Below are 141,613 nucleotides of genomic sequence, written 5' to 3' on the forward strand. Positions count from 1 at the left end.
GGAGCACTTTCTAAACACAAACTTGTTTGCTATCTCCAGCACATACCCCATTTTTTTTTTTTTTTTTTTTTTTGCCGGCGCCCAGGGAATACCAGACCACCTTACCTGCCTCCTGAGAAATCTGTATGCAGGTCAAGTAGCAACAGTTAGAACTGGACATGGAAAAACAAATAGACTGGTTCCAAATTGAAAAAGATTACATCAAGGCTGTATGTTGTCACTGTGCTTATTTAACTTATATGCAGAGTACATCTTGTGAAATGCCAGGCTGGATGAAGCACAAGCTGGAATCAAGATTGCTGGGAGAAATATCAATAACCTCAGACACACAGATGACACCATCCTTATAGCAGAAAGCAAAGAACTAAGGAGCCTCTTGGTGAAAGTGAAAGAGGAGAGTGAAAAAGTTGGCTTAAAACTCAACATTCAGAAAACTAAGATCATGGCATCTGGTCCCATCACTTCATGGCAAATAGATGGGGAAACAGTGGAAACAGTGGCTGACTTTATTTTTGGTGGCTCCAAAATCACTGAGATGGTGACTGCAGCCATAAAACTAAAAAATGCTTGCTCCTTGGATGAAAAGCTATGACCAACCTAGACAGCATATTAAAAAGCAGAGATATTACTTTGCCAACAAAGGTCCACCTAGTCAATGCTATGGTTTTTCCAGTAGTCATGTATGGATGTGAGAGTTAGACCATAAAGAAAGCTGAGTGCAGAAGAATTGATGCTTTTGAACTGTGGTGTTGGAGAAGATTCTTGAGAGTCCCTTGGACTGCAAGGAGATCAAACCAATCAATCCTAAAACTCCAATACTTTGGCCACCTGATGTGAAGAACTGACTCATTTGAAAAGACCCTGATGCTGGGAAAGATTGACGGCAGGAGGAGAAGGGGACGACAGAGGATGAGATGGTTGGATGGCATCACCGACTCAATGGACATGAGTTTGAGCAAGTTTCGGGAGTTGGTGATGGACAAGGAAGCCTAACATGCTGCAGTCTATGGGGTCTCAAAGAGTCAGACACGTCTGAGTGACTGACTGAACTGAGGGTCATTTACAGCTGGATCACAGGCCTCTTTTCCAATCTTGTCCTATCTCATTTCTCTGTATCTGTACCAGAGCAATGGCCATTCTTTTATGCAACCACACATTTCCTATGACCATACCTTTGCTTATACTTTCCTCTCTGTCTGGAATAACCTAGTCCCCTCTTTTGGTTAAATTTACACACCCATCCTTCTAGGTCTCCCTCAAATATTCCCTTATCAGTGAACTTTCCAATGTCCCCAGGCTGGCCCAGAGCATCCTTGTGCTCAGGACCCCACATGTTTCTCTCTCACAGCACTGACGACTCTGGGGTCCACTGTCTATGCTAGACGGCAGGCTGGACATGGCCCCAGGGCCCAGAGAGGGTTAGTAGGATGTACAGACAAGAGCCCTGGGCTTGGGCAAGAACTGATGCTAACGGCCTCCTTGGCCTTGATTCCAGGCTGTGAACAGGATGGGACCTGCCGCTCTGACGCAGACATGCTGGACTACCTGCTAAGCTTGGGTCAGATCAGCCAAAGGGATGGCCTGCTGGTCACCTGGTACCACCGTGCCAACAGCAAGGAGCAGATGAAGGCTGCCCTCAGCAGTAAGTCCAGTTGCCAGGATGGGGCAGGCTGGGGCAGAGGCGGAGAAGATGGAGGGAGAGTGGAGGCGAGGCTCACAGCATTACCTGTGAGGTAGCATTAGGATGGGTATGGCCGCGTTCTTGCCATCATCCACTTGAGAAAGTGAGGCCTCACTGGTTATGTGACTGGCTCAGGTTGTAGGGCGATGTCTGGGTCCAAGGTCACATCCTGCTCTCCTTCCCAGGCCTTGCCAGGAGACAACTTGCCTGCTAAGGAGGCCTTTGCTCTCAAATCTGAGGAACCAGAAGATGTGTTTGAATTCTAGCCCTACCAAAACGAGTGTAAAAGTCTGAGCGAATTATCTTAATATAACTCCTGAGCCTCCAATCCACAATGATGATGGCAACCAGTCAGCCACACCCCCTGTGGGGACACACACACTCAGTTACACTGGGGCTCCTGGTACCAAAAGCTGCCTGTTTTGTGGGTGCCATCCCTCAGAAGAAAAATGGGGGCTCAGAAAAGTTAAGTGACTTAACCGAAATTCACAGCAAGGTCACAAAGTGGCTAAGCCAACATTGTGGGTTTCCATGGTGGTTTGGTGGTAAAGAATCCACCTGCCAATGCAAGAGATGCAGGTTTGATCCCTTGGTTGGGAAGATACCCTGGACAAGGAAATGGCAAGCTACTCCAGTATTTTTGCCTTGGAAATCCCATAGACAGAAGAGCCTGGTGGGCTACAGCCCATGGAGTATCAAGAGTCAGATACGACTTAGTGACTAAACAATGACAACAAGCCAGCATCAGAAACCCCATACTCTGAATCACTGCATCATGCCTGGCCCAGTTCAGCAGGGGAGACCAGTTTTTCAGCACTGTGGGAAAGCTCGTTAAATCATGTTCACGAACGTGCTTGTTAATTCTAAAGCAGTGACTATTTGAGGTGGAAAGAAGGGTCCCCAGTTTGAGCATGCTTCAGAAGAGAGTTTCAGATTCAGTGGCTCTGGGGTGGGGCCTGAGAATTTGCATGGCGCAGATGTTGCTGACCCCGAGATCACACCTTGAGAACCACTGCTCTACTTTTAGAAAAGTGAGATCCTGAATGGGAGAGGGTCTTGTCCATGGTCACACAGTAGGTCTGAAGCAGAATAAGACCCAGGCTCAAGGCCTCTGACTCTTACCTCCTTCAGAGTCACCAAGGCCTGGGAGTAAGTGACTGGGGAAGGATTGCTGAATGAATGAATGAGTCCTTAGAAAGACCTCCTGGAGGAGGCAGGCTTAGTGATCAGCAAAGGGGAGGGCATCGCAGGCTGGGTGGAGCCAGTTTACTGCTGCTTCAGGATTGGGAGGCCAATGGTCAGATTTCAGTGATAAGGCGGAGAGAGAATTCCCTGGCAAGAGGGAGAACTCTTATCTGGGAGATAAGGCCTGAGGGAAGGCAAAGAGGCTCTGCCAGCCTCAGGCTCATCTCAGGTAAGTCCTGGCGCAGCAGATAAGGATCAGGCCCCACCAAGTTGTGACCTTGGCCAAGAAGAAAGCTAAGGGCCCCAACCAAGCAGTGCCCAACAGCATGGAGCATGCTGAGGCACCTGTCAGTATAGCCACAGGGGTGGGAAGGACCCAAGGCCCAGTTTCCCCGCTGCAGGTCCTGCTAGGTCCCCAGGGTAGGTCTATGGGAGGAGGGTGGCTCCACAGCTGGGGTAGGGATCCTGAGGGGAAGCAATGGTAGGCCAGAGTTAGACTGGTGAAGTCACACCGGACATCTACGTGGATGGGAGGGGCCAGAGCAAAGGCTTGGGAGGCAGACAGAAGTGGGCTCAAATTCTACATTTCACCATTTACCAAAGGAGTGGTTTGGGACAAGTGACTTCACCCATCTGCAGCTCAGTTTTTCCTCTGCCAAATGTGGACTGGTAGGATGAAAGCAGGGCACTTTTGGTCATGAAAGAGGTCATTATTAGTAATTATGCTGAAGCAAATGGGGACATGTGATCACCCTAGCTGAGTGAGTTAATTGTCAAGTAAAAAAGATGCACAACTTGAGATCTGCAAGTGTTCGAGTCCTATTTTGGTCACCACAACTGTTAAATAAAAAGATGCACAATTTAAGAGTTATGAGTTACGTTTTATCTGGAGCAAAATCAGGACTGCAGCCTGGGAGGCATCACCTCATATAGCTCTGAGAGACTGCTCCAAAGAAGTAGTGGGGGAAGGTCAACATAAAAGATTTTGGTGAAGGGGGAGTTGAATGCAACCAAATGCTTACTTTACAAGAGGTTTTCTCCTAGTCACGAGGATCTGATGTCATCATGAAGGGATTTAGTGCTTTTGTAGATATGAGGAGATGAAAGGAAAAATACCCACCTATCTAAAGACCTGTCAAACCAGGCTCCCGGAGCACAGAGTAGCTCACTCCACCCTGAACTCCCTCAGCGGGTGTTGAAGGGTCACCAGCTGCAGCAGCACCGGATTCAATCTCCACAGAAGCAGAGGGCAAGTGCCCTTGCTGTTCAGTCAGCGTCCAAGCTCTTGACAAGTGCCGATTTAGAGTTGACAGTGCCCCCTTGTGGTCATAAACCAACCATACTTGGTGGTGGTTTCCTCTCCAAGCCTTGAGACCCCACGGACTGTAGCCTGCTAGGCTCCTCTCCTCTGTCCATGGGATTCTCTAGGCAAGAATACTGGAGCGGGTTGCCATTTCCTTCTCCAGGTGATCTTCCCGACCCAGGGATTGAACCCAGATCTCCTGCATTGCAGGCAGATTCTTTACTGACTGAGGAAACTTGGGAAGGCATTTCATGACCATTTTGGCCTGTACTGCTGCTGCTGCTACTGCTGCTAAGTCGCTTCAGTCGTGTCCCACTCTGTGTGACCCCAGAGATGGCAGCCCACCAGGCTCCCCCATCCCTGGGATTCTCCAGGCAAGAACACTGGAGTGTGTTGCTAGGAAGGCCCATTCCCGATTCTGAAGGTTTTTGTTGATAGGCCACTCAATGAGCTATTATTGGACTAGGTCCTAATAGTCAAAGATCTCTGGACATCTATCTTCTAGTTTTGCTCCAAAAAAGTAAGATTCCCTCTCGTTGCATCTTCCTATATCTAGGGTTACACTATTATGATCATTGATCGCATATCAAGCTACACATTTGATCAACTGTTTCAAGTTTAGTCAACATTATTTTCGTTGGAGGCTCAGTCATACACTTGGTAATACAAGAAACAATAATCTTGTAAAACAGGCAAAATGCAAATAATACAACTAACAACATTAGCAGAATTATAAATAAATATTTCAGCCATGAGCCTCTTGCACCAAACCAGTTTTTTTTTTTCCAAACCAGTTTTTTAAAAGATTATCAAGACTAGGGAATGAATCACTTAAGGCAGAAATCTGATTCTTCTTGTGGTTCATCAAAGGTGTTACATTAAAGGATTCATCAGGTATGAAAACACAGCATTCAGTTTGAATTATGGCACAGGTACCTCCCTGAAATGCTGCAATGATGTCAACAGCCGAGGGTTTTGTAGTACCACCTTTCTCATCATTGAGACCTCAGAGTTCAATAGGCTAATAATCTGGTTACTATCATTTGAAGTTTGTTGAGTGAAAGTTGTTAAGGCTTCAATATGATCAATTACACCCTCCAATCCCATTGAAGTCATGAAAAATAGCTGCTAAATGATCATACCAGTAGAATACAGATGTCTTGACTTATTGAGCTTGCATCAATGTTAGATTGGCTTGAGCTACCTCTAATTTGTTATGTATATATCCTTGAGTTCATGGTAATCCCAGGCTACACCTTCCTATCCATTCCAGATGCCAAAGCCATTAATTAAAACCCCAAATCCACCAAGTCCCATATCAGTCACTCTCTCTAAGGGTAATAGTAGGCATAATTCATAAAGCACCCAGCCTAGTTTCATAATATTACTAGGTTGATTATCCTTAGAGGAGCTTTTAAACTTAAGTGACCATAGCTTGGTGTTAACCATATAGATCCATCCCATAATTGTGCGAGTTTTCCTTTTAGTAGACAAGAGGTTACAATTTTTGATTGAGACTTAGCTTGCCATTCTAATTGGAGTTTGAGTGACCCTAAGAGAAAACTTAAATCTATGGCCAGGGTCAGAGCAGGTATTATTAACTGGCCAGGTGAGAGGATCCCATACAGTAATATCATGAATAGATAGAACAGGACTAAATTATTTTCTAAAATAAATTTGCTAGGGGGTATCCAGTCAGAGCCCTGAAGGGGAAAAATCCACCAAGGTAATCCAGAAGTATTAGACACAGGTAACTGGCCACAAATCCAACAGTTGGATTGAGTTTTAAACTAGCATAGAATCATGTCCATGATAGAAAACATTTGATTTATAGGCAAAGGTCCAAGAAGTCAAGAAAACATTATAACTGATCATATGAATCAGGTCCAGCATCTTGAGCAAGCTGTCTGCTTCTAGTGTCATTTTCTTTTCATCCTAGGGTACTGCAGCTTCCTCTGATAAAAAAGTCCTTCCATCCACGCAGGAGACAGTTCCTTAAACTATGTCTTTTTCTGGTCTTGGTCACAGTCATGAGGTATCTGATCTTCATTCAAAGATAGATTACTGAGATAAGCTTCAGAAACTAATTTAGAGTGTCCTTTAAAAATTCAGTTAAATTTTACATTAATACAGCATAATAGCAAAGAACTACCAGGAAATGAGTCTTAGTAGATACAGACCTCCATTAACAAACTGGAATCTAACAATCATTGAAACATCTTTTTCTCCCTAAATTTACCCTTGTTTTTACCAAATATAACCGAATTAAGACTAGTTTGTTTGTGAAATAGGTGTTCAGTTCAGTTCAGTTCAGTTGCTGAGTCGTGTCCGACTCTTTGCAACCCCATCAACTGCAGCACGCCAGGCCTCCCTGTCCATCACCAACTCCTGGAGTCCACCCAAACCCATGTCCATTGAGTCGATGATGCCATCCAATCATCTCATCCTCTGTCGTCCCCTTCTCCTCCTGCCCTCAATCTTTCCCAGCATCCGGGTCTTTTCCAATGAGTCAGTTCTTCGCATGAGGTGGCCAAAGTACTGGAGTTTCAGCTTCAACATCAGTCCCTCTGATGAACACCCAGGACTGATCTCCTTCAGAATGGACTGGTTGGATCTCCTTGCAGTCCAAGGGACTCTCAAGAGTCTTCTCCAACACCACAGTTCAAAAGCATCAATTCTTTGGTGCTCAACTTTCTTTATAGTCCAATTCTCACATCCATACATGCCACTGGAAAAACCATAGCCTTGATTAGATGGACCTTTGTTGGCAAAGTAATGTCTCTGCTTTTCAATATGCTATCTAGGTTGGTCATAACTTTCCTTCCAAGGAGCAAGCGTCTTTTAATTGCATTGCTACAATCACTATCTGCAGTGATTTTGGAATCCAGAAAAATCAAGTGAGCCACTGTTTCCACTGTTTACCCATCTATCTGCCATGAAGTGATGGGACTGGATGCCATGATCTTAGTTTTCTGAATGTTGAGCTTTAAGCCAACTTTTTCACTCTCCTTTTACTTTCATCAAGAGGCTCTTTAGTTCCTCTTCACTTTCTGCCATAAGGGTGGTGTCATCTGCATATCTGAGGTTATTGATATTTCTCCTGGCAATCTTGATTCCAGCTTGTGCTTGTTCCAGCCCAGTGTTTCTCATGATATACTCTGCATAGAAGTTAAATAAGCAAGGTAACAATATACAGCCTTGACGAACTCCTTTTCCTATTTGGAACCAGTCTGTTGTTCCATGTCCAGTTCTGTTGTTTCCTGACCTGGCATATAGGTTTCTTAAAAGGCAGGTCAGGTGGTCTGGCATGCCCATCTCTTTCAGAAGTATCCACAGTTTATTGTGATCTACATAGTCAAAAGCTTTGGCATAGTCAATAAAGCAGAAATAGATGTTTTTCTGGAACTCTCTTGCTTTTTTGATGATCCAGCGGATGTTGGCAATTTGATCTCTGGTTCCTCTGCCTTTTCTAAAACCATCTTGAACATCTGGAAGTTCACAGTTCACGTATTGCTGAAGCCTGGAGTGGTGTCAATAAATTTGGCCTGATGATTTATGTAAGCATAATTGATCATAGGCTTTTTTTTCTTTGCCAAAGCTTTTATAGCATCTCAGACTGAACTTTTAAAATAAAACCTTTCAGAGCTAAGAAAGTCACACCAAAGGCTGATCACAGATTTCACCTTTCACCTAACAGATCTAGGTGGATTCCGCCCTTCTCAAGGTCTCCAAAATTCCTTGAGATTTCTGTAGCTGTTATCGATATAACTTTTCTAGCTTATCTGATAAAGTTACTAGAAGCAGAGTTTCCAGTTTCTGGAGGGGTCAGATAGAGAGAAAAGATAAATGTTTCAATTTGTTTCTAAAGTATAATTTTAGCAAATTATTGTCATAATTAATTTGAGGGGAAGGTTTTTCTTGCACCTGGAAAACACAGATTCAAACCAGTAATTTTTCATACAGAAACCACAAAAGTTATTAGCATGTTCGCCAGTTCATTCAGTCCTTTCGTTAACCTTTGTGAAGTCACCAGGTTTTCCATTAGAATCCTTTCATTATTTACCCAGTTCAGAAACTTACATTTATCCAAAAGTCCTTTTTATAAATCTTCTTCAGGAGGAAGCATTTTTGCGAAACTTGGTTAAGTGCTGTGACAACACTTTAAGATAGTAGCTAGAATTATGACTGATAGCATTTACCAAGATATATCAGAACTTTAGGAACTCCATATAGTTTCTAATATATCTAAATTAGTAACATTTACCATACAATATAACCCGAGATTTATTACTCACTTAGCAATACTTCCCATGTGATTCTGTATTCAATATGAATCTAGGATAACATTTGGGATGTTTCAGGGGCCCTCTTAGCTAGAAGCCGAAAGTGCTTCATTTGAATTATTTAGGAAGTTTTGTCGGAGAAGGCAATGGCACCCCACTCCAGTACTCTTGCCTGGAAAATCCCATGGATAGAAGAGCCTGGTGGGCTACACAGTCCATGGGGTCTCTAAGAGTCAGACACGACTGAGCGACTTCACTTTCATTTTTCACTCTCATGCATTGGAGAAGGAAATGGCAACCCACTCCAGTGTTCTTGCCTGGAGAATCCCAGGGACGGGGGAGCCTGGTGGGCTGCCGTCTATGGGGTTGCACAGAGTCGGACACGACTGAAGGGACTTAGCAGCAAGAAGTTTTGTCAACAAATATCAAAAAGGCTTAGAACATTCAGTCAGGTAGGATTATAGGTCACTGTGAAACAGTAACTATTCTACAATGAAGGATTTCAGAACAGATCATTTAAGAGATAAAGAAACTTAAATCTATTACCAAGGCAGTTCAACATCTGAAGATAGAGAAAAGCCAAATTTAAGCTTTTGTACCAGCTTACTTTTAACTTCATTTAAACATAAACTTAATTAAATTTATTTTAAACTTAGTCCTAACCACCCACAAAATTCTTTTCTCGGGGTCTGCTTTCCACAAATCTTCTTATCACTTTCTGTACCCAATACTTTGTTCTCCCATCCTGAAACAACCACCTGTAAGTCAGGCCTACTTGCTTTTCCCTTCATAAAATGCAATTCCATTCCTCACATCTTCTTTGCTGAAAATATACATCCTACTTTCCTTAAGCAACCAAAAACTGACCTTTATATTAGCATTCTGTAGATTGGTGAGCATAAATACCAGTGATTATTTCCAAAAACCTTTTCTTTCTTAGAGAGAACCTTTTAGGAAGGTACCAAACATTATTCATTAATAGTCCCAAATCTCTAGGGGAAAATTAGTGTTCAGTGATAAATGCTTCAAAATCTTATTTTATTTGGAAATGACCTAGCTATTCAATAGACTCCCATTACTTAGTTTAGTATAGCCCTTAGAATTTCTTTTTTTTTTTTTCCCCTGAGAAGTGCTTGCTTTTTATTTATTTTTATATGATATTATACATGTTTTAATGCCATTCTCCCAAATCATCCCACCCTCTCCCTCTCCCACAGAGTCCAAAAGACTGTTCTATACATCTGTGTCTCTTTTGCTGTCTCACATACAGGGTTGTCGTTACCATCTTTCTAAATTCCATATATATGCATTAGTATACTCTATTGGTGTTTTTCTTTCTGGCTTACTTCACTCTGTATAATAGGCTCTAGTTTCATCCACCTCATTAGAACTGATTCAAATGTATTCTTTTTAATGGCTGAGTAATACTCCATTGTGTATATGTACCATAGCTTTCTTATCCATTCATCTGCTGATAGACGTCTAGGTTGCTTCCATGTCCTGGCTATTATAAACAGTGCTGGGATGAACATTGGGGTACATGTGTCTCTTTCAATTCTGGTTTCCTCGGTGTGTATGCCCAGCAGTGGGATTGCTGGGTCATATGGCAGTTCTATTTCCAGTTTTTTAAGGAATCTCCACACGGTTCTCTGTAGTTAGCCCTTAGAATTTCAAGTTACCCCAATCTACAGAGTATTTTAGACAGATATTCCTAAAGCATAATTATTCTTAATAGAGTTTATCTAAAAGTTCACCTCATTTATATTTTTTAGAAGTTTTTTTACTTGAGGAATTTCCTTGCTGACAAAATTGTAACAGATATACTATTTAACTTACATTAAACCTAGACACAATGAAAATACTCTGCTTAATGTTAATGTTAGTGACTCTTAGACATGTATATATTAGTTAGATTAATAAACAAACATTAATGCCAGGTATTTAATACTCGATATGCCAGCAAATTTGGAAAACTCAGCAGTGGCCACAGGACTGGAAAAGGTCAGTTTTCATTCCAATCCCAAAGAAAGACAATGTCAAACAATGTTCAAACTACCAAATACGTGAACCGTGAACTTCCAGATGTTCAAGTTGGATTTAGAAAAGGCAGAGGAACCAGAGATCAAATTGCCAACATCCATTGGATCATTGAAAAAAGCAAGAGACTTCCAGAAAAATATTTACTTCTGCTTTATTGACTACACCAAAGCCTTTGACTGTGTGAATCACAATAAACTGTGGAAAATTCTTAAAGAGATGAGAATACCAGACCACCTGACCTGCCTCCTGAGAAATCTGTATGCAAGTCAAGAAGCAACAGTTAGAACTGTACATGGAACAACAGACTGGTTCCAAATTGGGAAACGAGTACGTCAAGGCTGTATGTTGTTACCCTGCTTATTCAACTTATTTGCAGAGTACATCTTGTGAAATGCCAGGCTGGATGAAGCACAGGCTGGAATCAAGATTTCTGGGAGGAATATCAATAACCTCAGATATGCAGATAACATCACCCTTATGGAAGAAAGTAAAGAAGAACTAAAGAGCCTCTTGATGAAAGTAAAAGAGGAGAGTGAAAAAGTTGGCTTAAAGTTCAACATTCAGAAAACTAAGATCATGGCATCTGGTCCCATCACTTCATGGAAAATAGATGGCAAAACAATGGAAACAGTGGCCGACTTTATTTTTGGGCTCCAAAATCACTGCAGACAGTGACTGCAGCCATGAAATTAAAAGACGCTTGCTCCTTGGAAGAAAAGCTATGACTAACCTAGACAGCATATTAAAAAGCAGAGACATTACTTTGTCAGCAAAGGTCCATCTAGTCAAAACTATGTTTTTTCCAATAGTCATGTATAGATATGACAGTTAGACTATAAAGAAAGCTGAGTGCCAAAGAATTGATGCTTTTGAACTGTGGTGTTGGAGAAGACTCTTGAGAGTCCCTTGGACTACAAGGAGATCCAACTAGTCAATCCTAAAGGAAATCAGTCCTGAATATTCACTGGAAGGACTGATGCTGAAGCTGAAACTCCAGTACTTTGGCCACCTGATGTGAAGAACTGATTCATTGAAAAAGACCCTGATGCTGGGAAAGATCGAAGGCGAGAGGAGAAGGGGATGACAGAGGATGAGATGGTTGGATAGCATCACCAACTCAATGGACATGAGTTTGAGTAAGCTCTGGGAGTTAGTGATGGACAGGGAAGCCTGGCGTGCTGCAGTCCCTGGGGTCAAAAAGACTGAGCGACTGAACTGAACTGTACTGATTTAATACTGAATATTTCCCAGTTCATGTGAACTTGAAATTCTTTTAGGTTGATTTATCTCTTATTTAGAATTGCTTGATTTGTAAGCGCTTACTTTTTTTTAAGTTATGACAAAGCTAGACAGTGTATTGAAAAGCAGAGACACTACTCTGCTCTTAAAGGTTCTTACAGTTAAGGCTGTGGTCTTCCAGTGATCACATACACTTGTGAGAGCTGGACCATGAAGAAGGCAGAGTGACAAAGAATTGATGCCTTCAGACTGTGGTGCTGGAAAAGACTCCTGAGAGTCCCTTGGAGAGTCTCCTTGGACAGCAAGGAGATCAAACCAGTCAATCTTAAGGGAAATCAACCCTGAATACTCATTGGACCATGGGGTCGCAAAGACTCAGACATGACTGAAGGGCTGAACAACAAAAATGGTTTTTCCAGTGGTCATGTATGGATGTGAGAGTGGGATCATGAAGAGGGTCGAGTGCCAAAGAATTGATGCTTTTGAACTATGGTGTTGGAGAAGACTCTTGAGAGTCCCTTGGACTGCAAGGAGATCAAGCCAGTCAATCCTAAAGGAAACCAATCCTGAATATTCATTGGAAGGACTGATGCTGAAGCTCCAAAACTTTGGCTACCTGATGTGAAGAGCCAATTCATTAGAAAAGACCCTGATGCTAGGAAAGATTGGAGGCAGGAAGAGAAGGGGACGACAGAGGACAAGATGGTTGGATGGCATCACTGACTCAATGGACATGTTTGAGCAAGCTTCGGGAGATGAAGGACAGGGAAGCCTGGCATGCTGCAGTCCATGGGATTGCAAAGAGTCAGACACTAATGAACAACTGAACAATAATGGATAAGTTATCTAGAAAACTCTGGTCTCAAGGCATAGGAGGAGTTATTTCTCAGGGCAAGAATTCTTAAAGAGATTTTTTTTTAAAGCTTTCTCTGGAGTCTAAAGAATTGTGACCACACTGTCAAAAATCGTCTTTATTTTTCTGTGATCATAGTTTTATAGCCAGAATTTAGACCTGATAGTGCTCAAATTATATGCAGAGTACACCATGAGAAACGCTGGGCTGGAACAAGCACAAGCTGGAATCAAGATTGCTGGGAGAAATAGCAATCACCTCACATATGCAGATGATACCACCCTTATGGCAGAAGTGAAGAGGAACTAAAAAGCCTCTTGATGAAAGTGAAAGAGGAGAGTGAAAAAGTTGGCTTAAAGCTCAACATTCAGAAAACGAAGATCATGGCATCCAGTCCCACCACTTCATGGGAAATAGATGGGGAAACAGTGGAAACAGTGTCAGACTTTATTTTTCTGGGCTCCAAAATCACTGCAGATGGTGATTGCAGGCATGAAATTAAAAGACGCTTACTCCTTGGAAGGAAAGTTATGACCAACCTAGATAGCATATTGAAAAGCAGAGACATTACTTTGCTAACAAAGGTCCATCTAATCAAGGCTATGGTTTTTCCAGTGGTCATGTATGGATGTGAGAGTTGGACTGTGAAAAAAGCTGAGCACCGAAGAATTGATGCTTTTGAACTGTGGTGTTGGAGAAGACTCTTGAGAGTCCCTTGGACTGCAAGGAGATCCAACCAGTCCATTCTGAAGGAGATCAGTCCTGGGTGTTCATTGGAAGGACTGATGTTGAAGCTGAAACTCCAGTACTTTGGCCACCTCATGCAAAGAGTTGACTCATTGGAAAAGGCCCTGATGCTGGGAGGGATTGGAGGCAGGAGGAGAAGGGGACGACAGAGGATGAGATGGCTGGATGGCATCACTGACTCGATGGACATGAGTTTGGGTAAACTCCGGGAGTTGGTGATGGACAGGGAGGCCTGGCGTGCTGTGATTCATGGGGTGGCAAAGAGTTGGACACGACTGAGCGACTGAACTGAACTGAACTGAGTGCTCAAATTGGCCCTGATAACAAGGGCAGATTGGTCCCAACAAGGTTTGTTCTTCTGGGGAAGTGGGGGTCTTAGTTTGCTTAGCCCCAGGCTGTTGATTATAGGAGAAAAGTCCTGGACATAAGGGAACTTCAGTCCATTTCCCTATCCTGTGTCAGTAAAGATCTGATATTTTTAGGTCACTTTTCTTGTCATTGGATCATAGCTATAGGTTGACCAGTCATTTGAAATTTTTTTCCAAGGCATTCCCAGGTGGAGTGTAGAACCTTAGAGGAAGCACTTCCCATACAAGCTCAAGCAGTTGGTACCAGATGCCTGCATGCTCAAACCAAACCAGAACCTCACCAGCCAGGAGTCACACTCCAAATAAAATAACAAGGCAAAAGGATGCCCAGAAATCAAAAGCCAAGTGGTAAGAGTGCTCCCAAAAGATGGCAAAGTGGTTGCCCAAAAATCAAAAGTCAAATGGCATAAATGCCAAATGTGACTTCCCAGTCCCACTAGACCTGTGACCTGGCAGAGTCAGTGCTAGCAGCCTTTTTTGGTTCTGATATAGTTTCAAGCAATTTCTTCTTGGTTTCCTGCAAAGAAGTTACTCTATAGTTTCCTTTCTTATATACTTCTAGATACCAAGCAAAGTAGTATGGCCGGCCTTTTCTAATCATGGGCACAAAAATGCCAATTTCGGAATATCAAAAGAGCCCCAGTTTGGCCATTTTAGGTTGAGAACTCTTTTAGTATAATTTCCCCAATTAACGAGGTCCTTGCAAATACCAGCTCCATACGCATTGGACATGAATCTGGCTGGAATGTTAGTCAGAGGTTGGCCTTCTGACACCCCTCTGTTTCTGCGTTTGAGATTCTGTTTTCCACTTTAAGCTGAATTTTTCAGGGATAAAAATCACTGGTGAAATTGTGTGGCAGGCCTATGAGCTGAACTCCTCCAGGAGTCACCTCAGACTCGTTTTAGCTCCTCTCATGTGCCTTAGATTCTGCCTCCAGCACTCTAAGATGGCTGCTCAGGTCGCTGAATGGCCAGTTCTTAGGTGCGACCCCCAGACGAGCAAGTATTTTAATTAATAGGTGAGTTTCCCTATGGGACCACTGTACTGTTCGAAGACTAGACCTTCACCACTCCCATAAATCTCTCAGTTACCTGAGAAAACCATAGCTGGCCAGTAGAAGCCTTGTCCCTTTTCTTCAGAGCAAAGCTCTCATACATTCTCACTTTTACCCCGACAAAGCCTATAAAGGCAGTCTAACTGAGGGAAAGTGTCAGATCAGCCTCTTACCTAACCACTCAACCAAGACTGCTCAGTTCCCTACAACGGAACAACCTCGGCATCTTTCAGCTGAGCCCTGGGTATTCCTCAAGTTTTTTTCAATCCATGCCCTCTGCCCCAGGGCCTTTTCACTGGATGGGTATTCTCTGGCATCTTTCAGCAAGTCTCCCACCCAGTATCTTTCTACTGTGTGGAAATTTCTTAGTATTTTTCAACAGAGCCCAAGTCAGTGTCTAGATCATGAGTGGGTATACCCTGGATATTTCACCCGGGCCCTCTCCAGTATCTTTCCAGCTGTAAGTGGGCAGGTAACCTGCTCCACAACCAAATAAAACTCAGAATCTCAACCAATAGGGAGATTCGAAAACCAGGAGAGGCTTACCCAAATTCATCTGCACTCCCCGAGGAAGCAGATGGGCTCGAAGGGCCACTCCTGGTACCAAGGCTCCGGTTTCTCGTGGAGTTCAAGTGAGGAGGAACATGCACTCTGGGTCCTTAGTTGGTGGTCATCAGATCAGATCAGATCAGATCAGTCGCTCAGTCGTGTCCGACTCTGCAACCCCATGAATCGCAGCATGCCAGGCCTCCCTGTCCATCACCAACTCCCAGAGTTCACTCAGACTCACGTCCATCGAGTCAGTGATGCCATCCAGCCATCTCATCCTCTGTCGTCCCCTTCTCCTCCTGCCCCTAATCCCTCCCAGCATCAGAGTCTTTTCTAATGAGTCAACTCTTCGCATGAGGTGGTCAAAGTACTAGAGTTTCAGCTTTAGCATCATTCCTTCCAAAGAAATCCCAGGGCTGATCTCCTTCAGAATGGACTGGTTGGATCTCCTTGTAGTCCAAGGGACTCTCAAGAGTCTTCTCCAACACCACAGTTCAAAAGCATCAATTCTTCAGCACTCAGCCTTCTTCACAGTCCAACTCTCACATCCATACATGACCACTGGAAAAACCATAGCCTTGACTAGACGAACCTTTGTTGGCAAAGTAATATCTCTGCTTTTGAATATGCTATCTAAGTTGGTCATAACTTTCCTTCCAAGGAGTAAGCGTCTTTTAATTTCATGGCTGCAGTCACCATCTGTAGTGATTTTGGAGCCCCAAAAAATAAAGTCTGACACTGTTACCACTGTTTCCCCAACTATTTCCCATGAAGTGATGGGACCAGATGCCATGATCTTCGTTTTCTGAATGTTGAGCTTTAAGCCAACTTTTCACTCTCCACTTTCACTTTCATCAAGAGGCTTTTTAGTTCCCCTTCACTTTCTGCCATAAGGGTGGTGTCATCTGCATATCTGAGGTTATTGATATTTCTCCCGGCAATCTTGATTCCAGCTTGTGTTTCTTCCAGTCCGGTGTTTCTCATGATGTACTCTGCATATAATTTAAATAAACAGGGTGACAACATACAGCCTTGACGTACTCCTTTTCCTATTTGGAACCAGTCTGTTGTTCCATGTCCAGTTCTAACTGTCTACTAAAAAAGATGCTGTACTTGAGAGTTGCGAGTTGTTTTATTTGGGGCAAAATGACGACCGCAGCCGAGAAAGCAGCACCTCAAATAGCTCTGAGAGACTGCTCCAAAGAGGTAGTGGGGGAAGTTCAATATATAAGATTTTGTTGAAGGCGGAGTTCAATGCTATCAAGTGCTTACTTTACAAGAGGTTTTCTCCTAGTCACAAGGATCTGATGTCATCGTGAAGGGATTTAGTGCTTTTCTAGATATGTGAAAGTGTTAGTCACTCAGTCGTGTCTGACTCTTTGCAGCCCCACGGACTGTAGCCCACCAGGCTCCTCTGTCCACGGGATTCTCCAGGCAAGAATACTGGAGTGGGTGGCCATTCCCTTCTCTAGGGGATTTACGCAACCCAGGGATCAAACCCTGGTCTCCTGCATTGCAGGCAGATGCTTTACGATCTGAGCCACCAGGGAAGCATGTCAAATTCCCCTATATGTAAGGATTGGGAACATAAAACCTGTTCCTAAAAATATTTCCCTGATAGCTCAGTTGGTAAAGAATCGCCTGCAATGCGGGAGACCTGGGTTCAATCCCTGGGTTGGGAAGATCCCCTGGAGAAGGGAAAGACTACCCTCTCCAGTATTCTGGCCTGGAGAATTCCATGGACTGTTTAGTCCATGGGGTCGCAAAGAGTCGGACATGACTGGGCGACTTTCACTTCAAAGACTTGTCCCACCAGGTTCCCTGCAGCACAGAGTGCCTCACTCCACGTGAACTCCTTCAGGGGGTGTTGAAGGTCAACAGCGGAGCCGCACACTAGCAGTCTTGGGCTCAGGGTCTGCACGCTCCTCCATGGCACCCCTCTGCTGGATGTGATGTGTAGAGCGCCTGGTGTGGGGGGGAGGGGAGGGAGGGTCTCGGAGCTTCCTGTGGGCTCCCTGTGGAGAGCAGCATTCTTCACCTGACTGTACCTCTGAGGACCAAGGCTCCTACTGTGGAAGCAGGCACCTGCTCCTGTCCTCATCTCCTCTTCCCTCATACCCCACCCCCCGACCCCGCAAACAAGTTGGCTCCCAGATTCAGGATCTGGAAGGCCCTGAACAGGTGTGAATGGCCGTGCAGGAGGAAGCTGGGTCCAGGTGCTGATCACAAGGACGCAGGTTAGGTCCATCTGTCTTTAGTCCCCCTCACTGAGCATTCGCTGGGCCCCTGCTCTGCACCCAGCTTGAGAGGAGGTGTAGAAACGAGTGAGACGCGGTCCTGAGTTCAGGGGCTACCAGCATCTCAAGGGAGGCAGCTGGTGCAGGTCAAGCAAGGCAGCAGCTTCAGAGACTCACCAGGACTGAGACCTGGGTTCCAGCCCTGGCTCCCTCCCAGTGTACCGCCACCTTCCCCAGACCGGACCTGGCCCATTTTAGATGGGGAAGGAGACCTCTCAGCACCCATTCTCTTTAGCTACCCTCTTAGCTGCCCAGCTACCCACCTGGGGCCTGACTTCTCGGGGCCTTGCTGGGCGCAAACCCCTCTGGATCCCTCTTTCAGCATTCCTCAGTAACCAAGTTAAGACAAAAAAACATAGAAATAAAAGTTACCTTCATATAGCCCTTCACAGTTTACAACCTGTTTTTGTTTTTAATTTTTATTTTTTAATACAACATAATTTATGTCCACGTGCTGTAGTTAAAGCCCAGAGAGATTCATCCCCATCTTGTCAGTGAGGACACCAAAGATTCCGGAGCACTGGGCCAGAGATATAATATGCGGATGAAATGGGACAGTGCAAAGTGCCTGAAACAGTGCTGGGGACAGCCTGGCACTCAGCTTCCTCTCCCTTCTGGAAATCCAGACACCTAGGCTTAGAGAAATTTGCAAAAATTCTCTGCAACTTTGTGCAAGCTCTTTTACTTTTCTGGACCTGGGCTGGTTGAACTTAACTTTTTTCTCTTTTGGCTGCACTGTGAGGCCTGTGGGATCCTAGTTCCTCAACCAGGAACCAAACCTATGCCATCTGCACTGGGAAGACAGAGTCTTAGCCACTGGACCACCAGGGAAGTCCCTGATCTCAGCTTTCTCTATCATTCATTTAGCCAGTCTTGTACCATCCAACAAACACTTCTGAAGCTCCTTTTTTAGGCCTGGTACCATCTTGGCACTGGAAATCCAAGTGATGGGCACCATAGACCTGGAGCCTGCTCCTAGCCCTCAGGCTCAGGAAGGATGGTGCTATATGAGTAGTTACATGGGGGCTGAGTGCTCAAAGGATCAGCTGTCAGCCTGACTTTGACTGTGTGGTTCAGGGATGGCCTCCTTGATATTTTAAGCCAACACCCACAAATGAGCTGGAGGTGGCCTAGTAAAACTGTGGAGGGAAGAGTGTTGCCATGGCAACAGCCAGGTGTAGGAGCCCAGAGATGGGAGACAAGATATCTGAGCTTCGAGGCTCCAAGTGTGGTCTGTGGATCAGCAGTCTGGGCATCACTGGGGAGCTTGGTAGGTGTCTTGGGCCCCACCCCAGATCTACTGAGCAGAACTTGTATTTGAACAGTTCCTGGGTGGTCTGTGTGCACACTGATGTTGGAGAAACAGGAGTGGATGGAAGCTAGATATTGAGGGAGAGAGGGACTCGAGGTGAGATGGCAAAGTTTGCCAGGCCTGGTCCTATAGGACCTCACAGACTCTGCAAGCATTTGGATTGAATTCTCAGGGCTAAGGGAATTTTGATTTTTTAACGGAAGTGACAGGATCAGGTATATGGAACCGTCACTCTAGCAGCTATATGCTAAATGGACTTGGAGGGGAGCAGGGCTGCAAGTATAAAACAGAAGAGACCCCTCTGATGCCAACTGTCTTCGATGGAGCAGGAGCTCATAGCGACCCCACCCACCCTCTACACCACTCATTGATCAGAGAGCCTGGCCTGCTCTTCCCAGTCTGCTTCTCATTCAAAGTCCTTGACTCCCTTCTGGCCTGAACGCTCCCAGCAGGCATCACACAGCCACTGGAGGCGTTAACTGCGTACATTTAAAAGACAAAAATAACAATTCTCAGCACTATATGGGTGCCTGGAGATGGACCAACTTATGTACTTCTGGCAGGAATATGAGTTAGATGAATTTTTCTAACAGTACTTTGATAATGTGGGCTCTAAAAATGACCCCGCAGACTTCCCTGGTGATACAGTGATTAAGAATCTACCTGCCAATGCAGGGGGCATGGGTTCCATCCCCGGTTAGGGACTAAGCTGATGCACCACACCGAGCCTGCGTGCTGGAACAACTGAAGCCCATGCATCTGGAGCCCGTACTCCACAAGAGAGGCACTGCAGGGAGACGCCCGTGCACAGCAGTGAAGAGTAGCCCCTGCTTTCCACAACTAGAGAAAGCCCGCGCCCAGCAATGAAGATCCAGCGCAACCAAAAATAATTCATTAATTTTTTTAAAAAAGACCCAGCATGGCCCTGACTCAGATTCCTCAAGTCATGGTAAAAAATAACCAGAAAGTCAGAATAAAATATACATCATTATCTGTTAGTAACAAAAATTCAGAGACTGCTGAGTCTTCCTAAAAATTTAGAGTCTCAGGAAAGACAGAGGAGTGGCTGACTGAGACAGGGTGACTGCTCTCAATCAGGGCTTTTGCAGGTTTTTTTCTTTTTTCATGAAAAGATTGTGAAAATGTGTCAAAATTGAAAGAAAAAGATTAAAATTATAAATGCTGAGTGGTCTCAACTGTGGAAAAACTATACATAGATAAAAATAGAAGAAAATACATCAAAAAGTGAACTATGATGGAAATGTGGGTGAATATTTCTCTTTCTGCTTTTCTGTATTTTTCAAATATTCTATAAGTGTGTAATACTTTGATGATGAGAAAATTGCTTTAAAAAGTTTCTCTGTCCAATGCAACAGGTAATGTCATGGCCCTGGAGGCAGACATCACAATAGAAGGGCTCGGCACAGTCAACGAGACAGGAGTCCCCATCATGGCGCACCCTCCAGCCATCTACAGCGACAACACCCTAGAGCAGTGGCTGGAGGCTGTGCTGGCCTCTTCCCAGAAGGGTAAGGACTTCTCTCAGCCCCTCCCCAGCTGCCCACCCCTCTGGTCCTCAGCCCACATGTGCAGGGGTCCCTCTGCTAGGAGACTAGTCCAATGACTGTCAGGAGTTGCTCTTGCTTTAGCTTTCCAGACCACTCTAGAGGCCTGGGCTCAGGGAAGATGGGTGAAATGAGGGATGAAAAAGTGTAGGATAAGCTGCAAAGGGCCAAACATGAGCATTCAGGCTCTGAATCCATGGAACTGGATACAACATGCTCAAAGCCAATTCCACCTTCCCCTCTCCTGTCTCTTTGCCAGTTACTGTCAGAATCCAGGCATCACCCTAATGCCTCTCCCTCATTCCCTGCATCTACTCAGCTGCTGCATCTGCCAATTCTAACCCTGAAGGCTTCCCCCGATCCAGTCCCACTCACATCATCTTTCTCTTGGACCTCCTTCCTCACTGGCTTCCTGCCTCCAAACTCTATGAAGCCCCTACCTGGGTGAGCTTTCCAAAATGCCAACTGTCATGTCACTCCCTGCTTTAATCCTCCATGGCTCCCTATGTTGTCAACATATTATGATCCCCTTGGCCTGGCTTTCTAAATTCTTCTCTAATTCTTCAGCCTGACTTTGTGCTATTCAGGCTTGGGTGGCTTGGGATCCTCTGAGCCTGCCTGTCCAAGAGTCACAGTCCCTTTTCATCAGATTCTTGACAATACCTACACCTGCCCCAAATCCCAAGCCCTTAGCCATCATCTGCTTCCTCCCCTTGGGGATGAGGGATGGAAGATCACTCCTACATGGGGAAGTCCTTTCTCTCGTTGAAGCCTTCTTCACACCCACCCAGAATTCCGGCCCTGTCTTCCCTCCCACCCCTGACACACACACCACACCTCCTCTCTCTGTCCCAGGAAGTCATGTCTTCTGTTTCCTTCTTCCTTGAGCACAAGGGACCAGTTTCCCAAGCCCTTGGCCCTCTCCCCACAGGCATCAAACTAGACTTCAAGAGCATCAAGGCTGTGGGCCCCTCCCTGGACCTCCTTCGGCGGCTGACAGAGGAGGGGAAAGTTCGAAGGCCTGTGTGGATCAATGCTGACATCCAGAGGGGTCCCAATGTGGGCCTCTCAATAGAGGTCAATGCCACACAGTGAGTGTTTGCCTCTCTGCTCCAGCTGTGTCCAGTCTGTTTCCTTCAACATCGGGTACAGCAGGTGCTCAGGGGACTTTTGCTGAGTTTGCCTCCAGCCACACCATGACGTCTGACCTCTGAGCCTTCACACATGCTGTTCCCTCTGCCTTGAATGCCTTTCCACCATTTCCTGCTAAACCAGCCATTACCTGCCCCAGAAACTTCCCTGACGTCCCAGGCTGCTGAGGACCCTCCCTCATATTTTCTCCTAACAGTCCTGATTTCACTGGGCTCTCACTGGCAGATTATGGATTTGTGCCCTACTGGCACCCCACTCCAGTACTCTTGCCTGGAAAATCCCATGGATGGAGGAGCCTGGTAGGCTGCAGTCCATGGGGTTGCTACGAGTCGGACACGACTGAGCAACTTCACTTTCACTTTGCACTTTCATGCGTTGGAGAAGGAAAGGGCAATCCACTCCAGTGTTCTTGCCTGGAGAATCCCAGGGATGGGGTAGCCTGGTGGGCTGCCGTCTATGGGGTCACACAGAGTCGGACACGACTGAACTGACTTAGCAGCAGCTTAGCAGAGTTTATTTGGAGAAGGCAATGGCACCCCACTCCAGTACTCTTGCCTGGAAAATCCCATGGATGGAGGAGCCTGATGGGCTGCAGTCCATGGGGTCGCTAAGAGTTAGACACGACTGAGCGACTTCACTTTCACTTTCCACTTTCATGCATTGGAGAAGGAAATGGCAACCCACTCCAGTGTTCTTGCCTGGAGAATCCCAGGGATGGGGGAGCCAGCTGGGCTGCCGTCTATGGGGTCGCACAGAGTCGGACACCACTGAAGCGACTTAGCAGCAGTAGCAGCAGAGTGTTTATTCCTGGACAGCAAACAGTGCCAGGGCAACCCTTGACCTCCTAGAAAGCACTAACTAAAGTCTATAAAGCACTAACTCCTTCCCCAGCCTCCCCTCCCACCCCACAAACAACCCCCAGGTCCCAGCACTGCCAACAACAGTAGCACTAGCAGCATGGTGCGCTCAAGTTTACAGAGGGCCGCATAAAAGGAGAGAATATATCTGAGTTCATCTTCCCATAGAAATGCCAGGTTGGGAGCATTTTTTCTTACCATTTTGCAGATAAGAAAGCTGACAATAATTGAGGCTCAGTCTGTTGAATGTTTATTATCTGTCATACACACTGTTTTAAGTAGTTTAGTTGTAGAGTACCATTTAACTCTTAGAATGAGAATGACATAGGTACTATTATTTTCATTTTAGTAATACAACATATCCTACTGAGGTTAAATTATCTGCCTAAGTCTAATAATTGGCAGAGCAAACATACAAAGCCAGGTCTTTCTGACTCTAACCTCCAGATCTTTACTGTCCATCTCCATTCATCCATCCACCCATCCATCCATCAAACCACCTTTCCAACCAGTCAGCTAACAATCCTTCTACCCAATATTTATCAAGTCTCAAACTGAGGAGCATTTAGTAAGCAGCAGTTTGAAACTGTAGTCAGTGGCCCAAGATAAAAAAAATGATTGATCTTCTTGTAGTGAGGTTACTCAATAATCTGGGGAAGGGGAGAGAGTAACATTATTTGCCTATTAACATTTATAAGAGTTCAAAATCTGAATGAAATTTTTGAATAATATCTGAAAGTTCAGAGACTCTCACAGCTGATAGAGCCCAGATCCCACACCTAGGGCTTTGAATTGCATCTCCACATGCACATGAGGGTGTTTGAGAAGCCCTGTCCTGCCTGAACGGATGCCATTTTTAAGAATCCAAGAGGTTGGGTGAACTTACCAAGGTCATAAGGTCAGAACTCAAATCCAGGCCTCCCCAGCTCCAAAGTCCATGCTCTACCATGGGACTTTGAGCAACTCGTAAGCCACCCTGTTCTTCAGGACTGTGCTCTAATATCTAGATGCAATAGACCCTGCCTCTTCCTAGCACTCTGATGAGAACCCAGGAGATGAGGAAAGGGCTCTAAAAGACCAGCATCTCTGATTCTCTGCAGGTTCCTGGCCTTGGTCCAGGAGAAGTATCCTGAGGCAACCCTGTCTCCAGGCTGGACCACCTTCTACCTGCCCCTTTTCCCAAATGTGACGTATACACGGGCCATGGTGGAGCAGATGCAGGAGCTGGTGGGAGCACTGCCCCAGAGGGTGACCTTCCCCGTGCTGGCTGTCATGGCGAGGGCCGCCTGGCCCCACTTCAGCTGGCTGCTGGCCCAGTCTGACAGGTGAGAATGCCCAGGCCCCTGCCACGGCCCCCACTCCCTCCAAACCCACTCCCAGTCCTGATGCCCCAGCAAGATCCCAGATACTGATGGTTAGAAGGGTCTTCATGACCATCTGGCCCAACCTCTGCTGGTGCTCACATCCTCCACAACATCTCTGCTTTCTGCTTGTGCACCTCTGGGACAGGCAGGTCACTATACCTGAAGCAGCCTGTCCATTGGAAAGTGTTGCTTTTTTATTGTTATAATTATTATCTGTTTATTTATTTTGGACCACACTGCACAGCATGCGCGATCTTAGTTCCCCAACCAGGGATAAACAGGCATCCCCTGCAATGGAAGCAGTTTTACCCACTGGACCACCAGGGAAGTTCCAATAAGAGTTTATATTGAGACTCACTTTGCCTCCCACAGCCTCCTCCCCTGGGAACCACCTGTTCCCCGAGGGTGCACAAACTTCACCTAGAGACTCTGCCCCTAACAGCTCTGTGGGGTTGAGGAAGCCCAGCCTCCCCCCGGCTCTGTACCGCCCCCAGCCGCCAAGCACCTTCCTCAGACTTTCCCCACTGGAGGCCACTGCCTTTCCTCTTCATACCTGACCTCTGATCCACCCCCACCACTCCCAGCTCCATGCCCACCTCTTCTGTCTTTCCTTCCTAAGAGAGGACCCACAAATAGACACTCCAAGCGAAGAGGCAACCCAGTCCATCTCTCCTCCTTCTCAGCCTCTGCTCTCAGTTACCCAAGGCCTCTGTGGCTTCTTCTGCCCCCAGGAAGCGGGTAGTGCCCAACACCCCCAGCTCAAGTTAACTTCTGAGCATGGGAGAGGGGCTGAGGGCTGCTGGGCGCAGACAGGCCCTAAGCTGACTCTCTGGACCCCAGGTACACCCTCACGATGTGGCAGTCGGCCTCGGACCCCGTGTCAGTGGATGACCTCCTCTACATCCGGGACAACACTGCCACCCACCAAGTCTACTACGACATCTTTGAGCCTTTCCTGTCACAGTTCAAGCAGCTCGCCAGTAGGGAGGGGTCTGCGGAGGGTGGGAAAAGGTGTATATGTATGCATGCTCAGTTGTGTCTGACTCTTTGTGATCCCATGGACTGTAGGCTCCTCTGGCCATGGGATTTTCCAGGCAAGAATACTGGAGTGGGTTGCCATTTTCTCCTCCAGGGGAAAGAAAAGGTGGTGGAGTGGAATCTGCCGACAAAAGCACTGAGCTAGGTGGGGCAGAGCATTGGAAAGGGACAATGCTACATGAGATAAGAGGAAGGAATCATTTGAAGCATCCATTGTATGCCAGACTCTGGGATGGAACACTAAGCTCCATAGATCCCTAAAGCAGGGATTCCATTTTACAGATAGAGAAACTGAGGTTCAGAGCAGTTATATAATTTATACAAAGTTGTTCAGCTTAAACGTGGCACAGCTCCTACTGGAAACAGCAAATTCCAAACCCCAGATGCTTCTGCTTGCAGTACAGTTCCTCTGAGGGTTGCTCTAGCATTTCAGAGAACGGCTCCTCCACTGTACCTGCTAATCAATGATGCTTGTCCCTTTGTCCAAAGCCCCTGTTCCCTTGACTCCAAACCAAGGAGAGCCTGCAATCAGGCCATCTCAAGGGGACCCATCAGACCCAACATTCCTGCTCTGGGAGCCATCTAGGTGAGGGGGAGGAATACCAGCTTTGGGGCCTGACTGACCTGGCTCCATCAGGCTCCAACCCAGCAACCCTGCCCACTGGCTGTAGGACCTTGGGCAAGTCACCCATCATCTACACAACAGGGAACTCCAGCTCCCTGGAACTTTGCTGTGAGGCTTAGAGAGGACTCATGGTGTACAGAAGGCCTCCGTGACTGGTGGCCTCTCCACCTTGGCAATCTGACCCACAGTGAATACCTCACGGAAGCCAAGCTACTACACCGGGGGTAGCCTGATCCCTGCTCTCCAGCACCCTGGGGACGAGGGTCTGAGCGTGGAGTGGCTGGTTCCTGACATCCAGGGCAATGGAAGCGCAGCAACAGTGCAGCTCCCAGGTAAGGTCTGCCTGCAGCCCCTGTGCTCCTAACTCAACTGCAAGGGTTACCTCGGGGAAGCTACCTCAGGTCTCTGTTACCATAGCAACGCAGCTGCAAGGTGGGGGAGCAGCGTTGTCAAAAGTATGAGGCTCCTGGTATTTGAACTTGTGAGGCTTCAGTCACATGGTGCTGCAAGAGAGGCGGGCACAGGCCTCAGAGCTGAGCTAGCGGCTCATTGGGCCATTCTGATGAGCCCCAGGCACATTCACAAAGCAGCCCTTCCACCTGGAGCCCAGATCCAATCAACACACCCCATTACCTCCTGCTGTCCCTTTAACTTCAGCAAGGGCCTCTGACACCCCATGATAACCCTAACCCCAGACACTGTTGCCTCCACTACCTCTTCCAGACCGAGAAGGCATGATCCTGCTGGACGTGGGCCTCCAGAAGCCTGCAGCTGGGGACCCCGTGCCCATCGTCCGCACCCCAGATGGCCGTGCCCTGACTCTGGAGTCCTGCCTACAGCAGCTGGCCACGCACCCCGGACGCTGGGGGATCCACGTGCACATAGCAGAGCCCACCGCCCTGCGGCCATCCCTGGCCACGCTTGCCACCCTCTCTGCCCTTGGCCACCTGTCTAGGCCTGTGTGGGTCGGGGCCACAGTCTCCCACGGGAGTTTCATGGTCCCCGGCTACGTGACTGGCAGGGAGTTGCTTACAGCTGTGGCCGAGGTGTTCCCCCATGTGACAGTGGCACCAGGCTGGCCCGAGGAAGTGCTGGGCAGTGGCTACAGGGAACAGCTGCTCACAGACATGCTGGAGCTCTGCCAGGGCCTCTGGCAACCCGTGTCCTTCCAGCTGCAGGCTGGGCCTCTGGCCCAGAGCCCCACTGGAGTCGTGGCCCGGCTGCTGAAAGCTTCTCCCCGGGCCACGGTCACGGTGGAACACAGCCCTGGCCGGGGCCTCTATGCGTCTGTGCGGGCAGCGCTGCTGGCAGCCAGGGCCGTGAAGAAGACCCGAGTTTACTACAGGCTACCCCAGAGCTACCGCCAAGACTTGCTGGCGGATGTTGGCACACACTGAGCACCCAGGTGGCCTGGTGGACCCCCGCTTCCCACGGGGAGGCAGGAAGGAATAAATGCCTCTGCTTCCTCAGTGCACTGCACGCATGTCCTTGGGGCAGGATGGAGTGGGAGTGGACGTGAGGTGGCCAGGGAGGATGCTTAGAGGGTCTGGAGGCTGGGGGCCAGGTCGTTCCGGTTGTCCAAGAGGAAGTGTTCACAAGCCTTGAAGGTGGTGTACAACTCAGAGGAGAGGCCGGTGACATTGGTGGTCACGTACTTGAGAACGCCCGGGGTGGGCCTGGTTGTAGTAGGACACCTGCAGGACGGGGAGCCACACCCAGGGAGGATGGGGCGGCCTGGTGAGGTGCACTGAGTGGACGTGAGGCCAGGGGGGCAGCAGCCTTGTTGCCTGCCAGGGAGGCAGCAAATGCCAGTCAGCACCTGGGCCATACAGGACTGCGTTACTGGCAGGCGTGACCAGCTGGACTCCCCTGACTCCTCTCTGGGTGCTGACAACCCTGGCTTCCCTCTGTCACCACACACTATACTCTCATCACGTGTCTCCCTTCTCAGCTGGGAGGCTGTCCCCAGACTGAGGCACAGAGTGGAGGTGGCTTACCCATCATCACATAGTTAGGTGGGCCAGGCCCCCACCTCCAATTCCAGGCTCAGTCCCTTCCCTGAGGGCTCAGAATATCCTTGACTCAGATACTCACCTAACACACAACCACAGTGCCTCCCTTCCCATCTCCCACTCCTAGCTAAAAGCAGGGGCCCAGAGCAGTGGGGGATGGCTCAGCGGGGGGAGACCCCTCGGGGCCCCCTCCCCGACCCCCACTCCCCTATACCCCCGCGCTCCGGCACCCACCGGCAGTGCTTATCCCACTCGGGCCTCCGGCGGAGGTCAGAGAGCAGCAGGAAGGCCTGGGCTGTGTCCACGTGCACCAGCATCTCCATGTGGAAGGAGAGGAACTTGTCCTCCTCTAGAGTGTACAGGCGGACCTGCACAGGACAGAGGGCAGCCTTGTTCCCTCGTCTCCTCCTCAGACTATGCTGGGGACCCGGGCTGGAAGTCAGGGCCGCACTGATTGCTGTGTGTCTGTGAACAAGTGACTCAACCTCTCTGAGCCTCGGTGGCAGCCCCGTGAAAAATGGGAGATCCAGCACAAGTGGATAGGAAGGTGTCTGAAGAAGCAGGGACTTCATGGATAAGCCCACTATTCAGATGGAATGGTACTTGACGTGAAACGGAACACACTCATCCCTTCACACAAGTGAATGCACTGTGCCTAAGGAAATACGTCAAAGGTTACATGCTGCACGACTCCCTTTACTGGACATTCTCAAACAGACCGAACAAAGGGCACAGAAAACTGGTCTGTGGTTTCCAGGGATTGGGAGAGAAGAGGCTTGATCACAGAGGAGACAGAAAAATCGGAGGTGTTATGGAAATGCTCCGTATCTTGATTACTGTCGTGATGATGTAACTTCATGTGTTTTCCACACTAGCAGGATTACACACTAAAAAGGGGAAGTTTACTGTATGTAAATTATGCCTCAATTTTTTAAAATATCGAACATTTTCTTTTTAAAAATAAAAAGATAAAGAAGCAGTAACTAATGCGAAACCAGAATGGATCCTCAGAGCCAGGCGTCCATCCAGCCACTGATGTCACTGTGGGGAGGTGACCCACCCCAGGACACAGGCAGAAGTGGCAGAGCTCAAGCCCCTCCTCAGCCACCCTCACCCCCAGCCCCCAGCCGAGCCGCGCCAGGCCTAGAGGGGGCGGGCGTGCTGCTATAACTGGGGTGGTTTCACGGCTCTCGCAGGGCCTTTTAGGGAAGCCCCCTCTGACCTGAGTGGTTCGAGAGGGTTGGCTGCTCAAAGGAGAAAGGAAAGCTGGGAGGGTGGGTCCGCTACCTGGTTGCTCTCCGAGGACAGCACCCAGTTGTCCTTGGCCACGAGCATCTTCAGGGAGGAGACGTTGTTGTAGCTCAGCTACACCTGCCCAGACACAGAGCAGCCTCACCCTCCCCTTCCTCGGGGGCTCGTGCCAGGGCCACTCTGATGTGTGGAGAGGAAGCTGCACATGAAGGAAGGAGCCCCGGGCTTTGGGAAGGGAGGCCCGGCTGGGCCAGACTCCTCCTCCCCTTGGGACCTCAGCTCGCTCCTGCCAAGCAGGGGGACACGGGAAAGCCCCTGGCTCACCAGCCTGGCCTTGAGGCAGAGTATCCTGTCCCCTTTGGGCCTCCTCCAAGAAGGGAGGGTTGCGGGTCCCCGACAGGTCTGAAGGCTGTCCGCACAGAGCAGAAGGCCTTACCTGGTTGCTAGGATCCCAGGGGACAGAGAGGGGCATCTCTGCCTGCTTACAGGACACGATGTACTTCCTGGGAGAGAGGGAAGATGACAGATCTGGTCCCTCTGGGGCCCACCTCTTCTCAGCAGGCTTACTGGGTGCCAGGCCCTGTGGTCAGCCCAGCAGGGTGGGAGGCACCCCTACCTGGCCAGGGAGACTGGCTGGGCACACAGAAGACAGCAGCTGAGGACACGCACACTCAGAGGTGGGGACTCGCAGGGAAAGGTGTAGACCCGTAACCCTTGCCTGAGTGAACCCTTGTGCCTCAGTGTCCTCATCTGTAAAATGGGATCAGTAGTCACAGCTGCCCCCTCATGGGGTCATCAGAAGAACAGTACTGGGCGTATGGTAAACCCTTCCTAAGCACCTTTTTCTTATTAATATCAAATGGTGAACCGTCGTGTGTTTCCAGCACTTTCAAGCTTGTAAAGTGCTTTGACAGTGGTCATTCACACCTGGATTTGCATCTCAAGCCATTGCTCATCTCTTCTCAGAGCCTTTGCTTCTTCATCTGCAAAAGGGGCATCAGAATCAATGGGAGAGACTCAAGATGTAAAAGAGGCCACACCTGCCCGGGTTCAAATTCTCATTCTGAGAATCATTCCTGTCTGTGTGCCCGTGGACACCAAATCCCTCTGTCCTCAGCATCCTCACCTGTTCAAGGGGCCAGTAAGACCACTGTGTCAAGAGGCCAAGACCAGAGACCGCCTGGATGTAAACACCCAGCCCAGGGGCAGCTCCAAAGACAGGTGAGTTCCCAGGGGCAGGGAGCAGACAGGGAGTTGAGAGAACTGAAGCCGTGTCCTTCCCACCACCTGGCCTCCACTTGCCTGTCCAGGCGGATCTTCTTCCTGGCACAGCCAGTTTGCCCAGCCCCCATTATTGCCCTCCTTCCCCAAAGGGCCCAAGGAGACCCTCCCTGCAGTCCTAAAGCAGACTTCAGGTCACACAGGGGCAGCCTGGACAGCGCAGTGCCTGGTCACTGAGGCCCAGCCCAGCTTCCCCTCACACCCGTGAGTGACTTTGGGAACACCACCCGCCCTCACTAAACCTGCTTCCTCCTCCAAAGGGGACTTGCTATGGGCAGGCACGCTTCTGAAGAGTTTCCCGTGCCAGACTTCCACCAAGCCTCGTGACAACCCTCTGTGGATGGCACTAGCACTACCCCCTTTTTACTTTATTTTGGCAGTGCCATGCAGCTCGTGGGATTTCAGTTCCCAACCAGGGACTGAACCTGGGCCGTGGCAATACTTTGGCCACCTGATCGGTGGAGCCGACTCATCTGAGATCTGATGCTGGGAACAATTGAAGGCAAGAGGAGAAGGGGACGATAGAGGATGAGATGGTGAGTTAGCACCTCCGACTCAATGGACGTGAATTGAGAAAACTCAGGGATATAGTGAAGGATGAAGGAGCCTGATACGATGCAGTTTATGGGGTCCCAAAGAGTCAGACGGGCTTCCCTCGTGGCTCAGATGGTAAAACGTCTGCCTGCAATGTGGCAGACCTGGGTTCAATCCCTGGGTTTGGAAGATCCCCTGGAGGAGGATATGGCAACCCATTCCAGTACTCTTGCCTGGAAAATCCCATGGATGGAGGAGTCTGGTAGCTTACAGTCCATGGGGTCGCAAAGAATCAGACAGGACTGAGCGACTTCACTTTCTTTTCTTTCTTTCTAAAGAGTCAGACATGACGTATCAACTCAGCAACAACAACATTAGATATCATTGTTTCATGCAATCAGTTTTTGTTTTGATTTAACTGTCTCACAAATGAATATTTTATCTGATCAAGTAACTGAGCAGGACACTATGGGGCCTTCCCAGGACAGAACCACCTCCTCCTTTGCCTCCACTTGGCTCTTGTTTATAGGAAAACTTTAGCCTCCTAGGCCTTCCTCAAGTTCCAAAGAATAAATTTAATCAGAGAAGTGAGAAAAGGCAGAAGCAAAGGAAAACAGTCAAACAAGACAAAATAAGTTTAGCCATTAAACAAAGTCATGGACCTTTTGTTCCTCCTCAAGGGCTATAATAATATCCTGAGCCATGTCCTTTTAGCTGTTTTGCAGAGAATGAAAGCTCCACCAGGTGGAAGAAGTTAACTGTGTGCTGTCCACAAGTGTGTAGACCCCAGTCCACTTGGAACCCAACTACCTCACCATCAACCTATCAGAAGAGTCTACCAGCTGATCACACACCCCACAACCTCCCTCATTCCCTCCCTCCCTAACCCTGTGTTTAAAATCCTTTCCCTAAAGCCATTGGGGAGTTTGGGTCTTTTAAGCACTAACTGCCTAAAGTCCTTGCTTGGTGCCGGGTAATAGATGCTGCACTTTCCTTCACCGCAACCCAGTGTCAGGAGATTGGCTTTACTGCACACAAGGGGGCGAGTGGACCCAAGTTTGATTCAATAGTGATCATTTTTTAAATTCAATCACAGACCTTCCATCTGGGATCAATTTCCTTCTGCCTGAAGAATAGCCTTCATAAATTCCTCAATAAGAATTTATTAGTGATGGGGCTTCCTGTGGTTGAGAGTCTGCCTGCCAATACAGGGGACTTGGGTTCGATCCTTGGTCCAGGAATATCCTGCATGCTGTGGAGCAACTAAACCTCTGCACACCAGCTACTGAGCCTGCACTCTAGAGCCTGGGAAGCACACCTGCTGAGCCCCGGAGCTGCAACTCCTGAAGCCCGTGGAGCCCCTGCTCAGTGACGAGAGAAGAGCCGCCTGTGTGCTGCAACAGAATAGCCCCCACTCGCTGCAACTAGAGAAATCCTAGTGCAGCAACGAAGACCCAGCGCAGCCAAAAATAAAATGAACAAATAACATTTTTAGAAAATAATTTATTAGTGATACTCAGATCTTGTTTACAAAAAAACTATTTTATCCTCATTCTTGAAAATATTGTCACTGCATGTGGGATTCCAGGGTGTCTGTTATTCTGTTTTAGCACATCAGAGTGAATCTCCCACTGCCTCTGGCTCCCATTGACATATCTGGCTCATTATTCCACTGGAATCATTTCCCAGTCTCATCTCCTACACAGTTTCTGCTTTAGCAACACAGCGGTTCCCCCAAACTCACAGTAACGTTTCTTACCTTTTTGCCTTTTCTCAGGCTGTTGCTTCCATCCAGGGTGCTTTCTTCCTCCCTTTCATCCCCATTCCATCTGCATGACTCCTACTTATCTGTCAAAAACCAGTGGTACCTTCTCTAGGAAGTCCTCCTTGGGCCCCTCCCCACAGCTCAGGACTTTCTCTCTGCTCTTGCAGCATAGATCAGAACTGTATTATAGTGTGCTACAAATCTCTGGAAACTTGTTTCCCTCTCTGCACTGAGAATGCTTTAAGAACAGAGACCACATCTTATGTATCTTTGCACACCAGGTACCTGAGGCCTGGCCCATACGTGGTACCAAATATACTTGGCAAGTATTTCAATACTTCAGTAAGTATTTCCTGAAGAAATGTTTTACTCTCACTTTGTCCTCCCAAACCTCACTCTTGCCCTGTTCTTTAACACTTAATCTGTTCTCTGCCACCTCCTCTCCACTGGGGTTCTGCCTCTGATGACATGGCTGAGTTGAAAGTCTTGTCCTCGATCTTCATTCTCTGCCTTCCCTAGAGCATCTGCTTTATGATGCTCAAACTTAGGAATCCTCCTTCCTTGATCTCTGGAGCACTTCACTCTGCTGGTTCTCTCCCTGCCCCATATTCTTTTTCTCTTGTGTTGTTTTCTGTGTCCCCATTCCCTACCCCCTCTTAAAAAAAAAAAAAAAAAAAACACACCTCCTTACATCTGTGTCCCCTGGGATTCTGGGCTTGGGTCTCCCCTCTCTCACTTGGGATCTTGTCTATACTCCTCGCTTCAATTATGGTATCCATGCACATGGCTCCTGAATAAGTCAGGGTCCAAGGTGGAAAGCAAGAAACAACACTAAGTATTTCTCCCCAACGCAGGGATTGACCCGGGTCTCCTGCATTGCAAACAGATTTTTTACCATCTAAGCCAGCAGGGAAGCCTCATTTGAAACAGAGGAAGCAGGGACTTCCCTGGCAGTCCAGTGGTTAAGATGCTTCCATTGCAGGGGACACAGGTTCAATTCCTGGTCAGAAGCGAATCTTGCATGCCTTGCAGCCAAAAAAAAGTGTAAAAAAAGAAAACAGTTTCATGATGCTAGCGAGGAGCCAAATGGGCGGAAGGCAGGGATACCAGAGTGGGAGTAGGAGCCATTCATTGCTAGACACATTCCCTGAAGCAGAGGAAAAGAGATGACAAAATACACTGCCTCTCCCAACCTCTTACTCCATCCGGCCAGTGCTTCCCATTGCTTGACGCAGCTGGAAGGCAGACAGGGGGCAGGGTTGAACTCAGTGCAGGGCCAGGGAAGAGCCAGGAGTGGATCTGCGGACACCCTGGGCTGAGACTAACATAGCCCCATCCCTGGGCTTCCCGCCCCAACTGGTTCATCATCTACATACCTGACGTGACTCACCACGTCTTACTTGAATCTTCTTCCCACAAAACCCGTTCCTCCTCCCAGCTTTCTTATTTCTATCAGTGGTCCCTGATTCTCCAAGAGACAGGCTGAAACCTTCCAGCAAAGCCTCTGACTCCTCCCTCCCTCTCCTCCTTCCTCCACGTGGTGTCAGTTTCCAGGTCCAAAAGATTCTTTGATGAAAATACACACAGATCCTCCCCTTTCCTCACACCCAATTCAGATCTCCTCTTCTCTTACTGTTTTTTTTTTCCTTTTACTTTGCAGCATGTGGGCTTTCTCTAGTTGTGGCACGCAGGTGTACTTGCCCCACGGCATGTGGGAGTTTAGTACCCATACCAGGGATCAAACCTCTGTCCCCTGCACTGGGAGGTGGATTCGCAACCACTGGACCACCAGGGAAGTCCCTTATCTGGCTTCTAACAAGAGCTTCTTCGCTGGGTTCCCTACTTCCGTTAACCTTTTCCTGATTCATGCTACACCACAGCCTGCCATCACCAGTGAATCAAAGATGGCTTTTTCCGCCCTGCAGCCTTATTGCCCGACCACAGGCTCACTCAAACCTCATGACTTAACAGCCTTCCCCCAGTTCCCCTAGGATGTCCTGTGCTCCCTCCTTCTGAGCTTTGGGTCATCCTGCCGGTTATCTGGAATGCCACTTGCTCTTTCCTCTCCCCCAGTGGAAACCCCACCCAACCATGCAGCTCCACACTGATGTAAATCTTAGGGAATGAAATCTTTTTTTTTTTTTTTTAAATATGGAACGCTTCACGAATTTGCATGTCATCCTTGCGCAGGGGCCATGCTAATCTTCTCTGTATCGTTCCAATTTTAGTATATGTGCTGCCGAAGCGAGCATGGGAATGAAATCTTAACAGCAGATTCCAGAAGCCTTAAAAATGTGCAATTCTACTTCTGAGAATCAGGCCTAGAACATCATCAGGAATATGGCCAGAGAGGCTTATTGGAGCATTTGCTTATTAGTAAAAGACTGTAAACAATCAGGTATCCAACATGGAAGGTAATGGTTCCATAAACTAGGGAAACAGCCATTGATTGAGATTTTATGCATCTATTAAAAGGGAAAATTGCAATCATATGGGGAAATGCTCATATTATGTATGTGAGGGAAAAGCAGATTACAAACTCATGTTTTATAAATTATATACATACATGAACAACAACACATCATCTTTATCAAGCATTTGGTAGGTACCAGGTACTGTCACAAATGATTTACATGTGTTTTGTCATTTAACCCTCATGACAACCCTACAAGGTAATAAGTGAGGAAACTGAGGGACCGAAAGGTGAAGTGACTGCCCCAGGTCACACAGCTAGTGAGTGTCAGAGCTAGAAGGGAGGACAGGCGCCCAGAGCCTATGCATTTAGACATGCTGTCCCCCACAAGCAGAGGAAACCCAACCGTTTTTTTAAACAGGCAAATATAAATATTCCACAGGCCAGATTATACTACGTTAAAACCTAACAAATACAATAAATGTTGGGATGTGGTACAGAGCAATATCACAAGACAATTCTTTTTGAAGGTTGTTTTTTATGTATGCATAGAAAAAATGTATAACAATATACATCACAACTTTAATAATAACTTTCTCAGAAGGAAAATATTTTTTTTTCTTTTCTTTTTTACTAGCTTTGATTTTTTTTCAAAATCTGGAGTATGTATATATTACTATTTTCCTGGTTTTGGGTTTTAAAAACAATGTATGATCCAATTAGGAGAAGGCAGTGCCACCCCACTCCAGTACTCTTGCCTGGAAAATCCCATGGACGGAGGAGACTGGTGGGCTGCAGTCCATGGGGTCGCTGAGGGTCGGACATGACTGAGCGACTTCACTTTCACTTTTCACTTTCATGCATTGGAGAAGGAAATGGCAACCCACTCCAGTGTTCTTGCCTGGAGAATCCCAGGGATGGCGGAGCCTGGTGGGCTGCCGTCTATGGGGTCACACAGAGTCAGACACGACTGAAGTGACTTAGCAGCAGCATGATCCAATTAGAGCAGCAGCTGTGGCACATTGGTGTCTCTGTCCTCGACATCTAACACAGTAAATGGCACAGAATAGGTACTCGGTAAAAGTGAAATGGATGTCCTTTAGTTATAGATCCTGCCTCCTGCACAGTCACTCTAGAAAGGGATTGCAGGATAATGTGAATCCACAAAGCTCAAGGATATGAAACAACAGCAGGCAATTTTCACAGAAATGAGGCTACTAAGTATAGGAAATCATTTCAATGCTGCATTCTTAGGACTCAGTAACCACTTTTCTCTTTGAAACTAAGTATTTTTTCAGTGGTTTATTATAAATGTACAATGACAGTTGTGAACATCAGTTGATTTTGGCGGGGTGGGGGCAGAAGCTTGAGAACTGAGTATGTTGGTTGCCTTGCTACTTAAAATAAAATGGGCTTCCCTGGTAGCTCAGCTGGTAAAGAATCCACCTGCAAAGCAGGAGACCCCTCTTCCATTCCTGAGTGAGGAAGATCTGCTGAAGAAGGGATAGGCTACCCACTCCAATATTCTTGGGCTTCCTTGGTGGCTCACCTGCAATATGAGAGACCTGGGTTCGAGCCCTGGGTTGGGAAGATCCCCTGGAGAAGGGAATCTGTACCAGTATTCTGGCCTGGAGAATTCCATGGACTATATAGAGTCAGACAGGACTAGCGACTTTCACTTCATACTTTATGCTTCCTTAAATAAAGTGGCCACAGTGCTTGCCCTTGAACAGGTCTCAGTAATCAACAATCTTACGGGAAGTAAGGGAGTGTAAGAACAAAGGGAAAGCCCTCAAGAAACAATAGTTCAGATAAAACAGAGTCCTAGTTCTTCCTCAAGGGGTATGTGTAAACAATCTCACAGGGAGTTCTGCCAGAACTAAGGCTTCCACCCAGGCGGAGGATGGGATGTTGACCTTTCCTGAGCTTCATGATTTCAGTCAACTAAAACTTGGACTCCATCATCTTTTGCCTCAATTCTATGGGGAATTCTCCTCTGCTCAAGCCCCTTCATAAACACACATGTACAACTGCTCCTATTTTGCTGTTCCTGGAGACGTTGCTTTGGGAAAGTAATAAATCCTCCTCTGAATCTTTGGCTTGGTTGTGTCTTTTGACTTGGCACGGAAAACACAGTTTTCAAGTAAGGGTGTGGGTAACTGAAGTAACCCAGGAAAGAGAAGCTGGGTCTAGGTGGACCTGTGGTGGTTCTGAGTGGAATGGCCTGGGAGGTCATGTGGCTCTGTGACAGGGAATGGGGGGATAAGAGGTGTGGAGGGGGCCCTCCTCCAGCCATTCCTCAATAACAGCTTCCAGAATCATTCTCCAAAATGCGAAGCTGAGCATGTCCCTCTCCTGCTTCTCCCACAGACGAAGGCTCCCTATGCCCTCCTGGTTGGAGTCAAGCTCTTTATCAGGGTGACCCAGCCCTGCTAGCCTCCCCAGCCTTCTCCCCTGAGCATCCCTGTCTCCCACCTGGCAGGGTCCAGCCCCACTGCACAGCTGCCCTCCTGGGCAAGCCCTTCTCCCACATGCTCTGCTCCCTCCACACACACTGCCCCCTCATCTAGAACAGCCTTTCCTAGCCCTGGTCCTACATGGCTCTCTAAGTCCTCCATGTCTCCCCTGAAAGTCACATGGCCTGCCCAGGAGGCTGGGGTTCCCAGTTCCCCTGTGCTCATCAGGGATCCATCAGGTCCCACCTCGGAGGCCATGCTATTAGCCCATCTTACAGGCTGTAACCCCACACTCCCGCAGCATCAGCTCTAGAACAGTGGCTCCACCTAAGAGATGCTGGAGCCCCTGACAGCCCCCATGTTCTCCTCTCCTACCATATGTCACAGGGGGCTGATGGGTCCCCAGAGCTACCATGGTACTGGGCACAGAGTGGGGCTCAGTACCAACATCAGTTTTCTGTCTCATGAGGAGTGTCATGGGCAATGGGGTCCTGTGGCCTGGAGACCAACCCAGAAGTCTTCCTCCTGCCAAAAGCCAGAGCTGAATAAAGACCCTCTTCCTCAAAGGCAGCCTGCAGAGGCCACAGAGCTGAGAGAGGCTGCTATGCTGAGTGCCTCAGAATCCACCAGCATCCTTTCCAGGGATGGACAACACACAGCCTGCTGGGTGGAAAGACCCAGGCTTATACCTCAGCTCTGCTGCTGACCGACTCCCACTCCCTTATCTGAGATGCAGGAGTTATACTTCCCCACAAGAATGTCACAAAGACTAAATAAGCACACAGTTCTAAAGCGGACGCCAAGCAGGGCCCTGTGGGGTACCTGGGCACTGAGGTCTCTTTGTCTGTCATTTCTTATAGGCCAAACTCCAGGCTCCATGACCTCTTGGTTCCAACTGGTAGAACAGTTGCTGATCAAGAGAGGAACAGCAACATAACTACCTGAGGCAAGATTAAAGGGACCATAGAGGCTCATCAAGATAAGAGACTAGATCACCTGAGACCCTGCAAACGCCCTAATCTTGCCAGCAACCCCTCCCTTTAGAAACTGCAGAAGAAGGAATGAAGACCGTTACTGCCCTGATCCTTATCACATACTCCTGCCTGACTAGGTAACCTCTCCCTGGTCACCAGAGAGTGGGGCACACTTCTTGAGCAGCTTGCCTGCTGTGTTTCTCCTTTGCCTGGCAAAGTAATAAAGCCACTTTTTCCTTCTCCCCCATAACTGTCTCCGTATTTCTGTTTGAAATTGGTGCACAGACAGCCAAGATTTTGGCAACAAAACAAAGGCTGTTTGTATGTGGAAAGCCTAGTCGATGGTAAGAGCTAAGTTCTAGACTGTCTCCAACATCACCCTTACTCTTACTGGCAAGTCTGGCAGCGCCTTGCTGTCTTCATGGGCCTCCATCTCCAGGCACAGATGACCACCCCTTTCTCCTCTAAGTGACCCTTCTATTGGCTTCCTGGTCCCTCCCCACCTCTTGTCATTCTGTCCCACAACACTTAACCAATTTCTCTTCCCCCACCAGCCCTAAAGTCTGTGGTCCCCAAAAGTCTGCCTCCACCCCCTTCTCTCTTGCCTTAAGCAGGAAAAGATGCTCACAGCTTCATGTTTGGTCCAGAGTCCTAGACTTCTACATCCAATTCCTTCCTGGGCAGCTGCTCTTCAGGGACTCCCGGAGCCCCCATGACCTGAGGATACCTGAACCAAACTCCCTCCCGACCTTCTCCTTAGGTCCCAGATTCCCTGGATCTGCCCACCTGGGCATCCTTCTAATCACTCTTACACACACACAGACACACACACACTCACTCAAGTAATCAAGGCCCCTGCTGGATTTCTCTGTACACTTCTGTCCCAATTCCCCATGCACATGGCAGTTGGCTCTTGGACTAATTTAAACTCCAGGGTCTCTGAAACAGGGACAGTCTCTGTTTTCCCACACCGGGAACCACAGAACACCCTCTGGGCCAGGCAGTGACCAGTCCCTCCCCTGTGGACTCAGAAGTGGCCTGCAGCAGCCCAGGTCAGCATGCCAGTTCTATCAATTCTATCCATCTATCTTCACTTCTATCTGAAAGTGAAGTCACTCAGTCGTATCCAACTCTTTGCAACCCAACAGACTGTCCTACCAGGCTCCTCTGTCCATGGGATTTTCCAGGCAAGAGTACTGGAGTGGGGTGCCGTTTCCTTCTCCAGGGGATCTTCCCGACCCAGGGATTGAACCCATGTCTCCTGCATTGTATGCAGACGCTTTACCATCTGAGCCACCAGGGAAGTCCAAAGTAGGGCTCGTCTGGGATTTGAAGCCAGGACCTCTCTCACCCTAAGCGAGAATCATACCCCTAGACCAACAAGCCACTAATCTATCTGGGATAGAAGGAAAATTCACGTTCCTCTGGCAGATCTAATCTGTTCTTGTCACTCACCCTTGCCTGACCTTCCAGACTCCCTGGGGCAGGGCAGAAAGAAGGAAGGCCTCCTTCTATGCAGGGGAAGAAAACCTCCAGGTCTTTAGGAAAGCAAGGTCAAGCTGGGTCCAGATCCCTGGCCCCCCAACTCTCAGGCTGGAGCAGACAGGCAGCAGGTTGCTGGTGGGGGAAGGCAGCGGTGGGCTCCATCTAACATTTGCTGCTGTCTCTTACTGTGCTCAAAGGTCATTTTGGAGGTGGCAGGATTTTCTGCTTGACCTGTTAAGATCCTGGAAGAGACGGAGGAGGAGGAGGAGGTTGGGAGGTAGGCGGGGCCTCCAAAGCTGCCTTTTGGGACATTCCAGGCCTGCAGGAGCTGTTCTGCCAGGAGGAGATTTAAGCGCTGTCAAGGCTCCTTCCTCCCTCTGGATCCCAGCTCTCAGAGCCTCAGGAGACTCTGCCCTTTGAGGGGTATTCCCCTCAGAGGGTCATCATGGCAAACAAGGGGTGTTGGAAGTGGGCCATTGTCGGTGGTGTCATTGCGGTTCTGGTGTTCGCCACTGCGATGATCATGGGCTTCTTGCTGCAGAAACACACCATCCTGCCAGGTAGGAGCCCCCAGCCGTGCTATCTGGTTTTCTTCCCCATCCCTCACTCTTTGCCCCCATAAGGTTCCGTCCCCATCGACAGCCCTGTTGGCCTCTGCTCTCCTCCCCATTGTTGCTGCTGTTCAGTTGCTAAGTTGTCTCTGACTCTTTGCGACCCCATGGACTGCAGCACACCAGGCTTCCCTGTCCTTTACTCTCTCCCAGAGCTTGGTCAAAGTCATGTTCTTTGAGTCCATGGTTCTATCCAACCATCTCATTCTCTGTTGTCCCCTTCTCCTCCTGCCTTCCATCTTTCCCCTCATCAGAGTCTTTTTCAGTGAGTCCCTCTTCTCATCAGGTGGCCAAAGTACAGGCATTTCAGCTTCAGCATCAGTCCTTCCAATGAGTGTTCAGAGTTGGTTTCCTTTCGAATTGACTACCAAAACATCCTCCATCCACAGCTCTACTTGCCTCTCCCATCACCAAGCCCACCAAGATTTGATCTCCAAAAAACAGTCTCATTAACTTTGTTTCCCTTCCTCTTTTACCAGGCTTCAGCTATCCTTCCATGCTCCCAGATGAACTCTCCATGGAGGTCACTCAGGCATCACAAGCTCAGTGGACTGGGCTGAACTTACCCTCACACCCCAGCACCCTCTCCTGATGAAGGGCCTTCCATCCACATGGGGACCTGGGAGCAGCCTCCTCTCCTGACTGAAGAGTCCTGTGCCTCGAGGCTTCTTCCTTCCCATCCTCTATCTCCATTCCCTGCTCACCCTAACCTCTCAGCTCCCCCTCTCCTGCTGGACCCCTGCCTCAGCCTGCCCCTTCCCACACAGTCTCTGCCACCAGCCTGCTCTCGCCAATCCATGCTCGCCCTGCCACTAAGGAGCACTTTCTAAACACAGCCTTGTTTGCTATCTCCAGCACACACCCCATTTTTTTTTTGCTGGCACCCAGGGTCCTTTACAACCAGATCACAGCCCTCTTTTCCAATCTTGTCCTATCTCACTTCTCTGTATCTGTACCAGAGCAATGGCCATTCTTTTAAGCAACCACATTTCCTATGGCCAACCCTTTTTCTTATACTTTCCTCTCTGTCTGGAATAACCTAATCCCCTCTCTTGGTTAAATTTACACACCCATCCTTCTATGTCTCCCTCAAATATTCCCTTATCAGTGAACTTTCCAATGTCCCCAGGCTGGCCCAGAGCATCCTTGTGCTCAGGACCCCACATGTTTCTCTCTCACAGCACTGACGACTCTGGGGTCCACTGTCTATGCTAGATGGCAGGCTGGACATGGCCCCAGGGCCCAGAGAGGGTTAGTAGGATGTACAGACAAGAGCCCTGGGCTTGGGCAAGAACTGATGCTAACGGCCTCCTTGGCCTTGATTCCAGGCTGTGAACAGGATGGGACCTGCCGCTCTGACGCAGACATGCTGGACTACCTGCTAAGCTTGGGTCAGATCAGCCAAAGGGATGGCCTGCTGGTCACCTGGTACCACCGTGCCAACAGCAAGGAGCAGATGAAGGCTGCCCTCAGCAGTAAGTCCAGTTGCCAGGATGGGGCAGGCTGGGGCAGAGGCGGAGAAGATGGAGGGAGAGTGGAGGCGAGGCTCACAGCATTACCTGTGAGGTAGCATTAGGATGGGTATGGCCGCGTTCTTGCCATCATCCACTTGAGAAAGTGAGGCCTCACTGGTTATGTGACTGGCTCAGGTTGTAGGGCGATGTCTGGGTCCAAGGTCATATCTTGCTGTCATCTTTTCAAGGTGAAAGGAAGGGGCCCCAAATTTGTGCGCTCTTCAGAAGTGAGTTTCAGATTCACTGGCTCTGGTGTGGGACCTGAGAATTTGCATTGCTAGTAAGTTTTCAGGTGGTGCTAATGTTGTGAGCCCAGGATTACACTTTGAGAACCACTGCTCTACCCAAAACCCTCAATTTTAGGGAAGTTAGATCCTGAGTGGGAGAGGGTCTTGTCCACAGTCACGCAGTAGGTCTGAAGCAGAACAAGACCCAGGCTCAAGGCCTCTGGCTCTTACCTCCTGCAGAGTCACCACAGGGGGCCTGGGAGTAAGAGACAGGGAAAGGTTTGCTGAATGAATGAATGAGTCCTTAGAGAGACTTCTTGGAGGAGGCAGGCTTGGTGGTCAGCAGCAGGGAGGGCTTCTGCAGGCTGGGTGGAGCCAGTCTGCTGCTGCTTCAGGATTCGGAGGCTAATGGTCAGACTTGGGTGAGAAGGAGGAGCTAGAGAACTCCCTGGCAAGAGTGAGGACTCTTATCTGGGAGGTAAGGCCTGAGGGAAGGCAAAGAGGCTCTGCCAGCCCCAGGCTCATCTCAGGTAGGTCCTGGGGCAGCAGATAGGGATCAGGCCCCACCAAGTTGTGACCTTGGCCAAGAAGAAAGCTAAGGGCCCCAAATAGGTGGTGCCCAATAACGTGGAGCATGCAGAGTAACCAGTCAGTATAGCCACAGGGGTGGGAAGGACCTGAGGCCTTCCATAGGTCTATGGGAGGAGGGTGGCTCCACAGCTGGGGTAGGGATCCTGAGGGGAAGCAATGGTAGGCCAGAGTTAGACTGGTGAAGTCACACCGGACATCTATGTGGATGGAAGGGGCCAGAGCAAAGGCTTGGGAGGCAGACAGAAGTGGGCTCAAATTCTACATTTCACCATTTACCAAAGGAGTGGTTTTGGACAAGTGACTTCACCCATCTGCAGCTCAAACCACTTCCTCTGCCAAATATGGACTGGTAGGATGAAAGCAGGGCACTTTTGGTCATGAAAGAGGTCATTATTAGTAATTATGCTGAAACAATAGGAATACCCCAGACTAATGGAGTGATTTACTCCATGTAGATGATAATTAAAACACAGTGAATGCAATACAACGGATATTTTATTATTTACCTCTAGTAAATGAGGGAAATGGGGCACAGAAAAGTCAAGTAACCTGTCCAAGGTCACACAGCTTGCAAGTGTTATAGCGGGGACTGGAAGCTGACAGTCTTGGGTTCAGGGTCTGCCGTGGTGCTCCTCTGGGATGTGATATGTAGAGCTCATGGGTGGGGAGGGAGGGAGGGCCTGGGAACTTCCTGTGAGCTCCCTGTGGAGAGCAGCACTCCTCACTTGTCTGCATCCCTTAGGACCAGGGCTCCTACTGTAGCTCAAGGAACATGCATCTTCCCTCATCTCCTCTTCCCTCATACCCCACCGCCCCACACCCACCCCAAGTTGGCTCCCAGATTCAGGATCTGGAAGGCCCCGAACAGGTGTGAATGGCCGTGCAGGAGGAAGCTGGGTCCAGGTGCTGATCACAAGGACGCAGGTTAGGTCCATCCATCTTTAGTCCCCCTCACTGAGCATTTGCTGGGCCCCTGCTCTGCACCCAGCTTGAGAGGAGGTGTAGAAACGAGTGAGATGTGGTCCTGAGTTCAGGGGCTACCAGCATCTCAAGGGAGGCAGCTGGTGCAGGTCAAGCAAGGCAGCAGCTTCAGAGACTCACCAGGACTGAGACCTGGGTTCCAGCCCTGGCTCCCTCCCAGTGTACCGCCACCTTCCCCAGACCGGACCTGGCCCATTTTAGATGGGGAAGGAGACCTCTCAGCACCCATTCTCTTTAGCTACCCTCTTAGCTGCCCAGCTACCCACCTGGGGCCTGACTTCTCTGGGCCTTGCTGGGCGCCAAACCCCTCTGGTTCCCTCTTTCAGCATTCCTCAGTAACCAAGTTAAGACAAGAAAACCATAGAAATAAAAGTTACCTTCATATAGCCCTTCACAGTTTACAACCTGTTTTTGTTTTTAATTTTTATTTTTTAATACAACATAATTTATGTCCACGTGCTGTAGTTAAAGCCCAGAGAGATTCATCCCCATCTTGTCAGTGAGGACACCAAAGATTCCGGAGCACTGGGCCAGAGATATAATATGCGGATGAAATGGGACAGTGCAAAGTGCCTGAAACAGTGCTGGGGACAGCCTGGCACTCAGCTTCCTCTCCCTTCTGGAAATCCAGACACCTAGGCTTAGAGAAATTTGCAAAAATTCTCTGCAACTTTGTGTAAGCTCTTTTACTTTTCTGGACCTGGGATGGTTGAACTTAACTTTTTTCTCTTTTGGCTACACTGTGAGGCCTGTGGGATCCTAGTTCCTCAACCAGGAACCAAACCTATGCCATCTACACTGGGAAGACAGAGTCTTAGCCACTGGACCACCAGGGAAGTCCCTGATCTCAGCTTTCTCTATCATTCATTTAGCCAGTCTTGTACCATCCAACAAACACTTCTGAAGCTCCTTTTTTAGGCCTGGTACCATCTTGGCACTGGAAATCCAAGTGATGGGCACCATAGACCTGGAGCCTGCTCCTAGCCCTCAGGCTCAGGAAGGATGGTGCTATATGAGTAGTTACATGGGGGCTGAGTGCTCAAAGGATCAGCTGTCAGCCTGACTTTGACTGTGTGGTTCAGGGATGGCCTCCTTGATATTTTAAGCCAACACCCACAGACGAGCTGGAGGTGGCCTAGTAAAACTGTGGGGGGAAGAGTGTTGCCATGGCAACAGCCAGGTGTAGGAGCCCAGAGATGGGAGACAAGATATCTGAGCTTCGAGGCTCCAAGTGTGGTCTGTGGACCAGCAGTCTGGGCATCACTGGGGAGCTTGGTAGGTGTCTTGGGCCCACCCCAGATCTGCTGAGCAGAACTTGCATTTGAACAGTTCCTGGGTAGTTTTTGATGTTGGAGAAACAGGAGTGGATGGAAGCTAGATATTGAAGGAGAGAGGGACTCGAGGTGAGAGGGCAAAGTTTGCCAGGCCTGGTCCTACAGGACCTCACAGACTATGGGCAGGCATTCAGATTGGATTCTCAGGACTAAAGCCAGGGCTGTTGAATTTTTAATAGAAGTAACACAATCAGGTATAGTTGAGTGGACTTTGAGGGTAGCAGCCTGCAAGTATAAAACAGAAGAGGCCCCTCTGATGCCAACTATCTGTGATGGACCAGGCACTCACAGCAACTCCACCCAGGCTTCACTCCACTCCTCGGTCAGCAGGTCAACTGACCTGCTCTTGCCAGCCTGCTTCGCACTCAAAGTCCTTGACTCCCTCCTGGACTGAACTCTCCCAATGGGTATCACACAGCCACCTCAGGAGTTAACTATATGCATTCAAAAGACAAAAACAATAACAACGCTCAGTGCCCTTAAGGGTGCCCAGAGATGGACCAGCTTATGTACTTCTGGCAGGCATATGAGTCACACGAATTTTTCTAGACAGTAATTTGATAATATGGGCTTTAAAAATGATACTGCAGCCTTCCTGGTGATATACAGAAGGCTGAAGGTAGAAGAATTTATGCTTCCAAACTGTGGTGCTGGAGAAGAATTTTGAGAGACCCTTGCACTGCAGGGAAATCAAACCAGAAAATCCTAAAGGAAATCAACCCTGAATATTCACTGGAAGGACTGAAGCTGAAGCTCCAATACTTTGGCTTCCAATAAGCAGATGAGAGAGCCTGCTTATTGGAAAAGACCCTGGTGCTAGGAAAGATTGAGAGCCAGAGGAGAAAGAGGCGACAGAGGATGAGACGGTTAGATGGTATCACTGACTCAATGGACATGAGTTTAAGCAAACTCTGGAAGACACTGAAGGAGAGGAAATCTTGGCATGCTGCAGTCCATGGAGTCACAAAGATCCACACACGACTTAGTGACTGAACAACGACAGTGGATAAGAATCCACTGGATCCAGGGTTTAGGAAGGAAGATCCCACATGCTTTGGAGCAACTAAGCCCATGTGCTACAACTACTGAGCCTGAGAGTTTTTGGACTCACGAGCCGGGACTACCGAGGCTGCAGCTGGAACAACTGGAGCCAGTGCGCCTGGAGCCCGTGCTCCACAAGAGAAGCCACGGCAATGAGAACCCTGGGCACAGCAGTGAAGAGCAGCCCCTGCTTGCCAGAACTAGAGAAAGTCTGCTACCAGCAACCAGAAATAATTAACTAGAAAACAACCAAAGAAACGACCCCGCATGGCCCTGACTAAAGTTCCTCAAGTCAGGGTAGAAAATAATCAGAAAAATCAGAAAAAAAATATGCATCCTTATTTGTTAGTAGCAAAAGTTTAGAGACTACTGAAATGTCTCAGGAAAGGTGGGGGAGTAGCTAACTGAAACAGGGTGACCACCCTCAATCAGGGCTTTTGCAGCTTTTTTTTTTTTTTAAGTGACACATAGAAAAGATTAAAATTATAAATACTGAGTGGTCTCAACTGTGTAAAAATTATAAAAATGGATGGAAATGTGGGTTAATATTTCCCTTTCTGCTTTTCTATATTTTCCAAATGTTCTATAATAAATGAGTAACACTTTGATGAAGAAAATAGATTTAAAAAAGGAACTGATCGAGTTTGTCCTCATTCACAGGCAACGTCATGGTCCTGGAGGCAGACATCACAACAGAAGGGCTCGGCACAGTCAACGAGACAGGAGTCCCCATCATGGCGCACCCCCCAGCCATCTACAGCGACAACACCCTAGAGCAGTGGCTGGAGGCTGTGCTGGCCTCTTCCCAGAAGGGTAAGGACTTCTCTCAGCTCCTCCCCAGCTGCCAAGCCCTCCAGTACTCAGACCACATGTGCAAGGGTTGCTCCACTAGGAGACAAGTCCAATCCCTATTAAGAGTTGCTCTTTGCCTCAGTTTTCCAGACCAATCTAGAGGCCTGGGCTCAGGGAAGATGGGTGAAACGAGGGAGTAAACACGCAGGGTAAGCTGCAAAGGGCCAAACATGAGCATTCAGGCCCCCTGAATCCATGAACTGGATACAACATGCTCAAAGCCAATTCCACCTTCCCCTCCCATGTCTCTTTGCCAGTTACCAAAAGAATCCAGGCATCACCCTAATGCCTCTCCCTCATCCCCTGCAGCTACTCAGCTGCTGCATCTGCCAATTCTAACCCTGAACCCTACCCGCGATCCAGTCCCACTCACATCATCTTTCTCCCAGACCTCCTTCCTCACTGGCTTCCTACCTCCAAAGTCTACCAAGCCCCTACCCGGTTGAGCTTTCCAAAATGCCAACTGTCAAGTCACTCCCTGCTTTAACCCTCCATGGCTCCCCATTGTCCTCAGGACAAATTATGATCTCCTTGGCCTGGCTTTCAACATCCTTCTCTAACTGGTAAACAATCTGCCTGAAATGCAGGAGACCTGGGTTGAATCCTTTGGTGGGGAAGATCCCCTGGAGAAGGTAATGGCAACCCACTCCAGTATTCTTGCCTGGGAAATCCCATGGACAGAGGAATCTGGGCTACAGTCCATGGGGTCGCAAAGAGTCAGACACGACTGAGCAACTGACTCTAATTCCTCAGCCTCATCTCCTGCTCTTTAGGCTTGTGTGGCTTTGGACCCTCTAAGTCTGCCTGTCCAAGAATCACAGTCCCTTTTCATCAGATGCTTGGCATCTGCACCAGCCCCAAGTCCCAAGCCCTTAGCCATCATTTGCTTCTTCCCCTTGGGGATGAGGGATGGAACATCACTCCTACACGGGCAAGTCCTTTCTCTCGTTGAAGCCTTCTTCACACCCACCCAGAATTCCGGCCCTGTCTTCCCTCCCACCCCTGACACACACACCACACCTCCTCTCTCTGTCCCAGGAAGTCATGTCTTCTGTTTCCTTCTTCCTTGAGCACAAGGGACCAATTTCCCAAGCCCTTGGCCCTCTCCCTACAGGCATCAAGCTAGACTTCAAGAGCATCAAGGCTGTGGGCCCCTCCCTGGACCTCCTTCGGCGGCTGACAGAGGAGGGGAAAGTTCGAAGGCCTGTGTGGATCAATGCTGACATCCAGAGGGGTCCCAATGTGGGCCTCTCAATAGAGGTCAATGCCACACAGTGAGTGTTTGCCTCTCTGCTCCAGCTGTGTCCAGTCTGTTTCCTTCAACATCGGGTACAGCAGGTGCTCAGGGGACCTTTGCTGAGTTTGCCTCCAGCCACACCATGTCGTCTGACCTCTGAGCCTTCACACATGCTGTTCCCTCTGCCTTGAATGCCTTTCCACCATTTCCTGCTAAACCAGCCATTACCTGCCCCAGAAACTTCCCTGACGTCCCAGGCTGCTGAGGACCCTCCCTCACACTTTCTCCTAACAGTCCTGATTTCACAAGGCTATCACTGGTGGATTACGGGTTTGTCCCCTTACTATAATGTTTATTCCTGGATGGCAAACAGTGACCAGGGCAAGCCTTGGCCTGCTAGAAAAGTCTGAAGCACTAACTCCTTCCCCAGCCTCCCCTCCCACCCCCCAGCTGCCCCCCAGATCCCCGTACTGCCAACAACAGCACTTACATAGTACCAGCTGCATGGTGCACTCAAGTTTACAGAGGGCCGCATGAAAGGAGAGAATATATCTAAGTTCATCTTCCCATAGAAATGCCAGGTTAGGAGCATTTTTTTCTCACCGTTTTGCAGATAAGAAAGCAGACAATAATTGAGGCTCAATCTGTTGAATTTTTATTATCTGTCACACGCATTGTTTTAAGTAGTCTAGTTGTAGAGTACCATTTAACTCTTACAATGAGAATGAGGTAGGTACTATTATTTTTAGTTTGTAATACAGGAATTATCTCACTGACGTTAAATGACCTGCCTACATCTATTGGCAGAGCAACCATACAAAGCCAGGCCTTCTGACTCTAACTTCCAGCTCTCTACTGTCCATCTCCATTCATCCATCCACCCATCCATCATTAAACCATCTTTTCAACCAGTCAGCTAACAATACATCCACCCAGTATTTATCTAGTTTTTAACGTGGTGCATTTGAAAAGCAGCAGTTTGAAAATGTAGCTAGTGGCCCAAGATTTGATCTTCTTGGAGTGAACGTTGGAGTCAATCTGCGAGGTGGAGAGGGTAATATTATGTGCCTATTCAAATTTGTAAGAGTTCAAAATTTGAATGACATTTTTAAATATCTGAAAATTCAGAGACTCTCACAGCTGGCAGCACAGATCCCACACCTGGGGATTGGATGCACCTCCTCATCCACATGGGGATGTTTGAGAAGCCCTGTCCTGCCTGAAAGGATACCACTTTTTAAGAATCAACGAGGTTGGGTGAGCTGCCCAAGGTCATAGTCAGGACTCAAACCCAGGCCTCACTGGCTCCAGTGTCCATGCCCTAACATGGGACTTTGAGCAAGCCAACATGTGCTTCAGGACTGTGCTCTAATATCTAGATGTGATAGATCCTGCCTCTTCCAAGCACTCTGATGGGAACCCAGATGAGGAAGGGGATCTAAAGACCAGCATCTCTGATTCTCTGCAGGTTCCTGGCCTTGGTCCAAGAGAAGTATCCTGAGGCAACCCTGTCTCCAGGCTGGACTACCCTGTACCTGCCCTTGTTCCCAGATGGGACATATACCCGGGCCATGGTGGAGAAGATGCAGGAGCTGGTGGGAGCAGTGCCCCAGAAGGTGACCTTCCCCGTACGGGCTGTCATGGTCAGGGCTGCCTGGCCCCACTTCAGCTGGCTGCTTGGCCAATCTGACAGGTAAGAATGCCCAGGCCCTTGCCCTGGCCCCTTCTCCCTCCAAACTCACTCCCGGGCCTTGAATCCCCAGCAAGATCTCAGATGCTGATGGTTAGAAGGGTCTTCATGATCATCTGGCCCAACCTCTGCTGGTGCTCACATTCTCTACAGTGTCCCTGCTTTCTGCTTGTATACCTCTGGTAATGGGTAGCTATCACTTGAGGCAGCCTGTCCAGTGGAAAGTGTTTATTTTTTTCTGCTTATTTGTTTTGGGCCCCACTACACACCATGTGGGATCTTCAGGTCCCCACCAGGGATTAAACCAGCAACCCCTGCAGTGGAAGCACAGTCTTTCCCACTAGACCACTAGGGAAGTTCCAGAAAGTGTTTACACTGAGAGGCAATTTGCCTCCCACAGCTTCCTCTCTTGGGAGCCAGCTATTCTCTGAGGGTGTACAGACTACACCTGTAGCCTCTGCCCCAATAGCTCTGTGGGACTGGTGGAGCCCACCCTCCCCCGCAACTCTGCACTGGTCCCAGCTGCCCAGCACCACCTCCTCAGCCTCTCCCCACTGGAGGCCACTCCCTTCCCCCTTCATACCTGACTTCTAATCCAAGCCGCACCCCCTCCCCCATGCCCATCTCTTCTGTCCCTATCTCTTTCCTAAGTTGTTCAGTCTCTGAGTCTTGTCTGACTCTTTGTGACCCTATGAAATGCACCACGCTAGGCTTCCCTGTCCTTCACCACCTCCCAAAGCTTTCTCAAACTCATGTCCATTCAGTCACTGATGCCATCCAACCACCTCATCGTCTGTTGTCGCCTTTTCCTCTGCCTTCAATCTTTCCCACTATCAGGGTCTTCTCCAATCAGTCGGCTCTTCGCATCAGGTGGCCAAAGCATTGGAGCTTCAGCTTTTCAGCATCAGTCCTTCCCATGAATATTCAGGACTGATTTCCTTTAGGATTGACTGATTGGATCTCCTTGGTCTCCACGGGACTCTCAAGAGTCTTCTCCAACACCACAGTTCATAAAGCATCCATTCTTCAGCACTCAGCCTTCTTGATGGTCCAACTCTCACATCTGTACATGACTAGTGATAAAACCATAGCTTTGACTATCTGGACTTTTGTCAACAAAGTAATGTCTCTGCCTTTTAATATGCTCTCTAGGTTTGTGAAAGCATTTCTTCCAAGGAGCAAGTGTTTTTTAATTTCATGGCTGCATTGCCCTTCTTTGGGACTTGAATGAAAACTGACCTTTTCCAGTCCTGTGGCTACTGTTGAGTTTTCCAATTTTGCTGGTATACTGAGTGCACCACTTTAACAGCATTTTTTAGGATTTAAAATTGCTCAACTGGGATTCCATCACATCACCTCCATTAGCTTTGTTCATAGTGATGCTTCCTAAGGCCCACTTGACTTCACACTCCAGAATGTCTGGATCTAGGTGAGTGATCATACCATCGTGGTTATCCAGGTCATCGAGATTTTTTTTTTTTTGTATAGTTTTTCTGTGATTCTTTTTTTCCTCTCTGTATTCTTGCCACCTCTTTTTAATATCTTCTGCTCCTGTTAGGTCCATACCATTTCTGTCCTCAATTGTGCCCAATCGTATGAAATGGTTCCTTGGTGTCTCTAATTTTCTTGATCTCTAGTCTTTCCCATTCTATTGTTTTCCTCTATTTCATTGCATTATTCACTTAGAAAGGTTTTATTTCTCCTTGTTATTTTCTGGAGCTCTGCATTCAAATGGGTATATCTTTCTTAATCTCCTTCGCCTTCGCTTCTTTTCTCAGCTATTTGTAAGGTCTCCTCAAACAACCACTTTGCCTTTTTTGCATTTTTGCATTTGGGGGATGGTTTTGATCACTGCCTACTGTACAATATTACGAACCTCCATCCATATTTCTTCAGGCACTCTATCAGATCTAATCCCTTGAATCTATTTGTCATTTTCACTGTATAATCATAAGGGATTTAAGTCTTACCTGAATGGCCTAGTGGTTTTCCCTACTTTCTTCAATTTAAGTCTGAATTTGGCAATGAATTCATGATCTGAGCAATAGTCAGTGTGTTTTTGCTGACTGTATAGAGCTTCTCCATCTTTGACTGCAAAGAATATAATCAATCTGATTTCGGTATTGACCATCTGGTGATGTATGTGTGTAGAGTATCTCTTGTGTTGTTGGAAGAGGATGTTTGCTATGACCAGTGCATACTCTTGGCAAAACTCTGTTAGCCTTTGCCTGTCTCAGTTTGTAATTGCCTGTTATTCCAGGTATTTCTTGACTTCCTACTTTCGCATCCAGTCCCCTATGATGAAAAGGACATCTTTTTTTCATTCAATTTAGCTTCTTCGGCACTAGTGGTTGGGGCATAGGCTTGGATTACTGTGATATTGAATGGACTTCCCTGGAAACAAACATTCTGCCATTTTTAAGACTGCACCCAAGTACTGCATTTCGGACTCCTCGTTGACTATTAGGGCTACGCCATTTCTTCTAAGGGATTCTTGCCCACAGTGTAGATATAATGGTCATCTGAATTAAATTCGCCCATTCCCATCCATTTTAGTTCACTGATTCCTAAAATGTGTCTTTGTGGGTCCTCTTTCCTAACAGAGGGCCCACAAATAGACACTCCGAGTGGGGAGGCAGGCCAGTCCATCTCCCCTCCTTCTTAGCCGCTGCCCTCAGTCAGGGTTCCCAAGGCCTCCCCACCAGCTCAGGTTGAGTTCTGAGCATGGGAGAGGGGCTGAGGGCTGCTGAGCCCAGGCAGGCTCTGAGCTGGCTCTCTGGACCCCAGGTACAGCCTGACAATGTGGCAGTCTGCCTCGGACCCCGTGACAGTGGACGACCTCCTCTACATCCGAGACAACGCCGCCACCCACCAAGTCTACTATGACCTCTTTGAGCCTCTCCTGTCTCAGTTCAAGCAGCGTGCCAGTAGGGAGGGGTCTCGGGAGGGTGGGAAAGGCTGGTGGGGTGGATTCTGCACAGGGCAGAACCTAGTAGATATGGGAGCAGAGCTCGGTGGGGAAGGCCAATGAAAGGGGAAAATCCTACGTGAGATAGGAGAAAGGAATCATTTGAAGCATCCATTGTATGCCAGACCCTGGGATGGAATGCTAAGCTCCATAGATCCATGAAGCAGAGATTCCATTTTACAGATAGAGAAACTGAGGTTCAAAACAGTTACATAATTAATACAAAGTTGTTCAGCTTAAATGTGGCACAGCTCCTACTGGAAACAGCAAATTCCAAACCCCTTGTAGGGTTCCCCTTGCAAGATGCTTCCTCTTGCAGTACAGTTCCTCTGAGGGTTGCTCTAGCATTTCAGAGAACGGCTCCTCCACTGTACCTGCTAATCGATGATGCTTTTTCCTTTGTCCAAAGCCCCTGTTCCCTTAACTCCAAACCGAGGAGAGCCTGCAATCAGGCCATCTCAAGGGGACCCATCAGACCCAACATTCCTGCTCTGGGAGCCATCTAGGTGAGGGGGAGGAATACCAGCTTGGGGCCTGACTGACTTGGCTCCATCAGGCTCCAATCCCAGCAACCCTGCCCACTGGCTGTAGGACCTTGGGCAAGTCACCCATCATCTACACAGCAGGGAACTCCAGCTCCCTGGAACTTTGCTGTGAGGCTTAGAGAGGACTCAGGGTGTACAGAAGGCCTCCGTGACTGGTGGCCTCTCCACCTTGGCCATCTGACCCACAGTGAATACCTCACGGAAGCCAAGCTACTACACTGGGGGTAGCCTGATCCCTGCTCTCCAGCACCCTGGGGACGAGGGTCTGAGCGTGGAGTGGCTGGTTCCTGACATCCAGGGCAATGGAAGCACAGCAACAGTGCAGCTCCCAGGTAAGGTCTGCCTGCAGCCCCTGTGCTCCTAGCTCAACTGCAAGGGTTACCTCGGGGAAGCTACCTCAGGTCTCTGTTACCATAGCAACGCAGCTGCAAGGTGGGGGAGCAGCGTTGTCAAAAGTATGGGGCTCCTGGCATTTGAACTTGTGAGGCTTCAGTCACATGGTGCTGCAAGAGAGGCGGGCACAGGCCTCAGAGCTGAGCTAGCGGCTCATTGGGCCATTCTGATGAGCCCCAGGCACATTCACAAAGCAGCCCTTCCACCTGGAGCCCAGATCCAATCAACACACCCCATTACCTCCTGCTGTCCCTTTAACTTCAGCAAGGGCCTCTGACACCCCATGATAACCCTTACCCCAGACACTGTTGCCTCCACTACCTCTTCCAGACCGAGAAGGCATGATCCTGCTGGACGTGGGCCTCCAGAAGCCTGCAGCTGGGGACCCCGTGCCCCTCGTCCGCACCCCAGATGGCCGTGCCCTGACGCTGGAGTCCTGCCTGCAGCAGCTGGCCATGCACCCCGGACGCTGGGGGATCCACGTGCACATAGCAGAGCCCACCGCCCTGCGGCCATCCCTGGCCACGCTGGCCACCCTCTCTGCCCTTGGCCACCTGTCTAGGCCTGTGTGGGTCGGGGCCACCGTCTCCCACGGGAGTTTCATGGTCCCCGGCTACATGACTGGCAGGGAGTTGCTTACAGCTGTGGCCGAGGTGTTCCCCCATGTGACAGTGGCACCAGGCTGGCCCGAGGAAGTGCTGGGCAGTGGCTACAGGGAACAGCTGCTCACAGACATGCTGGAGCTCTGCCAGGGCCTCTGGCAACCTGTGTCCTTCCAGCTGCAGGCTGGGCCTCTGGCCCAGAGCCCTGCTGGAGTCGTGGCCCGGCTGCTGGAAGCTTCTCCCCGGGCCACGGTCACGGTGGAACACAGCCCTGGCCGGGGCCTCTATGCGTCTGTGCGGGCAGCGCTGCTGGCAGCCAGGGCCGTGAAGAAGACCCGAGTTTACTACAGGCTACCCCAGAGCTACCGCCAAGACTTGCTGGCGGATGTTGGCACACACTGAGCACCCAGGTGGCCTGGTGGACCCCCGCTTCCCACGGGGAGGCAGGAAGAAATAAATGCCTCTGCTTCCTCAGTGCACTGCACGCATGTCCTTGGGGCAGGATGGAGTGGGAGTGGACGTGAGGTGGCCAGGGAGGATGCTTAGAGGGTCTGGAGGCTGGGGGCCAGGTCGTTCCGGTTGTCCAAGAGGAAGTGTTCACAAGCCTTGAAGGTGGTGTAGAACTCAGAGGAGAGGCCGGTGACATTGGTGGTCACGTACTTGAGGACGCCCGGGGTGGCCTGGTTGTAGTAGGACACCTGCAGGACGGGGAGCCACACCCAGGGAGGATGGGGAGGGGGCAGTAGAGGGTACTGAGTGGACATGAAACAGGCAGTTGGCATCTTTGTGTGTTCGTCCCTCAGTCGTGTCAAATCTTTGGGACCACATGAACTTGTAGCCCTCCAGGCTCCTCTGTCCATGGCCTTCTCCAGGCAAGAATACTGGACTGGGTTGCCGTCTCCTTCCCTGGAGGATTGTCCTGACCCAGGGATAGAACTGGGGTTTCCGCATTGCAGACAGATTATTTACTGTCTTTAGCCACCATGGAAGCCCAGTCACCTGCTAGGAAGGCAGCAAATACCAGCAGCACCTGGGGCCTTTGAGGACTGCATGATTGGCAGGCGTGACCTCCTGTAGCTTTACTCTCCTGACCCCTCCTCTGGGGCTGACAACCCTGGCTTCCCTCTGTCACCACACACTATACTGTCATCGTGTCTCCCCTCTCTAGCCCGGAAGCTCTAGAAGGCTAGGTCTCCAGAGCCAAGCATAAAACTCCTTTAAATGAAGGTGCTACCATTAGATTATGGCTTCCCAGGTGGCAATAGTGGTAAAGAATCTACCTGCCAATGCAGCAGATACAAGAGACCAGGGTTTGATATCAGGGCTGTGAAGATCCCCTAGAGAAGGAAATGGCAACCCACTCCAATATTCTTGCCTGGAAAAGAAAGAATGGACAGAGGAGCCTGGCAGGCTAGAGTCCATGGTGTGGCAGAATAGGACACGACTAAGCCCTTGTCAGCAAATCTGCAGCAAGCAGTTAGAATAACCCCAGGGAACACTAAGTTAGCAAATGTCCAAGTCTCTACATGGGGTGTCTCAGGGCCCTAATAGCCACTGCGATCTGAGGAAGGGGCACTGAGTTTCCCAGCTAGCCCATTTTCAGCCAGCCAGGTAACACTGCCCTGATGAGTTTCATGGGCCCTGATGGCCTTCCTAGACATGAAAGGGGTACATAAGTAAGATGGAGTTTTAGCTCAAATAGTAAAGAATCTGCTCGCAATGCGGGAAACCAGGGTTCGATCCTTGGGTTGGGAAGATCCTCTGGAGAAGGGAACAGCAATCCACTCCAGTATTCTTGCCTGGAGAATCCCATAGACAGAGGAGCCTGGCGGGCTACAGTCCACGGGATTGCAAAAAGTCGGATACGACTGAGCAACTAACACACAGGCCTGGTTCAACTGTGTCCTCGGACTTGTATCTGCACAGATTAGGTTTTAATGAAGGCTCCTTTCTAGGCCCTGATACTCAGGCTCCCTACAGCTGGAAGAGAGCTTACTGGCCAGTGGGAGTGCTGAGGTCTGGACAGAGCTGAGCTCTGGACACAAGTGTGGCTTTGGGGTGAATCTGGGTGGGAAGGGAAAGGAGACACTAGGCCTCACCTTGGTTAACTGGTCCCCCTCGCGCCAGAAGCAGAAGCCTGAGCAGACAGTCTCCCCACGCCGGTACTCTGGGGTCTCGCGGTGTGTGGGCAGCGTAACTGACCTCAGCGCAATGACATAAGGTTCCCTGTATGGAAGAAGTGTGCAGAGGGGGCATGGGAAAGGGTGAGGGCAGCTTCCAGAAGCCCCCTCCAGCACTGATCAGGGCCCTGCTGCAGGGATGCCCTCACCAGAGTCTAAGGCACACAGCCTGGCTCCAGGTCAAGCTGCAAAGGAGGTTCTAGACAGGAAGTTTCTGTGGGTGAGCAGTTCTGAACTCACCAGATACCAGGGTGACTGTACTGTGGACCTTCTGGAAACATTCCCCGCCTCCCTCCCCCAGCCCGGGGAAGCAGCGCTGTACTTTGGATTTCCTTGCTTCATCTTTTTGCCTGTCTCTAGCACAGGTGATGCCATTTCTCCAGCATCCTCACCTTGGTGCAGCCGGGAGCCTTACCACCCTTCAGGCAACATGGGGCTTTCAGAGGCTGGAGGCCAAGGAATGGGCCATGTGAGAGTTGGCCTGTCCGTGACCTGGGGCAAGGCACCCTCACCACACCAAGGACAGAGACCACCCTGCTTTAGAGCATGAGTGACCGGAAAGGGCAATATGTCCTCTTGTTCTCCATTCTACCCACAGTAAGACCACGGCCACCAATTTTACGCTGAGGTCCTGAGGCCATTGGAAAGAGGGCTGACTGTACACGGATGTCCCCTCCGTGGGGAGGAAGATGAACCCGCCCACCTCCCAGCCCGGCAGGCAGGCACGCACGCACCCGGTGTCACAAGGCTTCCGTCGAGAGGCCAGGATGATGAAGTCCTGGGGCTTGGGGTCACCACCGAGGGCAGGGCTGATGACATGGTAGATGGCATCATCCTCATCCACCTGCTGCACTAGCTCCACGCTCCTGTGCAGAGTCCATGGGGGTCACAGAGGCTCCGTGCATGACAGCAGGGTTGACCCAGCCGCTCCCCCGCCCCCATGCTTCAGCCACCCTGAGCACATGCTTGGGGGATGTATCACCCCCAGACTGCTCAACAGGGACCACAGGAGGGCAGAAAAGCCTGGCCAAAGGGGACATACACACCTGGGCTTGCAGACACGTACACAAGCAAATAAACCCCACTTGTGGGCATACGTGCAGAAACACATGGACACCCACTGATGCACACACAGTACTACAGATGTCTGTGTCGGTGCAAATGCAATACACAGATGTGTGATGATTTAGTAACCATACTGAGTATTTAGTGAGTGCCCACTGTGCCAGGCACTGTTCTAAGAGCTTTCAGGTATTATCTCCTTTAACGCCACATCAGCCCATGAAGTTGGTACTCTGAGTATCCCCATTTAATAGATGAAGGGGCTGGGACTCAGAGAAATAACTCACCCACGGCCACAGAGCTAATAAGGAAGCAGGTCTGGGATGTGCACAGGTTGGGTGCCAGAGCTGTGCCCCTCAGACGCGGGTACACTACACACATGTGCCCAGGTAGACACACCCAGGCTTATACCAACACACACTCACAAGAACATCCTCACAGAGACACGACATGTCCAAACCTGCCACTTTCCCTTCACATACCCATATGAAGAATTGGCAAGCTTGGCAAATTAAGCAAACTGGACATTGTCTGAGCTACCCTGAGTCTGGGAGGAGTTCCCACCCACGCCCTCCTCTTCCCAACCACCTCCCCAAGTAGTCCCCAAGCCCCCTCTCAGAAGGCAGAACTCAGTTTGAAAACCACTGATCTATCCCTATGTGCAAATACATACCCATACCTCAAGGACCCATTTTAAGAGGAGGGAAACTGAGGCCCGGAAAGGACATGACTGGCCCATGGTCACATAGTTGGGCCAGGCCCCCACCTCCAATTCCAGGCTCAGTCCCTTCCCTGAGGGCTTGGAATACCCATGACTCAGATACTCACCTAACATATAACCATAGCAGCTGCCCTCCCATAACCCACCCCTAGATAAAAGCCAGCAAGGGGCCCAGAGCAGTGGGGGATGGCTCAGAGGGGGGAGACCCCTCGGGGCCCCCTCCCCGACCCCCACTCCCCTATACCCCCGCCCTCTGGCACCCACCGGCAGTGCTTGTCCCACTCGGGCCTCCGGCGGAGGTCAGAGAGCAGCAGGAAGGCCTGGGCTGTGTCCACGTGCACCAGCATCTCCATGTGGAAGGAGAGGAACTTGTCCTCCTCTAGAGTGTACAGGCGGACCTGCACGGGACAGAGGGCAGCCTCGTTCCCTCGTCTCCTCCTCAGACTATGCTGGGGACCCGGGCTGGAAGTCAGGGCCGCACTGATTGCTGTGTGTCTGTGAACAAGTGACTCAACCTCTCTGAGCCTCGGTGGCAGCCCCGTGAAAAATGTGAGATCCAGCACAAGTGGATAGGAAGGTGTCTGAAGAAGCAGGGACTTCATGGATAAGCCCACTAGTCAGATGGAATGGTACTTGACGTGAAACGGAACACACTCATCCCTTCACACAAGTGAATGCACTGTGCCTAAGGAAATACGTCAAAGGTTACATGCTGCACGACTCCCTTTACTGGACATTCTCAAACAGACCGAACGAAGGGCACGGAAAACTGGTCTGTGGTTTCCAGGGATTGGGAGGGAAGAGGCTTGATCACAGAGGAGACAGAAATATTGGGGGTTTATGGAAATGCTCCGTATCTTGATTACTGTCGCGATGATGTAACTTCATGTGTTTTCCACACTAGCAGGATTACACACTAAAAAGGGGAAGTTTTACTGTATGTAAATTATGCCTCAATTTTTAAAAATATCAAACATTTTCTTTTTAAAAATAAAAAGATAAAGAAGCAGTAACTAACGCGAAACCAGAATGGATCCTCAGAGCCAGGCGTCCATCCAGCCACTGATGTCACTGTGGGGAGGTGACCCACCCCAGGACACAGGCAGAAGTGGCAGAGCTCAAGCCCCCCTCAGCCCACCCTCGCCCCCAGCCCCCAGCCAAGCCACGCCAGGCCTTGAGGGGGCGGGCGTGCTGCTATAACTGGGGTGGTTTCACAGCTCTCCCAGGGCCTTTTAGGGAAGCCCCCCTCTGACCTGAGTGGTTCGAGAGGGTTTCTCAGCTCACGGTCAACACCTCTGGCTGCTCAAAGGAGAAAGGAAAGCTGGGAGGGCGGGTCCGCTACCTGGTTGCTCTCCGAGGACAGCACCCAGTTGTCCTTGGCCACAAGCATCTTCAGGGAGGAGACGTTGTTGTAGCTCAGGTACACCTGCCCAGACACAGAGCAGCCTCACCCTCCCCTTCCTCGGGGGCTCATGCCAGGGCCACTTTGATGTGTGGAGAGGAAGCTGCACATGAAGGAAGGAGCCCCGGGCTTTGGGAAGGGAGGCCCGGGCTGGGCCAGACTCCTCCCCGCCTTGGGACCTCAGCTCGCTCCTGCCAAGCAGGGGGACACGGGAAAGGCCCTGGCTCACCAGCCTGGCCTTGAGGCAGAGTATCCTGTCCCCTTTGGGCCTCCTCCAAGAAGGGAGGGTTGCGGGTCCCCGACAGGTCTGAAAGCTGTCCGCACAGAGCAGAAGGCCTTACCTGGTTGCTAGGATCCCAGGGGACAGAGAGGGGCATCTCCGCCTGCTTACAGGACACAATGTACTTCCTGGGAGAGAGGGAAGATGACAACCTTGGTCCCTCTGGGGCCCACCTCTTCTCAGCAGGCTTACTGGGTGCCAGGCCCTGTGCTCAGCCCAGCAGGGTGGGAGGCACCCTTATCTGGCCAGGGAGACTGGCTGGGCACACAGAAGACAGCAGCTGAGGACACGCACACTCAGAGGTGGGGCTTGCAGGGAAAGGTGTAGACCCGTAACCCTTGCCTGAGTGACTTCACCCTTGTGCCTCAGTGTCCTCATCTGTAAAATGGGATAAGTAGTCACACCTGCTCCCTCATGGGGTCATCAGGAGGAGAACAGCATTTGGCATATTGTGTGTTAGTGGCTCAGTTGTGTCTGACTCTTTGCAACCCTATGGACTGTAGCCCGCCAGGCTTCTCTGTCCATGGGATTCTCCAGGCAAGAGTACTGAAGTGGGTTGCCAAACCCCTCCCTAAATGCACATTTTTCTTATTAACATTAGATGGTAAACCCTGGTGCATTTACAGTACTTTCAGGCATGTAAAGTGCTTTGGTAGCAATCATTCACACCTGGATTTGCATCACAAGCAATTGTTCACCTCCTCTCAGAGTCTTTCTTCATCTCCAAAATGGGCATCATCGGAATCAATGGGAGGGACACAAGATGTAAAACTGGCCACACCTGCCCAGGTTCAAATTCTCATTCTGCCAATCATTCCTGTCTGTGTGCCCATGGACACCTAATCCCTCTGTCCTCAGCATCCTCACCTGTATAAGGGGCCGGTAAGACCACTGTGTCATGAGGCCAAGACCAGAGACTGTCTGGATGTAAACGCCCAGCCTGGGGGCAGCACCAAAGACAGGTGAGTTCCCAGGGGCAGGGAGCAGACAGGGAGTTGAGACAGAACTGAAGCCGTGTCCCCTCCCACCTCCTGGCCTCCACTTGCCTGTCCAGGCGGATCTTCTTCCTGGCACTGGCCTCTCGGTACCGTCGCTCGCCATCCTGGGGAGAGGAGCCCAGATTGTGGTGGGCAGGACAACCAGCTCCCCCAGCCCCTATTACCGCCTGCCCTCCTTCCCCAGAGGGCCCAAGAAGACCCTCCCTGCAGTCCTAAAGCGGACTTCAGTCTCACAGGGGCAGCCTGGACAGCGCAGTGCCCGGTCACTGAGGCCCAGCCCCAGCTTCCCCTCACACCCGTGACTGACTTTGGGAACACCACCCGCCCTCACTAAACCTGCTTCGTCCTCCATGAAAGGGGACGTGCTATCAGCAGGCACGCTTCTGAAGTGTTTTCCACACAAAACTTCACCTAAGTCTTATACCAACCCTCTGTGTTTGGCACTACATCTACACCCATTTTATTTTATTTTGGCCACACCACGCAGCTTGCAGCTACTCAGTTCCCCCACCAGGGATTGAACCTGGGTCCTGGCAATACTTTGGCCACCTGATGTGATGAGTCAACTCACTGGAAAAGACCCTGATGCTGGGAAAGACTGAAGGCAAAAGAAGAAGAGGGTGCCAGAGGACAGATGGTTAGATGGCACTTCCGACTCAATGGACATGACCTTGAGCAAACTCCAGGAGATGGTGGAGGACAGGGAAGCCTGGCATGCGATCATCCATGGGGTCACAAAGAGTCAGACACAACTTAGTGACTGAACAACAGCAACAGCATGGCAATGAAATCCTGGGATTCTAAACACTAGGCCATCAGGGAACTCCCAGTACTATCCCCATTTTACAGAGGAGGAAACTGAGGCACAGAAAGGCTAAGTGGCTCACCCAAGGTCACGGGGCTAAGGAGTGTGGCCAGGAACAGAACACAGATGTCCTAGCCCGGAGCCCACCTCTGAACTAGTACCTCTAACTAACGTCTCCTCACTCATGGACGTTTATTGGCAAAGACCTGAAAGGCCATCATAGTCTGTCTCCTGTCCCACTGTCTTCAGGCTGCCCGCTCCTTTGCCCACCACCCATCTTGACTGCCCAACACTGGGCTCTAGAGCAGAGGTTTCACATTACATGCTCAGCCTTGTGCGGCGGGCAGTGCAGAGGACCTTCTGGGAGAGAAGAGGCAACCTCACCAAGGTCACTCCCTGGCCCCTGGAAGCAAGCCCGAGCCTGGCCCTCAGGAGGCACAAGGGAACATTTTTCAGAGCCAGCCTGGACCCCTGGTCTCTGACTCTCATCCCTACCCTTTTTGCTCCCCTGTCACCATGGTCAGAGCAGTTGCCACTCAGTCAGGCACAGGATCAGTGTCTCACCAGCAGTCCTACAAGGCAGGAACTGCAGATATGCCCTCTTTAAAGGTGGGACTGAAGCTCAAAGAGGGCACCCATTAGAACGTGGCCAAGGTGGGGTCCGACCCACATCTGACCCCAAAGCCAGTGCTTTTACAGCTCTGCAGGCTCAGGAGTGCCGGTTAACGCCCAGCAATGAGGGAGGCCCACACACACGGTTCAAGTTCTTCCAAAAAGCACAAGGAGCAGCCCTGGGGGTCACAGCAGGGCACTCAGGGCCAAGCTGTGCCCCAGCAGAAGGAAAGAGCTGGGCTTGTGCTCCCCAGTCCTGTCACCCCTGGGCAGAGGGGGAAGGGGGCTGGTAGGAGGGCACTCACCCCAGGCTGGGGCCGAATCCAGGGCAGCATCTGAGGCTGGTCATCCGCACCCAGGACCACGAAGGTCATGAAGGCACTGTTGATGTGCCGCCGATGGGTCTCGGCCTCCTGGCGGTAGGCCTCCACGCACACGCCCACTTCCATGCTGAGGGGGAAGGAGGGATGCTGTCAGCTGGACAGACCTTCCCAAGGCCACCCCTCCCCAACACATGTGTGCATGTGAACACACACACACACACACACACACACTCCTGCTCTGATCCCACACCCTGGATCAGGGACCGCTGGGCAGGAAACTCAGAAGCGTTCCCTTTCAACCATGTCTACACAGCACCCGCTGCACCCCTGACCCATGCTCGTCTCTGGGGGTCACAGAAATGAATAAACCTGTGCAGTCCAGGTTCTCATGCATTAACAGCTAGGGGATGGGGAAACAAATGTCTCTATAAAATATGTTTATGTAAAAATAAAGGGTTATGGAAAGACATAAAGGAGGTGGAGGGGCAGGGCCTAATTAGAGAAAATGCTCATTATAAACATATTCACCAGTGCTCTCACTGCCGTGCTCCCGACAGCTCAGTTGCTGCTGTCTCTGTATCTCCGACTGTCTCGATGAATTATAAAATAGCAGCTGCCTCCATTCCCCTCACTTAGGAATGCAGACTTTATGCAGATGGGGAAATCAATACCTTGAACAGGGCACTAACTCGCCCAAGGTCACACGACAGTCAGGAAGAGAATCTGCACTAGAAACCAGGCCTCACAGATCCTAGTTCAGGACTTTTTGCTCTGCACAACAGCAGAATGTGTGCTTATCAGACGGAATAGTAAAATGATAATAATAATAATAATAATAGCAGCAGCAATGGCTGACCTTCAGTGAACGTTCTCTCTGTCATTATACTATTAAACAGTAACTCCGCATTTAATCCTCACAGTTATGAGGTAGCTGTGGTGAGCCCCGGTTCTCAAAAGAACTGAGGCTCAGAGGGTTAAGTAACTCGCCCAGAGCCACACAGATGCTAAGAGGTAAGCCACATTTGAGCCCAGGCAGCCTGGCTCTTGATCCCTCCCTGTTAATGACTACATATTACTGAAAATCACATCTTTGAAATCATCAAAAGAGATGCATACTCTAAGTAAGCTTTCGTGGGGGTATCAGAATCCATTACAAAGATAGGGCTCTGGGAACTATTTGAAGTTTTAGGAAAAGGGTCGGGAAGGGTTCGATAAACAACAGAACACTGGCAAGAGGTGCCCCGTGACCCAAGCATCCACAGTGTGGCAGGGTCAGAGGCAGGAGCCAGCGAGAGAGCCCAAGACATAGAGCACGTGGTGTGACGCAGGATGGGGAGCCCAGGGGAGGAACATCAGAGTGGATCCTAGCGATGGTGCAGGGACCCAGCAGCCAGACTTCAGACCCCGGAGACCTCGTCTACAGGGGAAACGGTTCCTGGCACTTTGAGGTAATGTCCCTTCTCAGGTCAGGAAGAGCCCTCAGTCCCAGGGGGCCCCGTCTCACCCATCCCAGCCCCTCACCTGTGCTTGAAGGCGTTGTTCACAATGGCCTTGAGCACCAGACGGTCCCCAACCTGGGATGGACCCCGGAAGTGGAACATCTCAATGGTCTTCAGGGTAGGGTGGGCACGACAGAGCCGGCTGGAGGAGGCCAGGGGTCAGGGGACAGGACAAAGCACCCTCCAGTGCTTCTCCCTGCCCCCATCCCCAGACCCTGCCCAGAGCCACACGCACCACCCTCTGGCCCACCCACTCCCACCCAACCCAGTGACAGCTGCACCCAGAGGAAGAGAACTAAAGTCCCATCTCACAGCTTAGAATACTGAGGTCTACATGCGTAGCTGGAAAAAAAGCTGAATTTGAGGTGACAAAGAGCAGGGCTTGCAATAAACCTTTTCCTCTCAATGTTTATATCGTACCACCTGCTGTTCCTACTACCTGGAAGCCCTCCCCTTACCCAAAGCTACTTGTCATTCAAGGCCCAGCTGACCTACTCCTCCTCTAGGAAGCCCTCCCTGACTATCCACACTCTGACTCTCCTCTGAGATCTTATTGCACTCATAGCCTGGGCTGCCCAAAATGGCATTGCTTATGTACTATATCCACAAGGTAAACACAGAGGAAGGGCCATTGGAGCTAGGCTCCAAAGGGTGAAGAATTCGCCTGGCTGAGGAGGATAAGGGTTCGGGAAGGCACTCCTATCAGAGGGAACAGCAAGTACAAAGTCGTGGAGGTATGACAGTGTCAATTAATGAATGTCGGCTGTCATAACTACAAAAATATGCTCCAATACTTGGGGCAGAACAAGTCCATGACAGGTACAGAGGTTACAGGAGAGGGAAGGGATTCTTTCCACCTTTAGGGAGAAGGGGACAGTTAGAGAGGCTTCTTAGAGGACAGACAGGAGTTTAGCAAAGAATAGTGGGGCTACAAGGTGGAAGGTCAGCCAGGAGGGGAGACAAGGGCTGGGAGCATGGTGGGGTGGGTGGGAAGGAGAAGGGCAAATGGCTTGCTTTGCAAAGAGTATAAAATCCAGGAAGTGAGTGGGCAGAGCCAGGGCAAGGGGAGGCCCTGGTGCTAGCTGAGGGCTTGACATTTCCCCTGGCGAGCTCACAGAAAATCATTCCTCTCTGGTCCCCTGGGTCTGAAGGCCCCAGCTTACCCTATAAGAACAGTCGAGCTTCTGAAGCCTTGAATGCCAGCACCAAGTCAGGGTTTCTGCCCCAGAGAGAACCGGCCAAGGGAAAGAGGGGAAGAAAGAAGAGGAGGCACCTGGCTGCAATGGTGGCCACATTCTCCATCCAGGCCATGATCTGGCCCCCAAAAGTATTGCCCTGGTGATTGGCGTGGGGGGGCAGGACCAGCTCCACACTCTCCACCCGGGTCTTCTCGGCCGGCACCATGTGGCTACAATCTCTGCTCTCCAGATCTGACCAAGGAGGGATAAAGCGAGGGAGGTGAAAAGATTCCTGAGGGCAGACCCTGCCACGGGTAGCCCAGGACCCCCCTCCCCCCACCCCCCCACCACTCCACACAGCTTCTCTTATTCATTCAGCATCAAGGAGGTGCCATGTATCTCCCATCTCCCAGGGGGAGAGAGCTTGTTGGGTGAGGCCTGTGAAAGAGGAGGTCTTTCGCTTGGTGTGCAGGCTACTCAGCGATGCCACAGGCAGGGAGGAGAGCAGTTGAAGCCCTGAGCCAAGGTCTGGAAACCAGACAGGCAGGACAGTCATAGGGAGCAACGAGACCCTGGCTTAGCTGGAGCTGAGGACAAGTAAAGGGACAGCACAAGATAAGGCTCAGACAAGGGCCCAGACGCCAGTCCAAGGCATCTAGACTGACCCTTGGGTAGAAGGGCTGTCACGACAGGAGGGATCCACAGGGGCTGCCGTGGGATGGATGGTGCCAGGGGCCTTGATGACCATAGGAAGAGCTGGGCCTGCCATGGCCTTCAGGCCCCACATAAATAGGGCACGTGGAATCTAGAGCACAGCTCACTGCCTTCACTGGGGTTCGCTACTTCTGCCTGCTCTCTCTCCACTCTGGGTGGCTGAACTATCCTTGATGGGTCTTAAAATTGCCTCCTTTAGGTTTCCAGGAAGACTCTGCATTCTCATTGTCTGGAGATCAGAGAACAAAACCAAGGTTACCCTCTAGACCTTTGCCCCCAGCCTGAGTCCTCTGTCAGAAAAACCTTGCTTCATCTCTCCACCTGTCAAAATCCTCCCAGTCCAAAGTAGATCTTGTGTGCTGGCACAGGACAATCTGCAGGATATGCTTTTAAGGGGAAAGGAGCAAGATATGGGACAGAAGGTACCGTTCCCCTATGGGGAAAGAAGAGAGGGTTGAAATGAGAGGTAGTATGCATTAATATGCCTTCCCTGGTGGCTCAGCCAGTACAGACTCTGCCTGCAGTGCAGGAGACCCAGGTTTGATCCCTAGGTTGGGAAGATCCCCTGGAGAAGGGAATGGCTACCCACTCCAGTATTCTTGCCTGGAGAATTTCATGGACAGAGGAGCCCAGTGGGCTACAGTCTATGGGGTCGCAAAGAGTTGGACACAGCTGAGGGACTAACACTTTCACTTTGTTTTTTATGCATAAATTGCAGGAGATACTTCTGGAAAGATGGCCCCCAAATGAGTAACAGTAGCTGCCTTTTTGGAGGAGCCTGGGTTCTGGGGTAGAAGAGAGTCTTGCTTTTTATCCTATCTCTATCTTTTTATCCCTAGAGCTATCTCAATCTAGCTACCTATCTAGCTACCTGTCTACTGAGTTGGCCAAAAGAGGGAACATCCTACAGAAAAACCCAAATGAACTTCTTAGCCAACCCAACATATGCTTTTTTTTTTTTTTTTAAGTCCTAAAAAGATCTTCATGACCAAGATAATCATGATGGTGTGATCACTCACCTAGAGCCAGACAACCTGGAATGTGAAGTCAAGTAGGCCTTAGAAAGCATCACTACAAACAAAGCTAGTGGAGGTGATGGAATTCCAGTTGAACTATTTCAAATCCTAGAAGATGACGATGCTGTGAAAGTGCTGCACTCAATATGCCAGCACATTTGGAAAACTCAGCAGTAGTCACAGGACTGGAAAAGGTCAGTTTTCATTTCAATCCCAAAGAAAGGCAATGCCAAAGAATGCTCAAACGACTGCACAATTGCACTCATCTCACACGCTAGTAAAGTAATGCTCAAAATTCTCCAAGCCAGGCTTCAGCAATACGTGAACCGTGAACTTCCTGATGTTCAAACTGGTTTTAGAAAAGGCAGAGGAACCAGAGACGAAATTGCCAACATCCACTGGATCATGGAAAAAGCAAGAGAGTTCAAGAAAAACATCTATTTCTGCTTTCTCGACTATGCCAAAGCCTTTGACTGTGTGGATTACAAGAAACTGTGGAAAATTCTGAAAGAGATGGGAATATCAGACCACCTGACCTGCCTCTTGAGAAACCTATATGCAGGTCAGGAAGCAACAGTTAGAACTGGACATGGAACAAGAGACTGGTTCCAAATAGGAAAAGGAGTACGTCAAGGCTGTATGTTGTCACCCTGCTTATTTAACTTATATGCAGAGTACATCATGAGAAACGCTGGGCTGGAGGAAGCATAAGCTGGAATAAAGATTGCCGGGAGGACTATCAATAACCTCAGATATGCAGATGACACCACCCTTATGGCAGAAAGTGAAAAGGAACTAAAAAGCCTCTTGATGAAGGTGAAAGAGGAGAGTGAAAAAGTTGGCTTAAAGCTCAACATTCAGAAAACGAAGATCATGGCATCTGGTCCCATCACTTCATAGCAAATAGATGGGGAAACAGTGGAAACAGTGTCAGACTTTATTTTTTGGGGCTCCAAAATCACTGCAGATGGTGATTGCAGCCATGAAATTAAAAGATGCTTATTCCTTGGAAGGAAAGTTATGACCAACCTAGATAGCATATTCAAAAGCAGAGACATTACTTTGCCAACAAAGGTCCGTCTAGTCAAGGCTATGGTTTTTCCTGTGGTCATGTATGGATGTGAGAGTTGGACTGTGAAGAAGGCTGAGTGCCGAAGAATTGATGCTTTTGAACTGTAGTGTTGGAGAAGACTCTTGAGAGTCCCTTGGACTGCAAGGAGATCCAACCAGTCCATTCTGAAGGAGATCAGTCCTGGGTGTTCTTTGGAAGGACTGATGCTAAAGCTGAAACTCTAATACTTTGGCCATCTCATGGGAAGAGTTGACTCATTGGAAAAGACTCTGATGCTGGGAGAGATTAGGGGCAGGAGGAGAAGGGAACAACAGAGGATGAGATGGCTGGATGGCATCACCAACTCGATGGACATGAGTTTGGGTGAACTCCAGGAGCTGGTGATGGACAGGGAGGCCTGGCGTGCTGCAATTCATGGGGTCGCAAAGAGTTGCACATGACTGAGCGACTGAACTGAGGGTCCTCAAGGCCAAGCTCAATACTACCTTCCCAAATACCTTGACTCCTAGAGACCCAAATGCATTTAGTGGATGACAAACTGTTTTCTATGTGTCCCAGCTTCATCTTCATGGCTCCTGGGAGCTGGGCGAGAGGTCCAAATGCTCCCTTTTCCCCACTAAGGGACCTTGAGGCAAGAGTGTTATCCAGGCCTGAGGCCATCACTGGGTGGATATTCCAGGGAGACTTCCTTCCTTTCTCTGCCCAGTAGGAGCCCCAGACAGAGGGGAGCATGTAGGACACGAGCTGCCCTCCCTACCCATGACGCTCACCATCCTGAATGACGCAGTTGGCGAGGAGGTCCTTAATGGTGTCTGCGTAGACCAGTCGCATGCGCCGGCGCTCGGCCGCCACACTGTGCTCCGTCTTTTCCTCTTCGGTCCGAGGCACAGTTGGCTTCAGCTTCACCTGTGGCGGGGGTGGAGTGGGGGTTTTAGGACAAATTCCCTGAAATAGCATGAGGGCCTGGCCCCCTAGGATTGCAAGGAGATCAAACCAGTCAATCCTAGAGGAAATCAACACTGAACATTCATTGGAAGTACTGATGCTGAAGCTGAAGCTCCGATACTTTGGCCACCTGATGCAAAGAGCCGACTTTTTGGAAAAGATCCTGATGCTGGGAAAGGTTGAGGGCAGGAGGAGAAGGGGACGACAGAGGATGAGACGGTTGGATGGCATCACCGACTCGATGGACATGAATCTGAGCAAATTCCGGGAGACAGTGAAGGATGGAGAGCCTGGCGTGCTATGGTCCATGGGGTCACAAAGAGCTGGACACGACTTAGTGACTGAACAACAACTGTCCCCCTAGTAATCATCTCGCACCTGGGGCTCCTGGATGGTTACAAGTCTTGTCCCCTCTTTGTCCCCATCTTCCATCTCCATGTTGACTGATACATCATGTTCATCCTCCAGTGTCCCCTGAGCCCATTCTTGGGCAAAGGAACCGTGGATGAAGAATGTCAAGGCAGGACATGGAAGGCAATGGAAAGACCTGGAGAATACTGCAGGGAGGTGCACGGGGAGAGAAGGGGAAAAGCAGAGCAGGAAGGCACTTGGGTTCACCCACAGTGGGGGCTGGGCCTTCTGGAAGCCATGGATTCCCTGCTGCACCCTCATCTCTACCACTCTACCAACCCCCAGAATCACTGCCCTAGAAAGGCACCCAGGTGGCCTGGCAGCATAGAGCGCCTGTGCATGCTACCTTCACCCACCTTGGAGAGCTCCCTGTGGGCCACGAAGGTGGCTAAGGCCTTGCACACACACCACTGCTTCTCAGAGCACAGGTCCTCGGAGACCACCTGGATGCCCACCTGGAAAGGAAGAGCAAGGTGGACAAGTGAGGAGGGAGGAACTAGAATCCTACAGCTTGAGATGGGAAGCATCACCAGGCCTGGCTTCTGGTACTCCTGTATCACCTACCAAGTGCAGGGGGCTAGAGACGTGGGATGGGTTCTGATTCTGGCCCTGGCTCCCTGGGGAACCTTGGGCATGTAAATTCCTTTCTCTGGACCTCAGTTTCCTCATCTGTAAAATGGGAATGATTGTACCTATCCTCACAGGGTTATTGAGAGGATCAAAATGACACTGTTATGAAAGGGCTTGAAGTAAGTTAATTTAAGTGTTGGCTAAATTGGAAGGACAGACAGCTTGGGGGTCCATAGGGGGACCTTGGGCCCTTATGGGGTGTCCAGAGCTACAGTCAAGATTCTGCTATCCTGTGGTACATATACACAACGGAGTATTACTCAGCCATTAAAAAGAATTCATTTGAATCAGTTCTAATGAGGTGGATGAAACTGGAGCCTATTATACAGAGTGAAGTAAGCCAGAAGGAAAAACACCAATACAGTATACTAACGCATATATATGGAATTTAGAAAGATGATAACAATAACCCTGTGTATGAGACAGCAAAAGAGACACTGATGTATGGAACAGTCTTATGGACTCTGTGGGAGAGGGAGAGGGTGGGAAGATTTGGGAGAATGGCATTGAAACATGTAAAATATCATGTATGAAACGAGATGCCAGTCCAGGTTCAATGCACGATACTGGATGCTTGGGGCTAGTGCACTGGGACGACCCAGAGGGATGGTATGGGGAGGGAGGAGGGAGGAGGGTTCAGGATGGGGAGCACATGTATACTTGTGATGGATTCATTTTGATATTTGGCAAAACTAATACAATTATGTAAAGTTTAAAAATAAAATAAAATTAAAAAAAAAAAAAGATTCTGCTATCCAAGCCTCAGTGTGCCTCAGTAACCACTGGCCCAGCTGGGTAAAGTTGCCTGGGCCTGACGTCCATAAGTGGGAAGTAGAGGCCCTCCACCCTGCATCACCAAAGAGTTCTCTCATTAAACCTTCCACAATCCTGCAGCATAGGAATCATGTTCCCATTTTACAGATGTGAAGACAGAGGCTGTGGGAGGTAAGCTAATGGACCAAAGTCTACCGCTCTCACTGCTTCAGCCCACTGACGTCAGGGCTAAGCACAGTGGCTGACGTCAGGGCTAAGCACAGTGGCTGTCCTCCCTGCAGTCACCTGGCTGCTGAACAGAGTATCTGACACTAGGTATGAAGACCCAGGAAGCTGGAAGTCAAGGCCCACAGTGGAATCCACATCGCTCGGAGACCTGAGGCACGTCCCTTCCCCTCCCTGGCCTCAGTTTCCCCTTCTGTGTTACAGCCATTAGACAATTAGATCCCTAGATCCTCCCAAACTTGCCAGCTATTTCAGAACTCTGTATCCTCAGCCAAGGTGCTGTGAGTATGAGCACGTGTGCACTCAGGCTGGGGGCTGAGAACAAAGAGAAAGTGGAAACCACCCACCCAGTGGCTCACCTCCATGCTAGAGTTGAAGGCTCGGTTCACCTTGGCCTTGATATTCACAACTTGTCCAACACTGCAGAGGGAAAAGCAAGAGATGAGCCATCCAGAGGGACAAAAAGAGAGAAAAGGGGCCTCAGATACTTGTGGGGCCTCTGCTGAGGGGAACTAGCCAAAAACTGTTACAGCATACAGAGCATATTCACATCTATGATGCTACCAAAGCAAGTTGGCAAGACGGTGTTAGCACCCCATTTTACAGGTGGGGAAGCTGAGGCAAGAGAAGTGGCATGATGTCATTCATCTCCCGCTTCCCCCTGCTCCCCCTAGTCCAATGAACACTCAAGATTCTCTTTGCTCTCAACAGTCCCTCCTAAGGAAAGCTCCCCCACATCCCACCTTCTTGTAGCCCGCCAAAATTTACCCTCCTAATACAGATCTCCATAAATAATATAATAATAATGAAAAAGTTTAAAATATTGCAAGAATTACTAAAGTGTGACAGAGACACCATATGAGCCAATGTTGTTGGAAAAGTGAGGTCAATAGATTTGCTCAATGCAGGGTTGCTACAAAACTTCAAGTTGTAAAAAATGCAAGATCTGCAAAGTGCAGTAAAATAAGGTATACCTGTATTTATCTACATACAGATAAAGCAAATTTAGCAAAGTGTTAATTATTGACTCTCAGTGGTAATGATCACACCGCTATTCAACTTTTCTATAATTTTGAAAGTTTTCATGATAAAATATTAGAAAATGAACTTCCCTGACCCACCAATAAAAAGAAAATCTATTTTTGGCAGTACTAAAATAGACCCTTGCCCTTCCTCCTCCTCCCCTCTCCTCTTCCTCTCTAGCCTCCCCTAAAGCCAAGCAGTCACCCATTTGGACTCCCAAGCTTCTCTTCCTTCCTGTCTTCCATCTCACAGCTCAGGTCAAAATTGGCTCTATCCCCTGAGTCACTGCCCAGCCTCCTTGGGGGCCCCTTCAAGCCCCTAGTTTCCCAAAACCCCTCCAGAGGCAGCACCTATAGACAAATCTGACCTTTTCAGCCAGTTGTAATAGAGCCCTTCCCCAGGACCAATACTCTTGGCAGACAGAGAAACATGTTAAATGACACCACAGTGATACTAATAGTAAAACCCAGATGATGGAGAACCCTAGAGAGCAAATGACCAAGGTTCTTCAACAAACAAACTTCAAGGAAAAACAGAGAGAGACAGGGAGTGGGAGGAGGAAGGAGAGGGTGCAGGGAGAGGGTGATGGGGGAGATGTAGGGCCTACAGGTTAAAAAAAAGACTTGAGGGAATTCCCTGGCAGTCCAGTAGTTAGGACTCAGTGCTTTCACTGCTGGGGACCAGGTTCCATCCCTGGTCAGGGAACTAGGATGCCATGAGCCATGAAGCATGGCCAAAGGAAAAACAAAAGACAAGAGACGAAGTAACCAAATGCAACCTTATTTGCATCATGACTTGAACAAAATAAAGCAAAAAACTATAAAGCAAAACAAAATAAATTCAAGAGACACTGTGGGCAACTGAACGCTGACTGGATATTTGATGGTGGTGAGAAACTGTTCGTTTTGTTTAGCGGTAGTAGTGGTATTTAAGTTATGTTTTTTAAAAGTTCTTATTCCTTAGAGATGCATTGTGAGGCATTTTTAAATGGCTAAAGCAAAAACAAGCAAACAAAAAAAACCTTTCCCAGCTTTCCTCAGGTATGGCCAGGACTTTCCAGGTCACCAACCATGCTCCAGGCCCCTCTCCAGCTTACCCTCACACCCACACCCTCCTCTGCCCAGACTCACCTCCACTCTCCTGGGTCCTATGGCAGGCCCATCCATCACTACATGCCCCACCCCAGCCTTCTCTATCATTGCTCCTCAGGTGTCAGATCCCGTTTTGGCAGCAGAGACTCAGAGTTGACCCAGACACAGCTCCACTGGCCTACAAATTCTCACAGCATGCAGTACTGGAGCCAGCTCAAATACCTCCTCCAGGAAGCCACCCGTGACTACCCTCTGTGGCCCTATGAGCTGTGCTCAGTCACTCAGTCGTGTCCAACTCTTTGTGACCCCATGAACTGTAGCCCACCAAGCTCCTTATCCATGGAATTCTCCAGGTAAAAATACTGGAGTGGGTAGCCTATCCCTTCTTCAGGGGAACTTCCCGACCCAGGAATCGAACCAGGGCCTCCTGCACTGCAGGCAGATTCTTCACCGGCTGAGCTACCAGGGAAGCCCCTGTGCCACTATGCACGCATGCTTTCAGTCATGTCCAGCTCTTTGCAACCCTATGGACTATAACCCGCCAGGCCCCTCTGTCCTTGGGGATTCTCCAGGCAAGAATACTAGAGTGGGTTGTCACTTCCTTTTCCAGTGCCTCTATCAGTTCAGTCACTCAGTCGTGTCCAACTTTTCGCAACCCCATGGACCACAGCATGTTAGGCCTTCCTGTCCATCACCAACTCCTGGAGTTCACCCAAACTCATGTCCATTGAGTTGGTGATGCCATCCAACCATCTCATCCTCTGTTGTTCCCTGCTCCTCCCGCCTTCAATCTTTCCCAGCATCAGGGTCTTTTCAAATGAGTCAGTTCTTCACATCAGGTGTCCAAAGTATTGGAATTTCAGCTTCAGCGTCAGTCCTTCCAGTGAATATTCAGGACTGATCTCCTTTAGGATGGACTGGTTGGATCTCTTTGCTGTCCAAGGGACTCTCAAGAGTCTTCTCCAGCACCACACAGTGCCTCTATACCCACCCTCAAAAACAGAGGCAATGTAGCCCATTGGTTGGGATTCCCAGGTGCCCCAGTGGAAGAAGAATCCACCTGCAATGCAGAAGGCACAGGAGACACAGGTTTGATCCCTGAGTCGGGAAGATCCCTGGAGAAGGGCATGGCAACCACTCCAGTATTCTTGCCTGGAAAATTCCATGGACAGAGGAGCCAGGTGGGCAATAGTCCTTAGGGTCACAAAGAGTTGGACACAACCGAAACGACCGACCATGCCTGCACGCAGAGCCTGCTGGTTAAGAGCAAGCTCTCCGGGGCCAGACTGCCTTGCTTGTAGTACAGCCTGAGGTCTCCACCAGCTGTAAGCCCTTAAGTAAGTTACTTTTCTTCTCTGCGCCTCAGTTTCCTCACCTGTAAAAGGAGGATACTAATAACCAGGGTCTCACAGTGTTGTTCTGAGGACTTAGTAAGTTAATTATCAATAGTAAAAAGACACTACAGTTATTATAAAATTTTGAATATAGTTCCTTGTGTTATACAGTAGCGCCTTCTCCCCCCATTTTTTTAAAACTGGAGTATAACTGCTTTACAACCCTGTACGCCTGAAACTAACAGAATATTGTAAATCAACCACACTCCATGTAAAAAATTGTTTACATGTTTTTAAAAAGGCTTACAAATAACTCATCAGTATGGGTTCATTAGGGCTTCCCTGGTAGTTCAGCTGGTAAAGAATCTGCTTGCAATGCAGGAGACCTGGGTTTGATCCCTGGGTTGGGAAGAGCCCTCGGAGGTTGGCATGGCAACCCACTCCAGTATTCTTGCCTGGAGAATCCCCATGGACAGAGGAGCCTGGCGGACTGTAGCCCATGGGGTCACACAGAGTTGGACACGACAGAGCAACTATGCACAGCACATGGGTTCATTAACTGTGACAAAGGTACCGTACGAATGTAAGATGTTATAGAAACTCTGTGCCATCTACAGTGTTTTTGTAAATCAAAAACTATTCTAAAATAAGATATTCAAAGATGAGTACTACAAAGCACCCATATGTCAAAGATCATTATTTGCCTGGAATTTACCCCTTTGAATTGAAATTATGTTTCTATATCTGCCTCCCTGCAGACTGGGAGCTCCTGGGGCACAGAGACTATGTTCCAGCTGACTTTGTGGACTCCAAACCCTGCATGGGCCCTGGTCCAAAAAAAGGCACAGGTAGCGATGAATGACTGAATAAGTAAGGACAGGGACTGCCCAAACTTCTTCCTAACCATGACCCATGGGGCACCAGGAAGTCCTGGATAAGTCCTTGGCACTCGATGTCCCAGGCACTGATAGTTCAGAAGCAGGCCTGGAGGCCAGAGCACTGCATGCAGCCCCTGCAGCCTGCCCTGGGCTGAGGGCTTGGCATGCTCCTTGGGTCCTAGCAAAACCGTGTGAAGACCAAGCTCAGTATAGTGTAATGAAAACCTTTCTAACCAGTACAGACATCTAACAAACAAAACTAGTAGGTAATGAGCTCCCCTTTCCTGGAGGTATGTGAGCAGAGGCTGAATGGTCCAAACTTCTGGCTCAGGCTCTGCCAAGGCACCTTGTCTAGGGACCTCCCTACAGTCTGATAACCAATGACCCACAGAGAAGAGCCAAGCCCCAAAAGGCATTCCCTGATTAAGTCTAACCAGCAACCCTGAATATTCATTGGAAAGATTGATGCTGAAGCTGAAACTCCAATAATTAGGCCACCAGATTTGAAGAGCTGACTCATTGGAAAAGACCCTGATGCTGGGAAAGCTTGAGGGCAGGAAGAAAAGGGGGTGACAGAGGATGAGATGTTTGGATGGCATCACCAACTCAATGGATGTGAGTTTGAGCAAACTCCGGGAGATAGTGAAGGACAGAGAAGCCTGGCGTGCTGCAGTCCATGGGGTTGCAAAGAGTTGGACACGACTTAGTGACTGAACAACTTCCATTTTGAAGATAAGAAAATTGAGGACCAGAGAAAGAGACTGACTTCCCCAAAGTCACACAGCACCCCATGCTGCAGCTTGAGCAACATCCAACTCCAAAGCTGGCTGAGGGAGTCCACCCCACAGCACCTGGCCACAGGGGCAGCTCCTAGCTCACTGCTGTCCCAGAGACCTTGCAGATGGGTCATGGCTCCGGAAAGGCTGCCCCCTGTCCATCTGCAAAGGCCCCCAGCTGAGGCAGGTGCCAGGCAGCACAAGGCTGATAAGGCAGGAGATGGGGGAAAGGCTCTGGGATCGTGATGGGGAGACCAGAAAGAGAGGCAGGAGGCCACTTACCTAATGGTGTGCTCAAAATAGATGTCATCCATGGAGGCTGTGACACAGGGGCACCCTGCATGCCTCTCCGCTGGCATCAGGAGAAGAAAGCCATCTGTTAGCAGCCTCCCCATGGCCCAGGCCTCTGATCAATATCAGACCCTCCTAGCTAAGGCCTGCCTCCTCGCTCACACCCCCACCGTTCTTTACTTTCCTCACCGTGATTATGACACCCTGACCCTGTCTTATTTATCTGGGTTTTGTCTGTCTAGTGCCTCTCCCTTCTGCTAGACCGCAAGTCACTCGAGGGCAAGGAATTTCGCCCATATTTTTCACTGCTGTGCCCAGTCCTGGAGCAGTGCCTGGCATGCAGTATTCAATAAGCAGCCGCTGAATGAATGATCACGCCATGTTTATTCCACTTTCTGACTTCCTCGAGTGCCCAGGCAACCTCACCCACCTTTGTCTCCTTGCCTGAGTCACTCTCATCCTGAGGACTCTGCTCCCAGGCCTGAGTCCTTCTAGAATTCCTTCTCTACTTCCAGGGATGGGTCAGGGTCGTCTCAGGTCTGTTCTCCTAGAGCCCCAGTTCCGCCTCCCTTTCCCAGCCCCTATCAGACAGTGCAGGGGGACAGTTAGGTCTCCTGTCTGCTCCCCTGCTACCATCTGCCTGTGAACTCCCTGCGGGCTGGAGAATACTGGGGCATCAAAGGCAACAAAATGAGCTCCATCCAACCTCCATTCAACTCTGCCCAATGCCATGGGTTTTGCTACTGCCAGCCTCAGAGCAACCACGTCTAATGCTACGCTGCATCAGAGCAGGGACCCTAGAGTCCAGGACCAGCACTCAGAGCCCTGGGGGTTTGCAGGCAAGAGGGTGGGCCCGAGCTGAGCATGTGAAACTTGAAGAGGGCATCACAGGCAGGTGGAGCTGCCTGAGTGAAGCCAGGGATGAGAGAAGAGGGCGGCGCTCAGGAACGGCCTCTCCCCTGGTGTGTGTGGCCAAGGCTGGGAGGGCAGCCATGCCGGGTTCGGCCTCACCGGACAGGCAGGCGGTGGCGTCGATCCACTTGAGCAGCTGCCCGACGCTCAGCTCGCCACGCTGGTTGGTGTGGCAGGGCAGCACCAGCTGGCTCATCTGCACCTCCGTGGGGTTCCGGTAGCCCTCGCCATCTGCCATGTTGTCGCTGTCAGTGCGTGAGGCCGACTTCCGGGACGTGCGGTTGGAGAACACGGAGGCCAGGCCCTGGGGAGCAGGTGGGATGGTCAGCTCACAGCAGAGTCTCCAGGTCTGCCAGCCCCTGAGATCCCCAAGACCACGTGCCAAGAAAACCCAACTCCAAGAGTGGCCAGCACCCTCCAGCCCAGGGTCTCAGACCCCAGGGGCTCTCTGGATGCCCCTACTATGCCCAGCTTCCTTTTGGCCACAAATTCCAGGTTAACATATCCTTGGACCTGAGGGAGGGGGTGGGGAGAAAGGGATGGAGCAGAGTATTAATTCATCTGTAGACCAGCTTTTTCAAGTTTTGCCTCAGATTCACCTTCGTTCTGGTAAGATTTCCCGTCTCTATTCAGGGAGGCCTAGTAAGCCCTACGGGCTTCTCTGGTAGCTCAGCTGGTAAAAAATCCGCCTGCAATACAGGAGACCCCAGTTCGATTCTTGGGTTGGGAAGATCCCCTGGAGAAGGGATAGGCTACTCACTTCAGTATTCTTGGGCTTCCCTGGTGGCCCAGATGGTAAAGAATCCACCTGCAATATGGGAGACCTGGGTTCAATCCCTGGGTTGAAAAGATCCCCTGGAGGGAGGGCATGGCAACCCACTACAGTATTCTTGCCTGGAGAATCCCCAAGGACAGAGGAGCCTGGCGGCTACAGTCCATGGGGTCACAAAGGGTCTGACACAACTGAGCAACTAAGCACAACACAGCACAGTGAGCCCTACAATAGTCAAGCCCAGGGATCTGTTCCTATCTCATCCCATAAGACCCTTTCCTCGGGCTCTTCATGTTTCAGATGACATCGGAAGCAGCACCTCGGCTGATGCTCCTCCGTTGTCAGCACTTGGCTCTACTGACAGGGAAGGCTCCAGCCAGTCACTGACCAGCTGTCTGATCCAGACCAGGGCTGGAACAGCTGCCAGCTGGAGAACCAGCAGAGAAAATCCTAGAACTCATGAATAAGAGGAGTCTCTGCCCAGGGTCCAGCTTAGGAGTTTCATTTGCCAGGCAACAGAGGTAGGCGTGCCTGGCAGTCCCCTGGAGGGGGTGGGATGAGGAAGGGGAGCTGACCTGCCATCCTGTCTCTCTGGCCAGCTTTCCCTCATCACACTGTGAACAGAGCTGGGGACACCTGCCTGTGTGAGAAAAATGACAAGTAGGGATAGGCACATGGGTTCCAGTTTTCATGTATGTGTGGGTGCTAAGTCGCTTCAGTCATATCTGACTCCTTACGATCCTGTGGACGGTAGACCCCCAGGCTCCTCTGTCCATGGGATTCTCCAGGCAAGAATACTGGAGTGGATTGCCATGCCCTCCTCCAGGGGATATTCCCAACCCAGGAATCAAACCTGCAACTCTTACATCTCCTGCTTTGGCAAGAGGGTTCTTTACCACTAGCGCCAAATGGTAAGCCCTCCAATTTTCATGGCCATTGCCACTTGTGGTGATAAGTCCCAGCTAACACTTATAAAGTGCTTATAAAGTATCAGATACTCTTCTAAGCACTTTACAAGTCCTAATTCAAATTTTATCCATACAACAAACCTCTGAAAGAGGTACATTATTATATTCATTTTAAAGATTAGAAAACTGAAGCTCAAGTAAGTGCCAAGCCCAGCTGTGACTCCAGAGGTCTAGCCACTTCGACTGAGGTCCTAATCACCACACTACACTGCCTGCAGGGCTTCCAGGGGCCCAAGATGAGGAATCCAGGGCCCTGGATGTGGATTCAGCAGCAAAAAGTGCTATGACCTATGTTGACCCTGCTACTGCTACAGGATGGGGGCAGTGATGGCTCAGGGAAAGGATGGGCCTCATTCTGGGGGGTTATACTCTTTGGATAGCTCCCCTCACAAGGATTCCATAGCTAATTCAATAAATTCAAAACACACCAAGTTGACTTGCTTAAGGTCACTGACCCCTAAGAGGTAGCCCTGGGATTTGAACCAAGCTAGTCTGACCCAGAACAACTTGTGGGTTCCTTGGAGAGGCAGCTCCTTGCCAAGCGCCCCTAAATACCAAGTGCAATGCTGGGGACCAAAATGAGAGAGAAGAGGGCAGCTGCCCCAGGAGCTCGCAGCCTGGGTGGGGACCTGCGGGCACCAGGCTGCCAGGCTGTTGCAAACAGCTTCCAGACCACTGCGATCCAAGCAGCAGGAGCCGTCACCATGGTAACCATTGCCAAGGCATTTCCAGCCTGGTATGTGCTGGGGGCTGCCTGGATGTGGATGTGGGTGGCTGACTCTAGGTGTGGGAGACAGTAGAGGGAGGAGGCAGGCAGACTGTGTTTACCCACACTCTTCCCAAGCCCCTCCCACAGCTAGTTCTGGGACAAGCATTCCAGAAAGAAGTCCTGGAGAAAAGCAAGGTGGAAGCAAGATGCAGAGAGTAAGGGGGAAGAAGAAAAGCAGAGTATGTGGAGTTTCTGGGCAGCTCCAGATGTGCACACAGGGAAGACGCCTCCCACCCCAACACAGCGTCCCTGCTGTTCAAGCCTGTTCTCACCCACTGCCTCACTGAATCGTCACAAGGCAGGCAGAGGGTAAAGACCATTTACCCCATTTTACAGACGAGGAAAGTGAGGATGGCAAAAAAGTCGTAGACCAGCAGTCAGGACACCTGAGTTCTAATCCTCTCTGCTTCCCACCTAGCCAATCCCCACTCGTCAGTTGAGTTCAGTCGCTCAGTCATGTACAATTCTTTACGACCCCATGGACTGCAGCACGCCAGGCTTCCCTGTCCATCACCAACTCCCGGAGCTTACTCAAACTCATGTCCCCTGAGTTGGTGATGCTATCCAACCATCTCATCCTCTGTCATCCCCACTCCTACCAGCCTCCTATTTCCTGTTTTGTGAAACAGAAGTCCCATCCATTGTCGTCTACATGCCTGGAGGCAGGATCTTTGCCTTGTCATTCTGTTCATTCATTCACTCACTCATTCATTCTCCAAGCAATTCCTCTGTATTAAAGTGAAAGTTGCTCAGTAGCGTCTGACTCTTTGCAACCCCATGGACTACATGTTAAGTTGGTGGATTTGGGTTTTGGAAAGAGCCCTTCAGTGTTGTGTAGAGGCCTGGAAGGAGGTGGAGAGACTGCAGGCCTCCACCTCTGAATTCTTCAGACCAGAATACTGGAGTGGGTAGCCTTTCCCTTCTCCAGGGGATCTTCCCAACCCAGGAATCAAACCGGAAAGTCTCCTGCATTGCAGGCGGATTCTTTACCAGCTGAACTGCCAGAGAAGCCCCTCTCTCTGTACTGGACCCTCTCAAACACTGAGCTTATAAGAAAAACTGGGCCAGTCCTTTGAGAAGCTCCTACTCTAGTTCTCATGCTTAGAAGTACCTGGAACCCAGTAGGACCACATCAAAGATGTATAAAGGGATGTCTAGAGGCAGACTTGAGTTCATATCCTAGCCCTGGCCCAGAGCGCTATGTGATCCTAAGCAAGTCCCCTCTCCTCTGAGCCCCTTCTCCTCCAGCCCAGGGGAGACTGCCAGTCTCCAAGGTATCTCAGCCCTGGTTCCAGGATTCTGGCGTCTAATCTTGCAGGGCTCTGGCATGGCCAGCTGAGCTTTCTAACAAGGAAGCTAAGGAGCTCTGTCACTTGTCAGGCAGGAAATACTGTGCTCTGAGAAGGACGGAGCTCCCACCCTGGGGCTGGCAGAGGAACAAGCCCCACTGTGCTGTGGCCCCACCTCCCTCAGAGGCAGGAGCGCTGAGCCCCTGAAGCATGAGCCAAGGGGAAAGGCAGCACAGCCTCCAGACTCCAACTGTTTCCTGGGGCTCCAAGGCAGTCTGCCACAACAGGGCAGGCCGGGCCAGGCAGCCTCCCAACCCCCTGGTGGGCAGGCAGCCAGCCAGGGAGGATGGGGCGTGTGGGGGCCCAGCAGGGTTTGGCCAATGAGGCCCCAGGGCCCAGCCACTCCTCTCAGGGCCAGTCACGGGGAAAGCAGAAGCCCTGGACAGAATCAGGGCCTGGGGCAGCCAGGAAGGCTGAGCCAGGACAGCTGACAGGGAGGACAGAGCCTGCATGAAGGTGGGGAGGGCATCTAAGGGGCAAAGACGTGCACTCTCAGACAGCAGCCATGCCAGGCACTGGCGCCCAGCCGCAACAGTCCTGGCCAGATTGAGTAAGCCCAGACGAGGCCTCAGCCCGCTACACTGTGGGCTCTGTGTCCCTTCTCCTCAGCCAGAGTCATGTGACAGAACAGCTGGGTCTGAGCAAGAAAGGCCACCTTGTCCAACCTTTTCATGGCTGGGGACACTGGGGGAAAGGCTAAAGTAAAGGGGAAAGCCTCTTAGGCCACAGGGCTCCTTCTGGGCAACTGGACAACCGGCCCACACAACAGATTTAACCTGGACTTCTTCTGTCCCCCAAGTAGCCAAGCTCCAGGGATCCAACCTCCTTAAACTCTTGGTCTGCCCCCCACCCCTCAGCCCCCACACTCTGATGCGCTCAGGCCCCTGCACTGCTCACTCACTGGGTTGCCTCCACAGCCAGTTCACAGGCCTCCAGTCTCTCCACCTCCTTCCAGGCCTCTACACAACACTGAAGGGCTCTTTCCAAAACCCAAATCCACCAACTTAACAACCACAACCTATTGCATCCTGCCTTCCGGGGAAGCTAGACCCAGTCTGCACAACTGGGACCTTGTTCTGACCCGTAGGGCCACACAGACTTTTCTGAAGGGCAAGCCTGAGAAGGCACCTCTCCTGCTCAAGATTTCTCAGTGGCTCGCCATGGCTCTTAGGGTCAAGGCCCCACTCTGTAGCCCCTGCCACTGCCCCCACAGCTGCTTTCCCAGCTCCAGAGCACACCTGGTTTCTCAGAGCACACTCTCACTACCGCTGCCTAGGACCCCTCCATCTGTTCTACCTGCCAAGTGAGTCCTTCCTCCTACCCCCTCTTCAGTGCCCCTTCCCCATGCCTGCCTCCTCCCCAGGGAGAGTCAGGGCCTCCCCGGACCCCGCAGCCTCACTATCTCCATCACAACACTGACAGAGGCAGCCACTGCTTTCACAGCCACCTGCCCTAGCAGACAGGCATTCCCGCAGGGCAGGGATGGATGTAGGCCTGGCACAGAGCAGGTGCCAAATTAATGCCTACAGGGGAGGAAAAGAGTGGTGGCAAGGGCAGGCTTGGAGCTGAGACTTGAGGAAGAGGACAGTCTGAGGTACAGAAGGACTAGAGAAGAGCAGAAAACAAAAGCAGGAGCAGCAGGGCTCGGGCGACGGAGTGGCTGGGGCAAAGGGCAACAGGTGGGAAAGTACTAGGCACCTGTGCGGGTGGAGACAGAGGCGGGGATGGGGTGTGGGGCAAAGAGTCCCCAGAAACCAAAGAAGACCCCTGGAGAAGGGTGTGCCCTACAGGGATCAGCAGGAAAATGTGGAGACCAGCCAGCAGGGAGAACATCTCAGGGACTTCCCTGCCAATCCAGTGGTTAAGACTCTGCATTCCCAATGCAGGGGACATAGGTTCAATCCCTGGTCAAGGAACTAAGGTTTCCCATGTCACTAACCCCCACATGTCACTACTAGGAGCCCGTGCTCCACAAGAGCAGCTCACACGCACCACAACTAGAGAAAAAGCCCATGTGCCGCAAAGAAGACCCAGCCCAGCAAAAATATAAATAAACCAAAGAACCACCTCAAAGAGCAGGCCTGGAACAGAGGAGGCCCACCAGCCCTGGAGGGGAGAAGCTGGCCTGGGTAACCTCTCAGCTCACTCACCATGCCACAGGGCTGTGCACAACCCCTGGAGATCAGCCTGGCCTGGACTCAAGTCAACTAACTCATGTGACTTCAGGCAGGCTGCTCAGCCTACCTCTGTGGGCCTCCGCTTCCATAACTGCAAGAAATGGGATCATAATACCTACATCCAGGGTCATCATGGGGATGAAATTAAAGATCAAATGTTCACAGCTCCTAGTACGCACCTGCCACGTGGCTAACATTTACTGAGCACTGAGGTTAGCATTATAAAGCTGAGTTTGGGCTTCCTACCAAAATATAGCTGGGAGACTACTAAACAGAGTTCAAACCAGACTGTTTACACGGTACTTTCTCACGCATGAGTTCACCAGAACCTCATGGCAACCCCGTGAGGAGGCAAGACTGGTAGCCAGTTTGAGAGGTTCTGTGAGAATTCAAAGAACCAGTGATAGAGAAGCAGGGATTCAGCTGCAGGGCAGGAGACCCTACATGGCCCTGCTCCTCCCACTCTCCCTCCCAGGCTTCTCTCCAAGGGCCGGGGACTGGAAGGCGGGCCGGGGGGTTGGGGGTTGGGGAGAAGCACCTTGGCCCACTACCAGCCAGGCCCCCAGAGAGCCAGGCCCTCCCAGAGTGTGAGGGAGCTGCCCAAGTTGTTTCCCTGTCCCCACAAACGTGGCTCCAGGCTCTCAGAGCCACCAGTCGCCTCCCAGCAGTCTTCCCACCAGCAACACAGAAGCATCTGTCAACCTCCTAAACACCCTTCAATCCCATTCCCTGTCTTCTTCCCCCAGAGGGCTCTGAGGCAGCCTGCACACGCACACACCCTGAGTATGCACAGAGACCCAAAATGCAAACAGAGCTAAGAGCCAAATACGGGAGGAGCGATTACATCAGGAATGCACGTGCTGTGCTAAGTCACTTCAGTCGTGTTTGACTCTTTGCAACCCCATGGACTGCAGAGTGCCAGGCTCCTCTGTCCATGGGATTCTCCAGGCAAGCATACTGGAGTGGGTAGCCATTTCCTTCTCCAGGGGATCTTCCTGACCCAGGGATTGAACCCAGGTCTTCCGCCTGGGTTGCAGGCAGATTCTTTACGCTCTGACCCACTAAGGAAGCCACGCGAGGAAACCAGTTGCACAAAGATGCTGCCATAAAGAATTTCATTTGGCCTTGAGATTCCCAGTAGACAAGGGTAAAAAGGGTAGTAGTGGGTACCAAACTCTGAGATGAAAAGTGGGTGCACTTGTGTGTGAAGCCAGCATGAGGGCTGGGAGGACATCGGTGTTCCATAGGCTGCTGATGGCCATATGTCATCAGATGACACCTTCATTCTAGAAGATAAATAATGGTCTCCAGTGCCCTGTAGGCACATCCTCATTTTACTTCTAGCTACAGGGTGTATTGGCACTTGACATTTTCCAAGATTTGGGGGTGAGGAAGGTAGAGAATTAAACCATTATTTCTTACTAAGAACCTCCTAGATGCCATTCATTTGGTTAGCACTTATTGAACATCTACTATGTACCAAGTTGTACGCTAGGAGCTTTCACATGTCTTCTCTCAGTAATTCTCATATATATCCTACAACACACTGTTATTCTACCCATTTTACTATGAACAAACCAAGGCTGTGAGAGCCAGTGTATTGCTTCTGAGCACCTGAGACGTGACAGACAGAATTTAAGACAATCCCAGAAGATGGGACTTCCCTGGGGATCCAGTGGTTAAGACTCCATGCTTTCACTGCAGGGGGCGCAGGTTTCATCCCTGGTGAGGGAATTAAGATCCTGCATGCTTGCTGTACAGCAAAAAAAAACAAAATAAAATAAAAAATTTTATTTTACAATTCCAGGGCAGTTCCCTGGTGGCCTAGTGTTAGGATTCTAGGCTTTCACTGCTGTTACTTGGGTTCAATCCCTGGTGGGGGAAACAGATCCTGTAAACTGTGTGGTATGGCAAAAAAAAAAAAAATGCAATCCCAGACCTACCAGCCAAAGCCCACACTCCTATCTCCACAGGCCTTGGAGATGAAGAGACTCTTCCATCTGAAACTCAAGAGAGGGGAGGCAAACCAACCCATGTCACACAGCCAGTCAGTGACCAAGGAGAGAAAAGAGGCCAGTACCCTGCGTCCCTGCCCAGAGCCCACAGCCTATGGCAGGCTGGTCAGCTTTTGTGCTCTCCCAGTGAGGACAGAGGGGGATGGGAGGGCCTTCAACATGTTCATCCTGCCCCTGACCCTAAATCTGACAAGAAAGGAAGTGGGGTAGCGGATATAATTGAAAGTGTGAGCTAAGCCCACCTCTTTTGGAGGTAGAGTTTCACGAGGCATTTCCAGTTTAGTGCCTTCCTATAAAACTCAATATAAGTGGAACTTATATCCATCAACTTATCATCCTCAGGAGACGTTGGATAGGTTATTTTGCCTCTCTGTGCCTCAGTTTCCTCATCTGTCAAATGGAGCATTTAACTAGAGAGTCTCCAAGAACTCTTTTCAAACCATGAAATTGTTTGGCTTATGGGAGGACCTCCTTGACAAGACTCAATACTTTGGCCACCTGATGCAAACAGCCGACTCATTGGAAAAGACCCTGATGCTGCGAAAGATAGAAGGCAAGAGAAGGGGACCACAGAGGATGAGATGGTTGGATGGCATCACCGACTCAATGGACATGAGTTTGAGCAAGCTCTGGGAGTTGGTGAAGGACAGGGAAGCCTGGTGTGCTGCGGTCCATGGGGTCACAAAGAGGTGGACATGACTGAGTGACTGAACAACAAAGGACTTCCTTGACAAGACCCACAAGGCCCTCCAGCCACACCCCCAGTCTTGCTCACACCATATACCCCCAGACAACTGACCGTCTCTCAGTTCCTCATACCCCTCAGGCCGCTGCTTACTCCCTGTCTGGAGCATTCATCCTCTCCTCTCCACCTCCATAATGACTACCGGTCCCTCGGCTCCATTATCTCTCCCTCTATCCTCAGGCTCCTGGCCCCAGGAACCTCCACTCTGCAATGTGCTCCGTTATGACAACATTCATTTAACTGTGGGAGTATTTGGTGGACACTGGACACAAAGATCCATCGGCAGGAGCCCTCTTTACTTCTGGTGTCCACGGGGCCCAGCACAGAGCCTGGCTCACTGTGGACCAAATGAATGAGTTGGTTCAGAGGGTCTCCAATTCTCAGTGTCACCCCATGTGGCAGAGAGAATGTAGGCCATGAAATCAAGAGAAGTTCCCCACTAGAAGTGCTGACCTCTCACCCCATCCTAGAACAGTCGGAACATCATCTGTCTGCCTCCACCCCCAAGGGTAAAAATAGCTTGTCTGAAATCTGACACCTGAGTCATCTGGAGAATTCCTCCTGCCCCATTAAGGAGTCAGCCAAGGGCCAGAGAGGGCAGGGAGGGCATTTCCTGAATGCTTACCCATTCCTATCTCATCCGATCCATAAGAAACATTTGAGGTGTTATCACAGGCAAGGTACACAGGTGATCCAGAGGAGTCCCAAATCCAAGGTCGCCCAGCGCTGAACCACAGAGCAGGGATTAAGTGAGGCCCCCTGCCTCTATCTACAGGGCAACCCTTGCCTCTGCACCAAGAGTGAAAAGGGTTTGGAGATAGAGAACGACTGCCTGCTGGTATGGATGGGGAAATGGAGGCTCAGGGGCTGTCTGCCCAAGGCAAAAGGGCCTGAACTCTGGCAATCCTTAGGTAAATTAATGAGAAGTAGAGGACAATCCCCACCCCATCGTCATCCAAGACTAGTAAGGGTTAAAGGAGATGCCAGGGGCTTCCCTGGTGGTCCAGTGGTCAAGAATCCACTTTCCAATGCAGAGAACACGAATTCGATCCTAGTTTGGGGAACTAAGATCCCACGTGCCACAGGGCAACGAAACCCCCATGTCATAAATACTGAGCCTACTACACACCACAACTAAGCCCCGATAGAGCCAAATATATAAATGTTTTTAGAAATAATAAAGGAGATCCTGAAACTAAAGCACCCAGTTAGCTGTGAGGTGTGGTGCACGTGTGAGGGAGGCTGGAGAAGATGGAGCAGTTGGGCAGGACCAGACTTGTCCTTCCTCCAGCAGGCTTATCACTGCTGGGAAACAAAATGTGGAGATGGAAGGTGGCGTTTGGAACGTGCCTTGTAAACCTCAGTGGCTCAGCTCTCCTTTCATTTCAGCACTTCTTGAGTCTGAGTAGGGCCTGCCCACAGGGACAGGACAGCCCACACAGAGCAAGACAGGGGTTACTTGGGAAATGCTGCTACACGGAGGGGTAGCAGGGGCCTGGCAACCAGGCAGAACCTGCAGGGACTGGCTGTGTGGGGCCAGGATTCAAATTAGCCTCAGCCAACATCCTCAGTTCTGCTTCTCTACACTGTTTGGGCACTGTTCCTGCAGCATTTTGCAGAACAACAGATGGCACGTGAGCAAGTTTTTAAATCTCTCTGGCCCCAACTTTCTTGCTTATAAAATGGAAAGGGATGCAGGGGAGACTGACAACAATCACGCTCCCTTGTTTAATTACTTGATATGTGCAGGTGGGGCGCCAGGCATTTTCTGCGCCTTCTCTCTCAATCCCCACACAGCCCTGATAGTTAAATGTTGTTATTATTCCTATCTTACAGATGGGAAAACAGGGGCTCAAAAAGGGTAAGTGCCATGCACACACACACACACACACACAATCATTATAGCCAGTAAAGGGCAGTCAGGACTTGGACCCATGTCTGTTTAACTCAAGGGCTAAGGCTAGCTGGGCACTTCGCTGTAATTGCCTCTCTTTAGCCTGACACAGCAGAATGTTTACTGCTGTGTCCCCAGCATTCAGGCCCTTTCTCACCCACACATGCCAGGCGGGGCCCCTAGGGAAGCTTCCTCCCCATGGACCCTCACACCTTCTGCAGGAAACAGTGATGGTATCATACCTCCTCCCAGCATAGTCCAGCATCCAGGCACTTGTCCTGCTGCTGCTGCGACCCCATAGACAGCAGCCCATCAGGCTCCACCGTCCCTGGGATTCTCCAGGCAAGAATACTGGAGTGGGTTGCCATTTCCTTCTCCAATGCACGAAAATGAAAAGTGAAAGTGAAGTCGCTCAGTTGTGTCCGACCCTCAGCGACCCCATGGACTGCAGCCTACCAGGCTCCTCCATCCATGGGATTTTCCAGGCAAGAGTACTGGAGTGGGGTGCCATTGCCTTTTCTGGGCACTTGTCCTACTAGACACTCAAAGTCAGCAGCCTGTGAGGGAGAGAGGTGGCTACCTCCAGAGTGGAAACTGCAAGCTCTCTGTCAGCCAAAAACTGCTTTGTAAATCCTCAGCTCTCTGGAGTAGGAAAAAACCTCATGGATGGCTACATATGCCCTCTCAGACACAGATATCTCAGTTACCACCACCACCCTGCCCAGTGACTGTCCAACATGAGCTTGCTTGCTCTCTGAGACAGGAGGCTCACTCCCTGCTGATGTAGACACTTGCCCTGTGTCTACATCCCCTTCTGCTGACAGCAGGTCTGCCTGTCAGAGTTCTTCTATCTACCCCTCCCCAACTGACAGCTGCCTCCCTGCAGCTTTCTTCCTTGGAGCTGTTTGCCACCTCCTACCCTCTACCTCCAGCAGACCCCAGAAAGGTGCAGGAAGGGTCTGCACACAGGCAGTCTGACCCCAAGTGTGACTGGTCCCCACTTTGCAGCCTCTCAGTCAACCCTCTCCAATAGTACCCAGCTTGGAGCCCACATTCACAGGCAATACCCCTCCATGGGAGCCCCTGGCAGTGGGGTGGGCCCTTCAGGATTGGTGAAGAGGAGGGCAAGCCTCTCTCCTTCATCAGAGCCCTTCATGCTCCCCCTGCTAGACAGCCAAGACTCCTGCCTGACACCGCCTCCAAGTCACCATGGCAACGGGTAGCCAGGCGATGGGCCAGGTCCAGACATCCTGCAAACAAGCCCGTTTACCTTGGAGCTGGAAACACCAGTTACAGGGACCAGAAGTCCTCTCCAGAAGGACAAAGTTGGGAGGGAGAGAGAAGGAGAAGAGGGATGGAGGGGAGGAGAGATGGGTTACAAAGAGAAAGAGGGAAAGAAGGGAAAGAAAGAGAGGAAATAGAAAAAACAAGAGGTCAAAGAATGGATGCTGGTAGGGAACAAAGCAAGTAGAAGACACACACACACACCAGAGAGAGAAGTGAAGAAGGCAGGAAAGGGGCCCCCTCCCAACTTCCCCCACTGCTCACATTCCTCAAGCCTGAGCTGCTCTCAGCCCTTTGGGATTCTGGCCACAGCTGGGACTTCCTGCCCCAGGAAGCTAACAGCCCCGTGGCCCCTTGGAGGCCCCAGTTGCTGCCCTGGGGCCTGCAGTCCCCTCCGCTGAGGGACAGCATCTGCCCTCCCCAGCAGGCGGGGCCCCTGTCCCAACCCCAAGCAGCACTTACAGGCTCAGTCTCCTGCTCAGGTCCCCATAGTTCCCCTGAGGCCCAGCCTGTCTCTGATCACCAGATCTCCTGCCCCTCCCCTCATACTCCGACTTCTTGCCCCGAGAGTGTTCAAGAAATCAGTCCCAAGCAGAGCAGAGTGGCCATAATAGGTGTGACTTCATCCACACAACACACTTCCTTATACTGTGAGAGGAATGGGTCACAGAAGGAGGTCTACCAAGAGGACACCAACCCTCCAGGGGCTGCTTCTAAGGCCCCAAGTCTGGAGGTGGAAGGATGGGAGTGAGAACTGGGCCTGGCCTACTCCCTGGTGGGTCTGCTGAGCTGAAGCAGACGGCCCAGTGGTTCTCTGCTGGGCACTTACCATGTTCCAGGGCCTTCCTCAGCCTCAAGCTCTTTGGCTGTAAGACGGCCTTATCATTCTTGGCCTAGTCTCATCCCCACCCCTATGTGCCCTGAACTGTCTCAGAGAAATCTGAGCCCACAAGAAAGGCTTGTTAAAGAGGGATGATCAGGGCAGAGAGAGAAAAAGGAAAAACAGGAAGGCACAGGGGGCTGGCAAGAGGAAAACAGACTGTGCTGGAATCCTGGCCCAGCCTCTGTCTCCCTGGATAATTAGTTAAGCCACTCTAAACCTCACTTTGCACATCTGTAAAGTGGGAATAATAATATCATAGTGAGGATTGAAGAGTGCTTAAAAAGTACCAGCTTTCCATATTATTAAAAAGTCAAGGCATTTGCATCATTTTTTTAGATTCCATACAAAACAGAAATAGACCCATAGTCATAGAAAACAAATTTATAGTTACCAAAGGGGAAAGGGCTGGGGAGGAGGGTAAATTAGAAATTTGGGGTGAACAAATATACACTAATATTAATATAGAGTCCCTTAGACAGCAAGGAGATCAAACCAGTCAATCCTAAAGGAAATTAACCCTGAATAGTCATCGGAAGGACTGATGCTGAAGCTGAAGCTCCAGTCCTTTGGCCATCTGGTATGAAGAGCCGACTCACTGGAAAAGACCCTAAGGCTGGGAAAGATTGAATGCAAAAGGAGACGGAAATGACAGAGTATGTAATAGTTGGATGGCATCACTGATTCAACGGACATGAGTTTGAGCAAACTCTGGGATATAGTGAAAGACAGGGAAGCCTGGCGTGCTGCAGTCCATGGGGTTATAAAGAGTCAGACACAAGTTAGCGACTGAACAGCAACAATTAATGTATGTAAAATGGATAAATGACAGGGACTTACTGTATAGCACAGGGAACTATATTCAATATCTTGCACTAACCTATAATGGAAAAGAATCTAAAAGTATAGAGGCATTGTCGAAGGACACAGGAAATCATCCTAACCGAAGAGCCTGCACTGGTCCCTAGGGTAAGAGATGCCCACTCAAAGTGGCCAGGCAGCCTTGGCAGAGCCCACAGAAAGCTTCGGGGCAAGGACCCAGGCTTCGGGTGGAGTGGAGAGCTGCAGGAAGCTCCCAGCAACGGTGGGGATCAGATGGGCCATTCAGCCCCATCCCGGGACAGTCACTTCCAAATAAAACATGCCATCTGTCTACCATCAGGGCTTCATTTCAGCCGTGGATCAAGATGTTGAACAGGATGGTGTCTGTGGCACTCCATGGGGGCCTCCCCCAGATGACCACTCACAGTTTAACCAGACTCAACAAATTCTCATCTCCCAGGCCCCTGAAAGGCTCAAGATGCCTCACTAAGGAAATGGTTTCTTGGAATAGAAGGCAGTGATCACTAGAAACCAGCTTGGGTTTATGGGGAACAAGGCATTCCAGGCACAAGGGAAGAGTTTACCAAGGCAGGAATAGACATATTTTTGCGTTCGCACAGACCCAGAATATTGTGAGTGTTCAGTAGACGTGAGTTAAATTGAACCTGGGAGCCATCTCCCATATTTGTGTGCTCTGTTCAACATTTGGTTAAAGGACTGAATGAAGACACACTTGGTCACACATGGCCACCTGAAAGGTTGTAACTTTTAGATAGAAAACCAAACAGATGAAAATGAGTAAGAGTCATGCTATCAACCTGCACTTAAGTTTTTCTGTTGCTGTCACTTTGCTCTAGGATATACGTGTGCTTGGGCTTTCTAAATGGCTCAGTGTAAAGAATCCGCCTGCCAATGCAGGAGACGCAAGAGATGCAGATTCGGTCCCTGAGTTGGGAAGATCCCCTGGAGCAGGAAATGGCAACCCACTCCACTATTTTTGCCTAGAAAATTCCATGTCCATAGGGGGTTGCACAGAGTCAGACACAACTGAACACAGATCATATATATGTGTGCTGGGGTGGCGCCAGCTTTATGGTTGTTTCTGAAAAAATGGCCTCATGGTTTCCTCCATCCACAGGCTCAACAGTGACAAGTCCTGCTGCATCCAAACGGGGCCCGAGGGCTGCTGGAGGCCTCTTTGGAGGTGAGAGGCGGGAACGTGTTCAAGACAGGAGTGACTGGGTGGCAGGGAAGAGACAGCCTCTCACTGGGGTATGGCAGGCAGTGTGAGGCCCAGCCCAGGGAGGAGAGAACAGAGGGGACAGCGGGTGGCACAGGGTGGACAGTCAGGCAACAGGAGGGACAGCGAGAGGGCTGGGCTGCATATGGCCTGGGTGCCAGGCCTCTGGCTACAGATGTGAGGGCTGGCTGAGTCAGGACAGGGGGGTCCTGGTAAGGAATAAAACCCAGACTAAATAGGAGTGGACGAGGTTAGACAGAGGCTAATTCTGGCTGGGGATCAACAGCAATCTTTTTTAAAACTCCATTCCTTCCTTCAAGAAGATACTGGGAGTACAGCACTGAACACCAACCCAGGCTCTCCACTCACGAACAGACAATAAACAAAGGAACAAGATCATTTTAGAGTGAAAAGTGATATAAGAAGGAAAACAGCGAGGAGCACGATTTACAATAGCCAAGTCATGGAAGCGACTAAGCATTCATCAACAGAGGAATGGATAAAGAAGACATGGAACATGCATACATGGAATATTAGCCATAAAAAAGAATGAAATAATGCCATTTTCAGCAACATGGACAGACCTAGAGATTATACTAAGCGAAGTCAGGCAGAGAGAGACAAATATCACATATCATTTATATGTGGAATCTAAAAAAGTGATATAAAGGAACTTATGTACAAAACAAATAGACTCACAGACATAGAAAACAAACCTAAAGTTACCAAAGGGGATGGGGGTGGGGTGGGGATAAACTAGGAGTTCAGGATGAACAAAAACACACTACTATATATGAACTAGATAAACAAGGCCCTACTGTATAGCACAGAGAACTATACTCCATGTCTTGCAATAACTTATAATTAGAAAAGAATTTGAAAAAGAATATATATGTGTAACTGAATCACTTTGCTATACACATGAAACTAACACAACATTATATATAAACTATATTTCAATTCTTTTTGTTTTTTAAATATTTCAATTTTTAAAACGAAGAAGAGGGCTTCCCTGCCAAGGGACATGGGTTTGATCCCTTGTCTGGGGGGATTCCACACGCCGCATGCACAGCAACTAAGCCCGCACTCCACAGCTGCTGAGTCCTCACTCTAGAACCCGCAAGCTACAACTGCCGAGGCCAGTGCCTAGATCCCATGCTCTGCAACAAGAGAAGCTGCTACAGTGAAAAGCCCATACACTGCAAGGAAGAGTAGCCCCTGCTCACTGCAACCAGAGAAAGCCCACGCAAAGCAAGGAAGACCCAGTGTAGCCAAATAAACAAATAAAAAGAAGAAAAACAGCGGATGTGAAAGAGAGACAAGGTGGTGGACCGGAAGGGGCTAATTTAGATTGGGTGATCAAGGGTCGTGGCCAAGATCTGAATGAGACAAGCAAGAGTGACTGAGCAAGGCCCTGGGGGCACAGGGTCCCAGGCAGGGGAGCAGAGTGTGTAAAGAGCCCAAAGAGGAACAGGGACAAGCTTGGCTGCCAGAGGAGCAGTATGGTGGGCAGTGAGGCTGGAGCAGTGTCAGGGAGAAGGGAACAAACTAGTCCCACACTGCCCAAAGCCTAAAGTTCCTGTGGAATTTGGATTCTACTCCACATGTGATGGGAAGAACTGGAGGCTGTGAATGGGGAGAGAGTTGATCTGACCTGCATTTTAATATCACTTTGCTGTCGTATGGGGCTTCCCACGTGGCTCAGTGGTAAAAAACCCACCTGCCAATGCAGGAGACACTGGTTCGATCCCTGGGTTAGGAAAATCTCCTGGAGGAGGAAACGGCAACCCACTCCAGTATTCTTGCCTAGAAAAAATCCCATGGACAGAAGAGCTTGGCAGGCTACAGTCCATGGGGTCAAAGAGTTGGACATGGCTGAGCACCCACGCATGCTGTTGTGTGGGGGCAGATTGCAGGGTGAGAGAAGAAGCAGGGAGACTCCTCTGTGGGCAACTGCAGTCCAAAGAGAGATGATGGACCCAGGTGTATTTGGGAGGTGGAATCATCATGACTTGCTGATAGCATCCATGTGTGAGAAGGACAGAACAGGAGGATGCAGGGAGGACACGACTGAGTGGCTGAACAACAACAAGGACAAAGCTGGTAAGAGACGGGTCTCCATGTGCAGAGAGCCACCTGTGTATGGCCCAGGGGCTGTCCCCAAATTGCTCTCCCAGAAGCTCAAAGACCACTGTTCAGAATCTATGGCTGATACTTACTGTGTACCTTCTGCGTGCCAGGCCTAGTCCTTGGGGGTCTTTAATTCTCCAGTGCACCCTGAATCAGGAGTCCTCCTTTTACCGAAAAAGGAAACTCAGGGAACATGGAAAGATCCACACAAGGACACATGACCAGTAAAAGGCAGAGCAGAGACTGGACGTGGGTTCTTCTGACTCCAGAGCCTGGCAGGGGTGCTGCCCCAGGGGATGCCAGCCCTGGAGGGGGATCAGATCACTCAGCCCGCACGACTTTTCAGACAAAGCCTGGCACTTGGGAGACCCTCCATAGGTTGCCTCCTGGCTCTCCTGCCTTCCAGGTGATATGGAGAAAGCTGGAAAGGGAGTGGTCCCTGGCCAGTCCATCTCCCCTGGGCTGTGGGAATCACCATTTCCCCCACCATGGCCTCTTCAGAGGGCCTACCGGGCTCAGAAGTCCCTCCCAGTCTCGCTGAGAACCAGTGTAAGCAGGAGTGAGACATACCTCCTCTTAGTCTGTCAGCCTGGAAGCTCCACTTTTATCTTCCAAAGCAAGGGCAGGTGGGTGGGGACCAGTTACTCTTAGCTTCAGGGTGGGGGTGGAGGAAGCGTTTGCCCTTTCCCTCGACCCAAAGTTGTTCAGTCTTTGGGTCCCTTCCTCTCCCCAGGCCCATATGTCCCACACACTCCACCACTCTCAAAGCCTGTAGGCAGGCCATCCAGTCTCTATGCATCATGGAGCTACCCTCCTTGACACAAAGCAGGCTCAAATGACGGGGACCATTATTACCTCCAAGTCCATGTGTTACCGATGAGAAAACTAAGGCTGGGAAAAGGTAGCCAGTAGCTGCTTGAACCAGCCAGAGCCTTCCGACTCCAGACCACCATCCCTCCCACAGCTCTGAGGGGCAGTATCACCAGAGAAGGAGAGGAGCTGGGTCTCTCCACAGCCCCTCCAAGGGATCAAATGGAAACTGAGACCCACCTGGTTTGGCTCAGCCCTGAAGTATGCTGTAAATCTGAGGCTGCTTTAGGAAGACTTGAAAGCCACTCCCTTCCTGACCTCTGACCTGGATTCCGGGCCTGGGAGCAGGGCCACACCCCAGGGCGGATCAGAGCCGGTTTCAGAGATGGAGAGGCCAGGGTTCACATCCTGAAGGATGGGCCTCCAGGGGCCACCTCAAGGGTGCTGCCATAAGACATTATTATTATTAACCACAGTCACCATGCTGTACTTCAGGTTTCCAGAACCTATTCATCTTACAACTGAAAGTTGGTACCCTCTGACCAACATTTTCCCTTTTCCCCCCACCACCAGTCTGCTGACTCTCTGCACTTTTGAACAACCGGACCAGGTAAAACACAGTCCCTTTTAAACTGTAAAGTGGGCGCACATATGAGGAAAAAAACTCCTTGAGAACAGGAACCAGGTCCCATGTCTCTGTAGAGAACTAGGGCCTCCCCATAATTTTTTTTCCCCCAATTCTATTAAGACACGGTTGACAAATAAAAGTTGTACACATTCAGGTTGCAAAACGCGGTGTTTGGATATATGTATATAAAGCATCTGTCTACAATACGGGAGACCCGGGTTCGATCCCTGGGTTGGGAAGATCCCCTGGAGAAGGAAATGGCAATCCACTCCAGGACTATTGCCTGGAAAATCCCATGGACAGAGGAGCCCGGTAGGCTACAGTCCATGGGGTCCCAAGGAGTTGGACACGACTGAGCAAATTCACTATATCACTATTGTGGAATGACCACCACAATCAAGCAAATCAAGACATCCATCACATCAGTTACCCTTTCTGGGGTGAGGAGGGAGGACATTTATGCTCCACATTCTTAGCAAATTTCCAGTACATAAGACATTATTATTATTAACTACAGTCACCATGCTGTACTTCAGGTCTCCAGAACTTATTCATCTTACAACTGAAAGTTTGTACCCTCTGACCAACGTTTTCCCTCCCCACCCCCACCACCAGTCTACCATCCTTTTTTTTTTTTTCGTTTGGCTGCATGGTGAAGCATACAGGATCTTAGTTCCCTGACCAGGGACCAAACCCACAGCCCCTGCAGTGGAAGCTCAGAGTCTTAACCACTGGACCACCAAGGAACTCATCTACTATACTTTTTTGAGCACCTACTATGTTCTAGGCACTTATATACATTATATGATGGCTTTGTATCCACAAGCCATTTAATGCCGGAGATGGTGAAGGATAAGGAGGCCTGGAGTGCTGTAGTCCATGGGGTCGCAAACAGCTGGACAAGACTGAGCGACGGAACAACAACTGGACCCTGAGAGGGACGACACTCCCTCTTGCACAGACGAGGGGACTGAAGCCAGGCCACCTGAGGCCACTCAGCTCTAGGTGGTGGAGATGGGACTTTGCTTTTCTCACTAACAGAGCTCTTTCTACTCATTCACTAGGCTTCCTCTCCAAAAGAGAGGCTTAACACTTAATGTCTACTCACATTAATTACTATTAATTAGTCTGATTTGCTGAGAGCAGATTATTACTACCAAAGAAGGCCCAGGCACGATACATATTATATAGGCAAGGGGGCCAGGGAGGGAGGGACTCCTCAAGGGGTCAGTGCCAAATGCTCTCCCTATTCCTTTGGAAAGACTTTTTCCCACATTTTATAAACCTCCGCCTAGACCGTGCTTTCTAACCTGGAAAAGTTTTCAAAGCTGAGCTACCCCATCATCCTCTCCAGGGAGACCACCCTGTCCTATAGGCTGTGAGTGGCCACCTCTGCACTTCCCTCTGTCACAGCCCAGCCACACCGTGCTGTCATCATAGGTTTGAACCTCAGTCTAACAGTTAGGGGGCACCTGAGGACAGGTCCAGTCTGACTCATCCCTGTGTCCCCCAAATGCTGGACTCTGGTCCTTTCCATCACTGCTCGATGCCACCTCCTACCCACAAGGAGGCTGCTTCTGGGAACAGCAGGAACATGCAGGCCCACAGCCAGGGAGCTGGCAGAGGACCCAGCCAGCAGCACCATCTGTCCCTGGAGCCACAGGACACAAGAGGCACCAGACAGAGGTGTCAGTCCCTCGGCTCAGCCAGGTCAGCCCAGGACAAGGAGAAGAGCCACAGCACCGGGGCCCCTGCCCAGCTGCAGCTTAGCATCAGACAAGACTTCGAATTCTCTAACTCACTCAAAGTGACTCAGGGCCAGAGCTTTGGTTTTCTCAGCTGTAAAGCTAGATGAAAACCAGCAGCCATGCAGAGCTATTGGGAAGTTTAACTAAGCCTGACACTCAGTAGGTGTTCAACAAAAGGTAGCATTTACCATATCACCCAACCCACTGACCCTGTCATTGACCCACTAAGGAAACTGAAGTCCAGAGGAGACAGAAAGAAAAGAACCAATATTTACTATAGTCAATTATGTGTCAAGTTCTACACTCCTCCAATGCCTTTAATCTTGCCAGCAATCTAACAAGATCTGCAGGAACAGACCTGCTTCACAGGAAAAGGCCTCCAAAGATGAAGTGAGTGAGCATCGCAAAGGCAGTTAACACTTTGCACTGTCCAGCTTGGCCCCAGGCTCCTGGACCAGGCACAGGTGAAGGGCAGAGGTGCAGCCTCTCCAGGCCATAGTGTGTATGAAGTTGAAGCAGGAGGTCAGCTCTGAATCTGCATTGTCAGTGTGTGAAGGTAGGCAGAGGAGGTTGGCATGGGTGAGTCTGGGTGGGAGAATGAGGCTACTTACTGAGTGGCCAAGACAAAGGCTGGGAAAGGGGTCCCACTTAGCAGGTAGGGGTTCTGAGTCTCTTGCCAGCGATACAAGCCCTGCACTTCCCCTTACTTCTCTGTGCCTTGCCTGCATCAGGGTGCTGATCCCACGGTCCACTTCCCAATTGTGAGCTGTCAGGGTGGATGGGAAGCAGTGGGGACCTTCATAGCACAGGCCATTCAGAGGAGAGGAACTCCTTTGATGTGTCTCCCTGGGCTGCTGAGCTCAGTGTGCAGGGACTACACACCTTGGCACCAAGGCTCTAGAGAGCCCCAAGGAGTGCACAGCCTGGTGGGCAGGGCAACAGGACTCACAGCACTCTAAACCCCAAACCCTGCTCACGGGGCCCAGGCCCCCAGCCTGCAGCTCATCGTAGTCTTGCCTCAGACCCTTCCAGCCACTCTGCCCTCACTCACTCCCAGCCACGCCAGCCTCCCTTTAGCAGCTTGCCAAGCTCCCCCCATCTTGGAGCCTGCAAATGAATGCTATTCCCTCTGCCTGGAATGCTCTCCCCCCAACTCCCCCCATGGCTGCCTCCTTTTCAGCCGCTGGGTCTCTGCTCAGCTGTCACCTGGTCAGAGAACTCTCTCTGACCTCTCTCATTATTCTCTAACAGTTCTCTGTTCCCCAGACAACCTGAGTTTAATCTCAGCAGTGCCACTTACTAGCTGTGTGACCTTGGGCAAGTTACTTAACCTCTCTGTCTCAGTTTCATCTTTAATATGGGCACAGCACCACTATCTACTCCACAGACTTGTTATAAGGAATATACGAGGTAATGCAAGCTTGTCACCTAGCTCGCATTTATGACATTTATTATTACTGTTCACAGCTCTTATCACAGATTTCCATTGTATATTTCTTTGGCTACCTTTTCACTGTGTCTCCCTCATTAGCTGTCAGCTCACAACAGCCTGGGTTCATCACAGAATACTCAGCCCTGACACAGGCTAATCACTGTAGAGGAAACACCTCAGGCCAACACACCATCCCAAGGAAACACCACTAACTCTGGGAGCAGAAGGATGGAGGTTTGAAGGGGAATGATGGCTGAGCCGGGTTTTGAAGGATGGAGATGAATCCTCCAAACAGACTAAGAACACCAGGTCTATCCACCCATGGCGGAGACTGGGGTTCAGATGTGGCTCCCAGATAGGCTGAAGTTAAGTGTCCGAGTTTCCTCTCCTCTGGGAAGACTTCTGGGAACACTTCAGCCCCCTCTGAGCCATCATGGCCGCCCATTTGTTCACAAGTTTTTGCGTTCCTGCTACATGAGAGACACATTATCTTATGTCTAGGGTTTTCTCTTCCCCCACCACTCAGTGGGGTAGTTGAGGAAGCCAGGCCCCTGCTTTTCACTGTCAGGACCAATCTCAAAGTGGTGCACAAACCCTTCGCAAACATCCAGACCCCCAGGATGTCAAGGCTGATGGAGACCTCAGAGAACAACCAGAAAAGGGGAGCACCTGGCCTAAGGTTAAGCGTGAACAATGGGTTGAAGATGAGATATTAATCCAGAGGTGGCCAAATACTGTGTCCTAAACCTCCCCACACTTTGAACTAGACCCCAGTTGAGGCTGGGGGTGGGGCTGGGGAGCGGTTCCAACAGCTGTCCTCAGGTTCAAGGTGAAGCAGGGGGTTACCACAGGGGGTCGGAAGCAGCAGGCAGGTCTGTGGGCTCGTGAACATGTGCACAGATGCCCACAGCTGTATCTGGTCTTCTACCACCCTGCCAGCAGCACCACCGGGTGTAAGGCTTGCCAGGGAAAACTGGGACAAACAACCCCATCCTCATTCCCAGGGTAACTGAAGTCCTGGGCCCCTTGGGGAATTGCCCGAACAGGAGTAGAACCCAGGTTTAATAGAGGTTCACAGCCTCCCACAAGGTGCCTGCAGGTCCCTGCCAACCCAGGAAGACAGGACTCAGTACCCAGTACAGACTGACCACTTGCATGGGGAAGAAGGGTCTCCACTGAGAGAAACAGGAAAAACGACCCTTTCAGCACCTCCATACGGGCATCAGCGCTCCTCCAGCCTCGTCCCCCTAGGTTGGCATCAGACTTGCAACCTCATTCACTCACTCACTCACACGTGCCAGTGCTCACTGGGTACCCAGGAACAGGTGAGAGCCAGAGCCGACTCCAAAATGCTCACTGTTTGCAGTGCCATGTGATCCTGACAAGGGCCCTGGAACCCTGTGAAGCAGGGCTTGTGGGTTATCTGAGGACTGCGTTTAACACAGTTCTCTTTGTCCCCAGGGAAGAGTTTGGTGGAGTTTTTTGGTTTGCTTGCTTTTTATTGAAAACCGCTTTGGTAACAAACTCGGGGTCACAAAGAGTCGGACATGACTGAGCGACTGAACTGAACTGAACAAACTCAGAGAATGGTCTCCTCCTGTATTCCAGGAGAACTTGGAGAACTCAGGAGGAAACAAGGGAAGTGCAAGGAGAGCTGCCATTCAGGCAGCAATCCAAAGGTGGTGATCAAGGGCACAGTGTTCTCAGCCAGTACGGAGTCACCTATGCCAGCCTGTGAGCCCAACTTCCATGCCCACCCCCACTTCCCACCCCACTTCCACCCCACTTCCACCCCACCTATGCCAGCCTGTGAGCCCAACTTCCATGCCCACCCCACTTCCACCAGACTCAGGGTGCAGGCGGGGGCAAATGTGGGGAAGCAGAATGCCAGCTGGGCTCCAAGCTGGGACACGTGGGTGGGAATCCCATTCTGAGCTTTCATCGGGCCTAGCCTTAAGTTCTCTAAGAGCTCAAACTCTAGAGCCAGACTGCCCAAGTTCAAATCTCCGCCCTGCCACTTTCTTCCAGTGTGATACTGGGCAAGTCTTCAACCTCTCTGAGTCTCATGAGGAGATTCAGTTTCCTCATGGAGGACATGGAGATGATAACTGCACCTACCTCACAAAGAACTGGAGGAGTTATAAACACAAAGCATCTGATATGATACCTAGCATGCTCAGCTGTATAAGGATTTGCTACTACTGTCATCTCTGTGATAAAGACATGTTGCTCCTCCACTGCCTTCTCCCCAGTTACTGATGAGGATCAATGGGAAAAGAGTCACGAAGGGTTAAAGACAACGGGGTCAAGAGAAGACACAGACAGCCCTACCCACCCAGAAGAGGCTGTCTGCCCTGCACTCAGGGATGGGACCAAGAAGCCCTGATGCTCAGATCCCATCCTTGGTCTCACTGAGAAGCTGCCTGTGCCCACTGGTTCATTAAACATTCCCAGGCCTGGCCACATCCAACCCGGTGCTGGGAATACCAAGAGCTGCCTTGGGTGATGGGAGAGATGGACATGCAAATTCCACACACAATCCATGGTGGGAAGGAGCTAGCACAGGGGCTTGTCATGTCAAGAGAAATCTGGGAAAGCTTTCCAGAGGAGGCAGCATCTGAGCAGATTGGAGGGCTCAGAAGAAACTTATCATGGAGACAAGTTCGCAGGAAGCTGGTGGGGAGTCTGGCGGTGGGGTGGGGGTGGGGGTCACTTAGCAGAGAGACTCTTGCAGAGGAGGGAACAAGCGTGGTGCACTGAGGCAGTGGCAAGCTGTTCGGTATGGCTGCCATACTAAACGCAGAGGCATGGGGAAGGGGGAATGAGGAGGGAAAGGGGGGCAGAGGCAGATTACCAAGATCCCTTTATATAAGGTAAGGAATGTGAGCATGATACCCAAGGCAGCCTTCTGAACAGGTGAGGAATAATTACATTTGCCTTTTAGAAGCATCTCTGTAGCGGAGGGTGAGTAGGAGGGGGTGGACCTGCGACAGGGAAGCAGGGAAGGAAAGGTGCTGGGCCAGTTGGGGATGGTGAGGTCTGGGCTGAGTGGTAGTCGTGCAGATAGAGGAAGGGAGTGGAGAAGAGATGTCTTTATTTACCCCTTTATAAAGGCTTTCCCCCAAAATGTCTTCAGAGGACACTCACTCTACATCCAGCATAGCACGTCTGCCAGTCTTTCCTGAACCTTTTTCCATTTACCAAATCAAAGGCCCCCACCAGGGACCACTGAGCACTTGGGTCTGTCTGGTGCCTCAGCATCCAATCTCAGCTCTAAAGTCCCTGTTAAGAGGTTTCAGGGAAACGTTCTCTGCAAGGTTACCTTGCAGAACACCTTCCCAACAGCCCTCACTTGGTCCTGCACATGCTCTCCCAAAGAGGTCACTGTCCCCAAGAACCCTTCGGTTTCAGTCTGCCATACTCACTCACCCACATGCACACCCCTAGCCTGTAACTTCTAGCAGCTCCAAGCCCTTCGAGCCCTGAACCCTGAGAGTTAAACACCACAGAACCACAGAGCTCAGTCATCCAGCAGAAACAAGCATGGAACTCCATGGGGAGACACACGCACCCCCAGAATAGAATCCCAGATGCAAAGAACTTGCTGAAGATGATTCTACACAACCCAGCTAGTCGGCCTAATGGCCCCTGGGGCTTATTTGGTGATTGTTGCTTATAATGAACCAGCCCAGGAGTTCTGAAATTTCTCCTTGCAGAGAGAGCTAGAAAATGGCCAGTGGAAAGGGAGAGAGAAGATGTAGGACTTCTGACTTCAAATGGAAACTTCCGTTCTCTTTTGGGATCCCCAGACTCCAGTCCCCTCCCGTCTGCCTCCAAACCTCCCTCCTCCACCCACCCTCCATACCCTTCGTAGGTGATTTCCAACAGTCTGGATCATTGCTGCGGAGGCCCCGTTAGCTGGTCGCACCCTCCTCGGAGAGACACTGGTCAGAGACTCTGACAGCCGGCTCCAACTCCGAACGCAGGGATCGCCTCGCCTCCCACTCCTCCTCCCCCTCCCGGCTCCAGCCCTCTGAGCCAGCCCTTATCACTGAGCCTGGGCCCTTTCTCAGACTGCCCTCCTCCCCTAGAGCCCCGCACAGAGGCTCCTGTGCCCGCCGCTCAGCACAGAGGAAGGAGAGAGCCTGCCAGCTGGGCCACAGCCATGTCAGGGGCCCTGTGCCCGCCCACTGGGCAGCCAGCCGGACACTCACTACACCTCCAGCCACCGCCAAACTTGGTCACCCCCACTGCTAGCCCCTGCCGTCCTCCCCACAGGGTCTCTGCTCTGGGATCACTCCCAGTCCCAGCCAGGAAAACTGACAGAACGGGCACCAGGTTTCCATCCATCCACGAAGGGTCAGGCCAGAAGGTGGCAGGAAGCCAGGGAGCTGCCAGCAGCCTCCCAGAGAGATACCAGAGCCACCTGCTAGGACTCTTCACCCTTGGGGTGCCGCCTCACGCTCCGGCCTGCCAGCATCAAGCAGCTGCTGGCCAGGGCCAGGGCACACCCCCTCACTTCCTTAAAATAGGCAGTGTGACTTTTCTAAAAGTGACACCTACCTAATTCCAACCACGGGCACCACAGAGTTCAGCCCCCGGGCGCCCACCCCAGCCCCTCTGTAGCCACTAGTGACTAAAAGACCACCAGGATCTTCCCTTCTCCCTCTCACTTCTGCAAGAGACATGGTGAGGCAGACTTGACACACACATGGGATTTCTCACGGCAGGCCAACAGAATCAAGTGCTCGGTGCTTAGGGAAAGAAGGAGGGGAGCGGAATGCAGGCTGGGATGGACAAGTGCATGGTGCGCAACAGAGAGCACCTGGCAGCAACCTTCACCCACTGTGTGCTGGGCCTCACCACGTCCTCGTTTCAACCCCCCGCACAGTCACTTAGGGCAGGTGAGGTGTCCCAGGTGGCACAGCTGTCGACCTCTGTACTGCAACAGAGGTCAGTCTGATTCTGAGGCCTCTGCCCCTCATTGCCTCTAGTTCACTGACCACGTGCCTAACGTCTCCCCCTGGGCCTAAGACAACTGGGTTCCGGCCTTTTTTTTTCCCCACTAATGTGCTGTGTGACTCTGGGCAAGTTTCCGGCTTTCTCTGGGCCCTCTTGTTCTAGGAGTCAAGGACCCTAACGTCCATCACTATGAGCTCAGGCCTTCCCTTCGAAGACTTTACGTCTGTCAGTAGGCTTCAATGTCGACAAATGAAAAATTAAAGTCAAGCCTTAAAAATGGCAAGATGGGGATGTCCCTGGTAGTCCAGTGGCTAAGACTCTGAGCTTAATGCAGAGAACCTGGGTTCGATCCCTGGTCAGGAAACTAGATCCCACATACTGAGACTAAGATCAGGGGCAGCCAAACAAATAAATAATTTTTTTTTTTTTTTAATGGCAAGATGGTCCAAGGATGGCACTGAGGGCTGGGGTAGTCTGGGAGGCTTCGTGGCGGAGGCAGCGCTAGAGCTGGACCGCAGAGTGAATCAGCTGAGAAGAGTGGTGAGGTGGGAGGCCTTAAGGGAACAGAACAGGATGCAGTCAGAGGCAGTAACCATCCTAAAGCTGGAAATCTATCACTGAGCACCCTGAATGCCAGGAAACAGGGTTCAGGCATCAAGAAGCCTCTGAGTTGAAGTTTGTGCTCAACATGATAAAAAGCCATGCGAGGTGAAGAGGACAGGTGTCATGAGAACTTTCTGGACAGGTAAGAAAAACAGCTCAGAAAGAGGACAGTTCATCTCACTAGATAAAGCAGGCAGGAGGACAATTTCAGGCTCTTCATCATGCAGATGAGGGGAAGTTCAGTCGCTCAGTCGTGTCCGACTCTTTGCCACCCCATGAATTGCAGCACTCCAGGCCTCCCTGTCCATCACCAACTCCCGGAGTTCACTGAGACTCACATCCATCGAGTCAGTGATGCCATCCAGCCATCTCATCCTCTGTCGTCCCCTTCTCCTCCTGCCCCCAATCCCTCCCAGCATCAGAGTCTTTTCCAATGAGTCAACTCTTCGCATGAGGTGGCCAGAGTACTGGAGTTTCAACTTTATCATTATTACTTCCAAAGAAATCCCAGGGCTGATCTCCTTCAGAATGGACTGGTTGGATCTCCTTGCAGTCCAAGGGACTCTCAAGAGTCTTCTCCAACACCACAGTTCAAAAGCATCAGTTTTTCGGCGCTCAGCCTTCTTCACAGTCCAACTCTCACATCCATACATGACCACAGGAAAAACCATAGCCTTGACTAGACAGACCTTTGTTGGCAAAGTAATGTCTCTGCTTTTGAATATGCTATCTAGGTTGGTCATAACTTTCCTTCCAAAGAGTAAGTGTCTTTTAATTTCATGGCTGCAGTCACCATCTGCAGTGATTTTGGAGCCCAGAAAAATAAAGTCTGACACTGTTTCCACTGTCTCTCCATCTATTTCCCATGAAGTGATGGGACCGGATGCCATGATCTTCGTTTTCTGAATGTTGAGCTTTAAGCCAACTTTTTCACTCTTCTCTTTTACTTTTATCAAGAGGCTTTTTAGTTCCTCTTCACTTTCTGCCATAAGGGGGGTGTCATCTGCATATCTGAAGTTATTGATATTTCTCCTGGCAATCTTGATTCCAGCTTGTGCTTCTTCCAGTCCAGCACTTCTCATGATGTACTCTGCATATAAGTTAAATAAGCAGGGTGACAATATACAGCCTTGACGAACTCCTTTTCCTATTTGGAACCAGTCTGTTGTTCCATGTCCAGTTCTAACTGTTGCTTCCTGACCTGCATACAGATTTCTCAAGAGGCAGGTCAGGTGGTCTGGTATTCCCATCTCTTTCAGAATTTTCCACAGTTTCTTGTAATCCACACAGTCAAAGGCTTTGGCATAGTCAAGAAAGCAGAAATAGATGTTTTTCTGGAACTCTCTTGCTTTTTCCATGATCCAGTGGATGTTGGCAATTTGATCTCTGGTTCCTCTGCCTTTTCTAAAACCAGCTTGAACATCAGGAAGTTCATGGTTCACGTATTGCTGAAGCCTGGCTTGGAGAATTTTGAGCATTACTTTACTAGCGTGTGAGATGAGTGCAATTGTGTGGTAGTTGGAGCATTCTTTGGCATTGCCTTTCTTTGGGATTGGAATGAAAACTGACATTTTCCAGTCCTGTGGCCACTGCTGAGTTTTCCAAATTTGCTGGCATATTGAGTACAGCACTTTCACAGCATCATCTTTCAGGATTTGAAAGAGCTCCATTGGAATTCCATCACCTCCACTAGCTTTGTTCATAGTGATGCTTCCTAAGGCCCACTTGACTTCACATTCCAGAATGTCTGGCTCTAGGTGAGTGATCACACCATCGTGATTATCTGGGTCGTGAAGATCTTTTTGTACAGTTCTTCTGTGTATTCTTGCCACCTCTTCTTAGTATCTTCTGCTTCTGTTAGGTCCATATCATTTCTGTCCTTTATCGAGCCCATCTTTGCATGAAATGTTCCCTTGGTATCTCTAATTTTTTTGAAGAGATCCCTAGTCTTTCCCATTCTGTTGTTTTCCTCTATTTCTTTGCATTGATTGCTGAGGAAGGCTTTCTTATCTCTTCTTGCTATTCTTTGGAACTCTGCATTCAGATGCTTACATCTTTCCTTTTCTCCTTTGCTTTTTGCTTCTCTTCTTTTCACAGCTATTTGTAAGATGAGGGGAAGGAAACCCAGAAGGCCTCTGGGCCCCAACCCTACCCTCTCTCCAGAGATGTCTGGACTCAGACTCACTGGACTCAGTCTAGTCCCCTCATCTTACAGATGGACACAGTGAGACCCCGGGATGAAAAGTGAGCCAACCAGAGTCACACAGTTAGGAAGCTGTCTAGAATCACCACTCCTGACATCAAACCTAGAGTCCTGGCCACCAACATGACAGCAAGGCATAAAATACGAATGGTTTCATTCAGTCAGACTTATGAGAAGACTTCCAGCAAGGCTGAATCAATGTACTATCAAGAACTAGATCTTTCTGCAGAGGCCCCAGCAGCCCATGAAGGTCTCCCTCCCCTTTGCTATTTATTACAGAACTGACCCTTGTGTCTCTTCAGCAGCTCTGGTCTATTACTCCAGTGAATATTTCCATGGGTGTCTGTCTCCCCTTTCCAACTTGGGAGCCCCCTGATGGCTGAGATCCCATCTTACTGATCTTTGTGCCTCTCCCACAAGCCCACAGACCAGGGCCTTAAATGCAGAAGGCATGAGACACACCTGATGAATCATAGTCCTGGAAAGGCGAATTGAGATGAGATCTTCAGTGATAGCTAGTCAATGGTTCTCCAACCTCAGCCTGCATCAGAATCAGCCAGAGGACTTTTTTATTTTGGGCCACAATGAGAGGCATGTGGAATCTTAGTTCCCTAACCAGGGTTTGAACCTGCATTCACTGGCTATTCAGGAGACTCAGGTTCAGGAAGATCCCCTGGAGAAGGAAATGGCAACCTGCTCCAGTTTTCTTGCTTGGGAAATCCCATGGACAGAGGAGCCTGGAAGGCTAGTTTATGGGGTTGCAAACAGTTGGAGAAGACTTACACGACAGAGGACTAAGCATGCATGCACTGCAATGGAAATGCAAAGTCTTAACCACTGGACCACCAGGGAAGTCCCCAGAGGGCTTACTGAAATACAGATCACTGGGACCCACCTTCAGCAGAGCTGCAACAGAGCCCAAGAATTTGCATGTCTAAGATCCCAGATAACCACCATGGTGTGATCACTCACCTAGAGCCAGACATTCTGGAATGTGAAGTCAAGTGGGCCTTAGGAAGCATCACTATGAACAAAGCTAGTGGAGGTGATGGAATTCCAGTTGAGCTATTTCAAATCCTAAAAGATGATGCTGTGAAAGTGCTGTACTCAATATGCCAGCAAATTTGGAAAACTCAGCAGTGGCCACAGGCCTGGAAAAGGTCAGTTTTCATTCCAATCCCAAAGAAAGGCAATGCCAAAGAATGTTCAAACTACCACACAATTGCCCTCATCTCACATGCTAGCAAAGTAATGCTCAAAATTCTCCCTGAGGTTTTAAAGGCAAATGCTGACAGTATATCACTATCGTCATCATCACAATCATGATCAGCATCATCACTGTCATTTTAGCCCTTCATTTAGCCCATCATTCTCACCTGCCCAGCACTGGGTAAGCACTTCATGTTTGCTACCGTCTCTGGGTGTCACCTTAACAGGAAAGTACTATGATTATTTTTCTCCTGCAGAGGAAATGACAGAGGCAGAGTCTAAAGTCACACAGTTGATAATAGCCAGCACCACAACTTGCACACTGATCTAGGTCCAGAGCCCAGAAGTTTAACCCCCACTCTACACAACGTGCTTACAGCTTATGCTGACCAGGAGTTCTCTAGAGGTTCCCAAATCCAGCGGGCTCATTTCCAGTGAGGGATGAGCTTGTGGCACCCTCAGCCCAAAGGCTTGGTCCTGAGTGGTCCATGTCTAGAGGAAGACTGCCTCTCAAGTCTTGTGAACCCAGAGTATTTTCTACCTCAGACACTTCTTTTCCCACAATTATATCCTTCTTCTGACCCCACCGATGGGGGCTTCCTGGCTGGAGGATGAAAGTCTGCATTAATTCTTCAGGTCCAAGTACCAGCTCTACCCCCACGCAGCAACAAAATAAATGAAACAGTCTCTATTCCTACTCCATGACGACACTGGGTTGTCACTGTCAGTCGTGGGTCTGCTCCCCCATCAGACTGGGAGCTCATCTGTGTCAGCTGAGTCCTCAGTACAGGATTGCCCAGACCAGGATTTAGTAACTAAGTGATGAATTAATGAATGAGTGATTGAGTGTAGGGGCAAATGAGGGAATGAATGAGTGAATAAATGACCAAACTCCCAGGAATCCCCTCTGCTGGACCCTCTGGCCTTCCCAGATAGGACGACGGACTCTTTAGGTGGGAGGGGACCTCTGACGCCATCACTCCAACTAATTTTCAGCATTGTCCTAGCTGAACCCCACCAGCGGCCAGAGCCTGCAGCTCTCCCCTCTCCACACACACATCTAGTGTCCTCGCCTCCATTTACACACCCTCAAGATTGAAGAACTCACTCCATCTAAGGCTGCCTATAATACTAAAGAGCTCTAGTATCAACAAGGATGTTACCATTACTCTTAGCATGAGGAAAAGGCTTTTCACCTTTTCATCAAGGCTCTATATCACCCAGAACAAGGTTGCTCCCATGGCCTGTGACAGCTGGCAAAGACAAGGGAGCACATGGCTTGTCCTCTGCCCACCCTAGTCTACCTGTCCAGACTTCTTTCTTTTTGGCTGTGCCAAGCGGCATGTGGGATCTTAATTCTCTGACCAGGGATCAAACCTGCACTCCCGACAGTGGAAGCATGGAGTCCTAACCACTGGACCACCAGGGAAATCCCAGACTTATCTCTTCTAATTCCCTCAAGCCATGAACAAAGCTTCCCACTGTTCCCTTACACATCTGGGCCTTCCTTTGTTCCTGCTGTTCCATCCACCCTGCTGCTGCTGCTGCTAAGTCACTTCAGTCGTGTCCGACTCTGTGCGACCCCATAGACGGCAGCCCACCAGGCTCCGCCGTCCCTGGGATTCTCCAGGCAAGAACACTGGAGTGGGTTGCCATTTCCTTCTCCAATGCATGAAAGGGAAAAGTGAAAGTGAAAGTGAAGTCGTGTCCGACTCTTTGCGACCCCGTGGACTGCAGCCCACCAGGCTCCTCTGTCCAGGATGCCCTCTAATAACGCAACATCCAAACCCTCCCCTCACAGTCAAGGCCTGGCTCAAATGGCACCACCTCCAGGAAGACTTCTGGGCTCTTCCTAAGTGGAAATTACATTTTTCCCTTCCTCTGTATCTTCACTGCCCACACATAAACACACAGCCACACTTCAATCAAAGCATTGATTGAATGCTTTTTCTCTTAAATTGGGCTGACTTGTGTTCATTTCTCCTTCTTCACCTTGAACAAACAGGTAGAACCAATGATGTTGATTCATCAGACTACCTTTCCCCCCTCCCACCAAACATGCAGGTACTGGAATACAGTAGATGCTCAGTAAGTGTCTAAAGAATGGGGGAGTAAGTGATGGAATGGGAAAGAAAAGGGATTGAGTGAACGGAAGTAAGTGCATGTGTGAATGAATGATCAAATGAGTGAGTGAAAGAATATCCTGTTCTCAGAGCTAAGACTCCTGGTTCTTTCTGGGGACCCATTGGGCTTGCATGGCAGAATAAAGGAAGTTGTGAGATAACTACAGAGAGGGCAAGAGAGGGGAACAAAGGACGGCGGTAGTGAAGGCATCAAGAGAGGAAGTGGAGGTGACTGCATTGTTGCTTCAAGACCAGGCCCTCTCTTAGAACCACCGCCATTGTGGAGAAGCTGGGCCAGGAGAGCAGTTGAGAAGCCCACTGAAAGGTCCAAAGGGGAGGAGATACAGCAGGCTGGGGATGGAGGGGAGGGAATGCCTGCAGTCCTTTAGGCCAGATTCAGTTTTGTGTGAGCAGAGTACCGGACCTGCCCAGCCAGCCCTGAAATCTTTCCTGCCCAGCGGCTCAAACATGCCCTCCCTCTCTCTCTCTCTCATCACCTCCTCCTTCTTGGCCCAGCTGCTGGGGATCCAGACGCAGCCTAACTTCCAGGATTGAGCCCTTGCCAGTGACTGGCTCCCCGACCCCACCCCTGGGCCCCAGTGAGCAGCAGTGGCTGCACCTTGTGGGCTCTTTTTTGAGTTTTGTGCCTTCAGTCACCTCCAAGGGCCAGGCTACATCCTCTTAGTGAGAGGCCCCGCCCATCCCAGCTCCTGTCCCAGAATGCCTGGTGCCCCAGCCTGCCCAAGCGGGAGTGCTACCAGGCACCACCTGCCCCATCTGGAGCGCTCCCGTAGGGTAGAGGCAGACAGGCCTGGAGAGGGTGCTGGAGTCGAGGAGGAGCCAGCAACAGAAGGATCCCAGGGAAAGCGGCCCTTCCGGAGAGAGGGGACGGGGGAGGGGCTGCGGGCGGCTGGGGTCTTACCCAAGTGGCGGAACACTGGGGACCCAACACCTTGCAGGGCGGAGGCCCGGGAGTCTCCTGGGGACGTCGTTGATGTGGGGGCGTGGGGGAGGTCCCAGAGCAGACTCCGATGGGGGAGGCTGCGGGAGGCTGGAGGGAGGCGCAGGAAGCGGGTAGAGGCACAGGCCGGGGCGGCCCAGACCGGTTCCTGGAGCAGTCTGGTCCCCTCTCCTCCCCTCCCCAGCGCAGGCGAGGTGGCCCCTGGGCTGCCGAGCCTGCGGATCAGAAAGGGCCGAGGCACCAGGACTGGAGCCAGACACTCCGCCCCTCTAGGCGTCAATCCCGGGGCGCCAGGCAGAGGCGGAAACGCTGGGGACCTGGCTGGGTCGAGGTGGAGCCGGGCGGCCTGCGGGATGCAAACACGTTCTCCCAGTCATTGTTAAACCAGCCCCTCACAACCTTGAAAAGTAATACCTAAAAAAAAAAAAAGTAATACCTACTAGTCATTCACACCTTATTGAGCACCTATCAGGTGCTAAACGCGGTGCTGGGTGCTGAGGTGCAGTTTTGAGCAGGACACACTGGCCTTGCCCTTATGGGTATTGATAGAAAAAAATTTTAATGGGCAGTTCAGAAGAGATCAAAGAAAATAAATACCACCCAGGGATCTCTTCACTGAGAGAGAATCACTTACTGTTTTCCTGGTATGTGCTTCCAGCTACACTAGAGCTGAAAGAGGTAAACATGCTGGCCAGGGGAGATGGAGGCTTCCCTCTCCCTCCACCAAGTGTAAGTACATATGTATGTTATATAATATGAAATGTGTGATGTGATCGTAGACATGAAGGAGCCGCCTAGAAGAATCTCCATCAGTGTTCACGTTTGGGATACAGGCTCATCTGGCAAATTTGACAGAGACTTGACAGAGATGTCGTGGTCCGGGCGCAAGTTGGAAAAGAATTTCCAGACATGAGACAGAATGAGAGGGAAATAAAGTTTATTTAGAGTGGGAGACGCTGTTAGAACAGCAGGCCAGCTCAAGGGAGAACCAACGTTGAACACGAGCCCTTAGCCCACTTTTACACCTCTGGTACAAGGAGTGGGATAGGGGTCTTGCTGGTCATTTGCTGATTGGATGAGGCACATATACTGGGTGGGGGGAAGAGTAAGGCAAATACCTTCTCCCTATGGGGTAAGAGGGGAGACAAGTTCTACTGCTCAAGAGGACCTAAATCCATTAATAGTTACAACGTGGGGGAGGGAAGGACAATAAGGGTCTGGTTTTTCCATTCCTGCATTCCAAGACCCTCCTTGGTTTTATCTGCTCTTCAGTCCTTGGGTCACCACAGGAGGATGCTGGTGATCCCTGAAAGATAGCTATCACAGGAAGAGGAATTTGGCAGTGGGAGTGCATTCCATACCAGGGCCAGAGATGGGGAGGGAACAGTCATTCCAGACACTTCACAGGGGCTGATGGTTGAACTCACCTGCCCAGACCCTCTCAGTGAAGAGTTGCCATGCTGAGCGCACCACACTTGGGGCCCAAGCAGCCCTCCTATGGGGACCCCTGGCTGGGTAACAAGATGGGGGACTTCCCTCACCCCATGCGTGGGGCTTTGGCAGCAGCCTAGGTGATAACATAAGCCAACCTCTGGCACAGACAGTGGCGTTAATGCAGGAGCCTCAGCTCAGAAGAGGCCCCAGGCATCTGCAACAGCAAACGACATCCTACATTGCTTTCCAAGTGCAGTGAGACGCATTTGGGAACACCCAGAAACATATGGGACAGGTGTTCTTTGCAGGGAAAGGGAATTCCCACACAGGCAGTGGCGCTGGGCTGACATAAACTGTGGCTTAATTTTAATAAGACATTGTTCACAATCAAATGGTGAATCCTAGAGATAGTCAGGTTATCCATAGAAAAGTGGCCATATTGGATATACTGTTTTGTAATCTGTTTTTTTTTCCTTTTTACAATTATCATAAATACCTTTCCATAATTTTTATTGCTACATAGCATTTCTTTCCATATAGATCTACTCAAATGTATTTAATCTCTTTATGCTTGCTTTTGTAAGCTTTAATGAAATATCATTACATACAATAAACTGCACATATTTGAAGTATACAACTTAATGAGTTTTGTCGTATATACATATATATTCATGACCATATAACTACAATCAAGGTAATGAACATATTCTTCACCCCCAAAGTTTCCTGATGGCCCTTTATAATCTCTCCCTTCTGCCTTCCACTGCCCCCTGCCCCACATTCCCAGGCACAGAATAATCTGCCTCTGTCACTCCAGATTAGTTTGCATTTTCTAGAATTCTGCATAAATGGAAACATACACAATGTATTGTGTTTTGTCTGGCTTCATTCACTTGGAAGAATTATTTTGCAGTTCATATACACTATTGAACACATCAGTAATTTGGTTTTTTTTAATTGTTGAGTAGAATGTCATCTTATGGATGTATCACAATTTGGTTATTCATTTACTTATTGATGGACTTTGAGTTGTCTCTAAGTACTATTATACAAATAAAGGTGGTATGGACATTCATGCTCAAATCTGTGTGTGCACATATACTTTCATTTCTCCTAGGGAAATACCTAGGAATGGATTCGCTGGGTCACATGATAGATGTAGGTTTAACATTTTTTTAGTATTTATTTATTTGGCTGCACCAGGTCTTAGTTGTAGCATGTAGGATTTTTAGTTGAGGCATGTGGGATCTAGTTCTCTGAACAATGATCAAGCCCGGGCACTCTGCATTGGGACTTCCAAGTCTTAGCCACCAGACTACCAGGGAAGACCCTTAACATTTTTCACAGTATCAAAATTTTTCCAAAAAGCTGGTATCATTTCACATCCCCACCAGGAGCGTATGAGAATTCTAGTTCCTTCGTACCTTCACCAGCACTTATTTGATCAATCAGTTTAATCTTACTCATTTCAGTGAATTCATAGCGGTATATCCCTTACTCATTTCAGTGAATTCATAGCAGTATATCCCTGTCGATTTGAGTTCTAGTCTCCTGTTCATTAATGTTGCTAAGCATCTTTTTGTATCCGTATTTGCCACAATCTGTGTATCTTCTTTGGTTTTAAAATATTGGATTGTTTTATTATTGAGTTATAAGAGTTGTTTGTATATCCAAAAGAATTGAAAGCAGACTCTCCAAAAGATATTTGTACACCTATGTTCACAGCAGCATTATTCACAATGAGCAAAATGGGGAAGCAACCCAAACATCCATCAACTGATGAATGGATAAACAAGAAGTGGTATATACATACAATGAAATATTAATCGGCCTTAAAAAGGAAGGAAATTCTGACACATGCTACAACATGGATGAATCTTGAAGACATTATGATAAGTGAAATGTCAGACAGACAAATACTGTATGATTCCACTGTATGATGTATCTAGAGTAGTCAAATCCATAGGAACAAAGTAGAATGGTAATTGCCAAGGGCTGGGGGAGAGGGAAATGAGGCGTTGTTCTAATGAATGTACTGTTTCAGTTTTGCAAGAAGAAAAGTTCTGGAGATTAGTTGCAAAATAATGTGAATATACTTAACACTACCAAGCCGAACAGTTAACAATCGGACAGTTGAGGAATTCCCTGGCATTCCAGTAGTCAGGGCTCTGCACTCTTCACTGCTGAGGGTGTGGGTTCAATCCCTGGTCTGAGAATTAAGAGTCTACAAACAGCATGGTGCAGCTAAAAAAAAAAATCCTGAGTTTGGTAAATTTTGTCATGTATATTTTACCACAATTAAAAAAAAATTAAATAAAAGAGTTCTTGACATATCTAAATACAGTCAGCTGCTCCATATCTCCAAATTTTGCACCCAAAGACTCGACCAACTCCAGATCAAAAATATTCCAAAAAAAAAAAAAATTCCAGAAAGCTCCAAAAAGCAAAGCTTGAATTTGCTGCCTGCTGGCAACTATTTACATAGCATTTATATCATATTAGGCATTATAAGTAATCTAGAGATGATTTAAAGTATACAAGGGTATGTGCCAAGGCTGCTGCTGCTGCTGCTGCTGCTAAGTCGCTTCAGTCGTGTCCGACTCTGTGTGACCCCATAGACGAAAGCCCACCAGGCTCTGCCGTCCCTGGGATTCTCCAGGCAAGAACACTGGAGTGGGTTGCTATTTCCTTCTCCAATGCATGAAAGTGAAAAGTGAAAGTGAAGTCGCTCAGTCGTGTCCAACTCTTCTCGACCCCATGGACTGCAGCCTACCAGGCTCCTCCGTCCATGAGATTTTCCAGGCAAGAGTACTGGAGTGGTGTGCCATTGCCTTCTCTGTGTGCCAAGGCTATATACAAATATTACACCATATATATATACATACACACACACACACACACACACACACACATATAATATAAGGGACTTCAGGATCCACAGATCTTGGTCTCCTCAGGAGTCCTGGAGCCAATCTTTGGAGGATACTGAGACTCTATTGTCAATTGTCTTTTATACTGGTCTATTGCTAAAATTTCATAAGTGCTGATGCCCCTCCTTTCCAGTTTCTTCATTATTGGGAGTTTGTACCTTTTTATTTCCTTTACTGTGATTTTAATGGATTCTTGTTAATGAGCAGACATTTTTTTTAATAAATAAAAATATTCAGTCTACTATCTCAAACCCTGAGTTAGTAATAATTATTAAAACATCCTAAGATAATGCTTTTTGTTGTCTTAAAAAAATGGCATTACACTTTTGTGCCTTTTCTAGGATGCCATATAGTTGGAACTCAGCCTTTGCAGATTGTTCTTTCACTTGGTAATATGCATTTAAGTTTCCTCCATGTTTTTCATGACTTGATAGCTCCTTTCTTTCTCTTGATGTGCCCAGTTTTCATTGTGGTATGCAGGATCTAGTCCCTAACCAAGGATCAAACCTAGGCCCACTGCATTGGAAGCGGGGAATCTTAACTGCTGGATTACCAGGGAAGTCTTAATAGCTCGTTTCTGTTTAGCACTAAATAATATTCCATTGTCTGGATGTACCACAGTTCATTTATCTCTTTGCCTACTGAAGGGCATCTTGGTTTCTTCCAAGTTTTGGCACTTATGCATAAAGCTGCTATAAACATCAATGTGCAGGTTTTTGTATGAAGATAAGTTTTCCGCTCTTTTGAGTAAATAGCAAGCATGATCACTGCATCATACAGTGGGAGTACGTTTAGTAAGGTAAGAAGCCAAACTGTGCTGCACAGTGGCTGGAGCATTTTACATTCCCACAAGCAAGGACGAGAGTCCCTATTGCTCCTCATCCATCCCATATTTGGTGTTGTCAGTGTTTTGGATTTTGCCAAATCCAGGAGTTTTACTTCTAATGGGCATGCAGTAGTATCTTGCTGTTTTAATTTGCATTTCCTTGATGATATATGATGTGGAGTTTCTTTTCATGTGCTTATTTGCCATCTGTCTGTCTTCTTTGATGAGGTCTCTGTTTTCTCCCAGTCTGTGGCTTGTCTTCTAATTCTCATCAACCTACTTTTTTCTTACTTTTTAAAAATGTATTTATTTCTGGCTGTGCTGGGTCTTCATTGCTGCACACTGGCTTTTTCTAGTTGCAGCGAGCAGGGGCTACTCTCTAGATGTGTGGGGCTTCTCATTGAGGTGGCTTCTCTTGTTGCAACTCTCGGGCTCTAGAACACAGGCTTAGTTGACTGGTGACATGTGGGTTCTTCTCGAACCAGAGATTGAACTTACATCCCCTGGCAGATTCTCAACCACTGAACCACTAGGCAACTCCCTCATCAGTTTATTTTTGATAATAGAATGAAGACCTGTGAACTACCCGAATTTTAGAGTATTCGTGGTAACTCTCATCTACCTGTATTGTCCTCACCATCCTGTGACCCTCCCCAACTCAGGGAATCATCATCTTGAACTTTGTATTTACCATTCCTTTGCATGGAGGAGGAGGTTTGTCATTGTTTTTCTAATACAAATTGCTATTATGAACATTCTCGTATCTGACTCCTGTTGCGGTATAAGGAGTATATACCTAGGAGTGGGGGCTTCCCTGATGGCTCAGCAGCAAAGGATCTGCCGGCTGATGCAAGAGATAAGGGTTTGATCCCTGGGTTGGGAAGATTCCCTAGAGTAGGAAAAGAGTTGGACATAACTTAGCGTCTGAGCACACACATGCATGCATACTTAGGAGTGGGTATATACCTAGTAAAATTGTAGGGGTGTAGTGTATGAAAATGTCCAACGTTACAAAATAATAACTTGTTTTTCAAAGTGGTTGTATCAGTTTGCACACCCACAAACCACATGTAAGCAGTCTCTTGATTCACACTCACTCCAATTGTCAGGCTTCTGATTTTGGACACTCAAATGTTGTAAAATGACATTTGATTGTTGTCTTGACTTTTGTTTCCATGATCACTAATAAGTTGAACGTCTCTTCAGATGTTTATTGACCACCTGTTTCCTTCTCTAAGAAATGCTGCTGCCGTTTAGTTGCAAAGTCGTGTCCAACTCTTTGTGACCCCATGGACTGAAACCCTCCAAGGTCCTCTGTCCAGGGAATTCTCCAGGCAAGAATACTGAAGTAGGTTGCCATGTCCTTCTCCAGAGGATCTTCCCAACCCAGAGATCTAACCCACATCTCCTGCTTGGCAGGCGGATTCTTTACCACTGAGTCCCCAGGGAAGCACTCTCTTAAGAAATGCCTGGTAGCCTCCAATTAAAATAAATAAATTTATATTTAAAAAAAGAGAGAAATGCCTGGCCATATATTTCTTTCCTATTTTTAGTTTGGGCTTATTTTCCTTATTAACCAGTTTTGCATGTTCTTGATATATATCTTTTAGCTACTATATGCATTGAAAATATGTTCTTGTATTTGTAGTACTTTACTTTCTTTAAGATTTTCTTTTTAGGAAAAGGAGTTCTGGGTTTTAATATAGTCAAAGTTTTATAGTTAGTACTTTTAGGTCTTTTTAAAGAACTACCCCAAAATCAGAATGATGTTCATTTACATTTATTCTCAAAATTTCAGAGTGTTGCCTTGGACATTTAAGTACTTAACCCATTTGAAATCGCTTTTTGGAAAGAAGTTGGGTGTGAATTCAACTTCATTTTTCCATATCTGCAATTAAGTTGTCCACTTCTATTTATTGAATAGCCCTTCGGGGAAACTGAGACCAGAGAGATTCAGCAACTTGCCCAAGATCACACAGTTTTGTTGTTGTTTAGTCGCTAAGTTGTGTCTTACTTTTTGTGACCCCATGAACTGCAGCATGCCAGGCTTCCCTGTCTTTCACTATTTCTTGGAGTTTGCTCAGATCCATGTCCATTGAGTCAGTGATGCTATCTAACCATCTCATCCTCCGCTGCCCCCTTCTCCTTTTGCCCTCAATCTTTCCCAGTATCAGTCTTTTCCAATCATGCAGTTAATAAGTGTCAAAGCCAGGATTCAAAGCCAGGCAGTCCAGCTCTGGAAGCTGCCATAGCTTGAACCACCCTGGTGGTTCAAAAAACCACCTGCCTTTTGCTTCTATCTTGCAAATTAAATGCAGAGTTCTACGCCGGGCTCTCAATTCTATTTGACTGGTCAATTTGTCCATTCCTGAGCCAGACCACACTGTTTTAACTATTGGGGTTTTATAATAAATACTGATATCTGGTAAAGCAAATCTACCTTATTCTTCAGAAAGGGCTTGGCTATTTTTTTGATCTTTCTTCTTATATATATATATGCATTGGAGAAGGAAATGGCAACCCACTCCAGTGTTCTTGCCTTGAGAATCCCAGGGACGGGGGAGCCTGGTGGGCTGCTGTCTATGGGGTCGCACAGAGTTGGACGTGACTGAAGCGACTTAGCAGCATATATATATATATATATATATATATATATATATATCAGAATCAATACATCAAATTTCATAGAAATCCTTGTTAGAATATTAGATTGGAGTTACACTAAATATACTTATATATTAATATATTATTCAGGGACAATTTTATACCTTATCAATGTTAAGTCTTTGCATTTAAGTTTTCTTTAATATCCCTTGATTAAGTGTTAAAATATTTTCCATGCTAGTCTTACACATCTTTTGTTCTTTAGACACTGTATTCCTTAGATATCTCTTTTGCTGTTGGGGTCTTTCTTATTACATTTTCTTATCTCGGGGTCCGTTGTCACCAAGGCATCCCTGACTGAGCTCCAGGAGTCCTGCAAACCTTCTGAAACTATACATGCATTTTGTGGAGTCTGTGCATAACTTCCATCAGATTCCCAAACTATTGCCAAGAGCACTGAATGTTTCTTATGTGCCAGGCACTCCCCCTGAGCACTTTATAAGTCCCACACCACCTTGGGAAATAGATGCAGTTATTCCCCCATTTTATGGATAAGGACACTGCTTCTCAGAGGTTAAGTGCTTTGCCGGAAGTCACAGAGCTAAGAAATTAACAGCCAGCATTCAAACCTAGCCTGTCTGACCCCGAAGCTATACACTGAACTTCTGTAACTTGTTACCTCCAGAGAGGTTGGCACTTGGTCCCCCTGCTACTACTTTTTACTAATCTGTAAAATGGGTGGATGAAGGTTACTGCTCCACCTCCCTCTCAGGGCTGTTTTGAGAGACAACTGAGGCCATGGATGGGAAAAAGGCTCTGCAAACTGCCCAGTGCAGCACACGAGGCAGGGGTGGCAGAGGAAGCAGGGGCTCGGGCATCTCTCCCACCACTGCTGTCAGCTTCCCAAGCGGCCTCTTCCCAGGAGACGGAGGACACGCCGGCTGAGCTGGGGAGGAGCTGTCCTGCCCGAGCACCCACTCTGCAGCAGGCGCTGTGTGAGGTGGGGACGCAGAATCAGACGTGCTTCGGTGATGATGAGGTCCGACCGTAATAGGTGGTGACGAGGAGTGGTAGTGCTGTGGCAGTTAGGGCTGGGGGGTGGCATAATCTCAGAGAGGTTCCTGGTCTAGCCTGGGGAGCCATGAGCTCTCCTTGCACCACGCTTGCCAGGTGCCCTCCTCTAGGTGACCAGCTTCCAGCTTCCCTTAGGATCCCCTCCACTGGCCCTTCGGAGCAGCCATGCAGCTTTGAAGATGCTCGCTCATGGTACCACACCTCTGCTGAGGCCCCCGCAGTCACCTCCACCACCCTCACCACAAATCCATAGTCCTCTCCTTGGCCTCTCCATCAGGCCCCTGCCCCTCATTTCCTGGCCTCACCCTAACACTTATCACACCCAACACGGAAGACTCACCAGCTCTTGCCAGCCTCCTGACCTTGGTGCCTAGAGCACCCTTCCCCCACTCTCTTCCTGAAGGGTTCACCTTGGGTCTCAGCTTGAATGACACCTCCCCAGAAACACCTTTACTGGTGGCTCAGATGGTAAAGAATCTGCCTGAAGTGTGGGAGACCCAAGGTCGATTCCTGGGTCAGGAAGATCTCCTGGAGGAGGAAATGGCTACTCACTCCAGTATTCTTGCCTGGAAAATCCCCTGGACAGAGGATCCCAGCAGTCCACAGTCCATGGGGTCTCAAAGAGTCAGACATGACTGAGCGACTAACACTCATCTAAAGAAAGTCTTCCCTGGGCTTTTTATTCTCTGTCTCAGCCCCTCGTTGGTGTCTTTCATAGCTCTAATTTCTTCCAATGATTTGTGCATTCGTTTTTCTCTCTTCTCCCTCCTATCTTCTCCCATTACAAATGCTTCATGAGGGCAGGGGTCACACCTGCCTATTCTTGGTGGTCTCTTAGCCACAGAGGGCACTCAATAAATATTTGTTTGATGAATTAATGAATTAGTAAACAAATAAATTAATGAAATGGATCTTAAAGAATCTAGAGCTATGCTGTCCAATAGCCACGAACCACAGGTGGCTATTTAAATGTAAAGAAATTAAAAGTAAATAAATTTAAAACTCAGTTCCTCAGTTGCAGTAGTCACATTTCAATCTCTGTATGTGGCTAGTGGCTACTGCATGGGACATTTCCGTCATTTCAGAAAGTTCTCCTGGGCGTGCTGCTCTGAATGACCTTAAAGGCCGAGAAGGCGGACAAGGGCATTTGGAGCAGAGGGCCCAGCATGTACCCAAAGCTGCAGGTGTGAAAGAGCAGCATGGTGATGCTATGCTCTGGAACAAGGAAGGGGACTCGTCGCTCTACCTTTGCACGGCCCTGTTTGCATTAGAAAGTTTGGCTTAAGGTCAGGAAGAATGTCAGAACAGGGAGACTTCTAAGAGACAGCCGGTCCCATCCATTCCTCTTGGAAGTGGAGAATGTGGCCCAGAGAAGACACCCAAGATCAAAGAGAAAGTAACATGAATGGGGCAGGAACCCAGGCCTCCTGACTCCCAGTGCCTTAGGAGTCAGTTTCCCCCGACCAGGTTCATGGATACTTCTTCCCTCCTTCCTGGCCCCTCTCCCCACCCACAGCCAGGCCACCAAGCCTGGTGAGGCACCCAGGCCCATCCTTGTCCTCGACACTCACACTGGCCACTTTTATTTACTCCTTAGAACATCACAAACCCTCCCTCCCCAGTGTCTGACCCCTAGAAATTTTAGACATCCCAAGGAGAATAGCTGCTTATAACCATTTGCTAATTACACGTATGGATGTCAATTAATTCATTTAGCTAATTACCCACTCGATGAGCACCACGCACCAAAGAACTGTAAAAGACAGACATATGGTGAGAGAGGGGGGTATCCGGGTGCTCAAGCAGCATGCAGGGGTGGGGAAGGGAGGGCGCCACGGCTGCAGCCACTCCCCACCACCGGATGAGTTGGGGGAGGCAGCTTAATGGCTGGGGGGACAGAGCTGCTGCTGCTGCTGCCATAAAGCATAATTACGGCTTTCCACTAATAGCGCTGGGAAAGCACACAGGCACTCGTGCACGCAGATAACCGCACATGTGTATATGCACACCTCTGGTTATACACACACTGAAGTGCGTACAGACACAGCATGCACATAACCACAAGCACGGTATATGTGCACACGTGGACACACACACGCACATGAACACGTGAGGTCATGTAGCATCAATGCACAGACATTTTCTTCAAGTCCTACCTTTGGTGGAGGCTGACGGGTGGGAATTCTCTCTTTTTGCACCCAACTTTACGCCAAGCTCTGTGCTTAGCCCTTCCACATAAGTTATTTCATTTAATCTTCACATAACCCCACAAAGAATGAGTTATCTCCACTTCACTGATCAGGAAACTGAGGCTCAGAGAAGCCAAGACACTTGTCCAAGGCCACACAGCTGGTAAGTGGCAGAGGTGGGGTTAATCCCAGCACCTCCATAGCCACAAGCAGCAGGGGGCAGAGGGAGGGAAAGGGGGTTTTCATCTGCTTGCAACTGGTGGGATCTTGGGAAAATAACCTCTTTTAGCGGAGACTCTACCACAAATGTCATTCTCCCTGGAAAAGGGATCTCCTGTCAGCTTCGGCCGCATCCCATGAGTCTGCTCTGAGGCCGCCTCTGTGCTGGGCCTGGTGCTCAGGACACAAGGTAAAGATCTGAACTCACAGCCTGGTAAGGCAGATGGAGAACACAGGCTGTCATCAGAAAAGCAAGCATTTGATCTGGCTGTCTGGGTTGAGAGCTCAAGTTTTCCCCATGTTCCACGCTTTCTCTTTCTTCCTACCCTGGAGGGGCTGGGTCCAGAAGCCTAAGATGAACCCCTTGAGCTCCCTGCAAATGACACACATCTCCTCTCTGGGGGCTTCTGCCTGGGGTCCTGCCCTGGCCCTTCACACCTTTCCTCATCTTCATAAGGACAGCAGCGTTGGTCTACCCCGGCAAACAAGAATGAAAGTTTCTCCAGTTTTAGGGAAAAACAAGAAAACTCTCCAACACCCCTCTTCCAGTCTCTCCATTTACCAACCCTCATGTCCGTTCACCAAAGTAAACAGGATTCATCCCTCTGCTCAATAAAATACTCCAGAGAATTCCTCTGGTCTAAGAATGGATGGTCTCAAACATTCTTTCAGGCCAGCAAACAAGCAAAAAGTAGCCGCTCTGCAGATTCTATCAGTTAAAAATCTCTCTGTTGCAAGTGACAAAAAATCCAACACAAATAAGTTTCAACAGAGGGAGCATACTGGCTCAGATACAGAGACAACAAGGGGTATGGCAGTTTCAGGAATAGCTTGATTCAGGGGTTCAAGCAAAGTCATTAGGACCTGCCTCTGTCTGTCTCTTATTCTTACTCTCTCCCATGCATGGGTTCATTCTAAAGCTCCACTTGGTGATAAGCTTCTCTTGCGCTCCGACCCTAGCTCACCAGAGACAGGAGCTTTTCCAAGAGCTCCTACACAAGCCCTGGGATTCGTTGTGGCAGGATGGGCTCCAGCACATGCCCACCTCTGAGCCAGTCTCCACAGCCAGTGGGATGCCATGCTCAGATTGGCTGGATCCAAGGGTGGAGTTCCAGCCAAACCTCCTGAACAGAGTGGGAACAGTTGGAGCCCCAAATGTTGTCAGAAGAAGGGGAAATTGATAAAGGACTAGGAGGCAAGGTACTGATACCCACTACAATGTTCTTTTTTTTAATTTCATTAATTTTGTTTATTTTTGGCCATGCTGGGTCTTCGTTGCTGCACGCGGCTTTTCTCTATTTGCGGCAAGTGGGGGCTACTCCCAAGTTGTGGTGCATGGTCTTCTCTTGTCGTGAAACACGGGTTCTAGGGCATGAGCTCAGTGACTGGTACATGGAGTTAGCTGCCCTGCGGCACGTGGAATCTTCCTGGAGCAGGGATCGAATCCGTGTCCCCTGCATTGGCAGGTGGATTCTTAAGCACTGGACACCAGGAAAGTCCTACAGTGTTCTAAGCATTCTAGATCAGAAGGGTAGGGAGCATCAGCCCCGCCTTGGATCTAAGGAAACCGAGGCTGAGAAAGGAGATAAGCCTAATAAAAATTATCCAGTGAGTAAGGGACTGAGTCAGGATTTGAACCAATTTCCTCTCACATCCTCCTTGAGCCCTTCCCCCACAAACAGGCTCCCAGGAGCACTCTCCAGGCACCCAAGCTACAACAAATCACTTTCCTCAGTTCTGCTGTCCACTGCAGATCAGAAGTCTGGGTCAGCAAGGTCTCCTGATTGCCTGGGAAAGGCCTCCCAGGCCGGGAACTCTGTGAGGGCCAGCCTGCTCCATCCACGGATGTCCCACTCCTAGCCCTCTGAGCTCACCCAAGGGCAGGTGGAAAGCCTGCCACGCCACTCTCCCAGACATCTCTCTGGCCAGGTGTGGTGAAGAACAGTCCAGAAGGGCCTGGGAGCAGCCCCAGACAAGGACCAATGGGAGCTGGAGGATACATGCCAGCTCCCTGGCCCCATGGTGGCATGACAAGGTGGGGCCTGTTCCACCCAGGTGCCCACAATAGTGACTGGCCTGATAACACACTCTTTCCCAGCTGCCTTCCCTGCCCTGTCTCACTCCCCCACTCCCCTCCTTGATTCCCGCAGTCACCTCTCAAACAGGCTTGCCTTCCAAATGTTCTCTCAGGATCTGCTTATGGGAAAACACAACTTAAGGTACCTCCCATTTTCCTATAAAATTAGGGTACAGGAAGCCTGAGGAGGGTTCAGCTAAATCAATGATTGTCAAATATTTTTTTAGTAGAATGCTTTTACAAATGCTTTTCTGTTTGGTTTTCACCCCCTCTCCTTCCTAAAATCCAGGCCTCTCCCTTCCCTGCCCTGCCCCTTGCCCCACTGAGTCTCAGGTGTCCCACAACCCTTACTTTTCACGTGGGATCTTAGTTCCCAGACCAGGGATCAACCCTGCCCCACCCCATCTCCACTCCCCTAAGCCCCACGCTTCAGCCCCCTGCAGTGAAAGGGCAGAGTCCCAACCACTGGACCACCAGAAAAGCCCCTCCCACAACCCCTGAGTCTTGTGCATTCCTCAGCCCCTTCTCAGTCAAGGGCATTTTCTTCCCTGCCAGGTCCTGTGCTGAGGGGAGGCAGGAACTTTGGATCCCTTGGTGACGGAGGGCAGGAGGGAGGTCATAGAAATAGTTACAATTCACTCCCTCCCCTAACAGCTAAAAAATCACACAGATTGCACATCTCAAAGACTAGCTTCCTGTAGAAAACCCTTACTGTGTCTGTATATTCTCTCTGATAACGTAACTCTGGCCTAAGCACACTACAAGAACTCTAGCCCCACTCACTGTGGAAAACTGTACAAACCCTCTTACATTAACCTGACACCAGAGACTGCCAGGTCGCAGGGTCCAGACTGGTCTCTCCCCCAGCTTCCCGAGGGGATGGGAGAGCTGTGTCCATCTTTATGTCTGCTTTTATCTGCCTCCCACTCTCTCAAGGACCGTCTTCCTGTCCTTCCTCTGGAACGTATGATGTAGAAGGTAACCGTTATCAGATGCCGTGTAGCAAATCACACCAAACTTAGTGACCCTACGCAATAACCTATTATGCTCCCAAATTCACTGGGTTAAGATTTCAGGACGCTGGGCCATTCTCACTTGGGTCTCCCACGCAGCTGCAGACACATAAAGGCTTGATGGGGCCCGACGACCCACCTCAGAGGTGACCCACTCCCTTGGCTTGTGACAGTTCTGGATGTTGGCCCAGGCCCTTAGCTCCATCCCGTGTGGGCCTCTCCAGGCTGCTGAGTGTTCTCACGGCCTGGCAGCTGGCTTCCCTGCAGCAGGAGAACCAAGAACCCAAGGCAGACGCTGCAGCGCCTGTTGTGAACCAGTCCCTGGAGCCACATCGTCACTTTCATTTTATTCTGTTGTTCACGTAGGGCCAGCCCTGATCTGGCATGGAGAGAACCACGCAGGAGGTGTGGGGCAGTGGGCCATCTTGGAAGCTGCCTTCTATGAGAAGTTTAACCGGAACCCTGGCTACCCCCAGGCAGTCTGTGCTGCCTGCTCCCTGAGTTCCTGTCAGCCCCGACACACCCCACCCTGAGCTCCCCCACACCATGAGATCGTGGCGTCTAGCAATGCGTACAAGAATCAGGCAGCAGAGGTACCGGGGCCAGACCAGGAAATGTCTCAAAGCCCTTATCAGCCATCACTGTCTTGAAGTTCATCAGTCGCTGTGCTTTCGGGCCAAGCTCCTCTTACAAGCCCACCAGGCTCCTGGGGGCACAGAGGGGAGCCCTCATGACTTGCCACCCTGGGGGACCAGGAGCTCCAGGAGGGCCCAAGGGAATACTCTGTTTATTGCTGGTGAGGTGAGACTGGAGAAGGGGGTTGTAAGGTGGGAGTGTCTTCTACCTACCTCTACTTGTCGGCAAGATGATACTCCCCATTCCTGCCAAAAAAAAGAGAGAGAGAATCTGCCCCAGATCGTCACCCTGCACTCCACTGAGGAGACCCCAAACAAGAAGTGCCCAGAATGTGATCCACAGAATCTCTGAGTGGAATACAGGGTTGCTTTATGCCACTTAGTTATGGGACAGTTTGATATAGAGCATTAAACAACCCAACACCCTGTCTCCGAAGACATAGAGGTTCTGCCCCAGGCTAACCTGGTCCATGGACGTCAGGCTCCATGTGGTCCCATCAGTCAGATGGGTCACTCCCCCAGGCCTGGAGGCTAAGAGTGCTCATTCCAACACACTGCAGACAGGAGGAGACCCTCCTGCAGCTCATATCCACACACCTGGGCCTTGTTTTTCTCCACCCTTGTGTCCAGATGCCTGTCAGTTCAGTTCAGTCCTGTCTGACTCTTTGTGACCCCATGAATCGCAGCACGCCAGGCCTCCCTGTCCATCACCAACTCCTGGAGTTCACTCAGACTCACGTCCATCGAGTCAGTGATGCCATCCAGCCATCTCATCCTCTGTCATCCCCTTCTCCTCCTGCCCCCAATCCCTCCCAGCATCAGAGTCTTTTCCAATGAGTCAACTCTTTGCATGAGGTGGCCAAAGTACTGGAGTTTCAGCTTCAGCATCATTCCCTCCAAAGAAATCCCAGGGCTGATCTCCTTCAGAATGGACTGGTTGGATCTCCTTGCAGTCCATGGGACTCTCAAGAGTCTTCTCCAACACCACAGTTCAAAGGCATCAATTCTTCAGCGCTCAGCCTTCTTCACAGTCCAATTCTCACATCCATACATGACCACAGGAAAAACCATAGCCTTGACTAGACGGACCTTTGTTGGCAAAATAATATCTCTGCTTTTGAATATGCTATCTAGGTTGGTCATAACTTTCCTTCCAAGGAGTAAGCATCTTTTAATTTCATGGCTGTAGTCACCATCTGCAGTGATTTTCGAGCCCAAAAAAATAAAGTCTGACACTGTTTCCACTGTTTCCCCATCTATTTCCCATGAAGTGATGGGACTGGATGCCATGATCTTCATTTTCTGAATGTTGAGCTTTAAGACAACTTTTTCACTCTCCTCTTTCACTTTTATCAAGAGGCTTTTTAGTTCCTCTTCACTTTCTGCCATAAAGGTGGTATCATCTGCATATCTGAGGTGATTGATATTTCTCCCGGCAATCTTGATTCCAGCTTGTGTTTCTTCCAATCCAGCGTTTCTCATGATGTACTCTGCATATAAGTTAAATAAGCAGGGTGATAATATACCAGATGCCCGTGCACAACCCCAATTCCTATTGCTTTTTCTAACAGCTTAACCCTTCATCCTCTCCCCTCCCCACCCCCCACCCCCCACCCCAAGGCCTCAAGCCAGCTTCTGTACAGATGCAGGGCCTGGCTAAATAGGAGCCTTCTAGGCAGCTTCTTTCCTTGGCAACACAAGGAACCAACAGAAGCTGGGACATTACAGCTTGTTCCTGAGTTTACTGAATGAAAGTGACCAGCTACCCTAGGAACTAGCCTGGCCATGGGAGAGTGAGGGGGATAGGTTGGGGGGAGGGCAGGTTGGCAGGGAGGGAGTGGGAATTTTCTATTCCTTGAGTTTGCCCACACCTGGAAGGAATAGCATCAGACTACTTTTAAGTCAAAAGGAGGATTTCTTGGGAGATCACCAGGGTAGCCCAGGGAGCAGGTAGAATCTTGGCAGAGACCTTGAGAACCAGAAGAGAAACCAAACTTCTAACAATGATGATGTCTAGGGAGGGCTTCCCAGGTGGCCCTAGTGGTAAAGAACCTGCCTGCAGTTGCAGGAGACATAAGCCTAATCCCTGGTTCGAGAAGATCCCCTGGAGGAGGTCATGGCAACCCACTTCAGTATTCTTGCCTGGAGAATCCCATGGACAGAGGAGCCTGGTGGGGTATAGTCCATGGGGTCGCAAAGAGTCAGACACAACTGAAGCAATTTAGCACCCATGCACACACGATGTGTAGGGAACGGGATCGTGGAGAACATGCTTCCTCCACACTGTTAGAATTTCTTTCTCAATAATCATGTATAATCAACAACAACAACAACAACAACAAAAAAAACATTTCCTTTTGGAGAGAAAAGATCTGAAGCAAGGAGGGGGATGCCCAGAGCCCACAACCTCTGCCCCTGCTCAGCCCCCAATACAGGGCCTTGGGCACCTCCACTGGTTGGCTGCTCAAGACCCCCCAGCTCAGACCTATTGTCAAACACTAGAGTTTGAACAAGTTCAGGGTCTGGGCCCAGCCTCACCTGTCCTGATCCGGCCCAGGATGGCAGCCAGCACCTTGGGAGCCCAGCAGCACCTCATGTGTACAGACCTGGGCCCCCACTGCTGATCTTCTGCCTGCTGACAAATGATCCTGCCTTCCCCACGAGCTGTGACTCCCGGGCCCATCCATCAGCTGCCTAGCCAGTGCAATAGGAGTTTAATGATGTCATGACAGGAGTGATTACAATTGTTAATTACCTTCCAGCCATCAGCAGCTTCTGCAGGTCTTCAGCCATGTGGCAGCTGCCACAGCCACCCTGTGCTTGTACAAACCTCTCCTGGCCTCATCGACCACCCTGCTGTATTCCCAAAGGCCCTGGGATATGGGGGTGGGCATTTCAAAGGAGGATTTCTAGGCACCAGTATGTCCCCAAGATCCTGGTACTCTGAAGGTCTGAATGCCTTTCTCCCTGGTTTAATTTATAGAACCCCTGCTATCAGGGTCCTGAAGGAAAACACCAACCACATCACTATCTGCTCACGGTCAGTGGTGTGGAGTCAAGCTCACAGGTGCAAGGCCTTGCGCCAAGGCCATAGGTGCGGAGCCAGGACCAAGGTCACCTCTGGAACTGACTGAGCCTCATTGAGAACCATTGCCAAAAGCCCCTCTGATCCTTACAGGCCAGCTCCCTGATCCCATATCAGGTAAAAATGACCCCCAGCACTCACCCTATAGTGCCCTAACCAATCACTTAATGCCACCTTTCCAGCAGGAATCCTCAGTTAAAATTGACTTCTAACTCACAAAAAGACTCTCCCTGGTGTGTCAGGAAGTCAGCCCGCTGTATCTGCAGTGTCCCTCACCTTCCATTCTCCCTTCAGTCGGCTTTCCCTGGTCTGTCAGGAGGGCAGCCCACGGTGCTCACAGCACTCAAATTATCTCTACTCTCTGTTCTTAATAAACTCTCCCTTTACGCAATGCTCTGTGTCTGGAAATTCTTTCTCAACCCATATTTGGACTGGACTTCCACAAGCGGATCCTCCCTGCCACTGCATAAAGTCTAAATCCCTTAGCTTGGCACTTAAGATGTCCCACGAAGGACAGTGCCTGCCTTTCTCTAGTTGCACCTCCCACTGCTCAGCTCCACACACCTCGCTGATAATAACAGAACTTCCAGCCACGCCTCCTACTTTCCCACCAGGCCTCTGCCCACACCATCCCTCCCACCCGGAAAGCCCTTCACCCATGGCTCCATACATTCAACTTCTACCTATTCTTCCATGCCTGCCTCACGCTAACTCTGTAGGATATGGCCTAGAGCCACCCTCCTACCCCATGCTCCAATCCCAAGTAATTTTGGCCTCCCAGGATCTTCAGAAGCCCTTCACCTGACCCTCCTTTCTCGCACATCCACTCCCCAATTTAACAGGTTTGTGTCCATGTCCTCTCTCTCCCACAGCAGTGAACTCCTAAGGGTAGGGCCTTAGTACCCAGCACAGGGCCTGGAGTGGAGTAAGGGGTCGGAATCAATGGACAAGTCTTGAGCTGGCCCAGGAGGGAGGAAGTAAAAGTGGCCCTGAGAAGGAGACAGCATGTGCCATTGCTTCCTTCTTAAGGGACTGTGCCCACATCCAGGCCCTCACCAGCTATGCAGGAGTAATGGGCTCCTCACTGGTCTCCCTGCAACCCACCTCCACCTCCACAGCCAAAGCAAGCTTTCAATTGTGAATCAGATTCTGCTACTCCTTGGCTTAAAACCCTTAAATTGCCCCGGAGGTAAGTCTGTTAGTCTAGCCTTCAAGGAGCACCATGGCCACAACAGGTACTTCCAGTGCCCGTCCGCAGTTCACGGCCACCCCCTCCCCTGAAGGCTGCACCCCCACGCCCAGGCCAAGGCCATGACCGCCGTGTTTGTACCTCATGCCCTCTCCCAGTCACAGGTGGCAGGGCCTCACTGGACCTACCTGGTCTAAGCTCAGCCAACTAGATTTTCTCTCTTCGCTGGGAACTGAAAGGTATATAAGTGCTTCGGAGCCATGAGGAGGTTATTGTCCACTTGGAGCCCAGAGAGGATGAATAAAGAGGAGGAGTATGAGGAAGGGGAAGAAGAGGGGCTCAGACAGACAAAAAGATACCAGGAGACTTTGGAGGTCACACCCGCCCCTCCCCGAGACGCAGTTCTGTTGGGCTCCAGGAGAGGCTCCCATCTCTTTGTAAACATTGTCCCTTTTTTCATGGTGGTTTCTGTCAAATGTGTCAAAGAGATGGAGGAAGGTTTGCTCATCCAGACATGTACAGCTCAAAACAAACATCATATATCTTTGAATGAAATACTCTGAAAAGCTGTCTGGGGGAGCAGTAGGGATGTGGGGGTGCAAGTTCCAAGGACTTGTCCACATTTCACAAGGTGGTGGGGAGGCTGCCCCCTGAACGGCAGGTGAGAGCGCCATGCTGCTTCTAGAAGCCGTAGGGCTTCCAGAGGACCACCCATCTCCATTTAACCCCAGCCCTGCCACCCACTCATGGTGTAAGACTGGACCAGTTCTCTCTGGCTTCACTTTCCTCATCTGTTAAACAGCCCTGCTCGTAATAACAGTGCCTACCTCAAGGGGTTTTTTGTGTGTGTGGGTTTTTTCTTTTCTTTTTTAAATTGGATTAAACAAGTTAATACGCGAAAAGCACACAGTGGTGTCTGTTAAGGGCAAACACCAAGTGTTAGCAAAAGTGGGAAAAGCTAAGGCTGTAAAGGGCCTGGAAGTTGTGAGATAAACTCTGATACGCAAATTTAAGCCAGGATCTGGGGCACAGGTGAATTTAAGAAAAAAAAAGAACTTAGATTATTCACCACTGCGTTCCCAGGAGAGTCCTGGACACAAAGCAGCCCAAGTCCCTGCTCTCACAGAGCTTCCATTCTAGAAAGAGACAGGCAATCAATAAGGTCCCTACAGACGACAGCTACAAAGACAAGAGAAGTATGGTATGAGCAGACGGATGACTAGAGAGCTTCTCTGGGCCAGGGGGAACTGAGGAAGGACCAACAGCTCCAGGCACCACCCGCGGAGGGAAGCCAGCAAGGAGGGAACGGCAGTACCTAGGCGGGCGAAGGTGAGCGAGCTGTCCATGGAGGGCAGGAAGGGCAGATCCCTGAGCAGGCAGCTTTGAGCACGGATTCTGCCAGGCTCTCTGCTGTAAAGCATGAATAGAAACAGCCTCGTCCATCTCTGCCTTAATCTCTTGTCCCTCCCACGTGCTCATGAACACCTTTGGGTGGTTCAGTTCTCTTTCAGGGAACAGGGGAGGTTCTGAATTCAGCGAGGAAGAGATACTGAGACAACAGGGGTAGGTACTCCTCGGGGCAGGCCCCTCCAAGACTCTTCCTCAAAACTTAACCCTTCCTAAAAAGAGTCCACAAAACCCCACATTTACCCGGAGCCCAACTCTGGTTAACCTGCCCCAGGGGGGAAGCTGAGAGAACTCGCCTTTGTCTTGTCCTCAGCAGGTCTGCTCCCTCAGTGACCTCTAGTGAGGAGAGGCAGGAGCACTGGTCTGGGAGTCCAGCAGACCGGGTGTCACTCTGCTCTGTCGCTTGTGCACGAGAAGCCTGGGCAAGTCTCAACCACCCTGCTCCATAAAATCGGGGAGACGGCTCCTGGGGAAGATGAGCAGGCCTTCCACATGTTGCCAGAAGGTATCGATCTCAAGAGACCCATGCTAGTCATCCCATTTTCCGACCAAGGGGACAGGGTCAGTGGGACAGCATCTTCTCCAATGTGAAGACCAATGATAGCTATGCCTTGATGAGTGCCTTCCAGGGGCCAGACACATGTAAAAGAAAAAAACAGCAATAAAGTCTTTAAAATAAAAAAACAAACACCTAGAGGAACAGTTTTACCACAGAGCAGGTCACAAATCTGGCACAGGCTCTGGGGAACTGCAACTTTGATGAGACAGAAAGGAATTTGACTTTTTTTTTTTTTTTTTTAAACTTTACAATATTGTATTAGTTTTGCCAAACATCGAAATGAATCCGCCACAGGTATACCCGTGCTCCCCATCCTGAACCCTCCTCCCTCCTCCCTCCCCATACCCTCCCTCTGGGTCGTCCCAGTGCACCAGCCCCAAGCATCCAGTATCATGGAATTTGACTTTTTAAAGCCAAATACCAAGCACTGTCGGAGAAGGCAATGGCACCCCACTCCAGTACTCTTGCCTGGAGAATCCTATGGACGGAGGAGCCTGGTAGGCTGCAGTCCATGGGGTTGCTACGAGTCGGAAAACGACTGAGAGACTTCACTTTCACTTTTCACTTTCATGCACTGGAGAAGGAAATGGCAACCCACTCCAGTGTTCTTGCCTGAAGAATCCCAGGGACAGAGGAGCCTGGTGGGCTGCCGTCTGTGGGGTCACACAGACTCGGACAGGACTGAAGTGACTTGGTAGCGGCAGCAGCCAAGCACTGCTGGTTGCTTGCCAGGTGGCTCTAGTTGTAAAGAACCCACCTGCCAATGCAGGAGATGCTGGAGACACAGGTTTGATCCCTGGCTTGAGAAGATCCCCTGGAGAAGGGAATGGCTACCCACTCCAGTATTCTTGCCTGGAGAATTCCATGGACAAAGGAGCCTGGCAGGCTACAGTCCATGGGGTCGCAAAGAGTCGGACATGATTGAGCGACTAACACACACCCCCCACCCCAAGCATTGCCTGCCCTGAGTGAGGAAAGCAAAGCCTCTGAGCTGCCAGGGGCACCAGACTGGTCAGCAGGCATTTGCTGCCTTAGGAGCCTGGCGTCTGCTGTGCATGTGGCATGCCAGGTCTGGGTTACATGGCCTACCAGGTCTGCCCCAGCGTCAGCAGGCCAGGGGGTCGAGGCAGGCTGTACCACCTGGTACCCAGCTCTTCCTCCATTACCACTGCTCCAAGTGACCCCACAAAATACAGCTCCTTATCACCATTTTAAAATAAGAAACTGAGGCCCAGAGAGTTTAGGGATTCCCCTGTCAAGATCACTCAAGCCCAGCTCAGATTGGAACCTAGATCTGTCTGGTTGCAAAGGATGTAACTGTCACATCAAACCACAGAAATGCCAGCTGGGGCACAATAAGCAGACTGTAGTCAGACTAAGCTCGGAATCCTCAGAACTTGGAGGAAGAGGGGCAGGCCAGAGGAACCAGGCCAGAATGCTGGAGCCCGGGTTCCCTCCCAGGCCCCTGCGGTTGCACAGGGGCTGGGCCAGGGTGGTCCAGGGAGAAGTGTGGGATTACTCCCAGGCTGCACCGACCTCCCGCCTCCCCTCAGCACGTACCCCACTAGGGGGTGATTTTTCAAACCAAACTTTCCAGCATCACCCTTCCCTGGGCAGCCAGACACCCGGCCCCCCACAGCCCACCGCCAGCCAGCCCTGCCTCCCTCCTGGAGCGGCAGGAAGCCCGCAGCCGTTCTGCATACACCCCCTGGTGGAAACAGCTCATTACGAGATGGGGGAAATGTGCTAGAACATTAGCTTAATAAATCAAGCGTTCCCAGAGCCCTGCAGCCGCCGAGGCTCTGCAAGGCGGGGCCACGGCGCCCACCCCGGAGCTGGGCCAGGGGGTAGGGGCGGGGCCATCGTGCGGCCGTCACCCAGCTGCCCCTTCCCCTGCGGAGCCGAGAAGTCGGTGTGTGCAGCGGGCTTGGGAGACCAGGCCGCCCGGGGTTTGAGTCCAGGGGCTGCCACTTGCTAACCTGCAACCCAGAACCAGGGATGGCCTCCTGGAGCCTCTGTCTTCATCTAAACAACGAGGCATTGACGAGCCCTATCCATGGAGGGCCTCTCAGAGTGGTACCCTCCACAACTCACTGCAGCTGCGTGAGATCCAAGAGGCCATTTCGTTTTTCAGAATGGTGAGATTCAGAGCCTGTGGCTGGTTTATATCCAGTCCTGCCAACCCTCTGCCTAAGGTCACTCCCAACCCCCTGGCGCCCACCTCTGCCCAGAGCAGGTACTCTGCAGTGAGGAGACCTGCAAGGTAACCAGCTCCTGCGGGGTGGCTGGACTGCAGAGCAGCAGGCCTCACCTCCTGCATGCCCAGCAGGCCAGCCACCTCCCAGCTCCTCCTGATCCCAGACAAGGAAGCCCCCAGGAGCCCCAGGTTTTTTCCTGCAGCCTGCTGCCCCTGTGTCCCTGATACACGCCAAAGCCTTCTCTGCTGACCCCCACCATCCTGGCTGGCTCCAGCTAACTTCCCTCCCAGTCCTAGCTCAGACATTAACCCACTTAAGGCCTGAAGAGAATCCCTCCCCTCCCTGGACCTCAGTTTCCCTCTCTGTGTGAGACTTAGCCTAGAGGATCCTAAGAAGGCTCCTGCTTGCCACCCCACCTCTCCTCCCTGCTGGTCTAGGCAGGAAAGGGGCTGCAACACAGAGCTCCTTAGCAGAGAAAACCACTGTCTAGAGAGCTAATCCCTCCTGCTCTCTGGGGGGTGGAGAGAGGGCTAGAGAAAAAAAAAAAAAATTAAATTACTAGACCATCTATTTGTCAACTCCTCCCTCCCCATTGACTTAATTTTCTCCAGCCAGATGTAGAGTTAGAGGAGGCAGGAGTGAGTCTGCAGCCCAACCAGAGAGGGAGAAGGGGGAACTGCAACAGGGAGTGAGAAGAAGTCCCAGATGGACACAAGGATGGACCTCTTAGACGCACATCAAGCCAGGAAGCCTCATCTAGGCCAAGAACAAACAAATACCAAAAATAAGGAATACATATTCCTCTCTGACTAGCTCTGCCCAGGGACTTGGAGCAGCATCACTTCCTCCAGGAAACCTTCCCAGATCTCCCAGTATGGGTTAGGAGCCGTCTCTGGGTTCCCACAACCTCTTTGGTTCCCCCATAACACCATGCCAATATGGTGTGTTAACTTTCATTCATTTATACAATGAATATTTCTGGAGCATAGTATGTTCCAAGCTAACTGCTGGGAATAGAGCTAAAAACAAAAACTGTAGTCTACCAGGAAAGACTGATAAGAAGTATAAACCCATTTGGATTATCTACTGCTATGTAACAAATCATATCAAACCTTCCTGGCTTAAAATAACAGCAATCATTATCTTCCCTCTCATAATTTCTGTGGACAAGGAATTTGGAAAGGGCACAGCTGGGCTGTTCTGGCTCAGGGTCCCCCGTGTGCTATAGTTAGACAGCAGCTGGAGATGGAACAGCAGAGGGCTGAACAGCTGGGAGGTGGCCAAGCAACCTCTCATTTAGTCTCAGGACTTCACATGATCTCTCCACATAGAGAGTTTGGGCTTCCTCACAGCATGGCAGTTTTAGGGCAGTCATGGCAGCTGGCGTGCACCACAATGAATTCTCCAAGAGAACCAAGCAGAGATGTTTCACATTTTTTTAACCTAGCCTTAGTCATAAAAATAGTGTCACTTCTGCCACACTCTTGGTCAAGGCAGTCATCAAGGTCCACCAAGTTTCAAAGAAAGGGTACACAGACCCTATCTTTTGATTTGGTAGAAGGAGGGTCAAAGTCATATTAAAAGAGGAGCGTATGAGAAGGGGTTATATTAGTGGGACACTTTTGGAAAACACAATCTGCTACAAAACCCAATTTGATTTAAATAAGATCACCTCACACCCTCCACTGGGCTTCCCCGGTGGTACAGTGGTAAAAAAAATCTGCCTGCCAATGCAGAAGACATGGGTTCGATCCCTGGGTTGGGAAGATCCCCTGGAGTAGGAAATGGCAACCCACTCCTGTATTCTTGCCTGGAGAATTCCATGAACGAGGGAGCCTGGTGGGCGATGGTCCATGAGGTCACAAAGAGTCAGACACGACTGAGTGACTGAGCTGAGGTGACACCCTCCATCCCCCCAGGAAGTTAACCCCTCCACATCTCACATTTTTGCACGTTCCCCAGAGGCTGACTTACGTTTCACTTACGTTTCATGATCACCTCTGACTCCAAACTTCTGCTTCTCCTGTATTTTCTCAATTTTCAGACTATCTCACTGGTCTGTGGGTGCAGACTTTTGTCATAAGCATGAGATTTGGACAGAAACTCAATCCCTTGCCTGCATTTCTACAAAACACTCAGCTAATGGCAAATGAGGATGTGGTGGGCTCTGCTAAGAATTTAAGGAGAAGGAGGAGCAGCTCCAGTGTCTTGAAATTGAATATTAGACATCCCTTCTCATAACTGAGATTTATGCTTGGTCTTCACTCTACAGACCTCACCCTATCTCGTATCTCCTCTCCCCTCTCCACTGCACCCCCCACCACCACCAACCACTGCACTGAGCTGCTTTTGGGATCTTAGTTCCCCAAGCAGGGATTGAACCCGGGTCACAGCAGTGAAAGCCCTGAACCCTAACTAGGGCACCAGGGAACTCCCATCTCCTCTCCCCTCTTTCACTTTTCTCTCTCTTTCCCAGCCCTTTCTCACAACTCTACCCCCTTCCCAAATTTTACCCAGGTAAGCCAAGCAGTTTTCCAAGACTCCTTGCCCTAAACTTGCCCCCCTGGCATCCTTTTGGAGGCTCAAAGGGCTTTCCAATTTCAGAGACATCTTCCCTAGAAGGTAGGTGTGGATTCCATGATGCAATGACGAATTTTTCCTCCATTACCCAAGCCAGGACCATCAAGTGGGACAGGGTCTCTAGTGGGGAAGGACTTTGTATGGACCATTGCGTGTAATCTTTGGAATGACTCTCTTCTGCCTAGTCTGCCTGGAAAATCCCATGGACAGAGGAGCCTGGTAGGCTGCAGTCCGTGGGGTCGCCAAGAGTCGGATACAACTGAGCGTCTTCACTTACACTTTTCACTTTCATGCATTGGAGAAGGAAATGGCAACCCACTCTAGTGTTCTTGCCTGGAAAATCCCAGGGACAGTGGAGCATGATGGGCTGCCATCTATGGGGTCGCACAGAGTCGGACACGACTGAAGCGACTTAGCAGCAGCAGCAACAGCAACCTAGTCTGCCTCCCTCCCTGCACCATGAGCCCTTAGAAATCAGAGGCACGAACCGTCTGGTTCCTCGGAGCCCACTCAGGATAAGCACTCAGGAAAGACATGAAATGACAGCAGTTCAAAGGCGATTCCATCAGGGACCGAGGGCAATGGTGTGCCAGAGCTCAGACCCTTGAAGCCAACCTGCCTTCCCCATCCCCAGAGGTCAGACCTGCTCTGAGACAGGTGCTGTAGGTGGTCCTCAGCGCCGACTGTGGACAGGAAGGCAGACCAGGAAACCCAGCAGAAAAATGTGCAAAGGACACAAGCAATCCCCAGAAGGAGAAGCCCCAGATGGCCAACAAGCACAAGTGCATGAAGAGCTGCTTATATTCACTAACAATCTAAGAAACACAAAGAGTTGGCACCTTACATTCATCATAGTGGCAAAAATTAGAACGACGGGTAATACCAAGTGCTGGCAGGCACGCAGGAGGTAAACGCTCTCACATGCTGCTGGCGGATGCAAAGCGGTTCAGTCATCCTAGAAAGCAGGCTAACGAGAGTTAGTAAAATTAAGTAGGTGTGTGTCCCATAAGGTAGCAGGAGTATCCTGGTGCACCCCTGGATATGACAGGGAAATTCTCACACAAGCCCACAAGGGGACCCGTCCATGATATGTACAAGTGTGCATGTCAAGAAATTATTTGTAAGAGGAAGAAATTCAAGGCAAGAAACTTCCCTGGTGGTCCAGTGGTTAAGAACCTCCCTCCCAAGTCAGGGGACACAGGCTCGATCCCTGGTCAGGAAACTAAGACCTCATATGCTGTGAGGCAACTACATCTGAGCTTCACAATGAAGACCTGTGCATGCGTGCCACATTGCTTCAGTCGGATCCGACTCTGTGCAACCCTATGGACCATAGCCTGCCAGGCTCCTCTGTCCATGGGGACTCTTCAGGCAAGAATGCTGGAGTGGGTTGCCATGCCCCCCTCCAAGGGATCTTCCTGACCCAGGGATTGAACTGGCGTCTCTTACATCTCCTGCATTAGCTAGTGGGCTCTTTACCTCTATCAACATCTGGGAAGCCCAGTGAAGACCCAGCACAGCCAAAAAATAATAATAATAATAATAAAGTTTTTAACAATTTACTACGCAAAAGAAATTCAAGGCAGTGTAGGTGTCCATCACTGGGGGAATAAGTGAGCAAAATGGGGTGGATTGTGCTCAGAAATCCATAGCATAAGAAGAGGAAACAAAGAGGCCTTCAAACATGTATTTCTGAGTTTGTGTGGTGATGCGGGAGCAGAGGGGGAAATGAAAAATACAGAATGAGATCTCTAGCACCCAAGACACCTCTACAAAGTTTACAAAGATACATGCATATTTTACAAAGATACATGCATATTTAGGGTCATATATGGAATTCACTAGAGTGGGTCCTCATGGAAAGAAGAGACTGGGAGAGGGGACTAAAAATAGGTGGGTAGTAAGAAGGGAAAAACTCTACACGTGTAAGCCAGGCCTGGTATCCAGAGCTGTGTATGTATCATCTCATTTCATCTTTGGAATATTCTATGAGGTAGGTACTATTAATAGCACCGTTTTTTTTTCAGATGAGAAAACCAAGGCTTAGAGAGATCACTCTGTCCATGGGATTCTCCAGGCAAGAATACTGGAGTGGGTTGCTATGCCCTCCTCCAGGGGATCTTCCTGACCCAGGAATCGAACCCGTATCTCTTAAGTCCCCCAGCTCTGGCCCCTCCAAATCCAGCCTCACATGAACCAGCAACAAACACCCCTCACCCTCTTCCCCCAAGAATGGATTCATTCCTCCAAGAGAAGCTCATTTAGCATTCGCTAGAAGCCAATGGCTCGCAATGCCCATAACTGAGTCCAGCTCTATCCAGGTGTTTGAAGCTCTCCACAATTGGACTCTGCTCACCTAGGAGTCTCATCATTATTTCCCTACTGATGCTGGCTCCACATCAGACCAAGCTTCTAGCATTGACATACCATGGCCTTCCACACCCACCTTGTATGCTTTCCCTCAGCTCCTTTCAGTCCATTCAGACATAAGCAGTATATGCTGTAGTAGCTTTCCAGTTTTTTTTATTTTTAAAAATTGATGTATAACTTACATGTAAAGATCTTAACTTCAAAAAATTAATTGAGTTTTGACAAATGCCTTCATCAGCTTGATAGTCATTTCCCCTCCCTGAGTCAGTTTCCCATCTACAGAATGAGGTAATGTCAACCTTATAGGGCTGTGGTAGGAGGTAAAAGTAATATGACAAGTGGCCAGCACAGTGCCTGGCACACAGCAGGCAAGCAGTGTGCTATTTTTCACAAGTAGCCTGTCTCCAGTTTTCAATCACAAAAACTTAAATGAGCATCTACTCAGTGCCCTGTGTACATATGGCCTGGAGACTCAGGGGAAACCAAAAATGGAGGCTGCTAGCTTCCTACTGGGGCTTTCCAGGCGGTTTAGTGGTAAAAAATCCACCTGCCAATGCAGGAAATGCAGGTTCCATCCCTGGGTTGGGAAGATCCCCTGGAGGAGGAAATGGCAACGCACTCCAGTATTCTTGCCTGGAGAATCCCCATGAACAATGGAGCCTGGAGTGCTGCAGTTCAGGGAGTTGCAAAGAGTTGGACTCGACTGAAGACCCATGCACACAGCCTCTTATGGATTTTTTTTTTTTTTTTTTGGCTACACAGCATATAGAATCTTAGTTCCTCAACCAGAGATTGAACCTGCATTGGAAGTGTGGCGTCTTAATCACTGGGCCACTGGGGAAGTCCCTCTCCTAAGGATTGTTAAACTACACTGAGACAGGTGCTGTGACAAAAGAAAGCACAAGGAACAATGGAGTTTGAAAGGAGGAACCCAGGTCAGCTTTGGGGATAAAAGAGGGCTTCCCAGAGGGAGTGATGCCTGAGAGGCATCTTGAAAGAGTTAACAGTTGGATTTCCCTGGTGGTAGTGGTTAAGACTCTGCATTTCCACTGCATGGGACACAGGTTCGATACCTGATCAGGGAACTAGAATCCCAAATGCTGCGCAGTCAAAACAAAAAATTAACAGGTGAACAACAATAGGATTCCAGGCAGAGCAAATGGTGTGGGTACTGCTCTGACGGTTGGTGGGAACACAGTGTATCAGGGGAGCTGCAAAGAACTCAGCTGGCTGGAGTAATGGGAGTGTGAGGGTTCTGCTGTGGTGAGCTGGAGAGGCCAGCAAGGGCCTTGAATGCCATGCAAAGGAGAGGGCTTGCCCCTCAGGACAGCAAGGAGCCAATGAACATGTTGAGAGCAGGAATTAACGGGTGTGTATTTTAGAACGTCCTCACCGGGACTTCTTCATTCTGCTTTGACCTGGTTTATTCTTTATCTACCTTAGTCTGCAAGCTCCTTGCAGTCCAGCCCAGGGCTCAGAAACCTCTCCAGGCTCCCTAGGGACTGTGACAATCGCAGATCCTTAGGCCAGCACACAAGGACCGCCTGGTTCTGACTCCCTCTCCAGCCACATCTCTTCCCACTGTCCTCTCCCCTTACATTTCAGCTACACCATCTTCAGTCATTAAAGGTCATGCTCATGTCTTGTGCTTGCCCATGCTGTTGCCTATTCCTGTCATTCCCTCTCCCTGAATGAACTGTCTCCCGTTTAGCTCTGTTTATCTGGCTAATTCCTACTTCTCCCTTTGGGACTCAGCACAAGCACCACCTCCTTCAGGGAGCCTTCCCTGATTTTTCCCCAGGCTGGGTGACAGTTCTCTTAAGACACCATTCTGCTAACCATCATTATACCACTATGCTTTCTGCAGGGAAGGCTGGTCCTGTTCACCTCAGTATCTCCAAGCCCTGGCAGGACCTGACAGTGACAGCCTGTGCAAGTCAAAGGAGCAGGGCAGGCTCTGGAAGTCACATGTAGTATTTGTGACCCCAAGGACTCCTTTGTCCATGGGGATTCTCCAGGCAAGAATACTGGAGTAGATTGCCATGCCCTTCTCCAGGGGATCTTCCCAACCCTGGGAT

General features: G+C 49.8%; 4 protein-coding genes and 1 non-coding gene across 12 annotated transcripts; 2 read left to right on the forward strand and 3 right to left on the reverse strand.

Annotated features, from left to right (window-relative positions):
* Positions 1–1,231: 1,231 nt before the first annotated feature.
* On the forward strand, positions 1,232–27,441 carry FAM151A (family with sequence similarity 151 member A). The gene is made up of 7 exons (XM_010803552.4): positions 1,232–1,642; positions 20,289–20,441; positions 21,409–21,568; positions 23,587–23,811; positions 24,691–24,830; positions 25,702–25,845; positions 26,237–27,441. Exons 1-7 carry the CDS (start codon positions 1,465–1,467, stop codon positions 26,908–26,910), a joined length of 1,674 nt encoding a protein of 557 aa, XP_010801854.1. The 5' UTR covers positions 1,232–1,464; the 3' UTR covers positions 26,911–27,441.
* A 159-nt stretch (positions 27,442–27,600) lies between these two features.
* Positions 27,601–28,909, reverse strand: LOC132344906 (acyl-coenzyme A thioesterase 11-like). Its single transcript, XM_059885135.1, has 2 exons — positions 28,813–28,909; positions 27,601–27,893 (listed from the first exon to the last, which is right to left on the reverse strand). Exons 1-2 carry the CDS (start codon positions 28,858–28,860, stop codon positions 27,687–27,689), a joined length of 255 nt encoding a protein of 84 aa, XP_059741118.1. The 5' UTR covers positions 28,861–28,909; the 3' UTR covers positions 27,601–27,686.
* A 5,592-nt stretch (positions 28,910–34,501) lies between these two features.
* Positions 34,502–34,608, reverse strand: LOC112446164 (U6 spliceosomal RNA). The gene has a single exon (XR_003034225.1). It is a non-coding gene; the product is annotated as a U6 spliceosomal RNA (small nuclear RNA).
* A 5,367-nt stretch (positions 34,609–39,975) lies between these two features.
* On the forward strand, positions 39,976–54,749 carry LOC615989 (protein FAM151A). The gene is made up of 8 exons (XM_002686393.6): positions 39,976–40,244; positions 41,624–41,770; positions 46,644–46,796; positions 47,950–48,109; positions 49,541–49,765; positions 52,550–52,689; positions 53,464–53,607; positions 53,999–54,749. Exons 1-8 carry the CDS (start codon positions 40,130–40,132, stop codon positions 54,670–54,672), a joined length of 1,758 nt encoding a protein of 585 aa, XP_002686439.1. The 5' UTR covers positions 39,976–40,129; the 3' UTR covers positions 54,673–54,749.
* ACOT11 (acyl-CoA thioesterase 11) lies at positions 48,705–103,155 on the reverse strand. 8 transcript variants are annotated; one of them, XM_059884683.1, is made up of 17 exons: positions 78,770–79,324; positions 78,183–78,230; positions 77,522–77,726; positions 76,502–76,571; positions 71,477–71,537; positions 69,845–69,943; positions 68,903–69,038; positions 65,426–65,582; positions 64,175–64,294; positions 62,636–62,780; positions 60,962–61,017; positions 59,977–60,043; positions 59,576–59,659; positions 58,498–58,631; positions 57,185–57,316; positions 56,370–56,496; positions 48,705–54,968 (listed from the first exon to the last, which is right to left on the reverse strand). In XM_059884683.1, the coding sequence occupies exons 1-17, from the start codon at positions 78,884–78,886 to the stop codon at positions 54,813–54,815; spliced, it is 1,914 nt and encodes a 637-aa protein (XP_059740666.1). In that variant the 5' UTR covers positions 78,887–79,324; the 3' UTR covers positions 48,705–54,812. The 8 variants fall into 8 exon arrangements, with proteins under 8 accessions (XP_059740666.1, NP_001096745.2, XP_059740670.1 ...); NM_001103275.2 differs by lacking the exons at positions 78,183–78,230; positions 78,770–79,324 and adding an exon at positions 102,951–103,155 and having other exon boundaries at positions 51,249–54,968; XM_059884687.1 differs by lacking the exons at positions 78,183–78,230; positions 78,770–79,324 and adding exons at positions 97,378–97,556; positions 98,012–98,258 and having other exon boundaries at positions 54,876–56,496.
* Between the last annotated feature and the right edge of the window lie 38,458 nt (positions 103,156–141,613).

This window comes from Bos taurus, chromosome 3 (assembly GCF_002263795.3).
Source record: "Bos taurus isolate L1 Dominette 01449 registration number 42190680 breed Hereford chromosome 3, ARS-UCD2.0, whole genome shotgun sequence".
Classification (NCBI taxonomy): Eukaryota; Metazoa; Chordata; class Mammalia; order Artiodactyla; family Bovidae; genus Bos; species Bos taurus.

What these genes read in the sequence shown, in the direction of transcription:
- ACOT11 (XM_059884682.1), bottom strand. Translation starts at nt 78,886, where the DNA reads ATGAAAACTGGAACCCATGTGCCTATCCCTACTTGTCATTTTTCTCAC. An exon ending in CCAGAGAGACAGGATGGCAG is followed by an intron (nt 78,231 to 78,769) that starts GTCAGCTCCCCT and finishes CCCATATTGCAG; the next exon opens with GTGGATTCTTTACCATCTGG. An exon ending in TGTCCTCGGAGAGCAACCAG is followed by an intron (nt 58,632 to 59,575) that starts GTAGCGGACCCG and finishes TGTCCCGTGCAG; the next exon opens with GTCCGCCTGTACACTCTAGA.
- FAM151A (XM_010803552.4), top strand. Translation starts at nt 1,465, where the DNA reads ATGCTAACGGCCTCCTTGGCCTTGATTCCAGGCTGTGAACAGGATGGG. An exon ending in CTGCTGGCCCAGTCTGACAG is followed by an intron (nt 23,812 to 24,690) that starts GTGAGAATGCCC and finishes TCTGGACCCCAG; the next exon opens with GTACACCCTCACGATGTGGC. An exon ending in AGCAACAGTGCAGCTCCCAG is followed by an intron (nt 25,846 to 26,236) that starts GTAAGGTCTGCC and finishes TACCTCTTCCAG; the next exon opens with ACCGAGAAGGCATGATCCTG.
- LOC615989 (XM_002686393.6), top strand. Translation starts at nt 40,130, where the DNA reads ATGGCAAACAAGGGGTGTTGGAAGTGGGCCATTGTCGGTGGTGTCATT. An exon ending in GCTGGCCTCTTCCCAGAAGG is followed by an intron (nt 46,797 to 47,949) that starts GTAAGGACTTCT and finishes CTCTCCCTACAG; the next exon opens with GCATCAAGCTAGACTTCAAG. An exon ending in ATAGAGGTCAATGCCACACA is followed by an intron (nt 48,110 to 49,540) that starts GTGAGTGTTTGC and finishes GATTCTCTGCAG; the next exon opens with GTTCCTGGCCTTGGTCCAAG.
- LOC132344906 (XM_059885135.1), bottom strand. Translation starts at nt 28,860, where the DNA reads ATGCTCGTGGCCAAGGACAACTGGGTGCTGTCCTCGGAGAGCAACCAG. An exon ending in TGTCCTCGGAGAGCAACCAG is followed by an intron (nt 27,894 to 28,812) that starts GTAGCGGACCCA and finishes TGTCCTGTGCAG; the next exon opens with GTCCGCCTGTACACTCTAGA.